The 133,995-nt window shown below is 43.0% G+C and overlaps 2 protein-coding genes and 1 pseudogene across 4 annotated transcripts; all 3 read left to right on the forward strand.

The window, feature by feature from the left end:
• Nucleotides 1-9,129: 9,129 nt before the first annotated feature.
• Nucleotides 9,130-36,917, forward strand: LOC8043916 (organic cation transporter protein). 3 transcript variants are annotated; one of them, XM_029975306.2, is made up of 12 exons: nt 9,130-9,239; nt 16,430-16,650; nt 19,423-19,565; nt 20,822-20,925; nt 23,579-23,733; nt 24,842-25,010; nt 26,539-26,686; nt 27,172-27,257; nt 30,832-31,046; nt 32,720-32,901; nt 35,458-35,594; nt 36,695-36,917. In XM_029975306.2, exons 2-12 carry the CDS (start codon nt 16,437-16,439, stop codon nt 36,798-36,800), a joined length of 1,659 nt encoding a protein of 552 aa, XP_029831166.2. In that variant the 5' UTR covers nt 9,130-9,239; nt 16,430-16,436; the 3' UTR covers nt 36,801-36,917. The 3 variants fall into 3 exon arrangements, with proteins under 3 accessions (XP_029831166.2, XP_029831168.2, XP_029831167.2); XM_029975308.2 differs by having other exon boundaries at nt 32,783-32,901; XM_029975307.2 differs by having other exon boundaries at nt 9,130-9,235.
• On the forward strand, nt 9,356-10,367 carry LOC115315991 (annotated as a pseudogene).
• Nucleotides 36,918-44,964: 8,047 nt separating the features above from the next.
• On the forward strand, nt 44,965-99,943 carry LOC8043915. The gene is made up of 13 exons (XM_029975309.2): nt 44,965-45,076; nt 51,991-52,050; nt 53,515-53,649; nt 54,973-55,308; nt 55,881-56,207; nt 57,693-57,778; nt 63,040-63,084; nt 64,537-64,732; nt 70,645-70,932; nt 71,500-71,657; nt 88,855-89,065; nt 98,205-98,387; nt 99,650-99,943. Exons 1-13 carry the CDS (start codon nt 44,980-44,982, stop codon nt 99,775-99,777), a joined length of 2,250 nt encoding a protein of 749 aa, XP_029831169.2. The 5' UTR covers nt 44,965-44,979; the 3' UTR covers nt 99,778-99,943.
• Nucleotides 99,944-133,995: the final 34,052 nt, after the last annotated feature.

The following is a 133,995-nucleotide window of genomic DNA, read 5'->3' on the forward strand; positions in this document are numbered from 1 at the left end:
AATTCTGTAGCCTGACGAAACAAAAGGCGCAAGGAACAGGGCACTGAGGGAACTTTTATGTGCACACTGAGCTGCTCTAAAGATGAATCCTACGTGTTTGATAGGACGAGCGACTGTTCGTGGTTGCGAACCGAGAGAAAATGGCCAAGCGGCTTCCCTCACGCATATATTCTGAAGGGACACGTAAATCTCTCCCAGGCGCCTGTTAATGCTTTTCGGATGGTCACGATCTTTCCCGAGAAAGATCGTGACAGACCCCACAGTCCTCTCAGAACATTATGACGACCCTATCCGAGACATCAGAAATTACTGAGTAATGCGTCATACAGGCCTCTCAAACTTTTTAGAAGTTCTCGAAGGGTAAGACAAGATGTCTACAAAATACTGGTGGACCTACAAACTTTTTTTTAAAGGACTGCACGAGCTTTCGATATTTTGAAGAATGTTTATTAATTTTAAAATGACTATACTGCTTTCCAATATTTTATTTAAAAAACCAAGGAAGTAATTCTTATTCAACATCCGAAAAATTCCTGTCATTCTTCATCTACTGGATTAAATTGTCGTAATGATAATCCACTGTAAATAGGAAGATGCGAGTCCAAAATATACCTTTTTATAATATAAAAAGAAGCTTATCGAAACCCGACTTCGGGAGCTTGTGGGAGCCGGTGCATATACTGAATAATCCTAAAAAGAAAATAGCAGAGTGGAATATAACCAGTGCAGGTCATAACTATGCAGTTTAGTTAGATGTTTTTTAATCAACATAATATTTTAATTAGTAATTTCAGATTTTACAGCTGCACCATAATCTGGTATTGGTGTCTTTTTCATCACCCTAAAAGAGGCCTTTAAACCTACCCTCAGTACTAAAATGTTTGTCATACCAGAAATAACATTATCACAACACGAGTGGGTTCTCTATACTGAGCTAATAGAGGAATATTCGCCGCACGTTCTAGTTACAGCACACCTTCGTAGAGGGCGCGTACTAACAGAGCAGCTAGCCGTTTAGGTTGTACATTGACTTCGTAAGTAAACATCTTCGACAGGAATCTGTCTGGTTTCGGGAAAATCCGAAAAAAGAAATATCAATCCAAAGGCTGAGAAACAAACAGTTCTCGACGTTTCGGGGTCGACTTGACTCCTTCAGGAGTGACTAAATCGAATGGGACGGTGAGAGCTGCGACCTCTTCTTTCTCCACTATCGGAGTTGATATTTTGTTAACGCTACGCAGGCCCTGTACAGTGTGCTCAACTGTTAAATGTGACGCGGGAGCGGTGGCCTAAACTGATATCAGCGCTGTCTAGCGATTAAACCAATGACGCGGCAGAGAATAATGCGACTCTTCTTGCGATTGTCGCTACTCCCCGATACAATTATCGCATGCCCCCCTCGTTTCTTTCTTTATCACCCACGATCTAAATTTTTACTTGTTCGTTCTGTCTTTTTTGCCACTCTATTTAGGGTTTGATTACAACTGCATTCCTGTTAGCATCCTTGATAAGTCGGAGTGACCCCGGCGAAACGATATCTTTATATTCATCATTCTGAACATATTATCGGCGGAAAGAATGCAAGTGTTAGAGGAATTGACTTTCTTTTACGAAACAGTGACAGTATCATGTTTAGTCTTCCATTTGGCATCTTTTATGCAATGAAGTATACGTTTTTAGCAGGGTTGTAAAGTACCTAGGTACAAGTAACCGAAAATCGGTATCTAGGTACTTTTGTTGTACCTGAGGTACAAACCTAGGTACTTTAATTGCTCGGTATCTGTATTTGTATCTTAGGTACATTTTCCAGTAACTTGTAACTAAGTGAAGCTACTTTTGACGAGTACGTTTTTATTCACTTCGTCAAAATGGTGTGCCGTGAATACCGTTGAGTTAGGTACGACATCGGAGGCACTGACTTGATCGAACGACGTTTTAGCGAACGAAGCCCCGCCTATGATGTTTCATCGAACGACACACTTTAGCGAATGTAGGTGTTCATTTGAGCAAACGGTGAATTAGCGATGCCGTTCTAGCGACACCAATTTATTTAATCGCTCCGGAACTCCGTTTAGGGAAAATAGCGACCTGCTTCCTTCATCTCAAACCGAAATCGACTTCATTGCGTGTTTGAATTTCCTTGACAGCTATACAAGGAAGGGGATAACATGAACGATGTGCGCGGTTTCTGTTGCCCGTGTCTTGTCCCAGTGGTGGCACTGCTCTGCCATAAATACAGTTTAAATTATAATTGCAAATAAATTATAATTACAATCGTAAAGCAATGTAACATTGCGTATATAATACAGTTTCCAGTCAATAAATTGGACTCAAATTTTGCAGTTATCAAAACTAAGAAAGCTCCGAAAGAGAAAAAAAAAAAAAGCTAATTTTTCTTCTGACTAACGAAAGAAAAAATAAAACTAGGAAGCTTAATGCCTTTCGCTCGTCGTCGCGAAGGTTAGGTACATATCCGCTCGACTCATGCGTTTCTTCATGCGGCCGACGTCTTCTGGGCCCGTCGGCGTCAGCACCGGCTCTGAGGGCAAGAACGTCAATAAGCGAGTTTCGGCGGTTTCGGTGTGACATGGTAAACAGTGGAGGCTGTGGCCTCGGTGAACCAATTGGAGCGTTGTAACAAGGCACGTGAGGACTCAACACCGATGTGGACATCGCATTGACACCAATAAAGCACATTTATCGAACTCCTTTTTGAGTGTATTCGTAGTTTAAAAAGCTTTACTTCCAACATATTTTGAAAAATTTGAGGAAAATAAATAAAGACAGTATCTTTACAGTAACTGTACCTGTACCTAGGTACATATTTAAGCAAGTACATACACTGTTAGCAAGTCCCGTGTATTTGGCGAATATTTGGGGTGAAAAACACGCTATTTACACAAATTACCACAAATTTACACGATGAGTAACAGATAATTCGTTCAGAAATCATGCGAGGTTGTAAAAAACGTGTTTTGGTTCGGTCATACACGCATAACCGTGTAGCCGACCTCGATAACACGCATCGCCCCCGGCGACGAACCGCGGCATTGCCGGCTATCGAAGCACCGGAATGCTTGGGGACACACTTAGAAAGGACCGTCGAGACAAATGCCGCGGAAAGAAGCATGTCTCGGAGACAGATATGCACCAAAAGCAATTGCGCCATGTCGCAGGACGCTGGCGAAACCCGCACTTACCGTGCTCGCCGCCATCTTCTGGTAGATGGCAATGCGGCTTCCCTCCTGTCGCCCATGTTTGTATTTAGTTTAGGGGTCCTGATAACAGTTTCTTAGACACCACAAATAAAGTCATGGGTCTAATTATTCGTTCCAAACAGTTAAAATGAATATAAAAAGCGTGTCCTCGATGTGAACACGTGACATTGTAGTTGGTTTCGTTTTTGCTTCAACCTTCAACTGCAAGCGATCTGGCCACGGCGCAAGCGCAACGCCGATGTACGCCGGAAGCAAGCGCCGGTTGGCTTTCGTTGTTTTTGTTTGACCGGAGATAATCTGGCAAGTACGCATGGCGCCGCTACTGTTTTGGTTTGACGGGACGCGAGAAGCTTCGCATAGAGCTTCGGAGTTTGCGAGCACATAGTGAAGACGTGACCGGAGAAGTGCCCCTGTGATGTTCCTGGAAGACGGAAAGTAGCATTCGTAATCGTCGTGTGTGCTTTGAAAGCGAATGGAGTCACAGGGTCCACGTGTTCGCAACCACAAGCCAAGGTTCACGACAGCGCGGCGTTGACTTCGGCGATCTCGTTCTGTTTGGTGCAACCCGGCGATGCGAAAAAGAGCTGAAACATTCGTCGTGTGTGGTGCGGTGCTTTGTATTCCGGGTCTGTTTGAACCACGCTTTTAACACGGAGCGCAAATTGTTTGTTGCGTGGTGGAGGTTCAACGGGTACAGTCCCGTCGTCGTCAGCTGATCCGGTCCAGCTGGTCCGGGCGGACGCAGCGAGCGTTTTTAAAAGTAAATCTTCCTTCGTTCCGTTCCAAACTGTGGAAGTATCCCGACACATAGCGTGAGTAAGAAGCAGCGGGCGTTTTCAACAAAATTACGTTGTTTTAATTGAATAATGGGCTCCGGATTGTTGTCTTAAATCTGCCGTTTTTTATGCTTCGTGTTGGACTGCGTTTGCATAGCGACGCACACCGCTCGAGTAGATGATTCCGTCCTGCAACGAGTTTGTTGCGCCAATCATGCGGCGTGAATAAATTAGGGCAAGGTTTCCTACCTGCCCACCGATGCATGTACTGAGACCATTTTTTATGTTGTGAACGTAGTGCTCTTTCTTTATTTTGGAAGACGCGTTGCTGCATTTATTATGGTACAATCACTTGAGAGTTGAGAAATTGGAGAGCGAGCAAGCTTTCCCAACTTTGTCTCTTTCTCTCTGGCACTGCCCTGTTTCAGTTTCAGTAGGCATATCTACTAGCAGGTACAAACTGCTCTAAAGCAGGTAAAAAACGGGAAGCTTAGGACGGTGCGGACTCCGTGTTTCGCGCTTTTCGCAAGGTGACAGGGTAAATGCTTTTGTGAGATATGCGGAATATGCAAGCGATTTTGTTATGCCCGTCGTTTGCGTCTCTCCAGCAAAACGAATAAGATGATCTACTACAAAGGCGCGATCACAAGCTAAGATTTAAGATAGCAGTCGTTTGCTTCGGTAATCCATGTAGCTGTATTTTACCCTGCTCTCTGCAACACCGTGTCATGACGAAGAGCTGGAACGGTCACGGTTTGTGCTGGCCTCCCGGTTGACAGAAACCCGCGTCGCCCGCATCAGAACCGAGTGCGCTTGGGCTGTTGATGCTCAAGCCTTTCATCCGCGGCTTGTCGCCAGCTCATCCTGCTGCTCAACGGTGAGGAAGCGGCGAGAGTAACCTCGGAAGTGAATGTAAATCCTCGTTCATTCAGTTATCCGGTGTCAAAGTGTGGAAGATGTCCAACGTGTACTGAGGGAGGGAACTACGAGCGTTTTGCCTTGCTTTTATAACCGAAACCAGACCAACGAGATAACTGCCTTGCGTACTCTAAAATGACGGAAGCAATAAGTTTCAACAGGTCGAGTACGTCACCGGGGATGTAGGCGAGACGGTGCACACTGTTTAAACGCTTGCAGTACTCACGAGTGGTACCAGGAAAGCGACGTCAACAGAGAAGGAGCTCGCGATTCAGCATTATGCACTGCTACGGGCCCGTGTATCTTCAAAGTTCGGGGTGGTGGCAGTATAAAAAAAAGACGCATCAGCGCCCCACACCAGTGTTCACGAATAAAACCGGTCACAAACTCCCAAGCCCCACCGCTCTTCTCGACACCGACACGACATACGACAACAAACTGCATCAAAACGCCCCAAAAGTGAAGGCGTCTGCTCCCGTACTGCAATTGCTGCAACTAGCGGAAGTGAAGTGTTGGGCGGATGTCCGGATGTCCTTCACAAAAATATATAAAAAATTCTTTGCGCAAGGATCATTTTCATTTATTATTGTATACGTAATGACAAAATCCCAATAATTTGTTTTCCTATCTGATTCAAGCTAGTCGGCCTGCTCATAACACTGGTCAAGCAAGAAAATAACAAAAATTTGAACTTTTTCATGACCGGTTTAAGATTTATTGTTAACATATCGTTATTTATTGCAACGGATTAACATTATAGATTTTGCCTCCATACTTTTTAAATGCAAACAGTTCTAACACACGGCTGTCCATTCCGCCGTGTTTTGTGTATTCTTCTATAAATCTGTAATGGTCAGCGACCACAGAGCTCAACCGCACATGTCAAGCTTATATATGCGCCGCGGGGAGAAATGGGTATCGAGTAGGAAGTGTCGGGCGTAGTGTTGGTTGTTTTGTTTGTGTACATGTCGGTGCTGCGTAGCTGTGTGCTGTGTTGCCTGCGTTGTATGTAGGGTTGCTGTGTAGTCGTGGTCGTTGTAGTGTTAACAGACTCGTTTTTTAAAAAAAAAACAGGCTGTTAGAAATCTCGATAGGTGGCGCAAGTTACCGCCCGATTCTAAATAGTTTGCTCAAGTTATTTATCCATGTAAATTCGGCATTCGTCTTTTTTTTTTTTTTTTTTTTTTTGTCTAGCGGCTTTTTGAAGCCGTTGAAGCTACCGACGCCGCCGACCGCCGACAACGCACGTACGTACCTTTGCAAGTAGCTACGTCCGCCGCTTGGAGACTTTACTGTGTATAAAACACATCGAACGAGAACTAACGCGCCCTGTGTGCTTTCAATTCGGCTGAAAGGCGCGCGGCTTGCTGGGCTCGTCTCTCGCCTGTTCTCGGCCGCTGGCCGCCATGTTTCATAAGGAACACGCTCGAAACGGTTTTGCGGAAGGCAGACACAGTGTAGCGTGTTAAGTTTACACAGCACCTCATATGTAGACGAAAAACACAGATGGCCTCGTGTAAAACGAACACGTTTCGACGTGTCCGCTATGGGACAACGGTTTACACGTCTGGGCGTGTTATTTTTGCTAACAGTGTAGGTGCGTACCTAAGTTCATTTTCATATGAGTAACTGTAACTGTATCTTAGGTACATTTTTTAAGTAACTTTTACAACCCTGGTTTTTAGTGCTTCTTGAAACTAGCGTGCAGGAAAACCATATTTCCCGAACCTCTTATATTTCTTTATTACGCAAAAATTGACTACTTTAACAATTATTCAACTAACATTTATATTTATACAATGTCCATGGTACCGATTCTTATTGAATTTATTGTTGGTCGTGTTGGGACAGACCTTGAAATTTGACAAAACATATTGAAAATAATTCTTACTTCGTTTTAGCAGGCCGGTTCTTCACATCATTGAAGCAATAAACGAATGAAGAAAAATACGGGCTTGCCAATAGGAAATGCTATGTCGTGAAGACACAAATTCTCAAAAGCTTTCTGATAGATGCCCATGTTAGTAACGTGTCATATTCCCAGCAACAGCAATCACTGCCTCCATCCCTCGCGGCACAGAGTCGTTCAGCGATGTGACAAAGTATGGGTCCCCTCGCAGCCTGTCCCACTCGTTGCAAACTGCCTGCCACAGATCTTCCGAGGTCCAGGCGATGCTTTAATCAGTTTTCACACATTCTCACATGGGTTCATATCCGCCCCGCTTGGAGGCCAATTCAGCGTTCGAGAGCAGCGCTCTTCGAGGAGGAGACGGATTTCTCTTGAAGTATGTGCCGGAGACTGGTCGTGCTGGTAGATGTAATCCCCATCGGGGAAAGGCCCGTCCAAAGCGCAGGGGACCAAGACGTCGTCGATCAGGCGAGCATATACTTCTCCCGTGAATCGTCCTTCCAGCCTGACGAGAGGGCCAAGTCCATCCCGAGAAATAGCTCCCCATATATTAACAGAGCACCGGCCACTGGAAAGCACTTGCTGGAAGTAGGCAGGACCATACCTAGGAAGAACAAAAAGTGTTAGTTAAACGGGTTCACAAAAAAAATCTTATTTCTTGAAAAGTAGCAGGTGTAGTGACACGCCGCCTGGCATGTCCGCCTTCGTCCCCCCTTTATTGTTTTCTACGATACAAATTTCGCGTTCATTCAACACATTACCTGTGACAGTTCGGTCTCCACACATGTCGTCTTTGGTGGAACCTTGTGCAAAATATTGACTCGTCACTAAAGATGACGTCTCTCCAATCGTCGAACGTCCACGCCGATGCTCCTGTGCAAATGTTAGCCGCAGCGCCCGATGACGAGCTGTCAAAAATGATTTCTGACAAGCCATTCGGCTTGCCAGTCCACTTTCCCGGAGGCGTTGCCTTATCGTGTTTAAGGACACATTAAGGCTCAAGGCTTGTCTGATTTGTTGCGCAGACATGAAAGGATCATCGACAATCGCTGCAACAATGAAATGATCCTCTGCGACCGAGGTTGCTCGTCTGTGGCTTCGGCGAGGTGCATCTTCGACTCTTCTCTCGTCCCGGTAGGCTCGAATTATTCTGTTTACGGCCACAAGTGATATGCCCGTCCGTGATGAAATGGTTCTTTGGGGCAATCCACACATCGACATTGCAATAAGGCCAAGCCTGTTTTCGTTTGATATTCTCGGGGGCATTTTAAAGCTGAGCAGAGAAACGAAGTTTCCATTTTACAATGAAAGAGAGGATTAGAAATGTATCCTGTTCAGTGTCATGCGCAGTGCGTTATCAACCAAGCATGACCTGTATTTAGTCACACCTACGCATTTACCACGCGGGGCTACCATATCTCGGTGACCTTGCAGTTCTCTGATAAAGGCCACCTTCTTTAAAAAACAAAAACAAAATCGAGGAGCGACTTTTTTTTTTTTTATCTTCGAGTCACGCATCGGTGATTGTTTCGGAGCTGGGAGTGTAACTCCAGAAAACAACAGCGGCATAAGCTGCCAGAGTGAGCCGGTAGATGACGCATGCAGTCTCTCCGGCCAGCGCTCCCGCGTTATGTTGTAACAGTTGAGCACACTGTACGTAAATAGATGGTAAGGCCCCGAGGGATCTGTTAATGTTCCCCGGTGTGTTCTGAATATGCCACGACTAAAAGAGAAGATGTTTTTGAATATGCGGCTCCGTGTCTATCACGTGCGCGTTCCCGAAGTCGATAGGATGATCAAGTACCTCACCTTGTTCCGCGACAGCGCTACGCTTGCGCTCGAAAGTGCGCACATCGTTCTGGCGCTGGCGCATGCGTTCGGGAAAATATTTAGCTTCGCCGATGTAAGCGGCGGGGCACTCTGCATACGGTACCTTACTAACCACACCTTGTGCTTTCTATTTTTGGGGCAGACCAGCGGAATGCATTGCCACGAAAACTAAATTTTCAGTGAACAAGGGGTTAAGGCGCAAACGAGCTGGTAGTGGTTAAACATTTTACTAAAACCCCAAGACTGGGACGAGAAGGGACGGATAAACAGAAAGTCTCAAAGTCCCTTCTCGTCTCAGTCTCGGGGTTTTCAGTAAAACGACTAAGTTTTCAATTTGCGTAGGCGCTCATCTGCCTGCAAAACGAACGAGACGGCCGATACTGGGCTGAAGCGACGATATCAAGAGATAGCTGCACATTGACGTTCTCAGCATCAATACCCGGTTATCAACGAATGATTGCTCTCGCCTGCTGGCAGACTGCTCATCGGGACAGCCTATTGTCGCAATCTCTGGGCTATTAAAGCGGCAGTCGGTGAACAACCCTTCGCAGACCATCGCCACGAAAACTAAGTGTTCAATTTTTGTAGGTAAGATTTTATATTCTTTCACTTGCTATTTGTAAGTGCGCGGGTTTACATTTCGCTGGTCTGCTGTTTTTTTGTTTTACGTTTTTTGCTGTTTGTTTTTTGGTGTTTTCACGAAGATGGCTAAAAAGGTGACTGTCTCTCCCGCCTGAAAAAAATAGCTCGTGATGATGCATGTATTAAGTGTTCGGAGTGCGCAAATTATTACCATATGGGCATGTGTTCTGGACTGACAAAAAAAGTAATGGCGTCAATGAACGACGCAGAAATGTCTGAGTGGCGATGTAACACCTGCAAGTTGTATTCCCAAGGACAGTCTGCGGCTCCCGAGGTATCTCAAGGGACGTCACAGCTGACCCCAAATGAGAAAAGACTGGAAATGGTGTACTCGAACAAACTGAATCTATCAATGCAACGTTTACCTCCGTCCTTAATAGGATGTCTTGCATTGAGAGGTCTCTCGAGGCGCAAACTTCGAGGATCGACACGATGATGCCCAATATAGGAAATCAAATTAAAGGAATTGCAGAAATCAAGGCACTTATGTATGATTAGGCAACAGGCATGAGAATTGATTGTTCATATGGATAACCAAGACAAAACAATAAATGAACTACAACAGAAAATCGGTAAACTAGAGGTAAGAATTTCACAAAAGAATGTAGAGGTTGGCGAGCTAAGAGAGCGTATCTACAATGCAGAGCTGCACTGTAGACGCCAGAATATTGAAATCCGCGGTATAGTCCAACAATCAAATGAAAATACTATGAGCGTAGTAGAGAGGGTCGCAACCAAACTGGACCTAGCGCCAGTGACTCCGAATGACATCGAAGCTGCCCACAGGCTAAAAGCTAAAGAAGAAAGGATCACACCATCTTGGTAAGATTCTCCGAGAGGCGGACAAGGGACCGGTGGGTGAGAAAAAGTACTACTCTTAGACATGAGAACAGTTATATAAATGAAACCCTGACTGGAGCGCTGAAAAGTCTCTTGAAGTCCACCAGGGCGATGACAAAGGAAAAAGAGTACATGTATACATGGATGAAGAACGGAAAAAAATTCGTAAGGCAGAAGTAGGGAGCAGCTATGATTGAGATTGAGAGCGAACAAGACTTAATAAAAATCAGGTAATCATGGAATCGTTCTCTTAATCGTTTCGTGAGTGGGACGCATAGATAGAAAGTTCAAAAGTAAGTAACGCTGACACTAAACGAAGCTTAATTCGTGTAAATGTGAGGAGTTTTTACAGATTTTGGAATCAGTTAATGTTATTTTTAACCACGGGATTACCAAGTTTGGATGTACTTATCTTGAGTGAGGTCAATTCTGATGAGGCAGGTTATATGAATAAGAAGGCAGGTTGTGCTACATTGTCTTTGCCAGGCTTTCATATTTTGTGCTTATGCCAAGAACTAAGAAAAAGGAAGGGGGCAGTGGCGTAGCAACGTGTTTTTGAATGGGGGGCAAACCCCCCCCCCCTCCCCCGGGTCGCATATTTTTACTATTTTATTAGTGATATGGGGGGGGGGGGGGCCAAACTTGCCGAATCGAAAATTTGGCGCCGAATCTTCGGATTCGGTGGGGCCGAACTTTTTCCCAACGTTTCTAAAGCTTTGGCAAAAATTTCGCGAAGATTCGTTAAAATTACTGTTACAAACTTAATGTTGATATTTAGTTTTTTCTCACGAGAAAAGGTTTATGTTTTTTTTTCTTAATATTTAGTGCCTATTGACACAGTTATTACCAAATAAGGTGATATTCTGCATGATAATTGTATCGGTGTCGCTTTTATCTGTTTACTTGCAATTTTGGTGTCTGCTTCTAGAAAGTGGCGTGACAACGAGGTTGGGTAGTAGCCGGCGCAATCACGAATCACGCTACCAGAGTTTTGATTCTGAGACCATCAGCGCACGCCTGCAAGTGTGTTTACATTGTTAAAATAAAGGCAGTCACTACGTTCTTACTTTCCCTGAAGTCGCCGTTTCGTGCGCGAAAACGACTGCAGCGGTTTCTGAGCCTTCACCAGAAGAGATAGCAATATTGTAAATATGCATGTTTTTCGATTTGTGTCATTTGACGTCAGCTTTGCAAGAAAGTGTGCATTCCATATTTGGAACGTGCCGTTTTTAGCCTTTAAAATTCCGGTTTCTGGTGTTAGGTCACACACGGACATTTAGGAAGATGGGGAGAGTTAAGAATGTCGGATGTGCAACGTCGAGCATGATAGTTGTTTGTTTAGTTTTATGCAGATACATGAAAATCGCGAAATGACGGGAACTAAAAATCAATATTATTCTGTTTTGGCACAAAACACTTGTGAGCCGAAAATAGGATTGTTATATTAATAACAATAATTTTATTTGCACATACTGGAAGAAGCCCATGCAGTGGCTTAACGAGATATGACGGCGCCCATGGCAAATGAACTTTCGCGCCCCCCAAGATGGCAGCGCGTAGCCCCGCGCCACTTTTTCCATCGGGCACATGTTGGGTGGACTCGGCTCGGTGCCCCCTCCCAAGTGGCGCCCGGGGCACTTGTAGCCCCCTCCCTCCCCTAGTTATGCCACCGGGCCCATGTGGTGGTATGCGGGGCTAGGCAGATAGGTAAAAACCCTTACGCAGAGCGTCTACCAGCCCGCCACCACATGTGAAAAAAAGAAAACCGATATATAAATGTACAGAATATACACACTACAGAAAGTACGAAAAAAGGAAAGAGAAGAAGGGAGAAAACATGTATCACATTATGACGAGGATTCCATACATTCTGGCAAGCTCTCGTGACTCTGCCCCGTTTGACGGCAGTGGGCTGCGAGCACTGAGCGTAATTGTCAGTTGTCAGTCAATGTTTCAACTACGTTGTTTCATCAATGGAAAGGTCAAATGAAAATCACGTTATCCAGAATGCACCGCATCATTTGTCTCTTGCGCAGTGGATTGCGTAAATTACTGGTCGATCTTCTGTTCTTGAGGCAGAAAATACTCGCAAAAGCTCACAAACGCACAGTTACCGTGTCGCCTACTCCACACCTCGCCATAGCCGCTGGTTGTTCTAAACTGTACGATGGTAACCGCGCGACCGCGCGGCGTCCACTTGCGATCCATGGCCCCGTCGCGTTCGTACGCGTGCGCAGACATTTGCTGAATTTTCGCCGAATATTTGCCGAACTTTCCTTCTAAATTTCGGCATGTGCAGAGCTTTACCGAATCTGAAGTTCGGCTGATTCGGTCCATCACTAACTTTTACGGCGCTGGTGATAGACCCACTAGAAACGACGCTCACGCCGGACTGGCTGCTCGGCAACGCGCGGAAACTTAAATTTCGGATTCGGACGGCGCGTGTATCACCCAAACCGCATTCATCTTCTTCCCCTCTCGCCTGCGTTCACGCCGCTTCGCGGCGACAGTGTGCGGCTACTAATTACAAAACTATTAACCCACTTGGCACCCCCCCCCCCCCCTTCTACCCCCGTACAAGCCCGGTCTGCTACGTATGAGGCCGACATCTTACAACTAAGTTACGCTACCGCTTCGGAAACTCGCATTGTAACCACTGCCTATGTTGACGGCGACAGCGCCTATCTCCACGAACCAGCCAATCCGGCGTGAGCGCCGTTGCTAGAGTTTGTATCGTTTGCGCGTTAAAAATATGCCGCCCCGGGTCGGGGGGCGGTGCCCTCGGCATTCCTTGGGCGCCGCCGGCCAGTGTTTGCCCTGCCCAGTGGCGGCTGTTTCAGGGGGGGGGGGGGGGGGGGGGGGGGGGACAAAACACATGCCTTGCCCCCCACTCTGAGAGCTGAAGGGGCAAGCGCTCCCCTTGCCCCCCAGTTGGTACGCCCATGGAAGGGGGGGGGGGGGGGTGGCGGGAAATATGATGCACATAGATGACAAGTGCTTATCAGAAAAAATCCATGTTTCATTTGTACAAGCAGAAGCATGTGCTGCTATTGTTAACAAAATGAATTTTTCTTACCTTGTGTGTGCTGTATACAGGCCACCCAGTTCAAAATCAAGGTAGCACATACGGGACGCTGATGCGTGCGATGGGGCGGGGCTTTGTGTCACCCGGCGATATGTGGTTATTGCGCCCGCAACACTATCGACACACGACGAGTTGAACTCCTTCTGTAGACGTTTCTTCGGAGGTCAGAAAGGATAGTCTGTTTCTCCATTTTTCTATACTTTTCCGACGAGCAAACGGTCATTGCTCTAGACAAGAGAGGAGAGACCACTGACACCTTGTGATTCACTGCCCTTGATTTGCTCGAACCACCACCTTGATTTTGACTCGTACCACCCAGTGATTCACAAGGTGTCAGTGGTCTCTACTTTCTTGTCCAGAGCAATGACCATCTGCTCGTCCGAAAAGGATAGAAGAAAGGAGAAACAGACCATCCTTGCTGACCTCCAAAGAAATGGCTACACAAGGAGTTTTGTTCAACGCGTCACCCGTCTACAGTGTTGCACGTGCAATAACCATGGATCGCCGGGCGACACACAGCCCCGCCCCATTGCGCGCATCAGCGTCCTGTATGTAAAAAGGACGAGCGAGACACTGGCGCACGTGCTCCGAAAAGAAGGGATTCAAGTGGCGTACAAGCCCGTGTTAACATTAGGACGGCTGATGCCAAGGCCAAAGAATCATCTCTCAGAAGAGAAAGCACAAGGCGTGATCTCTAAGATACCGTGTGCAGAGTGCCCCGCCGTTAACATCGGCGAAACTAAATCTTTTCGCGAACGCATGCGCCAGCACCAGAACGATCTGCGCAATTTCGATCGCGAGCGTAGTGCTGCCGCGGAACATTGTGAGGTATTTGATTATCGGATCGACTTCGGGAGCGCGCACGTCACAGACACGGAGCCGCATATCCAAAAATGTCTGTTCTTGGAATCGTGGCATATTGTGAACACACCGGGGAACATTAACAGGTCCCTCGGGGTTTTACCATCTATATACGTTCAGGGCCTGCATAACGTTAACAAAACATCAACTCGGTAGAAGCGGAAGAAGATGTGGAAGCTCTCGCTGTCCCGCTCCATTTAAGCACCCGTGAAGGAGGAGTCAAGTCGAACCCGAAACGTTGGGAACTGTTTGTTCCTAAACTTTTGGTTTGAAATTTAGTTTTCTTCAGGTTGCGCATTTTATTTTAAGTGTGTGCTTGCCATATAACATGCGTTTAACGTTCAATATACCGCCCAGACGTATGACTCAATCAACGTTACTAAAACACTCAGTTGGGAAACTCACATAGAGACAGCTTTGAAAAAGTGGCCCCAATCTGTCTCCGAGCACCGAGCTAATGACGAACACTACGCCACCATTTCTCCCGCAGCGGCCACTCGAGAAACTGCACGTGACTTCTATTTCGGCCTTAAGAACAGATACAGCGGAGGTTACAGGGATGCCGACCCCGGCGGACGCGCCGCGCCGAACTAAAGAAGTTAAAATGCACCTAGGTCGGGACGCGCTACCTGAAAGGACCGCTGAGGCATGGTTGTATAAACACAATACTAATTGTTCCGCAAAACCTTGCAAACTAAAGATTATAAAAACATCACGCGCCCTTAATTTTGTACTAAACTCCAATAAATTTCATACAAAAAGAGTCTTTTCCGTTTGTTTTTACGCAAAAACAGGCTTTCAAAAAGCTCGAGGTGACCACAGTACAGACAAACGATAAAGAGTGGCGCTGTTGTCGCATTTAGCTCGGTCTAGGTGGACGACAGCGGCTCAGGTTTCGACGGCGAGTTTCCCAACTGAGTGTTTTAGTAACGTTGGACTCAATAAACAAAAACTGGCAATATGTGAATATCATCTTAAACCGACCATTTATTACTGAAAAAAGGCAATCTTGGCAAGAAAGTAATTAAAAAATGAAAAATTCGTGTCTGCATTCTTCCTATGAAATATAATTTTAGTCCATATGCACTTTAGTAGTGTTCAAACTACATCATGCATGTAAGATGTTTAGTCATATCAAATGAGCAGAGGTGCGTGGATTAAACCGCAGCCATTATACCTGAATTTATCGGAGAGAACGCTTGCTTCCCATGTTGCGGTGCGCAAAAGCACAACAACAACAAAAAAAGCCCGGCAGGCATTTTTTTAACGATGTTTATGTCTTTAGCATTCATTGATGAAATATTGTAAGTTAGATAAATAAAACTTAGACGTCTTGTTATATAAAAAAGTAATTTCAATACCCTATATCTCATATGATCGTAAATTTTAAAAAAGAGCCATTTTTAAGCATTTTATTTGTAGATACATTCACAATAAAGCACCTTACTTATTTTCAACAAATTAATTCACACTGTGGGTGAGAGGTGTTCGACAGTTCAATTACACGCCATAATATTATAGAAGAGTAGGGTTATGAAACTGAATACAGTCATATTTTGGTTATTTGACTTTGTTCATGCCTCATTGAATATTAATAGGGCTCTTCAATAATGAAACTTGAAAACCGATTATTCTAAAGTGTGTACTTTATTTGGCTAATAATCGATGTATTTATTTATTCTCCAGGATTGTATGTCTCTTAAAACATTGGTAATTATATAATTATTGACTATATATTAGAAATTACTCGACATTTGTGTGACTTTCCTCTGGGAATAGAAGTGCTGGTTTGATTGCAACATCTTAGGTGCGCAAATTAGAATCAAAAATAAATTTAATGGACTTTTTTTATTTTTAGATCTGCAGCATTTCATGAGTTGACGGCCGAAAAAAAGAAGAAAGAATAAAGAAATGTGGACACCTTTTTACTTATTCCAGATCCCTACTTATAAAAGAAAGATGTGTGGTGTTTAGCAATGAATACTTAATTGCCTGAAATCTAAGTAGACATTAAAGCAACTCTTTTTCCGCGATGTCTTACACTTTTGGGGGGCGAGGAAAGAAAAGGGGGTACAAAGTTAAGAACCCTAAACATTTCAAGCCAATAAAAAAAGTGCATTTTTTATTATTTTTGGTCAGGTAAGCCAGTGATTACTTTTTTATGTGTTTAGTTGCGGCGTCAATATTGAGTCTTACAAAGTACTTTGTGGGCTCCCTTTTCACAGATTAATATGTTAGCAAGATAACCGGCAATTAATAATTATTTGATTAATCGGTGGTTTAATTGGCTAATTTCCAACATCCATTGAGCACTAATGTCAAACATTTTTCGTACGCCCTAAACATTTAGGACCATCATGGACTCTCTAGACGACATCTTGGTGCATCTGGGCTCGTGGCACTACCCAATCATCGCCTTCTGCTTCCTTCGAGGATTTCCCGCAGCCTACCATGCGATGGCTCCCACGTTTATTGCGCCCACCTTGGATCACTGGTGCGCAAGACCACCGGAACTCGCCAACTGGACAGCCGAACAATGGATCAGTGATGGCATTCCTCAAACTCACACGGGTAAGCGAGGGACGCTTTGGGTTACCGTAATAGCTTTAACTTGCTTGGGAAAGGAGAGAGGGCGAGATTTTATAACGTTGAGTCTGCAACATCAATGGCTGGAGAAATAGCGATCAATAAAATGATAAAAGTAACGTTCATGCTGTTAAAGTCATAAGAAAGTGCGCAAGCGAAAACAGTATGTTCGGTATTGCTTGCTCGTGACTGAAAGCACTGTTAATTATATTTTTTATCAATTAATTTTGTTTACGTACTAGAAAAAGTTGCCTTTTCCGTTTTATGCCCAAGAATCGAGAACTATTTGAAATGTAAATTATAGGTGAAAATAATATTAATTAATTGTTATATCTACATAATTATTGTTCAATGTTCACACATTCTTGTTACCTTCTTTAACCTGATCGCTTAAGATTCACCAAACGGAAACGCTTCTTCCTTGAAGGAGCTGTGCAACGATTTTAACGTTGAAAGAATTGGCATCTTCTGCTTTTGATATTGTTCACCTTGTCACAAATGACAAAAACACACCTCCTTCCATCGAAATGTTGCGATGCCGCCGCGTAATAGCGAGGCGAATTTTAGAATATTCACCGACCTGCAGCCGCGAGCGGCGGCCATGAGAAACACGAGGCGTGACTTCAAAGGGGAATCTTGTAGAAAGATAGCAAGTTGTGCGAATACCTGCTCGATAAAAGGTAACTTTTCTACAAATCTTGTCGTTCCAACATATATACAAATGCGACTAAAACCTGGTATCATCGACCAAACTTTTATTATACGGAGTTTTAGTGGCGCCATCTATCCTAGGTCCACAAAACCGTCAGCTCTCTCTGCTACCGCGAAACGAACAGCCACCAGAAGCCATAGGGGGAAGGGGGACAGGGCCGGACGGGCTATGGCCGGACCCGAATGAGACTTTCCTCCTTTCATCATATTGTTCGCGCGGCACCCGCCAGCACGTGGTCACGCAGTCGCGAGCGGACGAGTTCTAGCTGCTCACTGATAGCTCTAAAGAGAGAACTTTCCCGGAACCCCGCGCCTACCCCCTCAACGTCACTGCGCACGTGACCCGGAATACGACGTACGAATCCAGAGGCAGCAAAAACCTGGATCTTTTTCATTTTTGTATATAAAAGCTAGGCTATCCAGGCAAAATCTGTTTTCTCTACTTCACTTCAGAAGTGTCAGGCATCGACCTTCCACAATAATTTAAACAAAGCCCTGAAATTGTTGCACAGGTCCTTTAAGCAGTGAGGTTTCTTTTTTCGTATAGTAACAAAAGCATGGCAAAGGCATGACCCTAACACCCCCCCTCCCCTCAATACTACCCCACTAGAATCTATGAAGTTCAAATTGTGATTTCTGTCTACTGCGTGAACAATGATTTCTATATATCACATAAACCGTTAGCAACGACGTAATAGTTGCTCCAAAAATAGAACTAATACATTTGCGACAGCTACCCATTCTAATACGTTCGTAACTCATGTTAAAATGTTTCATCGAACCACGCTCCAAATAAAAAAGTTTATGTTGGTGGCTTACAAAACCATATAAATAATTATATTAACCATGCCATAATATAAAACATAGTTTTATAAATGACTGGCTTCCTACTTCCCTCGATGTAGAAGTCAACTCTGATGTTTACAGTTTCAAACGAACATATATGTTTGTTATACATTCTTGACCAAAATGTAGCCAGCGCGTAGTATTCAGAGCCTGTAGTACGCAATGAATCATTGTTCAAACCAGCCTAGCATTTTCAATAAAGACCCAGGCAATTGCAGTCCCTTAGAACATTACGTTCTTTTATCAAGAAAAGTAGAAATTTATAATTATATTAATGATGCCCATAGGACAGAACGTAAAAAAGAACGTTTGGAGCGCGGTGGAATACAAACTATACGCGAATCAACGTTGAATTACTGCTTATTCATATTCTATGACTGTCATATAAAATATTTTCGGGGTACATTGCGATGTTTGTTGATGTTCAGTTAAAATTCTAATTTCAGTGTATCCTCCGAGGCGTTGATGTCCAAGAAAGTTAGGGATGATTTGTTAAAATGAGCATATACTCGCTTAGACATCCTCTTGAGCCTCCGCTGTGAGCCATTTTTTGTAATCTAATCTAGCAGCGTTTGTTTTGTACAGACATGAAAGGTGGCGTCGCTGTCCCGCTTTGTGTTAAAAAATGGCGTCGTTTGTACCAGAAACATTATGTCGGTGGAACAACACGTGGGCACTGCCCATTTATGAGGTAGTAGCGCTATCGTTCATGCCAGTTGAATTAAATTTTAAGTGTTCTTAGCAAGATCATGCACGAACGATGTAACCAGAGTTCTTTAAAGTAACTATGAAAATTTTGGTGCACATTTTGATACTGATCTTGGTAGCCTTCATTGAAATTTAACGCCAGCTGTAATTGGTGTTAGAAGGCAATTTCAGAATTTCAGTACGACTACTAATATCTGCTGCTTAATCTTTGGTAACAATTGTGGAAAGCTAGTTTTTCTGGGTTGCAGATGAGATAAAGTCTACTTACGTGTTTTCTGTGCTTCTAAATACGGAACTGCTTCAATTTCCATTTAACATACGCAAAAATAGCGCGAGTACGTGCTTCATGCTTTCTGTCCTAAAAGATCGTGGTTTTGAATGAAACGACCTATGCGTGCTATTATTGCCTTTGCTTATATCATATACCAAGCTCAATAAATTTCAACTAGATATGTACACAAAACAAGTTTAGCATCTCTAGTTTACTTCCAGGAAAAAACAAGTTTCAACCACGGCGCTGTGAAATGTTTGAATTTGAATACGAAAACAACTTAAGTATCAGCAATATGACACGGGTGAGTTGTTCACACTGGGAGTACGACCTCGGAGAAAACGCAAACACCCTTACGAATCAGGTAAGCTTATACTTTATTTTGTCATAATCCTGCAAATGTACATTAGGTAAATATTGAATGATTTGCGCAATAGCTATATTATTATAGCCTGGCTGAAGGCGCGTGCTGGAGGTGGAGATAGTTCTGCTTTCTTATCGAGTTATCTGTAGGATAAAAAAAACTCGGGAAGGTTCACAGTTGTCTCACCTGCAGGGCGAGCTTCGAACCTTCGACAACCTTTCGGCATTTAGGGAGTTTCAAGACTATATGCGCAGCCAAAGGACGCCAAAAAGGCAATTCGCTATTTCTGTAGACGAAGTTTGTAATCATTTTATTAGTTTATGTGCGAATAAGAACGGAAGGGAGGTCCTTCAGTTACTTCGCCTCTCGCGCGAACTTTCACCCTTGATAACTCTTCGACGTCTGGATTCAAGCATGCATACGTAGGGAAAGCGTGACAAATGGCAGCGAGGTCGTGCTGGAAGCTGGGTATCCGAAAGGACTGCTTTTTTTCCTGCTGTTCTACCTGCGATAAACTGTCATGAACAAATGAGATCGAATATAGCATCCTTCCTTATTACTTAGACCACCCAAAATAAATGTGGCGATATGGAAAAACTGAAGTAGTTTTGCAATAAATGTTGGAAAGGATGAATATATGTTAACTTAGCTCTTGCGAAGAGTCTGAGCAAAGGAAAAGAAAAGTACTTTGGAACATAACGACTAGTGGATATTTTGACTCGTTACAAAAGTAATCACTGGGAGTAATGTATTATCTGAAGACTGAGTGACTCGACTTCTAATAATAATCAATTGTAGGTCTTAAATAACGAGCACTCAGCTGTCTTTGTTGTACGTTTAATCTCAACTGTCATGTTATTAGTTTTAAATTCCCATTGCAGTTTAATTTGCACTATTTATTTTTATACAAGCAAGCAGTTTGAGGTTCATTAAAGTCCAAATCTGGCAAACGAAATGGCGCTCTGGTTTACTGCCCTTTTTTGTGTTGTGCTACTTCTTATCTTTTTTTCTGTTTTTGCTTTTTTAGTTTTTTTAGGTGCTTAGGGTGTAAAGTATTAAATGGAGAGACTCACAAATAGAGTATTTTAATACCTTCGCGTTGGGAGTTGTAAGAATAAGCATTGAACCACGATTATAAAATTATTATAATGTACCACGAAATGCTTGATCGACACAATAATCAGCGCCAAGTTTACAAATTACTTGAGTGCAGATTACACGTTTAAACAAATGTTTTATTATCGACTATTTCACAGTTTGACTTGGTATGTGATCGGGCTTGGCTAAGAGCTGCCTCCCAAAGCATCTACATGGTCGGGGTAATGGTTGGAAACATATTATTTTCCCACCTTTCTGACTGGTAAGTCTATTAATCTCTCCGGTGACGGCATCTAACGTGTTGCGGTTCATTTATACATATTTCGGTAAGTAGCACAGGAGGGCCAAATTGGCTTAATTGATGCAGCTGTCATAAGAATTTCCTTATCGTGCTATCACATCACTACTCGTAACAAAACGGGAGAAATCACCAACAAAGATAGGCTCGAATAAAATCCAGCAGCTTATGGTTCGTGGAAATTACTAAGTACCAGTAAGTGCGACCCCTAAAAAGGACGACAATTTATTGCATTCAAATACATGGAGGCCGCTATGAAGCTAAATAGTCTTGAAATATACATCTCCCCTCCTAAAAAGAATTATAGTATATATGTGCGTAAAAATCTGGATTTTCTGCTCATTGACAAAGGTCAATGAGCAGAAAGGGTGCTGAAGTGGAAAAAGATAATAGGATACGAAATTCGGGAGAACCAGTATTAATAACAGATTTAAAAGGATTAGAATGAGTGAATGCTTCACATTCTGAAAATAAATAAAGCTATATATTTTCTTACGAAAAAACATCAAAGGGAGTAAAGAAGCCACACGTTGAATTTGGCCGTCGTGGCAATGCCGTGATATAAGGAACAGGTGTGAAGACACGATTGACATGCAAACATCTGCCTGGTCCTGGTATCAAACAAGGGACATCTCCACTTCCTGTGGAGTGCTGTACTAACTGAGCTAACCAGGTTAGACCTCACTAAAGCAAACGGGTTTTAACAGCTGCCACCAGTCTAACGCCAACAAGGGTAAACGGCGTGCATTATAAAGGGGGGGGGGGGGTGCAACGTTTTTTAGATTAAAAGAATTTGCATCTCGTCATTTTTACGTTGTTTATCGTTTCCCCGAGGATTGAGAAAACATCTCCTTCATTAAAAAAATGTCGCGATTCCACTGCATATTCGCAAAGCAGAAGTCGAGCTTTTTTCCCCCACCTGCAGCCGCGATTGGCAGCCGAAGGAACAACGGCGAGAAGATTACGTGACCTCGCTCGGCTCTAAGCTGCAGCACAACGCCCGCTAATGTCAGCGGAGAGAGGCAGAGGAAGCACCCTACGAGAGAGCACACGGAAAACTACACGGCACCCCGAATTAAGTCACTAGGAAGGGGAACAAGTGTGACCCTGAAGACTGGGAGTGAGTTGAGGGGTGACAAAAATGCCAATACTTACCTTTATTTTACACAACTAGGACACGCGGGCGAAGTCGGTTTTTTGTGCTTTACTTTAAAAGTGTCAGAAGGCAACTTCCACAAACATTTGACCGAAGTCCGGAAACTGTTGCACCCCTTCCTCCCGTTTCAGGGTATCATCATCATAATAATGCAATTATTGCAAAGTTGGAAGGTTGGTAGTCAATAATAACGATAATAATTCGCGGAGAATGGCAACAAAGGAGACAAGAAACGAACAAAAATCCCCAAACACAGCTAGGTACTGAAATTGGAGAGGTACCTGCTTCGATACCAGAAGAAGGCGTCCTTTTTTCAGTCGCGCACCAGACACCTAGCTGTGTTTGGAGATTTGAATTTGCCCGTTGGCCCCCTTGTTCCCCTTTTCCAGGGACTATTTTGTTCATTCTTGTACAGCTCGCTTGCCCCTTTGCAATAATTGCATTCTCATCATAACCTTAAAATGCTGACTGTTCATCCTTGTTGGTGTTAGACTAATGACAGCTTTTAAAACCCGTTTTCTCAACTGACGTCTAACCTGGTTAGCTCTGTTGGTAGAGTGCTCCACTGGAAATTGAGAGGTCCCTGGTTCGATGCCGGGACTAAATAACTTTTTTCAGTCGCAGAGCAGTCACCTGGCTTTTTATAGAGATTTTTGTTTATCTTTTGCCCCCTTGTTTCCCTTCTCCAGGGATTATTATCTTTCTTTTTGTCCAGCTCGCTTGCACTTTTGCATTAATTGCAATATTATCAGTCTTACAGTGTTTGCCCAGTAAACGTGTAAGGCAAAATGAAGGGGCTTCGGTATCCTGTAGGGATATACTAAGTGCTAGAGTTTCTTTTCAGGGGACTGAGTCCCGCAGAGAGGGTCTTAGGTGGTTGATACAATTAAAAATATTTGCTTAATAACCACGTTTAAGTTAGTGCAGTCTTTTTTTACGAAATATGTGAAATAAACTTACCGCATCTTATAAGTTCCAAGACGCTATTACGACTGTGAAAACAAATCGATTTAGCTTTCAATCAAGATGTGAATAGCTGCGTAAAACATATTATGGCTGATTAAATTCATTTTTATTCTTGTCATTGAAATGAATCAACTTGTAATTAAATGAAACTAATTAAGCGAGTGAGACTGTAGTTTTCAGAGAATAAAACAGCATTTCAAAAATATTTTTTGCTGTTTTTTGGATGTTTCAGAAATAAGAAGGCAAGTAACATTTCATGCACGGGAATTCTCGCCTTAAGAATACGTGTTCAATCTCTAGATTATCTAAATACCCGCTTTAAAAATTTTGGCGTCAAAGAATTTCTTTAGGCCACAATGTTTTTTTAAGTTTTTGCCAGTCATGTTCAGGGCAGAAAACAGCTTCAGATTTAGTTACATCGGGGGAGCGTAGCCGACACCTGGACCCGTAATACACTTGACAACAAGTGTAATCATTATCCGGGGTTTGTTGCAGGTACGGCCGAAAGCGAGCCCTTGCCTTCATGGTGCCTTTCCCTCTGATATCCGGTATATTAACAGCATTCTCGCCGAGCTTTATGCTGTACAATATCGGACGATTTGTGGCTTCAATCGGAATTGGAGGAATACAAAATACTACGTTCACATTAGGTACGTTTTTAACAACCATGTCAATAAATAATTAACTGCGACATTTAGCTTCAAAGTCATATCAGGCACAAAATGCATTCTAGGGATTTGGTGAGAAAATTGGCGAGGAAAATGTGTGTTACGTAACCTCTATTTTCTCGTTAAATTTAGCGGGGAAACTGAATGTTTGTATTGGTAACGTGACGTTCGATTCCCCCCCCCTCCCCCCTCCCTGTATTTAGGGGGGAACTGCATTAGTGCGTAGGTCACAAGACGTCAATTCGCCCGCTAAATTTAGCGGGTAAGGGAAATGGTGTAGAGGTCACGGGACGTAATTTTTTTAGCTTAATTTAGCGGGGAAATTCTCTTAATAATTTGGTCACAAAACGTGAGTTGTCCCCTTAAATTTAGCGGGGAAACTGAGTGGACAAGTAGGTCACGTGCCATAATTTTTCCCAAATTGTATAGGTCACGTCACGTCAAGTGATGTCACGGGACGCCACTCTCCTCGCTAAATTTAGCGGCAAACGCACGTACAGATGGACGGGCGGACAGACTGACAAAATTTTGAGTTGGGGGTAGCGTTAAAAAGCATTTCATGCTTCAGAAGATGACAGCACGCGTAATTTTCCGCAGACATCATGGTGGGCTCTTTCAGGAAATAACAAAAATGAAAAGAGGATTTGTCCCGAAGTTTTCATTTGCGTAGGAACAACGGTTTTCAAGTTTTGCTTGCTCCTCGTCGCGGTGAAGATAATTTTCGGAATCACAGAATATACTTATCATTATTAAAAGTATGCGCGATGGCATTTTTCGAGTGCATGAGCCGCTATAAAAACGAATATGCTCAATCATTCCTGAAGCCTGAAGACCTCATAAACAAAAGAAGCACGTTGACCTTACGCGAGAAAGGCATTTGTTGAAACGTTGGCATACTTCTTTCAGTTAGAAACTGCTAGGTTGACGAACCCAAGGAAGGGCATATGTCCACGCTTTTTGCCTCGTAACCTGTTCGGTGCTTTTATCGGCTCATGGCGCAATACAATTTTACTGAGGAGCGATAATGTTTTTTTATGAGTATGTCGACAGGTTAAATATGTCACAGACTGCTTTATTTTGTGTTCCTTAGTCATGGAATCTTTATCCGCCCGGCATCGTGCATTGGGATCACTCGTCTCCAACAGCGGCTGGACGACAGGCCTTCTAACCTTGACGGGAATTGCATGGTTCATCCGGGACTGGTCGCAGCTGCAGCTCGCAATTTCTCTTTGTTTACTAATTCTGGTTGGCATGTGGTTGTGAGTAGAAATGCTTAATACTTTCCGTTCTCGTGTTTATTTGTCTTGATCATATTCCATGTCACGACGCCTCCCGCAGTAGCGGTGTCGACCATTCACGTGACCGCAGCGTTAATCCTCTACGCCACCAGAAAAACCTGCATGTATACTTTCTCGCAACGAACCTAATACACGAATTGGTTTGCTTATTGCTATCAACCTATCCAGTAAATAGGGTGGGCGATATGGCAAACTGAATGTCGGTCACGGTCTTTAGCCAACGGTGTTCATCGCTTTTGAGGTTGAACAGGTGTCTAAACCATGAGCGCAGCCCCTCATGAACAAACAAAAAATACATGATTATTTTTGGTTTTTTAGATAACTTTATTCTATGTGTTGACATTTCTCAAAGTGTTTACAAAAATTCGGTCATTTGGTAGGAAAAGTTGTTTTAAAGACACCTAAAATAAATTGTATTCAACGGCGCGTTAATTCATTTTTCAATATGTTTATTTCATTTCGAATGGTGAGATAAATATAAAGTCTACCAAACAGTTTAAAATGTTGTCTATCCTCTGATCCTGCGTGATTATCTCTTCCAGACATGGCGACTCGCACAATATATTTCCGAAACAAGAAAAATTGCTTGCGTAGTGTAACCCCTCCATCTTGATATAAAATAAGGGCTAGTAGTCATTTACGACATCAAAATAAATTTGCAAAGATTACCAACCTATCCGTTACTTAGTTTTATCAAACATTAGAACGCAATCATAAATTATGATACACACAATGTTTTTCTTAATGTACACAGAGAACGCGTTTGCAAGATAACGGTGCGTTATAGGCGCTTTACTCTAGATTAACCAACATTATCAGAAAAACTAAAAAATATTAAAGTATTGCTGTTGCGTTCTCTGCGCTGTTTGATAGAACCCACAATTTCGTAGAGTCATGGGCGCTCTCACTAATACAGTTTTACATAATTTCTCGTACCTACAATGAAATCAACTACATCTCTCGTTCAAAAATTTCCAGCTGCGTTCTCATGCGCGCCATATTATTGGATTGAGACAGGCTTGGACAATTACTTGGTCGTTCCCAACGGATTTGCTTCTTTCGCATTTAGGAAACCATGGACACTAACGTCATTTTATTTTTCTTATCGCAACCACTGGACTATCGTGCGAGTCGGGAAAAACACCTTGCGGCTGAATATTGACCGGCTGTAGATACCGGCTGAATAGGAGCAGCGGGGTGTTCCGCTTTATCGTAAATTATTTTTACGAAAAGGGAGTGAATTTTGTCAATGAGCTGAGGGAAATGCCGTCTGGAAAACCAGGGGTGTTTAAATTTGCCCAAAAGTTTTTAATGGTTATTTTTAGGTTAGTACAGTTGTTCCATTTCATAGATTGTTTTAAGGGAACAAAGCCCAGCATAGTTCACTTGCTCTTCCCACACTTCAACCTAACGTACAACAAGACGTTTGACCACGCTCTAGCCAAAGAGGGCTAGAGATTTCAGTGAGATTTACATGTTAAAATTTCAGTATGCTTCCCGAATCGCCACGTTGGTTGTTGGCCATTGGAAGTTACGACAGAGCGGCAGTCACTTTGAGGAAAGCCGCCAAAAAGAACAAGGTAGCAGGAGTGGATGTCGATTCTATCATCGCGATCTACAAAGAAAAAATGAAACTGGTAAGTTGTAGCTCAGTTACATGTTATCCAATACTCGACCGGAGATCAGATGAGCATTTTATGAAGGTTTAAGTATTTATACTGGCCACAAACGTCATCAATAAACAATGAAGCAACTTTAATGATTTTATTATTTTTATTTTACAATTATCAGCATATTAAGAGGATTTTAGCGGGCTGTGAACGTGAAATATTTTGCTTAAATTTGATGCAGTCGTAAAGATCGGAGACCCTTAGGGGTGTAACCACGTCATGAAGAACAGAAAGGATCCTCCTCACAATAAAGTGGCGGGCTTCAAAGCAAAACTAATAAAAAGAAACATAAAACCAGATTATATAGGTTTTTACATTTTTGCACAATGTGCATTTTGTAAATTTGTGTTTATTTATTTTCGTTTCAAAACAAAGTTCCCGTTTTAGTAGGAGTCATATCCATATTTATCCTTCAATAAGACTCATAATTTGTACGTCGAACTACTCCTTAGGAACGCATGTCAAGAAAGCCTACATTCGCTGCATTGTTCCAGTACAGCTGCCTACGGAGGGTGACCATCATCAAGTCAAGTATGGCGTATGTTGTATTTTATACTGCAACTTTAAAGGGCCCGTCATGGACTATTTTTTCCCCGCCGGATTATAAGCTATAACAATGTTTCTCAACGTCATTAAGAAAATTCTCTGAATTAATAATTCAGGCGATGAATCCTGGGGTTGATGGAGCTTCATCGCCATCAATATATTATTTCAACCAATTCCGTCAAGTTTGGTTCAGGAACGAAGTGCATTGGATAAATAATAAATAAGGATTCTTTTAGAAACTGGAGTGGTCGGGGAGACAGATGTGGTAAGATCGCAAGTTTTAAATATTATTTCTAAAAACAAGACGCACATTCCACACTCTGTCAAGCGTGTTCTTCTGTTGATCTATCAATGAATTCATCACTGCACAAATTCAACATATCTACCCAACTGGACGTATGCACGCTTAAACGTTTCCACTTAAGGCGGGGTCACACTCCTTATACATCATACAAAATGCAGTCTACAAACACAAGTCACCGCAATATCCCTTGTTCGAATGTCGCGTGGCAAGTTTCCTCCTGAAACTCATTTCCATGTGTCATTCGAAGCACGGATCTCAGCGTATAATGTATTAACAGAGTGACCCTGGCTTTAAAGTACTAATATATGCCTCAGTTTTATTAAAATAAGTCGTGCGTTTGATGCTTCACAGCAGCATAAATATGTTGATTGCACAAAGGGTGTGGTCTAAGAACCCCCATTGGCGTGCGGTAAGGCATACACCGGACAAACCGGGCCGGGCAATGCGTCATCCAAAGAACAAGAGAGCACGACTTGTCTTTGCGTTCTATGGTGGGAGGTCATTTGCCTTTGTACTGTGCTGTTTTTGATATAGAGTTATTACAATAAACGCTGGAGGCTCAGCTGACGCTAGTGTGCTGTTGCATTTTGAAGCAGGCTGCAGAGTCAGAAATCGACTTCCGTTAATGCATTTCTATAAGAAAAAGCGAATGCATTTTCTCTCTGCGCTCGATTATAAAAGCAAATATCACGAATAATTTGTACGCACTAGGCACATTGGAACATTTCTCAGTCACGCAGACGTAATAATTCGTCAGTTACAGCATTATTATTTAAAATTCGTGGCATGAAAAACGGAGTTAAATCCGCTTCGTAAGTGTATTTATGTGCGCTGTCGGACTCTGTTAGCGCGAACACAGCGTCGACGCTTTCCAGCATGGGGGATATACGTGCCAAACGAACGAAGGACATGTGTAAAACCAAGAGAGACGGCAAGAACTGCGCAGTAACACTGGATAAGTAACTCCTTGTGCACGCAGACGATCAAAATAAATTGAAATTCACGTAATATAGTCAGACTTGCAATAAGTAAGTACTGCTTTATTCTTTATGCTCACGAATATGTGCGAAGATGCTTGTTCTGGGTTCAAATCATCACCCGCATGCTTCAAATCTTTGCAAATAGGTGTAGCAAGAGAGCAGGTGCCCGATAAAAACTGTCCGACATAGGAAATAATAAAAATAGACATTTTTCGTAGCTCACGTACTTCCTTTTTTACGCTCGAACGTTTCTTTAACCGATCGTAAAGATGCACGACGGAGTCATTTTCATCAAATGACAGGACGGGCATATTAGCAATATATAAGCGCCACCGAAATGTCAGCAAACCTTGAACACACTCTACGTTCCTTTCGATCGTTAGTTTGCTTAGAATCGTCGCTCGTTTTCACGTACCTTCCTTGAAACAGAGGTTTGGGCCTGAAATAGAGCGAAGTTTAACATCGTTCAGTGGTAAAGAAAAGTGCTGTAACTAAAGCAATTTTACTTTCACAATACCAATTAAGGTGCATACTATCCGGTACAACCGAAATGATAAAAGTTATTCATGCTATTTTCCGCCGAAGAGACAACATTCACGCGCGTTTTCCCATAGGAATACACAGGGAGGCTGGAAATGTAGACTGCATGCTGTCTGCTTCAATTTGCAACCGGAAGTCCCATAGACACTAGCGCCAGCTGAGCCTCTAGCGTTGATTGTAATAACTCTATGGTTTTTGACGGTCACTCCATCTTCCGGAGTATTCGAGTAATAGGCAGAGTGAGAAATGAATATTAAAGCATTAAATGCTTTTTAACGCTACACCCCAATCCCAAAATTAGTTTGTCTGTCCGTCCGTCCCTGCATTTTCCGCTAAATTTAGGAGGGAAATTGAAATCACAACACCTATTCACGAATTCAGTTTCCCAGCTATATTTAGCGGGAAAATTCTTGTGAGATGGCTTGACGTCGTGACACGCAGGTCAACTCAGTTTCCCCACTAAATTTGGCGGAAAAAATGACTCCACGTGACTTATACACTCATTTAATTTCACTCCTAGATTTTGCGGGAAAGTGGCGTCACGTGTCGTTGTCTGACGTTACGCGACATATTCACCTTGGGGAGATTGATGACACGTGACCTATATGTCAACTCAGTTCCCCTTTTTAAACTCGGAGAGAAAATGTACGTCATGGGGCCAGAAACTTGGAGGACGCTTAAGCTTCCCCTTTAATGGTGGAACCTGATAGTGTTATCGGGCCCCGTTCGCAAAGCCTTCTCGTTGAGGAGTCGTCGTAAACCGCGTTTTCCCTTCCGCTAAGCCTTCCGCAACGAAGAAGCCACTACTGCGCCGGCGCCCCGATGGCCTTGACTGTAGAGTTCCGGGCATTGTAGCGAGTTGCGCACAGCGTTGCGGGACGGCGAAACGATCAGCGAAAACTCCCTATTCAACCCGCGCTCATTCCCGAGCTGTGCAAGCTTGTGCGCGAGGTGTAGTCGGTAGCGTCTCGTGTCACGTGGCGTTACATGCCGTCATGTTTTTTCATTGAAATGTTCCCGCCAAATTTGCCAAAACAGTTTCTGCTAAACTTGGTGCAAACATTTACCGCTAAATTTGACGGGAAAATTTTCCGCTAAATTTGGCAGTAAAATGTTTCGATAAATTTGGCGGCAAACGTTTTTGCTAAATATGACGGGAAAAAATTCCGCTAAATTTGCAAGGGATATTTTCTGCTAAATGTGGCGGTGAATTGTTTCGCTCACTTTTTCGCCAAATTTAGCGGGTTGATAGGGTCATGTCGTCACAGCCACGTGTGACGTCACAGCCTGCTCCGCGCGTTGCATTATGTAATTTTCGGGTCCCACCAACGCCAACACCGACGCCGGATTTTATTCAACACGAGCTTTTCTACGCCATCACGTTAAAATATCAAGTCAGTTTCGCCGTGAAATTTAGCGGTAAACTGAGTTCAGGTGACGCATCTACCAAATCAGTTACTCGCTAAATAGAGTAAAAAATCCTCGTTTTTTAACCTAAACACCCATCCAGTTTCCCTTCTAAATTTAGCGGGGGAAATGCACTTCACGTGACCTACCTATACAACCATTCAGTTTGCACATTCACTAATTCTAAGATATATTTTTTGTGTTCTGACTCTGCATTTTTTTGTTTCTACCATAGGGGAATTTTGATAATCCTTGTTTATTATTAAACTACTTCAAATTACAAGTGTGAATTTAAAAAAAAAAAAATTAACGTTGCCCATTTACTTTTTTTTCAGGATGTTGAATACCCTGCTCTACTATAACCTAACGTATTCCAGCATCTTGTTCGGGTCCAACCCCTACCTTAGTTTCGCTTTGATGGCCGCGATGGAATATCCATCACGCATTGTGTCAGTGCTGTTCATAAACTACGTCAGGCGCCGGGCATCGTACGCACTTTTCTACGGTTTTGCGGCCATCTGCTCTCTCTCCATAATATTTCTACCGAAAGGTAAGAACTAACTGCATCAAAAATTCACCAAGGTCATCTGTTATTTTCCGGGCGCGAAACGCTAAAATTAAGACAAATCGCTCATATCTTAAGAATAGCTGTAGCTAAACCTTGAACTTAATTGAAACATAATCATATTACAGAATGCAAATCGTAATGGTATCTACTTTGTCGATATAAAAAAAAAACTGTTTCATGTGGTTGGGTTGAACAAATATTGAAAATAACTAAGTAAAAAAAAACAAATATTAAAAAAAACAATCAGTATTTAAGGTGAATACACTGATACAATATCCACCTTCCGTCATACACGCATTGTCATTTTTTTTTAATTATGCGGCGCTAATGGATGCATTTTGTTAATAATGCATACAGTTTAGGTAACGGGTCATCTATTTTAGAGCGCACCACTTAGGCGCTCGTTCCCGTGTTTTGCGGCGTCGCCGTCGGCGACGGCCTGACTGAAGGGAGAGGGGACGGTACACAGGAGGAGGGAGGGGAGGGTACGGAGGAAAGGAGGTTACATAGGAGGAGGAATGGAGGGTACGGAGGAAGAAGGGTACGGAAGAGGAGGAAGGGAGGGTACGGTACGGAGGAGGAGGAGGGGACGGTGCGGAGAAGGAGGAGGGGGGAGGATACGGAGGAGGAGGATACGAAGGAGGGGAAGAGGGTATGAAGGAGGGTATGGAGAGGAGCAGGGTAGTAAATGAAGGAAGAGAATGAGAGGGTACGGAGGAGTAAGGTACAGAAGAGAGGGAAAGGGGGGTACGAGGAGAAAGAGTGGAAGGTAAGGGGGAGTAGGAGGACACGGAAAGCAGGAGGGGAACGTACGGAGGAGGAGGGAAGGGTACGTAGGAGGAACCTCCCCTCCTGAGCATGTTCCCCTCCTGGGTGCGACGGAGGAGGGGAGGATACGGAGGAGGAGGACACGGAATAGGAGCAGGGGAGGATCGGGAGGAAGAAAAGGAAAGGGTATGGCGTACCTCCCCTCCTCCTCAAGAGCTGCGTTATGCTTTCACATTACAGAATTTGTAAACGTCTTTCATTTTTTTTAAATTTATAATTAAGCCACCTCCTTGAATAGCTCACATCTTCTTTTATCAATTTATTTTAAGTTTCTTCTAAGTGCACACAATTCAATTTATTCTCATTCTATGCATTTGGAACGCACATACTCGCTTTCAGGATAATGTGTTAGAATTAAATGGCATTTAAAGTGCACCAAGCTGAAAACAGCATGGTCTAAAATTGAAAATTCTCCATGACTGTAACGTAATTATTTTCGAACAAGTAGTAAAATGTAGAGAAATCTCTAATTGCATGTATCATATAAAGAGGAGTCTTCAACTCGAGGTATACTTATAATAAACTTAATACCTCTAGATTGAATCAAGGACAACTAGGAAATTTTAAGGAAATATTAAAACAATTAAGATACTATATATTACAATTATTACCCACTTATCCTATGAATAACTACACCAACACTCTACATGTTGCTCTAAGCAAGCATTGTGAATGACTGGTGAAAACAGATAATTGGCTTTTATCATTCCGAGACATCACATCTCACACAATTAAAACCCAAAAGTATTTCACTGTAAAAGAAGCCAAAAACAGCCTTGTATTTTTTCGATCCTAAATTTCTTTTGAACAACTTACACTTCTCGCAGATCCCTGGTGGCTACCGCTATGCCTGATTCTCTTGACCAAATTAGGGGGAACATCTGCTGCAGGTGTTCAGCACGTTCAGCTCTCAGAACTCTACCCGACCAAGGTTAGGACGCTGGCCACAGGCTTCGCCATCACCGTCAGCAGGTTTGGTGCCATTTTGGCGCCTTTCACGAAAGAATTGGTGAGAAACTTCAGTCGACACTTGATTACGTTGTAGATTTAGCCAGTGCAGTACGACTGTTAGACTATGGTCTTTAACGTTGATCCCGCAGTAGCGATACATGATCGCACGCCGGTACGATTATCATCGAGATCCAAACGGAGAGGGGCGCGTATTTAACCCGAGATCTCTGAGAACTAAAAAGCAAACGACTACCGAGCTATACATTTTATGCTTAGCACGACTGCTTTTTATTAGGACCTGTAATTCTATTCAGGAATCCCCTTTACATTCCTATTGATCAGGAATTGCTTCGGTTTTATGTCAAAGTTACTCTCCGTCGTGGCCGTATATACAGTGTAAGATACATTTTGAAGTAATAACAGATAACCTAAATGCCATGATTCGTGCTCAAACTAGGGAAGCACACAGAAAACGCAGTTAATATTGCAAAAAGCATACGTTGTATTACATCATAAATTAGATAATATGCAGGCATTCATGGTATTGCTTAACTAAAACGATTTCGTTTAAATGATTCTAAAGGCTGTCAACAACCAACGCTCTCACCGTGTCGGAGTTTACTAGGTTCTCGCATGGTGACAAGACTTAGTAGAAGCTGTGTTTTGTATTATAAATCTCTGCTAGCAAATGTAAGTTTCCGAAATGTTAAAATAAGGACATTATCAGTTTCAAATATATGCATAGTATGCACCGAGAAGCTGAAGAAGGGGAGGAGACGAGAACACGCACATGGACGTCAGAATGCCGAGCTCTGGTTGGAAGGATTATTGTATAGACCTGAAGATAGCTGCCTTCGTTTCCACTGCACTCATCGAACGCACTCAAATGCGAATGCCAAACGTCGGATGCCGGCGTTCAGAGTTTTAACGCGTTCAACCAGTGCAGTGAAGACAAAGGCAGCTAGCCTTAAGTCTACCCACTAATCATTCCAATCAGGACTCGACGTTTCGAAGTGCCCGCGCGCTCTCGTCCCCTCCTCCCTCTCAATCTTCCCGGCGCGTGTTTTTTACTTTTTTATTTTATTTTTATAGCTGCAATTAAATGGCGTTCTAATATGCGACAAAATTAATTGACCTTGACTTTGTAGTCGATAAAACAAAAAACTGAGGTTTTATGGGCACGTGCTTTTATTGGAAATTCTGACACATAAAAATAATATGGGTGGATCCTTAGGTCATCGCGATATCAAACTGGTGATTGTCTTCAGGTTACCCTGTCTTGTCACGATGATTAAAGTTCCGTTTCTGTTGCTGGACTCGCTTTGAAAACAGTGTACCTTTGCCCATTGAAGTAAAGATTTGTTCACACTGTTTTGAGATATACGAAATAATGGCACGTATTAAAAGTTTTCGAGACTTCCTTAATTGTATCAGTTTTAAGAGCATCACAAGCTTTGTCCCGTGAAATGCATGGCCATTTTCGCTTAGAAAAAGCCTATTGCGTTTTAGGTAATGTGAATATGAGCTACCCCTCTGCAGATAAAAAGAAAACGGGATGCCTTTACGTAAGGGGGATGTTATTTGGAACACATTTGATAAACATGTTAAAATACAAGTTGTACCAGTTAAATATTAGGGTTTACAAGGCCGCTCGTAAATTTAGTCTACTCTTGAGTTTTCAAGTGGCATTATATATTAATGGCGTAAAAGAGCATTTTTTATACTTAAGCCACTTATGTTAGACTGAAGTGTTAGATCTAATAGCCCAGAATTGTTGCTATATTAATGTTCACTCTTGTAACAGATTACTTCACTTTTTTACGGCTTTGAGGATTTCTGCTGAGTGTTTAGGGAATTTTTTTTTTGATGACGCAGCCTCTTTTACAGCTACAAAAGATCCATATTATCAATAAAAAGTTTAAAATTATGTGACCAAAATGTAGCCATTGCAATGCAGTAGAACAGCAGAGAACATTTATTCAAAAAGTAACCAGCAAACTAAAAAAACTGCGAATTTAATTTGTATTGGTACTTTGCGCGTGTCTCTTCGCCTATCATATTTTATTTTATTTGTTTTCGCTATCATATACAATAACTCTCGTACGACACTTGAGGACCACGACGTTTAGAAAAGATCCTGAAACCAATCTGTATATTTTTCTAAGCAACAAAAATATCCAAACATTTTCATGCAACACTTGAAAACACTGAAGAAAAACAAAGGTTGATAAGTGAAATCAAGCACAGCCTTATTGTTTATTCACAAACTGATCTAATCTTTCTTGTGTTATTTTTGACTTCTCCATCTGTTCTTCGAACATCGGCTTGGAGGGCTTGTTAAGGTTCTGCCAAAATCCTACCAGTATATATCTTGCTGTTCTACTGAGTACGCAACCGCTATCTTTCCAGACCGGGTTAGTGGATGCAGTCCCAAAGCCAAGACGACTGAGTAGTAGGAGTGACGAACCACCTCCTTCCGGGCCTTTATTTTAATGCCTCAAATGATAGTAGCACTTTTTCTCAGTATATAAACGACGGAAAAATGAACGCCTACATGTATATTTTTGCACAGTTTTTTTTTGCTGTTTTTTATGTTTTGTTTTGTTTTTTGCAGGGTGTAGTGTTTGGTCCTTGGGCGCCGAGAGCGGTCGACGGAGGAGTCTGTTTGACTTTAGCGTGCCTTGGCCTCATGCTCCCGGAGACGTTCAAAATGCCCCTTCCCGATAACATTCAAGATATCAAGCAAAGAGGGTTCGAAAACGTTTTTACCAAGTAGTTTGATTTGCTTTATATCTTCTGCGGAATTCCTAATGAAAATTGGTGTCCTCTTCAACTATACGGGGGCTTAAAGTAGATGTGAGCGCAAATGCGGATGTTGCATCAAACCTTTACAAAACAAGCAATATATATAATATGAAGGACTTGATGTGCTTTCCTAAGCGTCAGTCGTTTGGAATATGAAATAATCAAAATTTCCCTTTATTTCGTGTTAACGCCTCGTTTAATTTGCAGTTTTCCCGTTGTCATTAATTTTCAGGCCTCGGTATGTGTAAAAAGAATCCAAACCTTCAGGCTTATCTTTCAATGTAAAGCACTATAAAACTGAGCAAATATATGGACATATGAACTTGACAGCAAACCTTTTGGAGGTATTCATTTATCTCGCTAAGATATTAGAAAAAACACATTACAAAAACAGAGATTGGGCATTGGTTGATTTATGATCACGCTCCAGGTTGCAAAATATGTTACTGTTCATAACCATTATATTCTTTTTTTAGTAAACCACTTCAGCCCGTTATCATTTTAAGAAATAATATTTCAATCAAACCGTATGGAGGGTGTTGGTAGAAACCTAAAGAAAAAACACAGGAAGAATAAACACAAAAAAACAAGAACACAGACGAGTACGCCTCTGCTCTTGTCCTCTCTGTTTATTTTATTGTGTTTTTAAATGTATGAAATTAAAAAAAATTACATCCTGCTCTCAATGAACAGTTAAACATAATCCTAGACGCAATATATGATGACGCTACAAGCAAAGCATCGAAAACAGCTGGTGCAACCCATTTCATGCAAAAGCCTCCTCGGTCCTAAAACAAGAAAATGTAGCCACTATATTATATTTTCATCAACATTAACATGCTGGAAACCATGTAGCAAGCTAATAATATACAGATTTATTTTGAGATAGTATTTTAAACAAACTAACTATTCTACGGGTTAGAACAGTTTTCTTTGATACTTCGGTAGAGCTTTAAACCAATAAAATAAATTAAACGTGATTAATAGCACCAATTGTCTCCAACACAGCTGCTCAATAACTTCAAAACTTTGGTTTTCTTCCACAGTTTAAAGAAAACAAGAACCGGATATCTCATAAAAAAAGGTGCGGTACAGAAGCCATTAAATAATGGTGTATACAACGAAGAACAACGGAGGAAGACGGAATTGTGAAGACATTTATGATGAAAAGAGGGGAAACCATTTTATGGACAAATACAGCTCGGCACTTAGAAACCACGCAATATGTAGAAACCATTATAGAGCCGAATAAATCATTTATATCTTTAATAGCATGTTAATGTTGTCCGTACATGCAGGAACCTCTCTCTGCCAACTTGGCCGGAAATATCGCGGAAGTCGTCGTAAGATGTCATCGGGTGAAAGTCGCCATGGGTGAAAGACGTCACGGATAAAGTGACGGGCATGCCAATCTTTACATACATTGCTGTAATTGTGCACTCGTTTTCAATACAATCGGTTTTGAGGTGTATACGACGGCGTTCAGAAGAAGCAAGGCTGTTACATATTTAAAAAAATGACTTTCTCAAACCTCACAACGAGCTTTCCGAGTTCTCTGGTCCCTGAGCCCTACACTCATAACTTGAGTTTGAAAATTGTAGATGTTGTTAAATATGTTTAATACAAAATAAAAACAAACGAACCTCTGCACTCTATTAAAAATGGGGTCGAGTCAGTTCAGAGTAGATAATAATAAAATCAAGCGAAATAATCACAAACACACAAGGTCACTCTGGGGTGTATGTTGTTATTTTACTTGCCCGTGGTATATTTATTTGTTTCGTCTTCTACAATCAATTACCAGTTAGCTCAAGTATATCCCCTCTACTGTGCTCGAAAACGCTACGTGAGAAAATAACAAAACCCGCTTCACACAGCGGCAAGTCACCCCTTTGCATATTTCACATTTTAAAATGTAAGATTTCAAGATTAAGCTAGGTTTTGTACATCAGCATTAATGATCCTCACGCCGGCGCAGCGCTAGGCAATGTTTTGAACACGCTGCGAATATCATGCAAAACGAATCTGGTGGCAGAAATATGTCATTGACTGGGCAAGATATAGCGATGTTAGGAAAAATGTCAGAGTAATTGTGGAGCAGTAAGCTAGAATGCGTACGCCAGTAAAGTGTCAGTTAGCCATGGCAGTGTTGCCTAGCTTATCATTTGTGAGACCTATAAATGGATCATTACCGCGATCAGAAAGTAAATAATAGGAATTCATTTTGGTATTCACCATGGTGAGGAACTCGTAACTCAGGCGATTAAGCTAATGAAATATTCAGGACTGTTATTCTTAGACGGAACATTTTTTCTTTAGACTAATTATTCTTTGAAATGAATTTTTAATTATTTAAATTGGTTTTGCACACCCTACAAGAAAAACTAATTCTGAAAACACCAATCTTATATAAACCATACGCCATATTCACACGTTCCTTGTTTCCGTGGGTGATTAACAAATGCCAATATCTGAGCATAAAAAAAATATATCTAATGTAATTGGCAGCCCCAAAGTAAAAAATAATAAACATTATATTCATCAACAAGCAGCTTGTCGCAGGTGTACGTCATATTGAAAGTCTATTGCCAAATCGTTCTCGCGACAAGCAAGTAGAAATGATTAATAGGGTAATCTATTTAGCATGCACAAATTCAGTAAACAGAAAGAAAAACGTTCTAGGCACCTGCGTCTCGCTTTATATCAAAAGCGGCCTTAACCAAATTTAACTCATGAGTTCACTTAAAATTCCCATGTGCAGTACCAGCTTAACAAAGGACGCGCCCAAAAAGGGTAAACTGTCTTGATGGCAGACCCATCTTCAAGTTGTGCAGTGAGATGCCACGTGGAACAAGGTACAATGGCGCCTCATTCGGCAGACCCCTGCAAAAAAATTTCGATCTGACGTTGGCCGTTTCTGATGCCCGTTTACAATTCCTGGGAGCTTAGATCCGCATACGCACTGGTTACAAACTGTACAAAATACAGTGTGGTCGTTGCAGACATGGTGAAAGACGTATCTGGGGACACACCTCAAGGATGTTCAAATCCTTTATGCGCGGCCAGTGCGAAAGGACCGCCATACATAGATGCATGACTCAGACGATGTGTCCACTCTCATTTGAATGATGCTCAAGCGGTGTGGCTACGGCTTGGCGAGAACCCGACCCTGTATTCCCCGAAGGAAAAATACCTTTCCGTCCCCTACTACCAAACTGCGATTATTGCCGAAAAGGACGCGAAGGGACTAACATAGCAGGACACTATTCCGGACATACGTCTGCTCACAGTGAGGGGTACAACTCTGGGATTCGAAAGAGTTAAAGAATGAGAGGATGTAAAAGAAAAAGACAGCCAGAAAACGTGGTATCTGTAAACTGTATGACGCTCTTGACGACAAAGCACAGCTTAATAATAGAAAAAATCGTAAGGGTTGTTGGGACCGAGGGAGTTCTCCGGGTAGCGTCACGCTGGGCCAGGCCAGGAAAGGAGCAGCGGGCAGACTCCCGTCCAGGAACATGACGAGACGGGAGGGTCTCTCGCAACGAAACTTTGTTTAATACATATGTACAAAGTATTTACAACGTCCGAGAGCACGGATGCGACATTCTGTTTGCCCCTTTTATAGGGTCGCTCTTCGGTACTCTCGCGGCTGGCAGCCAATGGTGGCCGAGCTGCCAACAAATCATGTTCAGGCCCCGCCTCCACTCATCCCCTGAGCACGCACACACCCACATGCACATACTGCAGCTGTTGCCGGACTTTGCACTCCGGCGCCGAGGCACCCTTGCCCTCGAAAGCTGCGCCGAGGAGGCGACAGCAAGGGGTCCATTGTTTGCCCGGGTGACGACGTTGGCCGTGGTAGTGCTGACCCCTCCATCAGACGGCGTTGAGGCACGGGAAGGGCTTGGCCGGATCATCCGCAGGTGGCGTCCGGGGATAATCCCACCCTCACGGAGGTCCCGCAGCTGGCGCGTCGTTACCCGGAATCCTGGCCCGGTAATCCTCCCGGTTCTTGAGTCGGCTGACCCAGTTTCGGACCAGCGTTAACGCAGCCAGAAAGAAGGGTCCGGCTTAGCTCCGCGCCTAGGTGGGGCGGCGCCAACACGGTGGTCCCACGGCACCCCCTTGTCGCCTCTCGCCTCGTTTCCGGGCAAGCCGACCGGAGCCATGTGGCGATGCTACTCAATGAGTTCACCGTTGCCGGACGGATTAGATAGGGAGGGTCTGGTCCGGGGCTTTTCCGTTTTCACAACAGCTCCTCCGCCGCTGGGAAGAGTGTCTTGAAGGGGAGCAGTCCACACTGGTCCCTTGAAAGACGCGGTCTCACGGCAAGGCTGGCGACTGAGGTCCAGGCTGGAGTCAACTCTGGGAAGTGACAGTAACGCAACCCACAACACCGAACCAGACTCCGCGCAGCCGAGCGCCCAGCCCTCCATACCTTCAATCCGCCAGACCACTCTTAAACAACAATAAAAAATGCCCCTTGAAAGTTCCGTGCTATTCTATCAACGAAAGACACACAGAAACTTATTTTCGACGACAGGTTGCTTTAGCGAAAGAAACTTTTGTAGACCAATAAAAGCCCTGTAACGCTCAACCCCAAATAAAACGGACTCCCGTGAAAAAAACACATTACAAACCGCAACGTAACTCACATAGGGCATATCCCTATCAAATTCGAGCACGTCCTTCAGAACCCAAACATTACTGAGGAGGAAACCGCTTTAAAGGAACAACGCTAACACAACAAGCTAAAGCCCAACGAAATGGAAAACTCGGACTCCCGAAAAAAGAAAAGCTAATAAACTTGCCGAATAACCTAGTCGACTCAAAAGCACTTAAAGAACCACCTTTTTCCTCGAAAGTCCTTCTTTGTGTCTAACCCACGCCCTGTTTGTTCTTGGCATCACTCGGACTGTTCAAGTTCTTCTCCTTGGACTTGCGTGCAGGCCCGAAGTTGCAGTCTCGGAGATCTCCCTTAGTCTCCGCGTCCGACGTGACGCCAGGCTGAACCACCGGCGATGAACTGCGTCGGGAACCTCGTTGAGTCGTTCCAGGCTGGTTGTTGCCCAGAGGCTCCGGAAGTCTTTCTTTAGAGGGGGGGCTCGACATCTCCGAAATCCTCAAGGTTAGGTTGGTTTCAGGTTGACATTAATTGCCACATTTGAATGAAAACATATTAATGCACCGCGTTCGCATATTCACGCACATATCCATGGAAAACAAATTAAAACAATGGTTCAGTAAAATAACAGTAAGAAGCTTGCACTGACAACTCATACAATGATTGGATAACCACTGAAATCAGCCGCACCATGTGTTCTTTATTTTTCTTTCCTATACCAACTGTTACATGTCAACCGCAGCTGTGCCTATGCCAAATTGGCTATGTCTAAAAATGAAAACCTTCCTTCATTTAGGGATTCTCGGGGAAGCATGATGTATTAACGCAGACGTAGACAAACAAGTGTTAAAACTTTTAGACAAAACCCCGAAACTCGGGGGAAAAAAGGACAACACAACACGGAGTCTCAAACACAGCAAGTTGGGCCATCGGATGTCTTAACTGGAAGCAGAGGTTGCATACATCGGTATGTACCTCAGGATCAAGTACATCGACCGTGATTGCTTCGGACTCCTGGCGTCAATACAAGTTGGGGGGCATCACAAAAGGAGAGTACTGAAGGATAATAGCTGTGTTTCAGACTTCGTGTTGTGTTGTCCTTAGTTTGTAAACATGTGTCGCCTCATGCCTCACCACCCTGCGGGCACGACGCCGCATGCGCGCAAAGCTTTCGCCATCAAAGGCGCCTTGTCAAATTTGGGAGCTCGTAGACTTTCGCCTTTTCTAAGCACTCCCGAATCCCCACTCAAGCTCACCAGACCCCCCCCCCCTCCCCCTTTTCCTAATGATGGCCTTTAAGCGCCTGCCTGTTTTGTCCGCGGGCCAGAAGCACCATGCATCTTCTGGGCTTCTTGCTTCCACACGGGGGAAGCAGACAAACGCTGGCCGACGTCGTCTTGTCGGAATCCATTCATTTCGCTGTCTCCTCTTTGCTCGCTCTAAACTGGTTGTCAATCAGGCTCATGAGTCCTGCCTGTCATTTTCTTCTGGTTTTGACTTTTCAAGCAAGCCTCTCCGTCGCCCCGGTGCTTTTTGTGCTTGGCGGAGGTGAGGAGGGCGGTAGGTCAGCATGTATAAAGAGTCATTACATTTATTTCGGCTCAGGAGAGACGGAGGTACAGCAAATAGGCCGAAGGCCCATACCAGATAACCTGCAAACACACAAACTAAAAAAAAAAAAAAAAAGAGGGAGGGGGAGGGGGGGCTCGGCAGCTCGGTCCTGAGGACAGGAGGGGCTCAAGCCCACCCTGCCCCCCCGCTTCCAGCTCCTCCAGGCTCCTTGCTCGTACTTGAGCTGTCGGTCCGTGGCTGGTTGTGGTGGGGGTCCTGGAGTTTTCCCCCTCCTAGCCTCGAAGACCGCTTCCTCTTCTTGTGGCGCTCGTCGTGGTTGCCCTGACGCTCTCTGCAGGAAGCGTTGCTGCCAGAACGTACAACGCTGAACCGGCGCTGCCTTTTCTTCTTTCGTCTCGGTCGCTGGTTCGTGTCGGCATCCAAGTTTTCGGTCTCGGATTCCCCATGCCGCCAGCACGACGACGTCTTCAGGTGCACTTGTGTCGGGTCTGTTTGGTCCCGCCCGGGCTCCATCGCGACTCCGGAGGGTCCCTTGCCCGCGCAGCCGCCGCCGGTTGCAGGTCCCCTGGGATGGCCGGCTTGGGGTCTCCCGTCCTCCAACCCCGATGACGACTCGCTGTGGAACGCGTACTCGTCGATGTTCTCCGGGCACCCGGACTCCGTGAATGGTCTAGAGTCCGGGCTCCGCAACCGCACCAGGCAGGATTGGTTGATCTCGTCGAAGGAAATCTCAATCACCTCCCTCCTGGTGGGCCGCTTGGACTCCTGTGACGGCGCCATGGACTTATCCTCAAAGCCGCACGGGTGCCGATCAGAGCGGTCAGGATCTTGGCTTGATTGCTGGGCCGCTCTCCCCGGCATCTCGGCGCTGCTCTCCATGAGCTGGCTCGACCTCCCCGGCGTCGTCTCCGTCTCGGCGTCGCCTTTGTCATCCGGGAAGTCGCCGCTGGACGCCCGAAGAGCCTTCTCTTCTTTCCCATGATCCCAATCACTTTCAGCCTCCCGCAGCTCGGGCGCTGGGGAGGTCTTGCGCGGAACGGCGTCGGTCTTGCGCGGAACAGCGTCGGTCGCGTCGGAGGAAACATGCTGGTTTCCGGTCACCTCGGTGTCCCCAGCTTCTATTTTCCTCTTTTCCTGACACACCACTTTTGTTGCTGCTTCCACGTCACTCTCACCGTCCCGCCGCTCGCAGTTCGGGTCGGGCTTGCGAAGAACGGTGACGGCCGTGTCGGGAGAAAGACGCTGGTCTCCGGTCATCTCTGTGTCCCCAGCTCCCACTTTCTCCTTTCCCTGACACGCCTTCCCTGTCACCCTTTCAACGCCTGTTGTCTCCCGACGAAAACACTCAACCTCCCGCGCTTTCTTCGCGAGCTCGAGCTGCTCGAACTCGTAGTCGAGCCGCTCCATTTCGCGCTTATACTCGCGCTTCTCGAGTTTCCATCTCTTACACTCGAGAGCCCACTCGAGTTCTTTTCTAGCCCTCTCGCGAGCCTCCTCGTCGGCCCGCTTTCTGCGTTCCTCCCGCTCCCTTTCGCGAACTTCCTCCAGAGCCTCCGTGAACTCTTCAATGCTGACGTCTTCGGCCTGAAGGAGTTTTATAATATGCGGTTTGCGTTTGGTCTGCCCTAAATCGATTCCCAATTCGGTACAAACCTGCACTAACTCGTGCCAACGGAATGCCTCGAGACTCATGATCTAGCTTGTGTTGGCTCTCTTTCTCACAAAATTCTCGCGTCAGAACGGTCACACAGTCCTTCTAACAACGACTATCTCCAACCCCCACAGGCAAAACTTAGAGCTAATGGGTCTGGCAGATTGAGAAAGAGAGGGCCGGGCACTCACCCACACAAGAAGTCATGGTCCGGCGAAGTCGATCCCACCGCTGCCACCAGTTGTTGGGACCGAGGGGGTTCTCCGGGTAGCGTCACGCTGGGCCAGGCCAGGAAAGGAGCAGCGGGCAGACTCCCGTCCAGGAACATGACGAGACGGGAGGGTCTCTCGCAACGAAACTTTGTTTAATACATATGTACAAAGTATTTACAACGTCCGAGAGCACGGATGCGACATTCTGTTTGCCCCTTTTATAGGGTCGCTCTTCGGTACTCTCGCGGCTGGCAGCCAATGGTGGCCGAGCTGCCAACAAATCATGTTCAGGCCCCGCCTCCACTCATCCCCTGAGCACGCACACACCCACATGCACATACTGCAGCTGTTGCCGGACTTTGCACTCCGGCGCCGAGGCACCCTTGCCCTCGAAAGCTGCGCCGAGGAGGCGACAGCAAGGGGTCCATTGTTTGCCCGGGTGACGACGTTGGCCGTGGTAGTGCTGACCCCTCCATCAGACGGCGTTGAGGCACGGGAAGGGCTTGGCCGGATCATCCGCAGGTGGCGTCCGGGGATAATCCCACCCTCACGGAGGTCCCGCAGCTGGCGCGTCGTTACCCGGAATCCTGGCCCGGTAATCCTCCCGGTTCTTGAGTCGGCTGACCCCGTTTCCGACCAGCGTTAACGCAGCCAGAAAGAAGGGTCCGGCTTAGCTCCGCGCCTAGGTGGGGCGGCGCCAACACGGTGGTCCCACGGCACCCCCTTGTCGCCTCTCGCCTCGTTTCCGGGCAAGCCGACCGGAGCCATGTGGCGATGCTACTCAATGAGTTCACCGTTGCCGGACGGATTAGATAGGGAGGGTCTGGTCCGGGGCTTTTCCGTTTTCAAAACAGGGTGCAGGCAAGCTGGTGAATATTAGCCATGTTGAATTAACCTGAGACTGGGGTAGAGAAGAAACATCAAAACGTAGAAAGGACAGAAATTAGAGCTCAGTTTGAGACGTCGTCCTGTCTATTTTCTGTTCCTTCTACGTTTCTATGTTTCTTCTCTACCCCAGGCTCCAGTTAATTCCACATGGTTAAAGCTCAATGATGTCCACGCTCTCTTTTGGGTCAAGATAAAGAAAGCATTTTCTTGCGTCGAAACGAAGTGTGCGAGCTCTCGGAATCCTCGAAGAGATAGTGGAAACTGATTCAGTGCTGGTCAAAAGGAGTACCCACTTTTGTGGGTGCGGCTTTTTAAACAGGCCGGCGCTCCTCTTTGGTATCGATAACAAGATAGGCTAGGGTACGATAACTGAAGTGGTGGATGGCGGTGCAGAGAAAGACCGTACAAGATGCCTCACTCTTGACTTACAACCCCAGCAAGATGGAGAGGTGTCGGGTGGTTCTTCTCATCTGCTTTTGTAAGTAGTAATACAAATTTATTTACCGCTAAGAACGATAGCTTACGTATAATTTCACGCTCCCTGTCGTAGGACAGGGTCACTGCCGACTGTGGCATCTGCCGATCATTAACGCGATTGAGGGCGAGAAGAAACAAATAAGGATATGTATATTGTTTCCATGGCACCCGTGCGCTCCGCTTTCTGCTCGAAGTCTGCTTCGAGCACAAGACGGATGCGGCAGGCAAAATTCTGCCTTATTGCAATGTTTGAAAATTGCGCCAGTGTTGAAAAGGAAAAAAAAAAACATAAAATGTAGCGAAAAAAATGTCAAAAAGTTATAAGTGAGGGTGTGCAAGAACTAAACTATCAACTATGATGTCATTGTTCCTAAAACAATTTTTTTTATCATTTTCTTAATTTATAAATGTTACAGAATTAGTTGTTATGAGCTCTCCCCATCACGGGAAATGAGTGTCATTGTTGATGTTGTAGTTGACATTACAGTTAGCGATGTAGGATGTCCGTCGTCGATTTCACAAAATCCTTGAAAACGATGGCTCGCCACACGCGGGAATCGAACGCTGGTCCGCTGCGTTAGAAGCGGAGGCGTAACCACTGAGCTCCGCCGGAGTCACTAACTCCCTCTATACTGTGGGTTTTTGTAGTAGCCGTTGCCCATTTCACACGCAGTTTGGAAGAAAAATAGCCTATAACAAAATGACGTCGTAGCACTATCAATGCCAAGAGCTCGTGACGGGAGACGCGCATTCAAGCCCTCCGGAAAAAAAAAGAAAAGAAACAAAAGCGTTTTTAACAAAAGAAAACAAAGCATACGCGTTCGGAACAAAACATGTACATATACCAAGTGATTCAAGGAGACGGCAGACTCTTTAAATCGACCGCAAAATTCGGTTTCTTAACCTATCGCGCTACGACTTTGTGCAGCGTTAAACACAGATGGTGCTTTTTTTTTTTTTTTTTGTAAAATTTGCAAAGAACGAACTTACCTGAGGAAAAAGTAAAGAAGAAAAAAGGCTTAGCTCCTATGGAAACGCAGCGAAGCAACCGGTCTTCGAACAACACGGCGCCGTTTCGCACGGGAGACAAAAGATGGCGTATGCGGTCGCGACGCCAACTGCCGCGAACGAAGGAGCTGACGACGCCGAGAGCCGGCGTTTTTAGCAGACAAGGAACTGCAGTTGCTTGTTGTTACCGCGCCTGTTTTTGTTTCTGCGACTGTCGCCGTTTGCGGAACGCGCGCCGCTTTTGAGTCGAAAAGATCGTCTGCTAAAAACGCCGGCTCTCGGCGCCGTATGCTCGTTCGTTGCGCCATCTCTTGTGTCCCGTGCGAAACGGCGCCGTGCTGTTTGAAGACCGGTGGCGTCGCTGAGTTTCCATAGGAGCTAAGCCTTTTTCTTTCTTTACTTTTGCCTCAGGTAAGTTTGCTCTTTGCAAATTTTATGAAAAAAATGCACCATCTGTGGGCAACGCTGCACAAAGTCGTAGCGCGATAGGTTAAGAAACCGAATTTTGCGGTCGATTTAAAGAGCCTTCCGTCTCCTTGAATCACTCGGTATATATATATTGTTCCGAACGCTTTTGTTCACATACCCCATGCTGCGTGAACGTAACTCCGATGCCCAACGACTTCGCCGCAACGTGTCGCAGCTCTCGGTGCTACTACACTCTGAATTAACGCAGGGCTGTTTTTTTTTTCTTTATGTGTACGTACTCGAAAGCATAATATATTCGCAACATATTTTATGAAACTCCTCCAGCAGCAGTCCATTCAGAAATTTAATTCAAATGTCTATTTATGTTTAAATGCCTCGCTTGGATATTACGAACAAGTTCTTCCCAGATAATTTTTACAAAAAACGATATGAATAAGAGATTGGATGCTATGTGTAAAATTCACACGTACGTTTCGAATTTATAAACTTAAAAAAGAAAACCGAAGGAAGCGCCGACACACATTCGCACAGCTCGCTTCAACAAGGGGCCAGAAACCTCAGTTCCAGCACCTTCAAAGTACCGTGGTCGCTTAATTCATGAAACAGTGACGAAGCTTTGTCTCAGCGACAACAGTACTAAGATTGGAAATTTCTATCGGACGCGGCGCTCACAGAATACGACTTTAAACCCCGACATATCTTCTATTGCTTACCATAGGAGACCAGGCAAGCCCGCAGGCTTCCACAGGTTTCTGGCGAACAATGCGCCTTGTGGCGCGGCTTGAAACCAGGACTATACGTGCGGATTTTATCTGGCAGCCACGAGGAGCGCGCTGTTCACACCTAAACTGTACCTAAACTGGACTTCCTGTGTAGGCTACCTATGGTAGTCAGAGTTGCGCGTCTGTTTTCCACATGCCGCCGCGCCGCTATTCGCCGAGATCCGATCACGTGAGGAGCAAAATTATATGTGCCGTTCAGGAAAGCCTGAACGGCACGCCGGGGCGCGTTTCGCGCGCCCCGACGTTTTTGCCTGTGCCCCGGCGTACAGGAAAAGAGGAGGAGCCTCTTGCCTCCTTCATCTACGCGCGGCGCCGCTATCGCATACAAAAATGTCCTAAGGTCGGCTATAGAAAATTCTTTGTATGGTCGGCTTTAGCTATTTGGCCCAATTAGCTAAAGAAATTTCTATGGCTTCCTTCAGCACTCTTATGGTCGCCTTTATGGGCCTCTTTAGCTCCGTCTATGGCCCTATCGTTGTCTAGTTATAGCACTCTTTAGCTTGTCTAACGGTTGGCTAAAGACTTTTCTATGGCTTACAATATGGCTCTCTTTAGCCAGCAAACTAAAAAAAAAAGAAACATTTACTGTGAATTTTGTGAACGCTACATGGTAGACATTTTGTTTTGTGAACGCTACTTGGTAGATGTACATAAATCTCTGAACTCACAGAATATACAGAATACAAGCAGAACACTACCCCACACAACAGCAACAACGCAGCGACAGTGGAGCGAACATGTACTATGTTCGCACTAGCTGTATATATGGCAGTCTAATTTTTGAATCCGACATTGCTGGTGACCCATCATTTGTCGCAAAAACACGGAGAGGCGCAGCAAATATTACACTTACTTAATACATTATTTGAATTGTCTCTTGGAATAGCCCCATCTCTTAATTCAACACCCTGAAAAAAGCAAATGTAGATCATTAGGCTAATTAACTAAAATTTATTATCTTTTTAATAAGTTTGATGAATCACGTTGACAATGCAGTGATGACATGCAGTACATTAGTGTTAAAGATTGCAATCAAGCTATTGCTTGATTGTAGTGTTCGGCGCCAGTGTAATTTATTTTCACGTTTGGGGAGTAATAATTAATTTTAATTGTTCCACAAGTATTTAATGAATTTTTTAGACAAACAATTTTATGGGTTTTCACGACTCGTTGCAACAGCGGAGAACATGGTTTGTCACCGGCATTACATCAATTTAGTATTGATTTGATTTTCTAACTTCGAGTGTTTTTACTAAAAAGGTAAGCGTCGTTAGCGATTTCCTATAGGCGTGGAAAGAAAATTTATTGGTTCTTAGTCTTTAGACTCAAGGCCATACATTTTTCTATAGACGGATAAAGATAATTTATTGGTTTCCAGTCATTAAACTTGGGGCCAAATAATTTTCTATAGGCGGGTCAAAACATTCATTGGTTCACTGTCTTTAGACATGGGGCCATATAATATTCTATAGGCGTCTAAAGGAATTTTATTGGTTCCCAGTCTTTAGACTTAGTGCCATAAAATTTTCTATAGAAGGTTAAAGACAATCTTTTGGTTCCCAGTCTTTAGGCATGTGGCCATACATTATTTTATTGGCGGGTAAAGAAAATGTATCGGTCCCCAGTCTTTAGACACAGGGCCATAGATTTTTCTATAGCTGGCTGTAGCTGTCTTTATGAATTTCTATGGCCGACCATAGAGGACCATAGGGGTTGATAGCCTGTCATATAATTTTCCATAGACGACCATAGACCATTTTTGTATGGGATTCGCCGAATTCAGTCACGCGACGAGTAAAATCCCGTGTCGTGCTGGAAAGCCGGCGCTGCGAGGATGAACGCGCAAATCTGGCTCCCGTAGGGAGACTGAACAGGAACTCTTACCTAAACTAGAGTAATTATATGCTCTGCTTATAGAGCCAAAGTATCGCGTTCCTTTTCCTAGCGCCGCCGACTTCATAGTAGCGAAGAGGCGGTCACATGTACGTGTTTTCTCCAGACAAATTATATTCTATAGTGTACCCTGTAACTGCAGGGAAACCAGACCCAGTCAAATTACCTTGAGGAAGCTTTTTCTATGGTGCCATCAGCACAATAGTGCTGCAATAAACAAAGTCAGTTCAGATCAGCTGGGTCCAAACAGCATGAGGTAAAGCAACCTTAAAGGCGACGAGTTCTGGGTTCTGGGTTCTGGAAGCATCTTTCTCGGTCTGGGTTTGCGAAATATACATTCTACTATAAACTCGAACGAACTGGAAGGTTCAGCGACCACTGAGCATTATGTGTAGCCAATGGGTACAGTAAAATTGTGGTGTTTTATCATTCGAGCGATGTTTTAAAACAGGCTTCCGAAGTCTGTGAAGCAGACGACACGGAGGATGATCGTCTTGCTCGCGTCTGCTTCCCTGGCGGAGTGATACGGGATCAGCACATCCGGGCACCTTGGACCAGACAACAACGCGCAGCTGCGGCTTGCGAAGAGATGGCGTTTTCGTCGAATACTACGTACTGCCGTGAGCACAGATAAAAACATGAGACAAACGACGGGTTGACGACGCTCGCGCAGTGTGTCGCCGTACTATATTTGTTCTGGTCCGCACGCCGCATCACGCCGCCTCACAGTCACGCCCTCCGCGCCTCCAGATCTCCTGCAGAAGAGACGTTCGCTTCCCGCAAAGCGGCTTGGATCCGACATGGCTGCCCTGGAAACACCATTACGATACTCTGCTCCGCAAGCAGAGCATATACAGTTACTTTAACCTAAACCAGTATACCGGGTGTTTCGGGGAAGAATTTCAAAAATGCCCACCAATAGGGTGGTAAAAAAAATGAAGAAAAAAACTTGTCTCGGAAACAAAATGCCAGCCGGGACGAAGGCCAATAATTGAAGAGAAATACTGATCAGTTAAATCATCAACTAAATTCTACGAATTCAATTTTAATTCCTGGAACAAAACATATGATTTGCTGAGCGTCACCAGAATTCCTAAATACGTCAGTTTTTGGAAGAGTTAATCGATCATGGGAGTGGGCTAAAGTTTCCTATCGTGCAGCGAGCATAAGGCTGGCGGTGCGGAAACAAGGATGCTATTCTTATTACCGCGTTTCCGGGTAACCAGCCTTATGCCTGATGCACGGGAGGTAACTTCAGCGCATTCCTGCGCTGGGTGGACAATAAAAATCAAGATGATTAAAATTATGGCTTAAATCAAGATGATCTATATCGTGACTTGAATCACGATATGAATCGTGATGTAAATTAGACCACATCTAGTAGGACGATTTAAATGAAACCTCTTCCGCCAAAGTGATTCGGAAAATAGTTTTATTTACTTTTCTATCATATGATGAACTCTGACATTTGTCTTGTATTTCAATAAAAAAATTATCAAGCAAGGAATAGTTATATCAAGCTGAAGGCGTGTAAAAAGCAGCGCTCTTCCTGTCGAATCGGAGCTTTGAACTTTCTCTGAAACTACACTTCGCTTGTCCGTTACGTAGCGTCCTATTTTATGCATATCAAAACAAGAAATAAGGCTTTTCATTTCGACAAAAAGTAAATCTGATTTTGTTTAGTATGGCTGGGTGTACATCGATAAGAAGGTGCTAAACAAATTCTTCTTTAGGCATTCTATCTAGCTAGGAAGTGAGACTGTTTATTTGTTTTAGTATGGGTGGGTTTACATCAATAAATATTGCTAATTTAACTTCACTTTAGTTTGAAGTAACGCTTTATCCCGCATTGTTTTCAGTGATCGCAATAATGGATCAGTCAATCATCCATGTTTTAATATACATCCAGTGATAAAGAATCACTATTTTGTGGCTACAGTGTTCTAAATAAAACTAATAGGATTTAAACAAAATAAATTTAATTTTAATAAAGTAAGCGATTAAAATCAATTGAATAGGCTTTATTTGTTTTTCATCCTGTTGAGTCATCCTTAAGACTGATTTAGGAGTTTTCAATGACGCTCCGCAAGTGTTTAGTTGGAATCATTTGTCTATTTTCATTACATGAAAAGTTAATTAGCGATTTCTACTTAATAATTTCGCTAATAAGTAAAATTTTTGCAATCTCTGATGGCAGCCTTCGCTGGCAGTTTAATCCCGGAAGGATTTTTTTTTGTCTAGCTATACCATTCATATTCCTAAAAATTATTTTAAAGTCGCTGAAGCACCCAGTATATCTTACATCGTGGTGGTGTTTACAGCTTTCTCACTATAATAAATGAAACTCATGACGCCGTCGACTTTCCTCCCAGGTCATTTTGTGAATATCGCGACACCCCTGGCAGCACAACGTTCCATCGCAATGCTTGCATTTACAAAGCTAGACACCGAACGCTAACGGGTATATACAAATCCATTAGCCAAATGAGGTATAAGCAGAAGATGGAACATTATTGCGCCATTACATTACCACTATTATAGGTCGTAATTGAAATGTCAGTGCTTTCATGCAGTGCATATGGCTCTTCTGCTGTTTTTTTAGTCTGGCGGTTTTAAAAACTGCAACTTATACACGATTGTTTTCTTGTTTTCTTTTTTTTTTTGGGGGGGGTATTAGCAATTTGTTTTTATGCGTTCTCTGACCAATGCTTCTTGTACTCAGAACTGTATAATTTTTTTGCCTTGAACTGAACATTTGCACTGACAATGAGTAATTATAATATACAGGACAATTTACTTTCAGTGTTGGAAACGAGCCCGGCGTCGGCGATCTGGCTCTTTGAGGATGACACTGGATTGCGTGGTAACAAATTTTTTTTTTGTAATGGGTACGCAGAGTCACCTTTAAGAAGAAGAACGTAATTAGTGCTGAACCACAAAAATAGAGGAAGTCAATTACTGTTATGGTACAATGTTGTCACAAAAGGTTTTGATTTAATTATTAGCGTACCCACTATGTCGCCCTTTAGAACATAAATCTATGCTTCTTTGATCAGATACATTACACTATTATTAATTTGTTAAAAAATGTGCCTCTCCACATGCATGATACTTTACTAGAAGCCGTAATTAATCTACTAGAATTTAAAATTTTTGACGTCCACAGTTTCCACAAAAAAGTCTGAACAACTGAGTATCTATTAGACGTGTCTAGCTGCCTCAGTGTGCGGCCACCTTTGGAAAATATTCCGTGCCTATCTGCAGTATATTCATGCTCTAATAGAATTTAAAAAAATGTTTCATATTTAAGAATATAATTCAGTCAAAAGCCGGACTTCTGCTAAAAATAAGAAAATGATTAGTAAACTAACAAAGAGTATACGTAAAAATGTTTTCATCAATACATGAAAGACGTAAAAAGAAATTTTAATAACAAGAGATACTTTGATGCAGAGATGTTTTGGAAGAGTATTTTCTTTTTCAATGTGTACAAGCGAAAGTTTGTAAATGTTGACAAACGTATGGCAACAAGTGGTTGTAGACTCTCAGAAAGGAAAGGCTTTTTCCGAAAGATCTCTGCATTAAAGTCCCTATCGTAACTTAAATGTGTCTGAACTTAGAAAAAATAAAAACTATTATAAAGAGCCTTCCCATCGCTGTCATGAGGTCAAACTTTTTGCAATACAACATCGTACTTACAAAATCATTATTCATGATTAATAAGCTGCCCATCAGTTGTAAATAATATTTTTAGTTATTCTTTTATTTGCTCTTAATGCTTTAGGCACCGAACTTTTAAAATTGCAACGGAGTTTTTATTATAGTGGGCTAAAAAAAAAGTTAGACATCGAATACGTTTCTGATTGAAGAAGAATACATTTCAAGGGTAGTTCAGTGAAAGTGTTTTAGGCAAATAAGTTACAATAAGTCGGTTTTTGAAGGTATGTAACTCTTTTGTTCAGCTTGTTTTTGTAGCCAATCATACGATTGCATGTGTTGTCCATGTAAATTGAACGAACATTAAAGTGAAAATTTAGGGCGATGTTTTGTATGAGATAATTGAAACCATGTTTTGCATTCAAGTAAATATTTTCTACATTCGTATCCTTATCAATGTTGCAACGCATGAATAGCTATTGCGACTTTTTTCCCTAACTATATCTTTGAAACTTTTAGAGTTGCTACGCATTTTTCAGTTCATTGTCATATGACTGCAGCAACATGCTAAAAGAAACTGCAAAACATTTAGAAACATGAATTTTTAAATGTTGTATATATTAGGTTATTGCCTAAATACGTGCACATTTGGCAATGCCTTTCTTTTCAGACCAGATTAATTTCATCGAAAAGCCTTTCGAGTGCCCCAGAGATCGCGGCTTGGTTCTCCCAAGTACAATGATTTGTGACGGCCAACCCCAATGCTCTGACCCTTTTCGTGAAGATGAACGCAACCATGCTTGTGGTAAGACAGCCATGTAGTCTCTAATAAAGTGTACTAATTGAGTGTTAATTTGACATAAATTAAGCACGCAAATTTTTTTATCTCTTATCATGCATTTGTGCTGCCTGGTGTAGTCAAAACAGTGAGTGTGATTGCATATAATAAAGAAAGTTTTATTTGTGAAGCCACCGTGCCTCAAAGTCTGTGCAATAATAATAATTTTTAATTTCAAACACTAGACAACTGCCATAAAGCATACTTGTTTCTCAAAACATATGTGATAAACAAAATATATATACATTTGGTCTCGCGTCCCTGATTTACGTTGGCAATGTGCGTCACATGTGTCACACAACAACAGAGTCAATATCACATAAAACATCTTGCACATTCTAGTTACAAGGAAGTGTAAGATAGGTAAGACATCGGCTGGTGTCAATAAGAGCTTGAACAGCGGAAGAATGTGTGCAAACACGCATGACCTTTTGATTGTTTTGCGTGAACGGTTCGCTAGAGGCAGATTGAAGAATCTCGAAATTCTGGTACGGAGTCCGTACGACAGTGTAACCATATAATAAACCCACGGCAATGTTTTATTATATTATATAATAAAACTTTTCTCTGTCAAGAGAAGTGGCTTCGTATAAGTTAGCCACGCGGTTGCTCTGGCAAATCTGGGGATTTTGAGCAGAACAAGGCACATTGTGCTCGGCGATTCCTGCAAAAATACGTTTGCAAGACAGAAGGTTACCACTAAGCATTCAGTTTGTGTGTGGAAAGTTATACAGCAACCTGCACAATAGAATACTTATGTTAGACATTTTATAAAACAAAGGCAACGCGTAATGTTAGCGTTCTGTTTTACTACACTATGTATAACAAATCGGCGCCGACCCCTAAGTACCTTTCTCGGAATATAGTGGTATGCCGAAGCGACCAAGGGACCCATTTGAACGAGAACATTTTGCTGTTCAAAAGGCTTATATCCTAATAATATCTCAGGAACGCCGTGGGTTGGATTTATAATTGCGTTATCAGCGAACACAGTCCTGAAAATTTTAGACTCTACATACCTGTCCATCAGGGGTACAAGGACTGAAATATGTTGAAACAGAGATATTCGGGGATCTTCAAAAAAGTGAACTTAATATGTAGCGTAACAATAATTGTGCCCGTTTAATGAGCATCACCTGGAAAATGCATGTAAAATATCTTTGAAGACATATTTTACCTGAAATAGTGTGCAAGTTTCAGGAAAAAATATTGTCGTGAAAATTGAAGATTATTTTTATGCACCGTTTAGACTGATTGAAAATCGTCATAATTATCCGTTTATCTTCACAGCTCCAAGAGATTACTTGCTGCAGAACCTTACCCTGAAGGCCAGAAATACCACGAAAAACTCCACTTTTCTGAAGTGGTCATCTGGTGAGGCTCCCGAAACTGCGCGCCACTCATCACTGAAGCTTGGAGGTTACCTTTTGACCGTAAAATCCTTCGATCATCTCATTGAAAGAAAACTAAGGCCAGAGCTCATAAACTTTACACAGACTGACCTGAAACCGTGGACCGAGTATAACATCACTTTGAGAAGATTCTACATCGCCGTAGATGAAGAGGAAATTCTACCAATGAAAGTTGGAAGGGCGGCAACCGTCACCATAAGAACAAACCCGTCCGGTGAGTGTGTGTTTCGAGGATCTCTAGTGGACCCGCTGCTTAGTATTTAAATCATTTAGTTATTTTAGGAAATGCAATATGGAGGGCATGAGGTATAGGTCACTTTAATCTATTGTTGATGCTTTTTTTGTCTTACTGTGCTTTAATGTTGCACTAGAACGGGACTGGGGAAGTTCGAAGATGCTAACAACCGCTTTCTGAAGAAAATGTAATTTGGAGCTAAAAAAATATATTTTATTAATAAAATTCAGTTATGTTCAGTGAAACATTTGTTTTGTAGGTCTCCACCGTTCAATCATGCACCAAATGCACAATAAATCAAAACTCCTTCACTCTGAGCGGACGAAGTAGGTCTCTTCATCTGAATATCAAAGACTGCACATGTCTTCACAGCCCAGTGACTCACCATTTTAATTTGAGTGATAACTGCTGGAAATGTCTAAATTGTGCATCCGGTGCCCATTAAGCTGATATGGACTTTATTTCTTCCCTTTATCCTCCCTCTCCATCTCAAATACTCTTGAAACGAAAAATATATTGTACTCTCATTTTTTTCTTAACCTTTTCTGCAGAACCTGCCGCACCAAAAGACGTTCGCCTCGTCCTGTCGGAGAAAAAAAATTTACTTCTAGAGATCAAGAGCCCTGAGTTCTGGAATGGACCCCCTTCCAAATATCGCATTCGTTGGGAACCGAAGGATCGGCGAAGGGGTTCGTCAGGTTATAGAGACATCGATATTGCTTCAACGTGGACGCCTAAACAGAAATGGACAACTACCAATGTAACTCTTGAACCAGGACTACAATACAAAGTGTTTGTGTCAGCCCAAAATTCAATAAGCACCGGCGTCAGTTTCTGGGGTCCCGAGTATGCAAACGAAGTGACGACGATTCCTTTAGGTGAGTGCGTCAGTGGGAATATATTATTTTTCCGACGCATTATTAAACATTCAAGGAGTTCGAGCTTCATGATTTCGTTGAGTTTTTTCTTTGTGTTTGAGTCTTGGAATTTATCTCCGTAACATTCTCTACATAAGGTTGCCTGGTCTGCAAGAAACTACGTTAAGAAATTAACCTCTCCATTTTTACGCAACACACCCAAAGGCTTTCAAGCAATCCTGACAATACAAAAACTATGAAAGGATTTATAACAAAAAGTAATATTGAAAAAACAATTGCCGCAAATAAATTTCAAATGCGATAAGACTGGGGCGCTGCGCTGCTAATCAATCTTTCAAAAGCAAAATTATACTAAACTTTAAACTAATTTCCTACTTCTTTAAGTTAGAAAATGTAGATTATCACGTTAAGGCACGTTCATACACCTGCGACCGAGTCCGAGCGACTCAGACAAGACCGGTGTGTGAGCCTCTTGTGGCTGCTTGCGACCGAACGCGCTGCTGCGGAGCCGACCGTAAGACGTCACAAAAGCCTGAAAGCAGGTTTTGTCTCACTCGGTCAGAGTCGAACGCAAGTGTGTGAACGGGTCTTTGTTTAATGTATTCACCAATTTTGAAGACGAAATAATCAATTACGAAGCATAATATTACGTTTAACAATCGCTAGATTGAGACATTGAAGGTCAGGTGCATTATTAACACCAAAGAGACTAAAACAAACTTTTTCTTGTCTCCAGGGTTGAGCAGAAGTCGAGACAAAGCAAGGAACGTAAAGACTCTTTTTTTTTTCTAGTTTTTGGGTCGCGTAAATCAGATTATTATAATTGAAAGGGGAATTTAAAACATGAAACGCTTCTTAAACGTAGCCCCTCCCAAAATATTCTCCGTTCGTCCGTCCGTACGTGCATTTTCGGATAAATATGGCGAGGAAAGTGGCGTCATGTGACGACACCTGACGTGACGTGTCCTATACAGCTTCAGAAAATCAACGCTACGTGACCTATACATCAATTCAGTTACCCGCTAAATTTAGCGGGAAACATACGTCACGTGAAACGCCAATACCCTCACCAATTCCTTGTAATGCACTTCATGCATTATATGGCCTTGAAGGTAAAGATCGCTGCCAATTTTTTTATAGTTCAAGGTATTGACGAGCGATTTTAAGGACCTTGCATTTATATCTCTCCATTTACGGAGCTCAGGAATTAATTTTCAAGTAATATTTCTGCAAAATGCAAGTCTTGCGATTTTATTTTACTTTACTGAGTGAGCTCTGTTTTGGATACAACGCACTGTTGTTCTTTTTTTTTTTGTGTTTCCAATGTGCCGAACAAACACGCACTGTCGTTTTCAGCAAGCAGCCTGATGCGAGCGATGCCTAATAAGACTCAACTTGTATGAGTGGAACAATCAAAATGCGTCGTCCTCACAAAAACGTAATCATAGAAAACGTTGTTCATGAGGTATGCAAATTCGCTTTCAGATCCAGTTGACCTTGTGGCAGAATCTTTAACTCCTACGGAAGTTCTAATCAGCTGGCGAAGCGCCGGCCATTCTGAATATTTCCAGGTAAGTGTTATTACCTCACACATTTCTCCGCAGTATAAATTACAAACTGAACGTGTTAAAAAATAGCACGAAACAAAAAAGACAATAAAAAGGCAGAGAAATGCGCGAGGCACACTCTCACTCTGCTTTTTTTTGCAAGTAATCAAAAAATGTTACACCAATTGTTTGATTATAGTCAAGTCATCTCACATCCCAAAGCCATGCGTCATAAACTAAAATTGAACATTGATGTAAGGGATAACTCAACAGGGTGCAACTGAGCTTGCAGCTAGGCAGTAACTCCAAATAATAAAAACCAGTGTCAAGATTTAAACACAAATACGGTATACTTGAATGTTACAGTTTTATCATCAATGAAATCCTCTTCCGCCTGGTCACTTCGTTGAATGTCTTATTAATTCCTCTATCTTTTCAAACAAATCGATTTTAGCAAATGGCCGCCGCGTTCGTAACGCTGCCAAAATTTTTCTCAACACGAAGCGGATGGCAAAGCACGCTCAGAGCAGTAGCGAAATTTCGGCACTGTGCGTAAAGACTAACGTTTCCGCGACGGAACGTGGCAGCGGCGGCAAAGTAAGACTGGCTGGTGAGGATGGTTTATTGCTGTTCCAGTAATTATGATCTAAGCAGGTGCTTTGAAATTCTGTAATATATTTGAGCTCTTTATTAAATAAAAGCTGAAGAGATTCTTGAAACAAAAACGAGCTAGAAGTGAATCCTAAAGTGTTTTATCAAGTAAATCTGATTATGATGTTCGTTGTTCTCGATGATGTAACTAAACGCGTGAAAATATGAAAACCCTCCGACCGGTCGTTACGTGATAAAATAATTTTCCGGCCGCCAAGCGCGTGTTGCTCGTTTGGGCAGCGCGTGCAATTGCAAACTTTCCAGGAATTTTTCCCCAGACTGACACCAGTCGTGACGTATTTTTTCTGGCCTTTCAAAAAATAGCAAGAGTGCGCGTGCATAGCTTGGGTAGGCGCTGAAAATGCGTTCAAGCGGATATTCTGAAAACTCTTTTTATGGCGTAACGCTGCTGTAAAAACGGGCTTTGGCTATACTTTGAAGACGATTATCTGCAGCGTCCGTGCACCAAATTTAAAGAAAACGTTCCTGGTATTTGTGATTGTGGAGGCCACATGAAAACGATTTACGTGTTTCTACTTCAATAGAGAACCGCTTCAGCTCCCCTCTAAAAAATAATATATATATATATATATATACTTCTAGAACGAACCTAGCACAAGAAAGGGCACGCGTCTGCATAAAGCGCTAAAGAACGTAGCATTTAAAATCTAGTTTCAGCAGGGCAGTCCGAGCGCTCCGAAGGCCTTCGGCGAGCAGGTTTGGCTTGCGGTTTGGCTATTTTGCGGTTTGGCAGCGCGAAGTGGCTCCCGTTCTGAACTGATATTTACCCCGTGCTTGGTGTCGTTTGTGGACAATGAAGTGGCATGCCGAATTAGTGTTTAATCGCGCTGAAAATGCAATGCGAGCAGCCCTGGCCACTCGCTTCATCCAGCCTATCCAGCACATGATTTAGTTGCGCCCTCTCGAGCCACCGACACGGAGTGCGGCAGCCGTGAGCGCTCGGTGAGCTCAGTACCCCTCCTCTAGTGTACGGCCACTCAAGCCAGGACGAAGGACGTCATTAAGGACGTTATTTTTTGTTTGTTTCTGTAATCTTAATTTAAAAACTTTTAAAATTAAGGTAAAGTCAAGAAAATAAAAGTTTCACTAAGTTACTACCAGTGCGCTCAGGTTCAGTGCAAATTAAAAACCAGTTAAAAAGTCGTCGCAGGGCCCCTTTCAGTTCATTTCAGTGGCAAACACTTCCATGTCGGCGTCAGCAAAGAGCTACGCTGCGATGTCGGTTGGAGCAACAACGGCAATGCGAGCTTTAATTTATGGCCTCCTTTTTTTTTTTTTCTTCTTTTTTAGAACGCAGCTTTTAGGCGTTCGTTTCCGGGTTTCGCGGCGTGGCCGTCGGCGTCGGCGTCGCCGTCGGCGAAACCGCGCTTTATTTAGCGGGGAAATCGACGTCTCGTGACCTCAACAGCAATTCAATTCCTCGCTAAATTTAGCTAGAAAACTGGCGTCCCGTTACCTCGGCACCAATTCAGTTTCCCAGCTAATTTTGGCAGGGAAAATGACGTTACATGACTTGGTGTCACATCACCTACGAACAAATTCAGTTGCTCTGCTAGATTTAGCGGGAAAAATTACGTCACGTGATTAGCGGGGAATTGAAATGCTGTTGAGGTCATGTGGCGTCAATTTTTCAGCTAAATTTAGTGGGGAAACTGTGGGGGAGGAGAATCGGAGGGTACGCAGGAGGAGGGGAGGGTACGGAGGAGGAGGGTAGAGGAGGGAGTTTAGGGGAGGAGGAGGAGGAAGAGGGAAGAGAGGAGAATGAGGAGGAAAGGAGGACGAGTAACAGAGGAGGAGGGGAAAAGGACGGGAAGAGGAGGGGAGTAGGAGAGCGTACGGAGGAGGAGGAGGGGCATACCCTTCCGTACACACCCTTCCCTCCTCCTCCTCAAAAGCTGCGCTCTAATTTCGCGTTAGAGAGATCTGTAAACGTCTTTCTTTTTTTCTTTTTGTCCAAGCCGAGGTTAAATTTTTGCTTGGAGCAAAGGTGCGCGGGGGGTAGCTTTGTTGAAGTCAGTGCTTCCATTCTGCGAGCGTTGAAAACGTCTTCATTAATCGGCGCGGCATCAATCAACTGTGCTTGAGGTCAATGCTATCTGAAACCAATTTGAGTTCTTTGCAACGCCTAAAATTATTTCCGAGGGTACAGTTTTCTTTACAACAACTCACAGCTTTCGACCAATTAAAGCCTTCGCCAGTAACAGCTAAAACAGCCTTGAGTCGCATGTAAACAGTAAGACTTTATACGTCTTACTGTTTTCTTACCCTAAACAGTAAGACTTTATACGTCTTACTGCTTTCTTACCCTAAACAGTAGGACTTTATACGTCTTACTGTCTTCTTACCCTAAACAGTAAAACTTTATACGTCTTTTCGTCAAAAAAAAGAAAAATATTGAACATGTCCTCAGAGACGAAAGGCATGACGGCCTAGTCCTTAGTCCTTCTTCAGTTATAGGAAGTCAGAAACTAATAAAGTTGCTGAATCACAATCAATGGCAGAGCGTATCTGGCCCGGAAATACTGAGACACCCAAATTCGAGAAACTAGACGCGACCAAGATGGCCGCGCACACAGCGCTTCCAGACAACGAAGCAGTTTCGCATATCGCGTATTAAGAGGTTAACTTTGGCCCGTGATTCCAAGAAGTTGAATGACAACTTGGACACAGTGTGACTATTTGAAAAAATGAAGCCCTCTTTAGATGCACGATTTAAAAAATATATACACAATATTTCTTTCCGAATAGTGAAATTCGCTGAGGCCCTCGATATAAAGCACCGTGCTTGAAGTAATACCCTCCTAGAAATCTCTGAATTCTCGTTCTCTAGATTTGTATTTCATTTAAGAGAAATCAAAGGCGAGGGCAATAAGTAACCGAGCAGTTACTGGATCATTATCATATATAAAACTTACCTTTAGCTATTTAACAAGAAGTAGTTTGAAAAGTATAGTTTTAAATTGAGAATCAATTTGGACATCAGCCATTCATAGTTATGTAAAATAGACCAATAACTACCATGTGCCCAAACAGTCGAAGAAAGCACACTTCTCCTAGATATAAAATATTTCTGTCCGAGTATTTTGGTTAATTATTTGAAAACTCAATCGCATATTAATCTCTGGTGGTTTGCATGAGAATTACAAGCACTGACTACGCCTCATTGCTGATTAAAAAGCCTGTTTCAAGGAACTACATGTTTTTTTTAAACTCTAAATGGCTCTAAAACAATATTTTCAGGGCCTATTCTTCTTGTTTTGTCAAATTATTAAATTACACTTCCATCAAAAGGTCCACGTACTAGCCCTGAGGCCACAATGCCTAAGAAATTAAATTAATGTTAATGCGCATCTGGTGTAACAGAATTTGTTTTTATTTCGACACTCAAAGAGGCGGAGGAGGGCAAAAACCCCGGTATAATTCTTGTGAACTGATAGTGACAAGCACACAAACTGAGAAGAAAATTAATTTAATTGAAGAGAGTAATTAGTGAGCTGTAAAATTGCAATCCTTCAGTGAGTTCTTTGCTCAGGCATATACGTATATTACTAGTTTTCTGGCATTCCAGTGTTTCCTGCAATATCTAGACAACGTGTGAAAAGTAGAGATGTTTTCACGAATATAGCATACAGTGTTTTTGGAAACGGCAGCCAAATTGCTCATGTGAAAGCTACGCATTGCAAAGAAAAAACGTTATTGCTTTAGTGACAAGTGCCAGAAAGTCCGTTAAGGAAAATTATTAGCGTTCAATTTAATTGGGTAGTTAAGTACTTTTTGTGATCGCATTTTTTATTATTAACTTTAAAGGTACGAATTAAAATCGAAACGTGATGCGAATTATCAAAATCTCCTAAATCCACCCGTGACATAACTATCTAACATATGCACAGCATTTTACGGCGTTTACAAAAACTTATCAGTCTCCTCAGATTTCATCTCTGGGCCAGCAATTCCGCCCCCCGCGACCAAAACGCGCAACATGCGTGCGTTGCAACGCATTCCACATAAAGATGCATCTTCGCACAAAAACGGACGTCAAAAACGCAAACGTCTTGTGGCAGTCCCTGAGGCTTTTTACCTAGTCTCCTCTGGGTTCGATGCGTGGCGCCGCACGTGCGTTGCGTGCTTTGGCCACGGGCAGTGGGGTACCTGGCGCGGGGAGGCACTCCAATAAGGAACAGAAACCTATAAACGCCTCCTAATTAAGGCATTTGATCGGAACGTAGCAAAATGCTGCACGTGCCCTCTATTATTGCAATGCAGGTTGATATAGTAGATTTCGCTTACGTGCTGCAAGTTTCTAACTGAAACCATGCCTTTGAACATGCATACCTTTAACCAGCCAACAATGCATTTATGCATAATAACTAAAAATAATTAATTGCCTAATTATACCAAACTCCAATCCTTTTTCTTCATAGGCCCGTTAGACCAGACCACTACGGCACTAACTTTTGCTTTTCTGTAGGATGTATCAATTTCTCAGGAGCGATTTGGCCCGCGTCTTCAAAAATAACCTGCATACACTTTTGTTGCTAGACCATTTTTTCTGTACTGAAACGGGTAATTATGACATTGTAACCTGTTTAGAAAATAAAACATTATTATTTCAGGTAACAGTGAAAGATGTAAATTCCGCAGAGGATTCCTTTGACCATGTAAGTACTCGTATTTATCGGGAGTTTATTTATCTTGTGAAGGCTATCAAACGCCGTCTCGATAAGAGATTTGTAAAACAATATTCGTATGCGTGAAGTATCTTGAACTATCCTTAAGTTGTCATTATTGAACATATACAGTCTGTCAATTAGCTTCCTTTATTTTTCTTGTTTTTATTCAAGCGCGGATTCAAGAACGGACGTCTATCGTCCATATATAGATGCCTAGATGTAATAGTGAGCTTTTCGCTTTAAAGTAAAGAATATCTTAATTGCCAAAGCACACAATTAAAGAAATCAAAATAGCATAGCCAAGCAACATTCTAAGCAACACAATTTTTGGGACAAAATATGTTTTTGTCTGGCAATTCGGGGTATTGAAAATCGAAAAGAATTCAAAATGTTTAAGAACTTGAAAATCTTTGGGAATTTTATTATCTTGGTGTTTCCGCAATAAATTGTCCAACAAAAGAAATATTTAGGCTTCACTGCTTGTTTGCTCGGTTGTCATGAGGCGTTTTTCGGCCTCAATTCCCGTGAAAATAGCAGAATTAGACCTCACTGCACGTTGCTCTGTTTTGATGTCGCTTCGTTGGCTTCTCTCTGGCGCTTGGGAAATTATGTGGCGAACAAAAGAACAACCAAACTTGACATTAAAAGTGTTATTAAGAGTCAACGAAAAGCATTTTGGCCCTAACTCTTGACTTTGAGAGACACCTTATTAGGCCCAAGTTTTATCCCTAACCTTGATAAACTTGGTTGAAGTGAGGCATTTCTCTACCGCGCGGCTTGGAATAAGGCACGCAAAAATTTACGGGTGTAGGAAGAAACTGAAAACTTAGGTTTGGAGAGGAGTGCCCCCTATTCGTTGTGAAACAAGACAAATAGACTAAACGTTCTACAAACTTCAACGCAAAAAAAAAACGTTCAACGTTTATTTAAAAAAAAAATTTTACTGGAAGGGGAGACGCGAGGTAAATTACAAGCAGCGCACTTCTCTCAACTCAGCCTTCACCACAAGCCACATGAACACAATAAGTCAGCTCGAAAGCTTGCATACTTGTTTATCTGGTTTTTCTAAGTAACCGCTTTGGGTGCAGTGGGCACTAAAAGAAAAGCCATCGGAGATTTTGTAAAACGATGGAACCTACCTGATCCTAAAAAGCGTAAGCGTTCCAATGAGAGTAGCGGACATTATTATGTATAAATAGTAAATACTTCATGTAGATACTAGCACTGGATGCAGACTGTGCGGTAGTATCTCTGCTCATAAGAAAAAATATAAAAAAGTAAGTGCAACCCCTGCAGGTGTTCGAGTAGTCAGTTTTGACATACACAGATTTTATCATCATCTTCTGTTCCTCCAAACTTCTGGTTACTCAATTAAATATCAATATTTATATTCGCTTGAGGATTTACCTTACTCATATCTAATATTATTCTCTCTTCCAGATTTTGTCAGATTCGAATGGGGAAGAGCACTTCCATGCTCGTGTAATAGTTGACTTAGAACCGTTGGCTTCGTCAGAACAAAGTCTCATGGTCGATGACCTTCTACCATCAAGAAACTACACAGTAGAGGTCTTGGCATGCACCTCAAACGAATGCAGCGGAAAGCGTACGGCCAAAGTCATCACCAAACCGACAGGTATGCTTTTTTTCTAATGTACTCGACTCACACGACGACGCCTTCACGGCTTGATTGATTTTTGCCAGGGCTACGTACACAATCAGATTTAACATAAATATTTCGTTTTGCTCTTCTGTGAAAAACTGTGACGTTGGTGTATTTTACTTTCCCATTGATGGTTTCTAATTAAAGACACAAATTACAAAAGCAATATTTCAAATTCAGACTAAGTTAGAGACATTGGCTGCTTAAGAAACGGAGGACATGAGGAATCGTGAGCGTCCTACCATCGCTCCTCAGTCAATAAGATAGCAAGATTAGCCCAATATGAACTCCAAAAACGAATCACGAGCCGAGAAGCATGAACATTCTTCGATTCTTAAGCTCTCTATGGGTATCGTTGCACGTGATTTTTTTCTTTTTTTTTGTGTGTGTGTGTGTGGGGGGGGGGGGTGATTAAAGGAGAGTTTGCTGGTTTTCTTGTTCCCAGATGGTTCTTTGTGATTACTTTCACTCACTTATGCCCACCACTCAAGAGACCTGAAAGAAAGCTCTATTGCGCTCATGTCGTTTAATCTATATCAGGCAACATTTCAAGCCCAGCTGTAACTGGATAGCTGCAGAAACGCAATGTGTTGTTCATTATGCTCACGCTGTTTGCTTCGGACTTAGTTCTACGATGATACTGTCAGCTAGCATCGCGATATCGTTAACTGCAGAGTATTCATAAAGTGCTCGGTACTCCTCAACCCACGCGTTGCTTCAGATTCCGGCCAAAATAACCTGACGAACTTATCTAACCCTACGGGCGTCCACTGCGCAGGTATATTGAAGCAACGGTCAGATCGCTTTAAATTCACTCCAGGTACACTACGTAAGGAAATTAAATCACACACCCCTTCCTCCGCATATGTTTAGTTCGTAAGTCTTAAGGGGACACAGCACAAACAAAAAAAAAAACCTTCTTAAAGCCTGTATAGAACAGGTACGTCGCAAAATAAACCCGCCCTGAAAAAAAGAAAAACCGCGATGAATACCTTTTGAGACACGTTTTCATTTCAGATAAAGTTTAAAAAGTAGCTTTCCATTCGGCATGTCCATCCAACATAGAAGTGTTTTTCAAACTCCCTCAAATTAGGCATTAGACGTATTTATTGTGTTATGGATGGACTACTAACACAAGTGTCGCTCTTTTTTATGATGTTAGCTGCCTCTATTATCTCACGTGTTAATTGGTGATGGTTCTTTCCAATTACGGTGCTATTTTTGAAGTCCACAGTGCACCCACAGTCACGGCAGTGAATGCCCAAAAGTCCTGAGTTTGCTAATCGTGTGTTGTTGTTGTGTTCCCTTAATATGTCATTTATGCATCTTCCAGTTTGTCCTACATACTGTTTGACGCATGAAAGGGGAAAGGTATAAATGACAACAACACCCGATTAGCAAACTCAGGGCTTTTGGGCATTCACTGCCATGACTGTGGGGGCAACGCGGACTTCAAAAATAGCACCGTGATTGGAAAGAACCATCACCAATTAACACGTGAGATAATAGAGGCAGCTAGCATCATAAAAAGGAGTGACACTTGTGTTAGTAGTTCATCCATAACGCTTACAGAAAAAGAATTGTTATATCTTGACTATCGAAGGTAATGTGCGATAGACATCGTTATTTGTTTCGTACAGAAGAAAACGAAGTGAGACATGACAAATTTAATACGGGTGAAAAAAAAAAAGAAAGAAGACAAAAATACAATTTGAGTTGTAAGTCAGCGCGACGTGAGTGACCGTTTTTCTGGTGTGCGTGCATTTACAGTGCGAGTGAGTTTACTTTTGCGCTTCTCCTACAATATGTATATCCAACTCTCCCAAGCACCCATTCTAAGAAGCGTACATGCTCGTGCGCGCTCGAAAGTGACCTTCCCAGCCCGAAGAGATAGAGCGCTCACATTCTTTGTATCTAACAAAACAAGTGTTGGAGAATTGAACACTATTTAATTAAGCTGTATGACCATGTTCTCTCCACCCCCCCCCCTTTTCTTTTCCTCAAATATTGCTGCATATTCTAATTTGACTATTTGTAGTTATAAATGAGGTCATTTAAGTATCGGAGATAAAAGAACTTGCGCTTACGAGACTAGGTCGTATTATATTCATACAAATTAATGAACACGAATTAGAAATTAGCATACGTCAAAATGTATAGATGAATTTATTAGAAAAGGTAAAATTATACATGTAGCTTGCAAATATTTATATGTAACATATTGACAAATTTGAACACAAGCACACATTGTCTGAGCAACAAGAAGACTGAAGGCATCTGATACCGATAAATATTTTATATCAGGATCCATAATGTATAATATTTTAAAGAGGAATACAGTAAGTAGATTAGAACGCCCCAGGTTTAGTTGGTATGTGCGGTGCAACAAAAATAAGATACGCGATGAGCAAATTAATGTAGTACACGCACGAAGTTCTTCAATCGTTGATTTTTCCAGAAAACAAATATCCTCAAGGATATTTTTAGCCGAAATAATTTCTGTGCACCATGCTAAATAAAGACCGATCGTTTCAAAATAAGACTGTTCGACAACGAATTGCCGACCTAATCGTCCTAACATGCAATATTCTATACAGAAACAAATACGCACCCAGGGCGGTGCATCTTTAAATGATAAAATTAACACCGGAATAAACAACGCTCCTGACGCTCACTCGATACTTGTACGAAGTTGTCGTGAATGCTTGAAACGAACGCCGCACATCGTAAGGAATACTTCTTTGCGAGGAGCGCGATAATGCGCCCTTGTATCCCGACAAAGCGGGTCTTCCTCAAGCGCACGGTCTGCGCGCGGAAGTAATTGCAGCAAAACAAACAAAAAGAAAAAAAAACATTTCTGCAATCGGCGACTTGACGGCTGGCGCTGCAGCGGCGGAAAACGCCAGCGTTCGTGGCAGGATTGTAGCAGCCTCGCATTCCGCGTGCACCACGAGCGCCAGCACCGCGACTACGGTGAGGGCGAGAACTAGATCTGAGTGAGTGAGGTCGGTGAGTGAGTCAGCTCATGAGTTCAATGAGGGTCGTGCATTTTTGAGTTTGGTGAGGGGCATGAGTTCAGTGAGTTCATGAGTGAGAACTTGAAAGTGTGAGCAGCCCCAGGGGTAAGGGTGAGGGAGTGTTTAACTTTTTTTTTTATTTTGAACTGGCTGTGTGTGAGCTAGTTCAACCAAAAATCTAGTCAGGGCTTATTGCGTGCAAAAAGAACAAAAAAAACTTGACTCAAAACGCCATCGAGCAGCATTTGAGGCCATCATTCTTTGAGACCAAGCATATAATTTAATTTGTGTGGTCGCCGAAAGCTAGCTCTTGTTATTGATATGAACTCAGCTAAGTTCACACCGAAGGGTACGCAGCTCTCCTTTTCAACTTTGCTTAGGGTGCGCGCCCTAACAATGGCGGACTGATATAGTTGGCGCAGGAGCTACTGGAAGGCGCGCAGTCTTAAAAAGGTATATCAGTTAAAAATCAAGGTGAGAATTTTAACTCCAAAGTCCCCGTGTCTAGTATCCCGGCCAAGCGTGCGAAGCTAAGTATTCTTATTTTATCGAAGGTGATTGCTAATCGGAACGCGGAATTAGAGTCCACTTTGCAATTGTTCACCACAGATAAAAGGAATGTCGAAATAAAAGGAGCAATAGTGCAGCTCGACGGAGTTCCCATCCCGAATTGTTAGCAGTAGAGGTAATATATATATATATATATATACATCTGAAACCCATATCAAGATCAAAACAATCCAGGTTTGAAATAGAACAAGAACTGCAAAACCGTCCATACAAGTAGGTCAAAATACAAAGAAAACAATTGCTAAAAATGAGCGACAAATGGCGTAAAATCTACAGCGAAATATAGGAACTTGATCTTGGTTACTTCAAAATCGCGGCGACGAGCTTCGAATTCCAGGGCAGATCACGCTTTTGAGCTAAAAAATAAAAGATGGCTCCTAATGTTCTACCCTTCTCATACCTCCTTCACTATGATGGGCGATGAGAATTACGACAAATTCAAACGGAGGTACCTGTTAAGATCATTTTTCTCCGTTTCAAAGTAAACAACGTCGAGTAATTAATGGGTATATGTCATCGTTCGGATATTGTTTGAATTCGAAGACAGTAGTTGCAAATATGGGTGCAACTATAAACTTTATATACGCTTTACTGCGGTTTAGGGGTAAAACGGTTGTAGATAAGGTCACAATGTTTTGATGTATGGATACTGCCTTTTAATCTTTGTTGTTCGGCTGCACCTTAGGAATTGTCAATTTTGGTATATGGTTCTGTAATAAAAAGGAAAGCCGTCATTTTTTTCTTATCCTCTGAGTTTAAAAGAATGCAAAGTAAAACTGAGTACTGTCCATCGTCGCATCACTGAGCATATATATATAAGCACTGATTTTCTAAGGCTCCTATTTAGTCATCAAAAATATATGTGGTATCTTATTTCAAATTTATGAAGATGTCTGTACGGAGCTCTTTTTTTCCGTAATAATAAAACTAAAATTATAAGTGGTACTTTTAAGAAGAGCTACTTAACTACAGCGTATTAAATCTGCGAAGTATATTTGAAGTACATCGCCGAGAATTCGTGTATTATTTTTGGTGCTCCGAAGATTGTTTTCTGTGCATAAAGCTGCAAATGAATTTGAACTACTGTAATCTTTCAAACAATAAAAAATATTAAAAAATATTTTTATATATGCTTCTCGCACGTACATATTACAAAAGCTCTCAAAGGTTGTTGGATGGAAACCTACTTCGCGACACCATTAGCGCAAACATATTACCGGCGCGTTTTAGAAACCTTCGTCATGCAGAATAATTTCGACTACTGTATTGACCACCTTACCCAGTGACGGAATTTCTGTTGATATGAAAATAACGTTCTAAACCTACAAAATAAGAAAAGACACAACGGCCGCGTTTGTTTAGAAAAGGTGCGGCTCGCTCTAAGAGCCATTTTCTTGTTTAGTTTGACGCAGTTGTAATTCCGACTATTCCCTCCATAAACAAGTTTCATGCATCTGCCTGAACAAACAAGGGTAAACTTATATATTGTTTCTTATGGAATTGATTTCATCTCATGTTAGCAAACTCGGTGAATTGAAGTTTCAACTTACTATTTTCTAAGGTACGAAACGGTCAACCAGTTACCTTAGTCATTAAATTCAAATATAACTTTACCTTTCCCTTGAACACCCCTTTCTGCCTATTTCAACGATCGTCGCCGCTTGGACAGTCCACGCTGCTTCCACGCGGGGAACCGGGTTCGAGTACCGCAGTGCGTTTCGCATTTTAGATTTTTGTTGTTTCGCAGGAAAGTTCCAGTGCATTCTAGTTAGTTACCGTGTCTTTCTGGATAAGGACCTTCACGAGAATAAACCTTGTATACAAAAGAAGTACAACACTGCAAGTAGTCAGTCTTTTGTTAGCGCTCAATGCTGTTGCCCGGCAACATCCACTTTACCCGTTTTCATCAAAAGAAAAAAAAGACGTTTTGCTCAATGTTCATGCGCCGCGCGAAATAGTTCTTACAAGAATTGTTTGTCTGAGGCAGAAGCGAGGATTTGGGGTTTTAAACGCCATGAGAAGATAACATATACCAAATGTAAAATGCAACTATAATTTATCTAAATTCTCAGCATAAAGAGGCAAATTAGTAATGCTCTGCGAGAAGCCGTACAGTTTTTACTACGATTCTTTAGGTGAAAATGGTTATATTTAACTTTTATTTTAGCACAAGTTCTCCAAAATAAATATTTAGTGCACTCAAATATTTATTATTTCTTCAAGCGTAATCCCATGACACTCATAACATTTTATTGGTTTAGAAATATACAAAGTCGACCTGTGAATTCTTTTTTTCAGTCACCCCAAAACCCAATATTACGAGAGTAACTTCCAACCTTGATTCCTTCGTGGTGAGCTGGACCTTCCCCCAGGATGAATCGGGTTACTACGACGGCTTTCAGGTGCATTACTGCAGACAACTTTTGCTATGTCAAGAAACCTATACGTATGTCAACCTTTTGAACGTGACCAACCTAACTCCCAACTCTACATACGACGTGGAAGTTCGAGTTCGAATTAAACATGTCGATGGGCGTGTTGAGCTGGGACCCGTGGCCACAGTTCAAGTGAAAACGTGGAGTATACGTGAGTATCCTTACCCTCTTCAGATACAAAATATTTTGGAACGTGTTTGGTACAATTTTGGAGAAACAATATTTATATTTCTGAAGAACATAAACATCTGTTTAAATTCGTGGTGAGGGCACGCACTGTAAACAATGTGTGAAGTGTATTCCCTTCATATATTTTATTCGTGTTTCAAGATTTTACACTACGTTGAAAATGCGAAATATTACTCTCATTAAAGAAAGGTTTCATTTTCTTACGAAGCTTTTTGGGACTTTATCCCTTCCAAGACACCTTCTTTACATGAATCGTAAGCGCCGGCTAAATTATATAAGAAAAAATAGAAACCTCTGCTACAGAGAAATAAGGCGGATGCACCACATCAATATTTTCCTTTGCGCAATACGAATGATCTAAAGTGGAAGTCAAAATATATACTCGAAGGCTTTTGGTTTATTTTTATAGAAACGAACGCATTATAACAATTTTTGGCATGACAATGCAGAACGTTTTCACATATTTAGACATAAGCAGGAAAGTGTAATAAGTTTCAATTGTCCAGTGATTCGTTTGGTTCTCTTGCAGTTCCCCAAGAACCAGGATTGGACATTCGTGCTCCTGGAGCGTCAGCAAACTCCGTCCTTCTTTCTTGGGTCTTCATCAACAGCAGCGTCACTCAACTACAGTTCCTTTGTAAACAATATCGGGGAGAAACGGCAGCCTCCGAACGTTTACAAAATCCAGTAAGTCATTATTATTTTACTGAAATCATAACTCGATGACATTTTTCTCGGTTCCGTTGAACTAGACCTGATTACAGCAGCAAAACATCTTCGTGGGTTATTCTTTCATTGGCCATTCCGAAGCGATAAACAAAATCCGAAAATTGTATTCCCAGGTTTCTTATTGTTAGTTGACCTTATTAATTTTATATTTAAGAAATAGACATCACTGCACTCGATAAAAGCGTCTTTCGAGTGTTCCTGAGGTTTAGAAACTTTCCTAAATTTTTCGTGTTAAAAAAAATAAACGATGCTCTTTGCGGGCGTCGTTTCTTGTAAGGGTGTACAGAAAGTCACGATTTTGAGTGCTGCACTTATAATCATAAGTTTGTGCACACCCTTATATAGCGTTCATATACAGGGTGTCACAAAAGAAAATGTACAGGTTTGTTGGGTTTTTTTACCGCAAAAATAAACTAGGCATCACCGAACGCTCATTTTCCGCCCGAAGGTAACGCTAGAGGTCACAACCAGAGGCCAAAGTTTCAGCCCGATCCGACACCTTAATCAAAAGTTATAAATGATTTTCTGAACAGTTTAATGGAAAAATGGCGGCTGACGAATTTTTCGAATACATGGGGCTCTATGGTACCAGAAACCAAAAACGGCAAAAATGGTCTCCCTTTTCCGATTGAACTTTCAAAAACCCACTTATAACTTTTGAATGCGATACCTGATCGGGCTGAAACTTTTGCATCTGGTTGTGACCTCTAGCGCTACCTTCGGGCGGAGAATGAGCGTTCGGCAATGCCTAGTTTAATTTTTCGGTAAAAAAACCCTGTAAATTTTCTTTTGTGACCCCCTGTATATGTATATATAAACAAACATGTGCAGATGAATGAAGCGTACTTAATCCAATTAATCAAAGAATCAAAGTTTTCAGGAACCCGCCGAAAGCCAAAAATTGTCGGAGCCAGGATCAAATCAAAGTTCCTGAAAACTTTGATTCTTTCAATCATTGGATTAAGTACGGTTCATTCATCTGCTCATATTTTTATATCCTCCTCGGAGACCACGTACGATGGCGTGAAGTGCCCGTGTTGTATATGTGTATATATATATATATATATATATATATATATATATATATATATATATATATAACGGGCACGGAAGGCTCGAACACGGGGAAAGGAGAAAAGATTCAAGTATGTTTGGGTTCGAAATGGCAAGATCTTTGCCAAGCGGCAAGATGAGGCAACCCCAGTGCGCATCAGCTGTGAACACGATCTTGAACTGATAAACTAAAAGGATATTGGATCTAGAGAGGACCGTCTGATTATGGACTGTGATGACTTTCGTACTTTTGTTTCATTTTCAGAAGTACAGAACTTTTTTACAAGTTTCAAAGGTAAAACTTTTAGTATTACCCATGTTAATATCCGAAGCATCCGGAAATACTGGGACCATTTTCTCGCATTAATCTCCCCTTTTTGCTTTTGTTTTGATGCTTTTGTACTGACCGAGATTAACATTTCTTCGGACAGTTTCTCTAAGTATAAAATACCAGGCTATGAGGTGTTCTCTTATACTCGTCCAATGGGAAGAGGAGGGGGTGTGGCTGTGTTTATAAAAAATAGTTGGTCGGTGGCCGAGTTAAAATTTTCATTCCAACAGGCAGAAGTAGTTACGCTGCACTTAAGCACTCCTTTGTTATCCCTGGTCCTTTTCTCAATCTATCGTCCCCCGTGCTGTAATGCACGGTTATTTCTGGCCGAATTAGATTTAGCTTTGTCCACTCTTTCATCTGAAGAGCTTGTATGTGTAAACGGCGATATTAATATCGACGTACTTCGTCCCACAGTGACCATAGTCGCAGACTACCTTGATGTTTTGTCTAAATGGGGCCTAAAAGCAACAATTCAGAAGGCAACACGGGAGGAATTCATCTCTGGCCAGTTGGTGGTATCTAACATTGATCATATAAACGTACGAGCACAGAACGTAGTAATTCAGTCTGCAATTATTGAAACGAAACTTGCTGATCATTATTTTGTCTGTTGTTCATTAACACAGATATCTAAGCCGTTGACTTATGTTGGCGCTGTGAGGGAGTTGTCAATAGTTGATCCCAGGCACTTCGATAAACTTGTGGAGCAACATGATTGGAATACTTTTCTTCTAACTACATCTCCAGCTGACGGTTATGAACAGTTTGTAGCTCAGTTTAACCTCTTTAAAAAGGCGGCTACACGCACTGTAAAAATTAAACATCGTAACATAGACCAGAAATGGATGTCTTCAGAAATATTGGCAGCCATCAAAGAAAAAGATCTTTTATGGGCATAGTCAAAACGCTCCCCCGGTAACACTATGCTACGATTGAAATTTAAGCAATACAGAAATAAGGTTAATGCCATGATTCGTCAGGCCAAACGCATGCACTTTAGAAATAAATTTAAGGACGCTCGTTCTGATATAAAAAAAACTTGGTCGCTCATCAACGATCTCCATGGTACGAAGAAGTGCACTAAAAGCAATGATAGCTACCCTCTTTCGCAATTCTCCACTGATGGACAGAGTATTGCTAATGAATTTAACAATTTTTTCTCTCAAGTATCAGGTATTGCAGGGCAACACCCAGCTTCATGTACCTTAAACAAAAGTGTCTTAGACTCGGCTTATCTTCCTCTTCTCTCTGAAGAAGAGCTTAGGTCAATCCTTTTTAGCCTTAAGCCCAATAAATCTCCAGGTATCGACGGTATTTCAGTTAATGACTTGCGCAGAAACTTTGAAGGGATTAGGGCTGTTCTACTTTCGATTTTTAATCACATAATATCTAATGGTATCATCCCATTAGCAATGAAAACAGCTTTGGTGATTCCATTATTCAAGGGAGGCGCGCGAAATAACGTAGAACATTATAGACCTATTTCCGTTCTGTCTTGCTTTGCTAAAATCCTGGAAAAACATATGTGGATAACTATGAATAGCTTTTTAGATAAACACAGTTTACTATCTCCTTATCAGTACGGATTCACACAAGGCCGAGGTACTCAAATGCTCCTTGAGGACTTTTCTGACATGCTCAATTTATCTTTTGAACGGAATCAAGTTGCCTGCGCACTGTTCCTTGATGTCCGCAAGGCATTTGACAGTGTTAACCATCACATTTTGATAACAAAGCTTTCAAAGTTAGGCTTTCGAGGTTCTTTTCTAAATTTACTGGAAATCTTTCTACAGGATAGGCGTCAATGTGTTTCATTTGGAGGGTATCAAAGCGGATTCTTTTCAATCAAAGGGGGTGTCCCCCAGGGCTCGGTTTTAAGTCCACTGTTATATAATCTTTATGTTAATGACCTCTCCATGGTGGTACCAGTTTCGCTATTTCAATATGCTGACGACACCGTTATTTTATCTAGAGTGTCCAATTATTCAGATGCCTTTTCGTCTTTGCAAACTGCGGCAATTAAAACTATGGACTGGTTTGAAGCTAATTTAATTAAAGTTAATGCATCCAAAACGCAGCTAATATGTTTCCACAACCCTTTGAAAAAAGTTAATATGACCTGCTCTTTACGATTACATACGTCCAGGTGCCTATCATGTGCATGTGAGCCTATACAGCATATATCTTCTATAAAATATCTTGGCCTATTCTTTGACAGTGACCTAACCTGGAACACTCATCTTGCTCATGTGTGTAAGAAAATTCGTGCAGTGTCTTGTTTGCTATACAACATGAGATATTTTATGCCACTATCCGTTCGAAAAATTGTTGTACATGCTCTTGTTTACAGTGTGCTCCGTTACGGTATTACCGTGTATGGTCATTGTTCTCTGCGTTGGCAAATTCGAATTAATTCAATTCTGCGTTCTTTGCTAAAAAACATTTCCTATGATTTATGCCTAGATAAGGACATTGATGTGTTTAAAGCACTGCATTTGCCTGATTTTAACTCGCTCTTGATGGAAACTGTTGTTTATAGGCATTTTTGGGATAGTCAATTTAAAGTTCCATATGTCCCTTCTCGTATTCTTAGACCCAAAGAGCGTTACCGGATACCTCGATGTTCGACAAGATTTGGAAAAAGAGCTCGGAGTTACTATGTACCAGCATTTATGAACAAACTACCTTCTAGTATTCTAAATTTAAGAACAAAATACAAGCTCAAGAAAGCCCTGAGAAATTTTAGATCGTAAAGTGCTCACTAGTTTGCTTTTGTTATTCTGATTTTGTGTGGATTTTATTTTACATGTTTCCTTTTGCAAACGGCATGGTTTCACTGATTTTAAGACGCTGCCAGTCAAGCCCAATGTGGCTTAGGCAGGTCAGACTTATCATACGTTATGTTCATTTGCAATAAAATTGTCATTATTATTATTATTATTATGGTGGCGGGAGGCCGAAGGTGTGGGTATAAAACTGAGAAGAAAAAAACCCTTAGTGAAAAACAGCAACAACGGACGATTTAATCTTCGACGTTTCGGCCGGAGTCCGGCCTTCGTCAGGAAGCTTCCTGACGAAGGCCGGACTCCGGCCGAAACGTCGAAGATTAAATCGTCCGTTGTTGCTGCTTTTCACTAAGGGTTTTTTTCTTCTCAGTTTTATATATATATATATATATATATATATATATGTGTGTGTGTGTGTGTGTGTGTGTGTGTGTGTGTGTGTGTGTGTGTGTGTGTGTGTGTATGTGTGTGTGTGTCATGGCGCATTCTGTGTAGTGTCAGACTAAGTGAGTGAAAGAGCCAAATGAATGGAAGTTTCATATTGTTTTCCAGCTTTACATACGTAAATCACACTTAGACATTCGGCATCTAAGGTTTTCTTCCTGTGGCCCGAAATTTTTGTTTTAATTGCATAAAGACTTTCGCATTACGAATAGTTTTAACGAAGAATAATAATCGTTTTTCCCATAAGATCTAAAAATTCACAATATTTCAAATGAATAGTGCACTACGCTTTCCACCAATTTTAATGCATTAAAATAAATAGCAATAGCAAGCGAAAATAAAAAAAAAGAAAAAATTTACATACCGAGTTTAAATTTAACAAAAAGGAAACGTTTGATGTGAACACGGTACGAATTCAGTTAATGCGTCTCCGATATTGTAATCTGTGAAATTCCGTATACAAGGTGTTTGGAGGCTAATTCACGCTAAAGTTCCTCTATCCTGGGAAAACTGGCGCCATTCATTGTTGTGGAAATGCTCGAGACACGTGCCGCGCGGTACTTCTGAGAAGAACATGGCGTTTAAAATTTTACTCTGTGCTGCGCTGTGCCGCCTTGATCTTCCCAAGGGCTGCACTTTGCACGTGTCTCTTGCATCGAAGCACCTTGCGCTACTTTAGTTCATACAGCACTGTTTTCTAAAGTTATGTATAAGTCACCGAAACATTCGTGACGGCAATGTCGCGTGCCAGGATTTCTACTTGAACTGGTAGCCACGCTTAATGGGAAGCACAGCTAGATGTCCCGGTGACTTGTACGTCAGTTTGGTAACGTATCGGAACGTAAGAAAACTGGTCTGTGTAAACCTAAATGTAAGGCAACATTAACCCGCCGTGGCGGACGTCAGGTAAAATATGTAGATCCATATATCGAATATTAATTGCCAAAACTCTCCTAAATAACGTTTTAAATACGCGTTTCAGCTGGCTCATTACGATTAACTTATTCCAAAACCCGATGCGCCTTATCGCAGCGTAATCCAAGTTATGCATTGTGGGAATCAGGGGGCAGCCGAACCCATACGCGGTCCTCTCCTGGCCCACAGGTTCCCGAATGCAAGGCGCGCGGTGACGGATTTACGGAAATATAGTCTATTAGAACGGTGTTGCCTGTCGTTCATACATACAATACCGGTTGATTAAATCCAGATAATAAATTTCAGCTCCGCCCTTTTGTCTGGCAAATTTAAGCCGTGGGCAGACGGGATTCCGAAGAAACCCGCACAAACTGCGGTGAAGATCCCGGAAGAGACGTCAGACTCCGCAGGGGACGCGGCTATACACCCTAAATTTCTACGCTGAAACTGCGGTGGAAGCTACGTCCTCGTTGGACCAGATATACGCTTCTCTTTCGCCACGTCATCACGCTCCCGCCCATAACACGCGCAAAGGGTAGGGTCAGGCGACAGGAAGGATGCAGCTGATTGATCCCGCGAGCACGTCGCTCCCAGCGTAATCTCAGCATAAGGACGAACCTACCTCTGCTGCGCCGTCATCGCGCGACGCAGCAGAAGCTGGTTGCACTATCTCTCCACGGGGCGCGGTGCCGCCGGGGCTGAGATGCGCTCTGATAGCAAACCGAAACTTTAAACCCGTCGATTTTGAGCAGTTTTTTCAGAAAGCCGTAAAATGCTTCGCGTGCCTTCTATCGTTCTGCAATTTGTTGATTTAGTGCTTTTCGAGGATGCTGAGCAATTTTCTAATTTAAACCATGCCCTTAAACACAATATTATAAATTTAATTATGCAAAAATAATTAACAACTTAATTATCCCGGACTTTAATAATTTTCCTAAATAGGCCCTGGCCCAGGACCAAAACCCCACAAGCCTTTTTTCGTTGCGATGAGTAGTTTTCGCAGGAGCGATTTGGCCTGCGTTTTCTGAAACACCCTGTATATATATATTAAATATCAGGACGTTAAGAAACTAGCGTTTGTGCAGCTTTATAGGACTTCTAAAGCACGGGAAGATGTCTCGATCGGCCAATGTAATAACGCTAGTGGAGTAGGCGCTCGGATATTAAGACGAGCTTTTTATAGTTATTTTAAAAGCCGACGATTTAAAAAAATGCCAATGAAGAAGCGAGTATTTTGGGACACCAACGTGCACTGCAAAAATTAATGGCGTTTATTTGCTTATTGGAGCAAATGCGGAGGTCAGGCACGTGATAAAATTCACCTCTTCTTGCGCGTTAACAGCATACCCTTTCAGTAAAAACAGAATTAACTCTCCGCAAAAGAGACACTTTTTGTGGATCGTAGGGAAGAACTGCGCTGCTAGCTGGAAACCGTGCGGTCACTTTGAGCATGGATTGAGCACGCGTACGGTTTATTAAAACTTCATATAGTCTATCTCAGGAGTTGTGTCCAGCCAAGGCATAGGCCCGTTCACATGGCTTTCAGGTGTGCCCTCCTTTCGCGAGTATGCTCAGGAAATGAAAGCGAATTTGAATGCCGCGCGGTAGCGTCTGGCAGAAGGCTTGCGAACCCAGGACTTTTCGGTAATGTTTGGCATTACCATTTGTTGTACCAAACCAGCGGCTTGGTTTACTTCGCACACATTTTACAAATATGGAATACTACCTGCCGCTGGCTCATACGCACCGAGAAATACGAGACGCCTGCTATTTACGCGCCTGGTACATTTACGTTTCCATCAAATACACTCATCTCCCTCGGTGGCACTCCAAACTTTTCCGACCGATCCGGTCCCAGGCAGCACACCGATGTTGGACCTACATTGGACCAACAATGGCAAACACCGGCTCCGGAGGTTGGTCCAACATTGGCATTCTGGCCAGGCGCAACTTCTTCCAATGTTGGCCCAGCCATTGGCCCCAACGTTGGGCCATCGTTCAACCAATGTTCCAGCCATCATTGGCACCAACGTTGGGCCATCGTTCAACCGATGTTCCAACCATCATTGGCCCCAACGTTGGGCCATCGTTCAACCAATGTTCCAGCCATCATTGTCACCAACGTTGAGCCACCGTTCAACCAATGGTCCAGCCATCATTGGCACCAACGTTGGGCCATCGTTCAACCAATGTTCAAGCCATCATTGGCACCAATGTAACGCCATCCTTTAACCAACTTCCCAGCCATGATTGACACCTTGTTGGGCCATCGTTAAACCAATATTTCAGCCATCATTGACATCCACACTATGTCATTGGCTATGCCAATTTTGGCTTTCACACTAATTCAATGGCTATGCCATCATTGGCATACAAGTTCATTCATTGAATAGGCCGTTATTGGCAGTCAATCTAATTCATTGGCATGTCCTAATGTTAATGCCACATCTTTAATTCTGGCTGTGCAATGATGGCAATGCGTTTAGATCCTTTTCATTCCAACATTTCGTTTTAAGAACCCCTGGCCTGTTTTGTATTAGTAGTCCAATGCAAAAAAAAACATTCTGGGCACAAATGGCAAGGACCTCCTCTGCTTTGTCTATGCACTATTTTATCTGGCGAGCAAATGACTAATTCAAGATCAATTAATACTTTTTTCGGAACTTTTATTGAAAGGGGCTAGGGAGGAGGCTCAGCGGGGAGCCTATGCTGGGTCCTGGGGAGGGTCCTGGGGAGACTCCTGGGGCGAGTCCTGGGGCTGGGGAGCCATTACGGCTCCCAAACGTCTCTTCCTGCAGCCTCCCTTGTCGCAAGACCCTGGCAGCCGCTTCAGCACCATTTTAAGATCCAAAGGTCGAAGATCAACGCTTTCAAGCCCACATTGGTCTTAGTAAAGCACACTCCCCAGCAGGGGAGGCACTCACGTGAAAGAATGACGTTTTAGCGAACGCCCACGTTTCACCGAATGACACTTTAGCGAATAGATGGACGCCGCGAGCGGCGTTTTCGGGTGGCCCAAATGAGTTCACATTTTTTTAATGAGCCGCCGCAGACTGTCGCCGGCGAAGCGGCGTAAAGCGCAGCGCGGCGGATGGGTTAACGCGTTCGCTTTTTGCTAAAACGGTTAACGCGTTCGCTGTTCGCTAAAACGTCATTCGCTCTTGTGATATGGACCCTTAGCTCCTTCTGAAATATGTAACCCAATATATCACGCACAAGCAAATGAACAGACGCAATCACGCCACGAAAGGCAGTGCTGGCTCACTTGTTCTAGTAGAAGCCTAGCCGCGGCATCCCTCCCTAACAAATGCTTTCTGAAGTGAATCGCTCTGGAGCTAGCATTTGGCACCCATGCGAATTATTCGTTATCTCTGAATGGGTATCGTCTGGAAGGTTGGATACCTCAAACTTATTTAAAACGTCCCGAACTGTATTAACCTATTTCATACATAAAGAAAACGCGTAAAGAAAAAGTACTCGCACATAAGTTTGTAAACAGGCAGCAAAACAGACACAAAGTATTCTCTTCAAATTTCCTAGAACTTTATTACACACAGCATGTTCCGTACAGAAGTACAAATCTGCAAGCGATCTGCGAAACGTAGAGGTACTCCCAAGCTTTTAGACTGCTGAAGGAGTGCAAAGCAAACAGATCCGGGGTAATTATAGGCCATTAAGTCCGTTCTCCCGGCAGCTGGAAAAATATTTTCCCCGAAATTCTCCTGACATACGCCTCTCATTGGCGGTGGCAATCAGCTTATCAAATGACGTTTCCCTGACATGTCGCTTTATTGACACGCTGTTTCATCAGCAAATTCTTTTCCTAAATAATTTGAATAGTTTTTTGTTTCTTTTTTCTGGTAACAAGTTACCCCTAATTGTCGCCGCAAATAGCATGTATGGGGGACGCGTGGGTTAACATTCTTGTAATGAGCCGTCACAGAACGTCGCCGCGAAGCTGCGTGAACGGGTCTGCCGGCCGGTGGCACACCCGCGAAAAAAGGAAGTGGATATTCTGCCGGCGGCACAATAGCCCGGGGAAACAAATGCCGGCAGTTGGCATCTATTGGGTCTCGTATAAAACGAATACTGAAAACAACTATTTGAAGCTGTTAAGGTGTCCGTCTTTTATTAGCCCCGTGCGCAACCGAAAGCGTCGCTGTGGTCGGCCTTCCACGATTGGCCGAACGCTGACTATGACGTCGGAAAGGGGATTTATCATCGACGGAAATAAGAGGAATGAAAGAACTTTAATTTTGACGGTGTTGGCAGTGTTGCTTTGAGAAGGCTATGATTTCAAGCTTCCACCATGCTGACAACAAACACCATCGAACTTGCTTGCAAGGTAATGACGTCACAAGGGGAACCGTAGGAGGGCGCCACCAAAACATCTCGCCGCTAATAGGGCAGGACCCTGGTTTAATCGTCAGAGTGGGATTACTTTTTTTTTCTAGACATAAGACGATACGCACGGCATTTTTTTATTTTTTTTTGTACGATTAACACCGGAAAAAAAGAAATTTAATGTTTTCAACGAAACTTCGCAGCATTAAATGGTATGAGACTCCCTTTCGGGTGGTGAATGGAGGAGAGCGATGCTTGGGCCGCAGACGGGCCGCTGAGAAGCGGCGTGTACAGGTGGGTCAATTGGGTCAATATTTTTCTAACGAGCAGCCGCAGTCTGTGATACACGCGCCGTCCGAAACTGGCGGAATTTGTTTTCCCCGGGCTATGCCCTCCATTCACCCTCGGGAAGGACGTTGTCATTTAATTCAGCGAAGTTTCGTCCACAACATTCGTGTTTTTCAGTGTTAATCATAAAAAAACATGTCGTAAATATTGTCAAATACTTAAAAATGATCGAGAAAAAAAAATAAGCCCATACTGGTGGCTTGAATCAGGGTCCCGCTGTGTATGAGACAGACACCTTACCAGTGAGCTACTCTAGAGCTTCAAATAGCCGTTTTCCAATTCGTTTTATACGAGACCCAATAGGGGACAACTGCCGGCATTCTTTATTCACTTCCGCGAAAAAATTTCCCTGCAGCGTGAAATTCGCGTAAGGAGTGTCGGTGATATGTTAGTGTCGACGAAACGCATCCATGAAACGTGTGTCCATGAAAACTTGTCTATGAAACACGTTTGCACGAACAGCTGGGAGAACAAGAAAGTCAGTATTCTACGGGGAGGTGCATGATTTCAGGCAGCTGATGGGAGGCGTCTCTCCGTAGAATTTGGGAAAACAAATATTCTCCCGGCTGCCGGAAGAATAGACACTGCCTAATTCTATAAATAATCTGGAAGGGTGCTTGTAGAACAGCGGCCACTCGTTGCCAACAAGCGGGTTGCCGTGCACTTACCAAAGAATTAGCGGACTTGAAAGATGTAATCCGAGATATTCGTTGACATGGGCACTGGAGAACAACCAGGTACACACACAAACGAGATGGTAGGGCTCCGAGAAGATTCAACACGATGCGGTACAAGCTGTCATTTGCCAAACCAAACCACATCACGAGAATTTCTGTGACCTCTTCGAAGAAATCGCTTGTCGCGTAGGACTTTTCAAACACTGAGCCACACAGGCCGCAGCTAAGAGTGCCAGGGAAAGGAATGCTGGTAGGGGGAAGCAGATGGGTTGCTGGAGAGGAGAGGAGGAAACATTCCCCTCCCTCCAGCATTTCGCCTGCATCCTGCTTCTTCAAAGTCCCCAGAACGGTGCGCCCACAAAGAGCTTATCTTCGAGGGTCGCCCGAACAATGAACACAGCGAGAGGACCTGTCAGTGGATACTTCTGTGAGTTCGTCCCAAAGTTGATAGTGCAGTAGATGCTATGTAAGTGGTTTACCTAGCAGCGTCCTTCAGGCAGGTCCCATTCTCTGCCTTGTGACCCGCTTGGAGACTATAGTCACGTGACCGTAACCGGAGACAGGCTTGGCCTAAAATACGCACAGCGTCTACTCTGTTGTCAATACCGAGTGAACAGGACAGCAGTACGAAGGCTACTCAGGGACAACTTTTCCTGGCACTGCTGTGGAAGGTACAGGTCCGCGCTCCCTCTCCTATTTTGAGCGCTGAATAAAGCTGTGCGCGGGCTCTTCTCCTTTCCACTGCATTGCCAAGAAAAGTTCTCGCCGAGATAGTTTTTGGAGTCCGAAAGGAACTGCCTTTATGCTATGTTTTAAGCCGTAAAACCCACACTCCAAACTAAAATGCAAAAATCACCGCGTCTTCTTTCTGCGCACGATGTCCCCAAATAAAGTGAAATAACAAAGAAAAAATATTACTCAGAAATAACCTGTACCGTATATTTCGCAGCACGCTAATAGATTTTTTTGTTTTGCGAGGGTTGTGTGCATGTAACAAAAACTGTACCATTCCTTAAACCATGTAATCATAAATGCAACACAGATGCAAAGATCCCTAAAGCTGAAGTGGAAAAAAAAACGCGAATCTAACAAAACGATGACAACACATGGAGGGGTTCTGGGCTCGAAAGTGCTAACGACTTATCATATCGCAGAAAAAAAAAAAAAAAGAGACATATATTAGCAATAGCGTCTGCATATTTGAGGAATTTGCAGAACAGTGAGGTAATAGGACGTCCGTAAGGGGGCGCAAAATGCACGATTAAGTGATTAAACTTTTGTTTCGTGTGTTAAAAATTGTTTTTAATGTATATTTCGTCGTTCTCGACGTGGGCGTCGACGGACAGAGCGCCACTGCTTCCGCCTCTGTCGAGGTGAGGACTACTGTTTACACGTTGTAACGACAGTATATCGCGCCAGAGACTCGTATATTTGGCCCGCATGCAGCCTCGAGAGAGTGGTTTCGAATGTCGGTGCAAGACAGAGCAACGGCGTAGCAATCGCGGCATGAGAACCGACTGCGCCTCGATCTGGCCGACCGCGCTCGCTCTGCTGTAAAGTGAGCGGGGGAATTCCGAGCACCGTTAGCTCACTGGTGTTACAAGAGACTGCTTTATCGTTGAGACCTTGCAGACGCCTGCGGAGCCATTCCAGTACTTCGCGCATCTCCCGCGCAGCATCGCAACTTTTTTGGCGCCTGATAGGCCAAGAGAGCCCGTAGCATGTGTTGCGGTACATTCTAAGTTGAAGCAGAGTAGCCGCGAAGTACGTGAATCGTTGCGACGTTGCGTGATGTTGAAAAATAAACAAATAAAAATTATCTCGCGGGTTTTTCCAGTTTCAGATGTGGCGATTTGAAACATGAATGCTGCAAATGTCAGGGCGGGATCAATTTGTCCACACTATTATTCCGTTCATTCGGCTCGCACTCTACACTGATGAACTGATCTTTTGATTTTCGAGACTTGCATTTTCTAAAGAGCTTCGTGACAACGCCAGTGGTTCCTTGGCGCACCGAATCCTGCAAAGCAAATAAACTCCACCCAAAACCACTCCGTTATAGTTCCGTGGAATCCTGAGGCCAGTGAATACAGTGAAGCGCCACAAAATTTTTAATTTTTGGTGGCCGACCGCCTCTCTACCATGGTCGGCTCGGACCAAAAAGAGACAAAAGCCTCCAGGAAAATCCCTTCCTTGGGAGTTCCGTGTAACTCCGGTGCCCGGGAAGTACAGTGAGGCGCCATGCTGGTAGATCACCGAATTTCCTGGGCAGTCCCGGTCCAGTCTAGTACGGCCAAGGCCGAATCTTGGCCCCATAGCTAGTGTATCCAAGTGTACTGCCTGGGGTGTACCATGTTGTAAACTCCTTCATCAAGGACCTATTTAAAATACAACTTTTCAATTGGCACCTTTGCCCTCAAGTAAGTATTTAATAAAGTTTCCCATTTAGATTTAATTCATGAACAACTTATTTAATTACAGCGTCTTCCTAGCAGCCTTTTTATCAAGACGCCTTCTGGCAAGGGTGATCTTCATTGCCTAGAGTACTTCATTTGTTTTTAAAGTTCGGTTCCAGAAAACGAGGCACCTAGTTGATACCTTGCGCCAGAACATTTTCAATGTTGTAACCCATTGGCTAAGACAGGCCAACGTTGGTCTGCCTAGGCCAATCGATTACCAATGTTGGTAAGCCATTGGCTAAGACAGGCCACTGCTGGCCAGACTAAGCCAATCAATTAACAACGTTGATAGGCCAGTGGCTAAGACAGGCAAATGGTGGCCAGCTTAAACCAATCGATCGCCAACGTTGGCAACCCATCGGCTCTATCACAGTTTATTTTTCTGCGGGCATTGTCACTACCGTAGTCATTACTGCAGTTGTCGTATTTTGTACGCACTTTGAAGTCATTTTTGGCAAGATAATGCCCCAGCTTCTTCTGTTATATGTTGCGTGATAACCTGTCTTTGAGATTGAAATGCGCATCAACATTATGTCACCTCCTACCTCAAACATAGAGTGTTCGAGATGATAAGTCAACATGAATTTTTATTCGTGAAGACATGGAATCGGGCTTAATCAATCGCTGGATATTTGTTCTAAGGTTTCATTTTTTGCGAAAAGTATTAGTGCTTTTTATTTATTTTTAATTTTGTCCGGTTCAGTCTCAATTATAGGCCGTGTTTTGTGGCTCGGCAAAGCGGGTTGCTTTGAGATTTTCAAGATCTTATACAACTGACAATACACCCATGTCGTAGGTACTGGGGAGGCGGGTGCAGCTTTCGGGGTTGAACCCTGCCTCTGCCTCACCCCCCCCCCCCCCCCCCCCCTCTTGGAAAGGTTTCCCGGTTGCGTCTCTAAATGGGCATAAGAGAAGAGGCACTATGCTTTTTGCCATAAGAACATATTCAAAAATCAAAGGAAGCGTGCATTTTGTATTTCGCAAAGAATTTACTGAGCAGAACAATCAGTTTCGGGAAGACGCGCGTTAGTTATAGTCGGTGACAGGTGGTAGAAGCTGCTCCCATCTCTTTCCACTTTTGCAGAACGAAGGATCGGGAGGAGGCGAGCTCCTCCCCAGCGTTTACTTTTAACCTGTCACCAACTACGGTGTTTTTCTTCGCGGACGTTCAAAATTGCTACAGCTCGCAATGCATACAGCGTTCTAAGTCAGGTGCTATTTTGCTCTGCGTGTGAAAACAAAAGAATCGTAACCCCCCCCCCCCTGGAGCCATAGCTACAGACTGTTCTCAGCGTGCACTATCAGCCCATTAAAAAAACTAAGCCAATTAATTATAATGTTGGTAAGCCACTGGCTAAGACAGGCCAATGTTGCCCAGCCTAAGTCAATCGATTACCAATGTTGGTAGCCCATTGGCTAAGACAGGCCAATGTTGGCCAGCATAAGCCAATCGGTTACCAATGCTGGTAATTGATTCGCTGAGACTGGCAAATATTGGCCAGTCTAAGCCAATCGACTGTCAACGTTGGTAAGCCATTGGCTGAGCTAGGCCAATGTTGGCCAACCTAAGCCAATTGATTACCAATATGTATAACCAATTCTCTAAGTTAGGCCAATGTTGGCCAGCTTAAGGCAACCGATTGCCAACGTTGGTAAGCCATTGGCTGAGATTGGCCAGTATTGGCCAGTCTAAGCCAATCGACTGCCAACGTTGGTAAGCCATTGGCTGAGATATGCCAATGTTGGCCAGCCTAAGCCAATCGATCACCAACGTTAGTAAGCCGTTGGTCAAGTCAGGCCAACGTTGGCCAGTATGTGCCAGTGCAACACCAATATTGGGTGTGCGATGGCCACATTGTCCCAACATTGGTCCATTGTTTGCCAATTAAATACCAACTTTGGCCCGACGTCGTGTGCTGTCTGGGGTGGTGCCATTGTCTTGGTTGCTTAAGATTTTATTTTCCCGTCTTGACGATAGAAAGGTTCTTGCCTTTTGCAACACTCTTCGTAGAATCCACAACGCAACATGAAGGCATCGCGTTGCCGCCAACGTCGTAATACAAAAGAAAAAAAAAGGAAACTACGGCCGGACCGTTAGCAACGTGGCACGGTGCCACTGCCATACTTCGCATGAAACTGGCATTGGTTCAGAGAATACCACCCAATCGCGAGGGATCATGGGAAGATAACGGTCACGTGTCGCTCCCGATCCTTTCAAAAAGAGTTGAAAGAGGGATTTTTAGACGGAAATGTCATGGAAGATGGGGAATTTTTCTTCCGCATTTCGGACTGTAATTATTGCTACCTTTCAGTTTGAGGGACCTTAAGTATAAATAGTTACCGCGAGCCGATAAAGGTCACGTGACCGAAAAAAAAGGCGCGCCTTACTCTGCTGTCCCCTCTCACGCCCAGCTTTCTGCGTGTTTTTGTGTTAGTTCTGGTAACGGAAACATAAGCATACAGCTTCGCCATGAACAGAGCGGGACAAGATCTAGTTATGTCAAGTTTCAAAACTGTTCTGGCATAATTAGACGGCGGGCAAAAATTTTTTTAGTTGCAATGTGCCTGCTGAAGCGAATATCTTAAAAGTTAACAAGCAGATATTAGATAATCAATTTGATAATTACCACTTTCCATCGTCTATCTGTCGTCCGCCATGATGAACATTGTTATCCCGAAAGAATCAGTCCTTTATTTCCAGTTTTGTTATAATTAATTGTTTATGCGCAGTCTTTAATACAATACCCCGTATATCAGCCCGCATAATCCAGCCCAGCTGCAGAAAACAACAATCTTATAAGCCACCACAGTCTGACATACTAAATGATTATATATGGTGGTCTTTATAAATTCTGTAATGCAAAGCAGAGCCAACTGAATAAGTTTAAATCAAGAGGCTCGAGGACAACCGGAAAATGACAGGGAAGAGAGAGGGCGCTTTGGCAGGTAGGGAATAAGACCACAGCGGTTAATGTGTAGGAACTTGGCGAATGAGGAATTAGACCCCCCTCCCATCGGTGGTCCAAAAAGAGTCCTTCATGAACCCTGACTCAAAACGTCACGTCTAGCCGTTGCGTTCGCTCCTTATATCATACTTTAATTTTGAAATAACGACGAGGAGGAAATGGCCTCCAGTCCACCTAGTCAAAATTGGAATGCATTTTCGAACAGATTGCGCGTGTGCTCCATTTGTGACCTGCACATGCTCGTTATCTGTGTCGTGCAACTGGCGCTTCATGCGCCTTGAAAAGAGGATTCAACCCCTTCTTGTCACAGCAGTACACCGTACCCTGAAGTGACAAATGAGTCTCCGACCACCGCTCTATGTGCGAATTGACAATTTCCAAACGCCAGAAGGCTAACATTTTCTCACAAACACGCATGCTGGGCTAATATTTAGTATAATATAGCCCCATGTTCACCATCAATAATTTCTCAACCACAAGCATGCAGGCACGGATTCATAAAATTCTGAAATCAACAGCCTGAATTTGGCTCCGCGACTTTTATTCATTTGTTTTTTCTGTTCAAGGATACGTTCTGAAGAAAGCGCGTCCGAAAAAATAACAGCGTCAGAGTTCTTTACGGTTCGGCGGCTGCCATAGCTGTCCAGATGATTTATATTCCTTCTACCAATCCTGAAATTATGCATTAATGGCGATATAGTTCTGGCGCTACTTTGTGTTAGAAATATTGAGCTATAAGTACCGCAATGAAACTTATTTTATAAATGATACTTGTATGCCATTTGGTAATTGTTCATAGGTGCATACACTTTCTGTGTGACTATTTCAGAGTCCCGAAGAGAAAGTTTCCTGGACTAATTGCTCGAGTCACGCTGGCTGCAGCGCAGTCGTCATTGGTGGAGGGACGCCTTCCTTCAAAACGGGATTCCTCAGTCTTAAAAAACTTCGGCCTTTCACAAAATATATAATTTCAGTGAGGGGCTGCAACAAGAGAGGATGTGGAGGGGAAACCACTCTACCGGCTCAAACGAGTGTGTCAGGTAAGAAAAATGAATTTGCAGGAACAAAAAAACAAGTATTACAATATGTTAACTGTGGAATAATTGCTGTTGTGTAGTTCCATTTGAAATCGAACACGTGCGCTCTGGTGGGTATTCAATTTTACCCAAAAACCTTAGGTATATCCTCGCTTCGCAATAAACAAAACAATTTCATACAGTAATTGTTTTCATTTACAAAACTTTTAAATTGAAGCATAATGAAACGCTACATATTGACTGCTTGATTTTTGTACACAGTTCTTTCACTTGTTATATATAGGGAAATACCAAAAATATTCACACTAATTGCTTCTTGTAAATGTATGACGCATGACTTATGTGTATGTTTAAATTTAGTTTCTTTGGCATACCTAAAGCCAGGAATAGCAAATGCTAAATATCACACCTTTTACGTTTCGGTTAGATATTTGAAGCCATGTATCTAAGAATTCGTCATACAGTTTGCTTACTATACTCTTTACAGATGTGGTCCAATATGTATATGTCCTATCGACTGGCACCACTTCAGTGTAATTTATTTTTACAAAATACTTTATATAAATGTCTACAAAAAATATAGTCCTGATTTGAACTCTTATTATAAAATACCATCTTATATTTCTTCATGTTTTTCTGCTGTTTCCCATCAGGTTAATTTTCCGTAGGGAAAATCAAAACTTTCCTCAGTCTTTTATTTTCTGTAGAAGTGCTCAAATACGGATGCATTCACCTGAATCGGCAAAAGGGCAGTTTCGAAAGTTGACGTTACCGCAACGTAGCAAAGGTTTTTTAGCCTTTCAGTGCTAAGGGCAGGGGGTTAGGAAGTGTTTGAGAGATAAAGGGGCGACAAAAATTGGCGGTGGAGAGGGGGGGAGGCGGTGAATGGGTGACGTGTCCCTAGTAACCAAAGTTGTCTGCCCGTATCCGACCGTCGTTCCGAAGCCAGAAGCTGCGCATGCTTCTTTATCCTTTTTTTTTTTACTTTTTAGGGTGGTGGAATTGGGGGGGGGGGGGGGGGGGGGGCTGGAGGAGATATTAGTGAGGGCAGTTGAGTCGGGCTTCATATTTTGTATATCAATTTGAATATGCATACTATTTCTCTATCTTTATTCTCGTTTCTACTTCTCTGCTGTTAAAAACCTTAAGAGAGCCAATATCTGCACCCCGTAGTCTTTGTGTTGAATCAATCATTCCATTCCTCAGCTCGGGCTTTTTAGATTCAAAGTTGCTTGTGTCCAGTTTTATCGATGATAGCCGTTCACAGATTTGAGCAGGTCTTCTTACAATTTTCATTATAAAAAGAAGATATATAAAAATAAGCGTTTTTACTTGGTGAAAAAGCACTTCGACGTGGATCTGTTGAGGTCAGCCTCGTACTATGACAGCGGTACTGCGTTTAGGTTACAAATACGCTTTGGCCAGAATTGCTTCGCAAGCCTTGATCAAAACTGCGTGCTATGCCGGTAAGCTGACCTCAAGTTTGTGTCCAAGTCTAGTTTCAATGATAATATACAGAGGGACTCTGAGGACGGAAGTTCCTGGAGGCGAACTAAACACTACTTCAAAGAGATTCCTGTCGGCGTATAACACAAAAGTTAAAGTCAGAGCTGAAAAACGTAAGCCAAGCTACAAATCAAATTTATTTCAAATACGTTTTTTTTAATAGCTACTTCTTATTAGAAAAAAAACACAGACTTCCAAGCGTATTGCTCCTGCTTTGCGCGTGGCGAGTTGTGTCTAAATGTGCATTAATACTTTATGACACGATAAGATACGATAAAATACAATTTATTTTTCACCACAATTACATGCGGTTAACAGGGCACCGAAAAAAAAAAAGCTGCAGAAATGCAGCTTCACGAGGCTCCGGACCCCCCATTCAGTAGCTACGGCGGAGCAAGACAAGTATTAAGATCAAATAATAAAATCCTTTATAATCAATGAAAGAAGTCAAATAAACATTTTGAATATGCAGTTATTTGAAAGTTCGGTTATGTTTCCACTACGATTGGAAAAGTGGTTTAATAAAAAAGGGCAAATTGTGAGCTTATCTCTGCTTTTTAAAAGTAGTTCTTGATTTAGGAACTAGCCAAAGCTGGTAATGCCTAGATGAGTAGTAGTGACTTTTTCTTTCAAATCTGAAAGTTGAAGAATAAAATGAGAGCGTGTATCTGCCGCATACTTATACGCAGTTGCTACACGGTAATTATATAATTGGTATACCCTAAGGATTTTGTATAGTTTAAATTAATAAGCTGGAGGGGTGTAAGCAACGTTTGCTATTACTCTTATTGTCGTTTCCTGAAGTACATGTATTGTCAAGTCGTTGCTCAGTCCGGAGAGATGGCCGCTTTTGATACTCACTTCTGTCAGTGCTACGGTAATTCCCATTAATTATGGAACCATCAAGATACCTGCCGTGAATATGAACACAGCTGCGGACTCATTTTTGTGCTTGAATATTGTGACAGTTTTAGCGTAAGAAGAACGTTAGCGTCTTAGTATTACGCATGGCCATCGAGTACTGCACGAGGATGACCTTCTTTGTTATATTCAAATTCGAAACATAAAAACTGCTGTCAATCAAAATATTGAGTGCAAGAACAATGTCGTCATCAAAATATACGCAATTAGGTTTATTTGTGAGACCTACTTTATGAGTCTGAAAGCCAAGACGAAGATTACAGAATTTTGTTTACTGCGTCTAAACTCCAAGAAGATCAATCCAAAGCGAATCGTATGTGCCTATTTGTGCTGTAAAAATATTTTATCCCCTCAAGGATCATAGTGCAAAGCAAGAACTGGTCCCCATGAGCTTTGTACATAGCTAACTTTAGCAAATCAATGTTGATGTGTTTCATAAAGAGGCAATGTTCAAGCTGATATATTTTCTTCTTGGAATCTCAATTCGATTTGGGAATGTCGGTAATTATTAAAACTGGACAGAAATACGTTGGTGTGTAAAAAGATGGAGCAGCTAGGGGACTGGAACCCTAGCGAAAACACCAGGTCTGCCGTTCGTATATATCATTTTGTTTTAACGTGAAAAACCGAAGAACACAGACAACATGAGGGATAAAAGATATTTTATATTTTAAACTGAAATAATCACCAATATGCGCCTTGATTCACGTATCCTAACTAAAATGAGAAGAAGAAAAAATATTATAAAAATCAGTCGTTACAAGCGGACTTGTACGGTACACATTACAAGTAACCAAATAACTTGTAATCAATAACTTTTTGAGTAAATTTTTAATCATTTCTATACAATAATTATACAGTAATCGCAATAGTAATCTGATTACATATGAAGGTGCCAAAATTTCTTGTCACCGTTACTCTTTTCCTTCCCTTTCTAATTGTGCCTTTTGATCGTTTGCGGAGCGCAAGTCCCTCTGCGTCTTGTACAGGGGTTGTGATGACGTCAGGACGCCGAGCTCTTATTGGCTGAAAAATAGTCAGAGTGCAGGCGAGCTGGTGTAAGTTGAACATGATTGTAAACCTGAGACTGGGGCAGAAAGAGAACACGACAGAAGGTAGTAAAAGAGGTGGCGGTGGTTATGCTAGAATGTAACCCTTTTTGTGAGTGTCCCTCAGCCAAGGTGAAGGGAGATAAGAGAAGGTTTACCGAAGTGTCATTGTCCTCTTGTCATGTGATTTTTTTTTTTTTTTTTTTTTTTTTTGTGGAGACGGCGTTGGAGATGGGGTATATAAAGCGTGTTTGAAATAAACTTTGCAGCTGAGTTTGAGACGTTGCCTCCTCTTTTACTACCTTCTGTCGTGTTCTCTTTCTGCCCCAGTCTCAGGTTTACAATCATGCTCTTATTGGCTGATTGAAGAAAATAGAGGGTAGACCTCAATACATCTAGCATTGAGGTCTACCCACTATCCTTTTCTCAAAGTCAATCAGAACTCGGCGACGCTCTGACATTATCAGTATGCATGCGTAAGAAGCAGACGACTTGCTCTCCGTATAAGTTTCCAGCCAAGGAATACTCGGCACAAATCTTCAATAGAAAGATTGCTCACCGAAATCGGCTGATTAAAAAGTTAAGCGGTTTATAATTCGGTGATTCTAATCTGAAAATGGACAGTGCGAACATCCACTTTTCAAACCGGCAGAGAAATGTATTATGTTGAATATCTGAAGTAATCGAAGGAGTAACGGCTACTTCTTCAAGCAACGGCCAACTACATTTCATCTCTAGTAATCGAGTACTGTTAGTGGACACTGTTTAAGCGAGAGTAATTGTAATTTATTCAAATACTTTTCTTAGAGTAAGGTGTACAAGATGGGTTACAAGTGACGTAATCATAGCAGAGGAGTAGGGGCAGAATTTGTTTTCCTAATGGGGCAGGTCCATCTAACCCACTGCCCTTCCCGCCTCCGCCGCCATTTCAAAAAAGGATGACAGACCAAGGACGATAGACGAGTAAGCCCAACCTAAAGCCACATCATAACACAAGGAAGTCCTCCTGAACAAGATCTGGTGCCCATCACCTTATCTTTTCTTGACTTCACCTCCCCTCCCCTACCCTTTTAGCCTCAGGATAAGTCGGTCAAAGAAGGCGACTATTTGATACAAATAAATATACGGTTTAGTGAACTCATTCCATCTCCCCTTCAAGTTCCAAACACGTTATGGCACCCCTGGCCTTAGAATTTCAAAGCTAAAACACATTGCAGTGAAGTCAACTTGGAAAACGTCCCATTTGCCGATCCGGAGTCACGGATGTGTGTGTCTATGCATGTCTACAGAAAATACAACAAAAAAGGGGAACTTTGATTATGACAACATAAATTAAACATCAATGGGAACAGAAAAAAATATTCGGAAATAAAAAGTTTCTTTAATAAAGCGGGATTTAGTTATTACTAAATTTATTTCCAGTCGATATTTCAAAATGCATATCAATTATTTCTTAAAATAAATTGCACTAAAATAATAACAGTCAATAGGACATGTACAGGCCTACATTCGTGTGGTATACTATAAGCCAAATAAAAGATTTATCCTAAAATTCAAGCCTCCAATAATGTCACCGAAATGTCAAAGATGCAAAGTTTGGCTATTTTCTTTTGGCCATTAAATATGCCAAAGCAGTTTAGTTCATACCAAAAAATAGACAATCCATCATATATTCACAAGATGACAGTGGGTGTTTTCGTTTTTATATATTTATAACATCGGAAACGGAACAACAACAGGGCATGAAAATCAAGCAGCCCAAACGTACCTTTTGCCTTGCTTCACTTAAGAATTCGCGTAAGACTTGTGGACAAAATCAATTTTTTACAAAATTTTGGAAAGTGGGTTTGTTCGTTCCAGAAATGGGGGCCCTAGCATAATTTCTTTAGGCAAATCCGAAAACCCAGCCCGAGACGCGTGATCGAATTTAAATGAAAGAACCCTGCTGTATTTGTTAAGACACATTTTAGTAATAATTGTTTTTGGTATTCGTGGCTACTGGAAGCTCCAGGCTCCCATTTCAAATTTAGCCTTCATTTCAAAACACTGTATCGTTCGAAGTGCTAGCGAGGACCTGAAAATCCAGTTTTTGTTTAACGAACCGGGAGAAGGTTTTCCGAATATCATGGAGACGTTTATTACAGTAAGTAGAAAGGAGCTGTCTCGTGGTCTTTCTAAGATTGCCAGTTGAATTTCCGAAATCTTGAGCTTTTAATAAGATATGAGTACTATTCAATAGTTTGAAATTAGCTTAAACTTGATATCTCGTCACAAATATGTTGGTTTTTATCATACTTTTGTTTCGTGCAGCCTTTTTATTAGTATTGAATCGACCACGAAACATATAATAAATTAGTTTAATAATGCATTCTAAATTTCCTTTGTATACAGAAATGGGAGTGTGCATTAAGAAATAATAATTTTAAACAAAACAAACTTTTTAAAATGTTATTTTTTACGACGTTGCTTTCAAAACCAGACCTTCGCTAATGTCTTCTTTAAATTGTTTCCTGAATCAAAAGGATCTCAGACAATATAAAATAAATCTTACAGATCACTTGTGCATGTTTTGACTCTGATTCAGCACGAAGGTTCTGCTAAATTATGCATTTCTAACTATTAAAGAGTTAATATTCCTCAAACCCAAGTTACAACAATATAAAAAAAAAAACATTTGTCTATGGCTCACCATGCGGCAGAATTCTTCGGCTCAAATTTGGATTTTCCTTGGGAATTTAAAGCCTTAGAAATCCCGAAGGATCCAAGGTAGAGAAAAACTAAGACCTTGGAGAAAGGCCTGATTAGTCCCAAGTTATTCCCCAAGGATTTCCAAGCTTGTGCCAAGTTAGGCCTTTCTTATACGTACTGCCTGGTTTAGCATGCATTTAAATTTCTTTGAGCCCGTGGAAAAACAAAAGTTCTTGCTGACATTTGAGACGATGGATTTAACAGAAAAATTTTGGGTGTAGAAAAAAATTCTAGCCTTGCCCTCGTTCCCTATATTTTTCAATAAAACGCCCAAAGCACATTGGAACACTTTTTTTCCAAATTTACTCAAAAAGATTTAAATGCATGACGAGACATATGAGGTTGTCTATCTTAGGTTTAGTTGTCGACACCTGCAGGTTTGATTTTGATATTGTAAAAAAATGCACCACATTGCTGCATCTTTGAGCAAAAATTTGTGTCCAAACATAAGAAGCTGTTTTTTTAAAAATCAAAGCGGCTTTTTTAAAGATCAACGAAGGTTCCGCGGGTGGGACGTTAGCACCAGAGGGACTTGGCTGGCAGGAAAGCGTTGGTGTAAATGTTTCCCGAGGTGGGCGACCTTGAAAGACAGGCGTACTTTACGACGCGGGGTTCTGAACGTGCGTTCGTAGCAGAGAGAATCAGAACGAGAATTTCGGGCCGTGAGAACGCGGTGGTTGTAGCTGGCACTCTTGACATCGGTGTAGATTTTGTCAGCCGAGTTTTGCGAGGACACGGTATAATGGTAGCGTCAGACCGCGTCTTGCGGAATCAATAGGGAGTTTTCCCTATTGATTCCCCAAGACAGCCGATTCAATAGTGTTTCCGTATAGTGTTCCCTATTGATTCCGCAAGACACATAGTCTTCCCCATTGATTCAATAGTGTTCCCTATTGATTCAATATTGATTCAACAGTGTTCCCTATTGATTCAATATTGATGCAATAGTGTTCCCTATTGATTCAATAGTGATCCCTATTGATTCCGCAAGACTGCCGAATCAATAGGAAGTTTTCCCTATTGATTCCGCATTCAGACAGGCGGCCACACCGGGTCGGCTGTCTGAATTTCTGAGCAAGAGGAATAGCTTGCTTGCATCTGAGCCCAGCTTAGCTTTCATCGTGAGATATACGCAGGTTGCGGTGTATCACGCGGGAATGAAAGCAATTGCTCCATGGTGAGAAGGTGAGTCGATTGGTTGTGGTCTTTCAACCAGTGCGAAATGCCAGTCTCAGGACGCGACAAGGATTCGCCGCTCCAATAAAGGGCGACGGGTAGCCAAGCATTTTTTGGTGGAAACGCAGCAAGTGAGTCGTTTGTGCTGGAGCTCGAGAGCTAACGCTCGTTAATTGAACCCGATCGAAGAACTCCAAAGGACTATGTCCCCGTAATCGGAACTTAATCCCGCGAGCCAGCCAACTTTTGAGCATGGATAAGCTAACATTTGAGCACCTCCTTCTCAACCTGATACCAAAAAGTTACCTTTTTCAGAATTATTTCGCGTACGTATTTTTTTTTCTCTGCGGAAATAGTACGTTGTGTATTCAAAATGAACTTCCAAGTCTAATTGAGTTAATCGTCGACGCCAAGTGACACAGCGAGCCCGTACACGGCCTTAATACGCTGGTCTTGCGTTGTGGTGCTGAATTCATATTTGTTACATTTTATATGCATGGACTTACAAACACTTTTCATCGAGTAATTGAAGACGTTAACAACGTTTTGATTAACAATAGAGATTTTAGTATGCAGATATCTCCAAAAAACGCTTTTCGAAACATCTGTTTATTGAAGTTTCAACTGTTACTCAAGTTTATCTCCACTCTTTATCCAAAACCTCTTGAATCCGCAAATCATGAGGTATCTTGAACACAAAAATACAACTTAGAGGTACCTCTAAATTGAATTATCCTTGTACCGGGAGCACCTATGCTCTGATCCTTGCATTCGTTGTTTAATCAATCTATTTCTCAAAATATGAAACCCCAATATTTTAATTGTTATTCAAACAAATGTAATACAACGCGATATTCAGTCATACAGTCGAAATCGCCATGCTAACAGATGAACGTATAATTTGCCTTTAGCTCTTAAAAATGTTACACATTTCAGTTTAGACGTAAATATAAACATAATTTCAAACATATGTCAATGAGATCGCAGGCGAGATGGTGTATATTTGCCATTTTGAGGACTTACAAGATAATGGAGAGAGAAACAAAGAAACATGAACCCTAAACTTCTATGGTTAATGTTTTTAAGTTTCACATTCCAGTCTCGGGTAACTCATCAAAATGGCAAATTTTTATATATTTTTATATATTTGCTTTGCCAGTCTAACCTGGATCCCCTTTATTAGGTTACAAATGTCACTTGTTTAGAAACTCACTTCTGGCGTTCAGTTTTATATATCACGTTGAAAAGCCATCCTGGCACAATCATAGACTTTGTTTCACCCTAACTTGAGAAAAAGCCTTTGCTACGTGCTGATGGGACCAATCAGACAGCAACCAGAGCGCACCATCATTGTTTTCGTCGTGTGTATGTACGTGTTCTATCGTCGCTGATGCAATCACAAATAGAAATGTCCTACCGACTTGCGCTTTTCACACTGTTTTATTCGTCCCATTACCTCGTAGCATCAGCTGAGTCTGAACTTAAGCAAAATAGAAATATAGTAACAGGTTTTAACGAATAAAAATTAAAATACCGAGTCTTATTATTTTAACGAACTAAAAATCGCAACTTCGCATTTATTCACGCTAATATTCCTGTCTTCATTTTGCTGTGATTAAATGATTAACACTAACGTTTATAGCCTGGGAGGTTAAAATGGCACAAATGTTTGAAAAGCAACCCCTTTCTTGAGTTGCGGAAACCCTCTTTTATTTACTGCACTGCATCAAAATGTTTTGCAGCTCCGAGTGCACCACGAGAACTGGCAGTCTCGAAACATGAGAGAAACGGTACCCTAGTCGTTTGGGAAAAACCTTTGGAACCAGCGGGCAACATTAATGGCTACACTGTTGCACGACGCTGTCCCAATGGAGAACGGCTGTCTACTGTTGTTTCTGGAGACGTGCTCCGCACCAGTCTTGGAGGTACGGGTTTGTTTCGTATATTAAAAGAACGAATATGTCTCTATTTAGATTAGTAACGCAAGAATTTTGATTTGCGTTCAAGTGATCCGCAGAAAAGTGTGTTCCTTACATTCAAAGTTTCGCAAAGCAATTTTTGTAATGAAGTTGAAATAGCGCGAATGATAAAGACAACTAGAAGACGGAGAGAGACAAGTGCTAAACGCAACTCCTTGACATTTTCAACTTTTCTACTTATTTGTGTTTTTTCCCATGCTGGATTCGATATGAGCAGTCTCGGAACCGATCCTTAAAATTCTTTTTGCAAGTCTACAAGTTTTGGAATTATTTACATCATCATCTATGTATACTAGCGTGTATCAAAGTTTCCTGAGCTGGCAATACTGCTCTGACAGTTTTAAAAATTGGCGTATTCTTCCGCACCCTTAATATTATTCGCTTTTATAGTAAACTCGGCTCAAGTAGAAGTTATTCAGCTTGTCTATATTGACAAACACTGTAATCATTATCCACCTCTTAAACAAGCAATATAATTTAGAAAAAAAAAGATTATAGTTTCTCGTTTCAAACACCCATATTAAATACTTCATTTTACTTGTATTATATTAAAATTAACATAAATAAATATACATTGTGGCGATAAAAATACGTCCCTGTGTTTTCACAAACCGGTGTATGATCCTTGCAGTAAACATGGACTAACCACAAATGAAGCACATTTACATAAAATATGTATTCAGAACAAAAAGAAGCATTTTCTCAAAACTGAAGTAGTTTTCGATCAGCGATACATAAAGTATAATTTGGAAATAAGCTGCCACATACGAAGGTGAGAAACCTTATTTTAGGCAGAACTTTGTTTATTATTACAGATTTACCCGCATTATAGGAAACAATATAGATGGTTGAGCGTGTTGGTTTCTAATTTACGATAAGTAAACAGGGACATTCAAGACAAACAGATGAACAGGCTTTCGAAAGCCTGTCTTGTCTGTTTGTCTTCAATGTCCCTCTTTCCTTATCGTAAAAATAGGAAACAATCATGTCTTTTTTTATTACTACATGCATCCCATAAAACTGTGCTTGTTGCAAAAAATAAATACACTAGGGGTTTTTCTCAAAAAGCACAAGTAAACTATTTGAGGAAGAATGTACCTACATCACTTTCTAGCGCCCCGTAACCTTTGCTTATGTTGGAATACAGCGGTTTGTTCTGCAGGGAGGGGGATTCACTCACATCCGGTAAACACAATTTTCTTGTGCAGGTTTACCACTTGGTGGAGCCAACTGCACATTCTGGGTGACGGCTTTTAACGAAAACTCAGAAGGCCATCTTCTACTAGGCAGGGCTGCAGAAATTACGTTCCCGAATCCAGTTCAATATAAGAAGTAAATACAGAGACCCTAACAAACCGGGCCACGCTAATAATTACCCATTTTAGGCATTATGATAATAAAGTATGACAGCCATAACTTTTAAACCGCGTTTGTGACGAATTCATGCATACAAATAAAACATTCGGAGTGGTTTGTCAATAAAACAATTTCAAAAATCCGGACCAGGCGGATTTTTTCGATCGCGCACCAATTACCTGGCTGTGTTTGGAGATTTGTGCTAGTCCTTTGTCCCTCTTCTTCCCCTTCTCAAGGGATTATTTTCATCATTCTTGTCCAGCTCGCCTGCACGTTTGAATTTAATTGCATTATATTCGAACCCTTGTCTTTGAGTGGGGAAGACAAGCGCGACCTATATAACGCTTGTTATCAGACTATAAATGCGTTAAAAGTTATATGCATAAACCATTATAAGGCATCATGCGCCTGGCATTCCCTGTCCAGGTGTATGACGCCTTCCCGCAGAAATAGTTGTAGCTACTTACATGAAAAGCAAATCGTGCGTTTTACCAAGGGGATTTAGACTAACCTCCTCCCCCTGTGACCACTTTTGCTACCGCAAGGGCCCCCACAATCCAAAAGCCCTAATAGCGCAAGGCACTGCAAGCACCGCCGAAAGAAACAAAACTCATTAAAACTTGAGAAGCTTTCATGAGTTGTCGTGTTGTTGTCAAAATGGAGACTATTACGGTTTCTCCGATAGTGTTGCTCGGCATAATTGGTCTGATGTTTTATTAGATCAAAATGCTGATTTAACCACTACTAAATTGACACAGCACACAATTAACATATCTAATTGATTCTTTGATTAGTTTAGTTACTTCTATTCTAGATTGATGTCTGCCGGTGCATCAGACTATATTAACAACACATACTTTTTATCTGCTTTTACTGTCAACGTCACAGAAGTTCTTCAAGTGATAAAAAATGAAAACCTATGTTCTGGACGGGAATAGACGGTGTACTCAATTTTATTTTGAAGGCTTGTTCTGATATATTTGCTCCCTTTTTGGAACATATATTTAACCTATTTCTCTTGAAGGGTACGTTCCCTAATTTGTGGAAGTCTTCTATAGTTGTGCCCATATTCAAAGCTGGTGATCCGCCTTTAGTTAGTAACTATCGTCCCCTTTCGTTATTTTGTGGTTTCGCGAAGGTTTTCGAAGTGGTTATGCGTAACTGGATCTCAAATTACCTCAGTCAGAAAATTAAATTACCTCAGTTCAAACCATTATTTCTTTTCAGCATGTTTTTTTACGAGAAACTCAGTTGAAACAAATTTGTGCTATTTTCTAGATTTCTCTGTGCCGATAATCACGAGCAGAGGCCAAATTGATGCCGTATATTTTGACATGTCGAAGGCCTTTTACCGTGTAGATCATACTCTACTCCTTTGCAAACTTCGTTTTTATGACTTGTGCCCAAAGCTTTGTGAACGGTTCAGGAGCTACTTCAGTTTACGCAGTAGTAGTCTTCGTGTTGGCAACTCTTTTTCGAAGTGTTTTACATGAACTTCTGACATATTCCAAGGTTCGAACCTGAGACCACTGTTGCTGATTTTGTTTGTAAACGATATATAGTATCATGCGTCGAGCACTGAAATGTTCTTATTTTTGCTGACGGCATAAAACTATTTTTTAATGATAAAGACTATACTGAACTTTACTGCAAACGGATATTGGTGCAATTTCAAAGTGGTGTAAAAAAACTCTTTGTCGTTAAATCCTGAAAAAAGTAATTTGATTTCTTCAATGAGAAACGGGACGTTTTCTTTTACCATTTTGTGCTTAAGGAAAATGTAATAGATCGTGTCTCTCTGATAGGAGACCTTGGCGTCTGTATTGATAGCACTCTATCATTCACTGCGGATGTTTCTAAGACTGTTGGAACAGCGAAAAGAAAGTTGGGATTGATCGCTCGGTTATTAAGCTTTTTTTTCATTTCACCATTATCTGTAGTCCGTCTGTTTCGTAGCTTTGTACGCTCAGGACTTGAATTTGGTTCAGTTAGATGGAATTCACTATCTTGAACGCAAGTTAAAATGCTTGAGCGAGTGCAAAAGAAATTTATGAGAATTATACATGACCGATACGTTGGTCGGAAACTGTGTATTAGTTACGATTTGTTACAGTCTTTATTAGCCTTGAAAGGCTATCAAGGAGGAGGGCTGTTTGAGACACTCATTTTCATTATGAGGTAGTGCATGGTACTGTTAGAACTGAAAATTGACTTATGAATAGAAACAGTCATGTGCCTTTCGGAGCTAGCTAGTCGCCCTTTTTTAACATTTTATCCTCTAGAATTTGAGAATCATCGCCATTATTTCGTATGCAGTCTGCCTTTAATACTCTATGCGATTAGGACGTAGCTAGTTTTTTTTTATTTTGGGAGTTTCAAGTCGGCCTTGCAAAAGTGTATTTTATCCAGCCAAGAGTTAGTGTAAGGACTTATTTGCTCTGCAAACATTGTATTTTTGTTCTTACAGATGTTGTGTAATTATGTGCATGTTTGTATTTTAAATAGTAATGCTGTCAACACGAAATGAGAGTGTACCATATAAAAGGCGTTACAGCTGTTTTTAAGCACTAAAAACATTTTTTTTATTATTAGTTTTATTGTAATAAAGCATATTCCTCACATACTCCACTCCTTAATAAGTTCAAACTTGTCTTAATTATTCAAATAAACCTTGCCGTCACTCGAGAGTATCGTGTGTGCAAGGTACTCGAAACCGCCGAGCGCACCCCGTAACCAAGTATTAACTATCATAACGAACGTGTGATGTAAGCAAGACACATTCTTCTATGCGACGTCCCGCCTAATTTCAGGTCTTATCCTGTGATCTCACTGCAAGTCTACCAGCCGCCTGCTGCTATATTTATTAACCCACTTGAACTTCCTCATTTATCGCAGAACTGCATTGACAAATGTGAAACTTGGCACCATAGCCTCTTTCTAAATATCCCTTCCAATTTACAGTGCTTGCGGTTTCACAATGACCTATCATTGCTTCTGCATATTTGTTGCCCTTGCCAGTTACGCGTATCTCATTTTATTCACTCTCAATAAGTTTTACCCCATGCACTTGTATTTATTAACTCTCTCAATCATAAATTCTTAAATTTTGAGCGTTTCACTTTCGACATTATTAAAGTTCACGATTGCTAATTTTGCAATACTATATATAATGTCTTGCTGGATCGCACACCTCCCCAACTCCTTAAATAGTTTTCTCGCTGCCAGTCCAGAGCACTATATCGTATGTGTACACCTGTATTTGTAATGACCGTTTAACCTTATTACCAGCATCTAGTGTGAGTGGTTTTAGCTGAGCCCAATTTTCCCTAGCATTTACACTAATCCTCCCAAGTTTTAAAACATCAAGAATGAACAAAGCAATTTATGTAAACATTTTCGACGGACATCCGTCTGGTTAGGAATGATTAATAAATCTTCAACTTAGAAACTCTAACCAAGCTTTATTAAAAAGCAAAAATCCCGACGTTTCGGAACCAACTCGGTCCCTTGATCACGGGTGACTGTTTTTGTCCCGCGGAACGGCCTGCCCACGAACCCGAACACCCCCGGGTGTTTTCCGGATTATCCCTCTTAACCCCGAAACGTAGCTGCTGGGAAGGGTTCCCGTCGACCGGTTTATGTTGCCACGTGTGCATTGAATGTGCCACGACTCCAACAGGAGGCGCCTCCGCCAGTTTTTCTCCGTTCCGAGGATGGAGCTGTTGTCAAGGTCGATGGAGTGGTTCGTCTTCTCGACGTGTTCGGCCAGCGCGCTTCCCTCCACATTTTTCTTCGCGATGTCGTAGCGGTGGCGCCGCAGGCGCTCTGGATAGTTTTTCGTTTCCCCAACGTACGACGCGGGGCAGTCACCGCAGGGAATTTTATAAACCAGTCCCTGTGCCCTCTCCCTTGGGGGGCGATCCTTTGGCAGGGGGAGAAGGCCGCCGATGGTCGAGACTGGCTTGTGTGATACCGCTATGCCGTACTGTCGCAGTACTCGGGCGAGAACCTCGCTTGTGCCCTTGATGTAGGGTACACACACGCGGGTGGAGGGAGGGGGGGCGTCTTGGGTTGAAGGGGTGCGTCGAATTTTTTTGATCGTGCTTTTTACAAATCCAGCTGGGTAGCCATTCTTCCGTAGGTCTTGTTTGATCGTTTCGATCTCTTTTCGAAGGGTCTCCTCTGATGTGCAGACCGTGATCGCCCGTCTGACGAGTGCCGAAGCCATGGAAGACTTATGTGTCCTAGGGTGGCTTGAGGAAAAGTCCAGGTATCGGCCTGTGTGTGTCGGCTTCCTATACACACGGAAGTCCAGGTGGCCGGACTTTCTCACTGCACAGACGTCTAGGAAAGGGAGACAGCCATCTGATTCGTGCTCAATCGTGAATTGAATCGCTGGCTCGATGGAGTTGAGATGTGTGTGGAGACGGTCGATCTCACTGGTCTTTACAACACAAAAGCAGTCATCTACATACCGCAGGAAACACACGGGTGCTGGGGAGAAAGTGTCCAGGGCTTTTCTCTCGATCGCCTCCATTACGAGGTTTGCCACAGTTACGGAGACCGCAGCACCCATAGCCGTACCACTGGTTTGTCTGTAGAAGCGGCCAGCAAAAGAAAAATAAGTGCTGGATAGGCAGAATTCCAGTAGACGGCAAATCTCGTCCACCTCAAGGCACGTTCTTTCGGAGAGTTTCGTGTCAGACGAGAGGGCCTCCCGCGTCACAGACACTGCGAGAGGCACAGGCACACTTGTGAAAAGCGACACGACGTCAAAGGAGACAAGGCTCTCGTCGTCCCGCAGTTCGAGGCCCGATGTGAGCTCGATGAAGTGTCCAGAATTTTGGACGTACGTGTCGGTCTTCCCGGTTAAAGGCGCCAGCAGTCGGTGCAGATGGTTGGACAACGCACGTAACGGAGACGTGGTGAAATCCACTATGGGTCGGAGGGGGACATCTGGCTTGTGCACCTTCGGCAGGCCATAAAAGGCCGGCGCTGAACCGTTCCGGCAAATGAGACCCAAGTAAAGGCCTCGGGACTCGGGATACCCATCAAAAATCGTAGAGAGCATTTTGTTTAGACTTGCCTGAATCTTGGCAGTCGGGTCCTTTGGCAGAATCATGTATGCGTCGGTGTTGAGAAGCTGAAGCGCCTTCTCATCGTAGTCCGCGCGGTCGAGTAGCACGGTTGCGTTCCCCTTGTCGGCAGGGAGGACGACGATGCTCTTGTCTGCTCTCAAGTTCTGAATGGCTGCTTTCTCTTCCGGCGTGTAATTTAACTGCTCCCGTTGGTGCGCCTTGGACAGCACGCCGATGGCCTTGAGGCGAGCTTCTTCACGGATGCAGGGGTCTAACTCACGCAGGCCATATTCGACAGCAGCTGCCATCGAAGCAATAGGCGGCGTTGTTGTGGTTAGGTTGAACTTCTTTCCCTTTGCCAGAACACGCGTCTCGGTCTCAGAGAGCACTCTCGAAGACAGATTCTTCACGAACCTCTTGTTGGTCTCTTGGGAGACGGCGGGACGCAATTGGAGAGATACGAGCTTCTTCTGGTGGTCCGAACTCCTTCTCTCAGCGGCCGACGTGGCAGCAGATCTGGCAAAGTCGTCGATGGCAGGAAAATGCTCCGGAGCACGGTATTCCAGTTGTCTCCACAAAAAGAAGAGATCCAAGCCCCTTTTCCTGAGAGTTTCCCGGCATTCTTGAATCCTGGAGTCGAGCAGACGACGTTCGGCCTGTTCGACGATCCTGTGACCCTCGGTGCTGTGGACCAGGCGCTTCAGGCGGAGACTCTTCGGGATTAGCCGCAGTTCCTTGCAAGTCTTGTTGAACGTGAGGTGGGTTTTGACGGTAGAGATGGAGTTGTAGAGGTGAACATATCGCTTGGCAAGCCGCACCACCACAGGACCGTAGTCATTGCAAAGAGACTTAAATGTAAACATTTTCGACGGACATCCGTCTGGTTAGGAATGATTAATAATCTTCAACTTAGAAACTCTAACCAAGCTTTATTAAAAAGCAAAAATCCCGACGTTTCGGAACCAACTCGGTCCCTTGATCACGGGTGACTGTTTTTGTCCCGCGGAACGGCCTGCCCACGAACCCGAACACCCCCGGGTGTTTTCCGGATTATCCCTCTTAACCCCGAAACGTAGCTGCTGGGAAGGGTCCCCGTCGACCGGTTTATGTTGCCACGTGTGCATTGGAGGCCGACACACACAGGCCGATACCTGCATTGGAAGCCGACACACACAGGCCGATACCTGGACTTTTCCTCAAGCCACCCTAGGACACATAAGTCTTCCGTGGCTTCGGCACTCGTCAGACGGGCGATCACGGTCTGCACATCAGAGGAGACTCTTCGAAAAGAGATCGAAACGATAAAACAAGACCTGCGGAAGAATGGCTACCCAGCTGGATTTGTAAAAAGCACGATCAAAAAAATTCGACGCACCCCTTCAACCCAAGACGCCCCCCCTCCCTCCACCCGCGTGTGTGTACCCTACATCAAGGGCACAAGCGAGGTTCTCGCCCGAGTACTGCGACAGTACGGCATAGCGGTATCACACAAGCCAGTCTCGACCATCGGCGGCCTTCTCCCCCTGCCAAAGGATCGCCCCCCGAGGGAGAGGGCACAGGGACTGGTTTATAAAATTCCCTGCGGTGACTGCCCCGCGTCGTACGTTGGGGAAACGAAAAACTATCCAGAGCGCCTGCGGCGCCACCGCTACGACATCGCGAAGAAAAATGTGGAGGGAAGCGCGCTGGCCGAACACGTCGAGAAGACGAACCTCTCCATCGACCTTGACAACAGCTCCATCCTCGGAACGGAGAAAAACTGGCGGAGGCGCCTCCTGTTGGAGTCGTGGCACATTCAATGCACACATGGCAACATAAACCGGTCGACGGGGACCCTTCCCAGCAGCTACGTTTCGGGGTTAAGAGGGATAATCCGGAAAACACCCGGGGGTGTTCGGGTTCGTGGGCAGGCCGTTCCGCGGGACAAAAACAGTCACCCGTGATCAAGGGACCGAGTTGGTTCCGAAACGTCGGGATTTTTGCTTTTTAATAAAGCTTGGTTAGAGTTTCTAAGTTGAAGATTTATTAATCATTCCTAACCAGACGGATGTCCGTCGAAAATGTTTACATTTAAGTCTCTTTGCAATGACTACGGTCCTGTGGTGGTGCGGCTTGCCAAGCGATATGTTCACCTCTACAACTCCATCTCTACCGTCAAAACCCACCTCACGTTCAACAGGACTTGCAAGGAACTGCGGCTAATCCCGAAGAGTCTCCGCCTGAAGCGCCTGGTCCACAGCACCGAGGGTCACAGGATCGTCGAACAGGCCGAACGTCGTCTGCTCGACTCCAGGATTCAAGAATGCCGGGAAACTCTCAGGAAAAGGGACTTGGATCTCTTCTTTTTGCGGAGACAACTGGAATACCGTGCTCCGGAGCATTTTCCTGCCATCGACGACTTTGCCAGATCTGCTGCCACGTCGGCCGCTGAGAGAAGGAGTTCGGACCACCAGAAGAAGCTCGTATCTCTCCAATTGCGTCCCGCCGTCTCCCAAGAGACCAACAAGAGGTTCGTGAAGAATCTGTCTTCGAGAGTGCTCTCTGAGACCGAGACGCGTGTTCTGGCAAAGGGAAAGAAGTTCAACCTAACCACAACAACGCCGCCTATTGCTTCGATGGCAGCTGCTGTCGAATATGGCCTGCGTGAGTTAGACCCCTGCATCCGTGAAGAAGCTCGCCTCAAGGCCATCGGCGTGCTGTCCAAGGCGCACCAACGGGAGCAGTTAAATTACACGCCGGAAGAGAAAGCAGCCATTCAGAACTTGAGAGCAGACAAGAGCATCGTCGTCCTCCCTGCCGACAAGGGGAACGCAACCGTGCTACTCGACCGCGCGGACTACGATGAGAAGGCGCTTCAGCTTCTCAACACCGACGCATACATGATTCTGCCAAAGGACCCGACTGCCAAGATTCAGGCAAGTCTAAACAAAATGCTCTCTACGATTTTTGATGGGTATCCCGAGTCCCGAGGCCTTTACTTGGGTCTCATTTGCCGGAACGGTTCAGCGCCGGCCTTTTATGGCCTGCCGAAGGTGCACAAGCCAGATGTCCCCCTCCGACCCATAGTGGATTTCACCACGTCTCCGTTACGTGCGTTGTCCAACCATCTGCACCGACTGCTGTCGCCTTTAACCGGGAAGACCGACACGTACGTCCAAAATTCTGGACACTTCATCGAGCTCACATCGGGCCTCGAACTGCGGGACGACGAGAGCCTTGTCTCCTTTGACGTCGTGTCGCTTTTCACAAGTGTGCCTGTGCCTCTCGCAGTGTCTGTGACGCGGGAGGCCCTCTCGTCTGACACGAAACTCTCCGAAAGAACGTGCCTTGAGGTGGACGAGATTTGCCGTCTACTGGAATTCTGCCTATCCAGCACTTATTTTTCTTTTGCTGGCCGCTTCTACAGACAAACCAGTGGTACGGCTATGGGTGCTGCGGTCTCCGTAACTGTGGCAAACCTTGTAATGGAGGCGATCGAGAGAAAAGCCCTGGACACTTTCTCCCCAGCACCCGTGTGTTTCCTGCGGTATGTAGATGACTGCTTTTGTGTTGTAAAGACCAGTGAGATCGACCGTCTCCACACACATCTCAACTCCATCGAGCCAGCGATTCAATTCACGATTGAGCACGAATCAGATGGCTGTCTCCCTTTCCTAGACGTCTGTGCAGTGAGAAAGTCCGGCCACCTGGACTTCCGTGTGTATAGGAAGCCGACACACACAGGCCGATACCTGGACTTTTCCTCAAGCCACCCTAGGACACATAAGTCTTCCGTGGCTTCGGCACTCGTCAGACGGGCGATCACGGTCTGCACATCAGAGGAGACCCTTCGAAAAGAGATCGAAACGATAAAACAAGACCTGCGGAAGAATGGCTACCCAGCTGGATTTGTAAAAAGCACGATCAAAAAAATTCGACGCACCCCTTCAACCCAAGACGCCCCCCCTCCCTCCACCCGCGTGTGTGTACCCTACATCAAGGGCACAAGCGAGGTTCTCGCCCGAGTACTGCGACAGTACGGCATAGCGGTATCACACAAGCCAGTCTCGACCATCGGCGGCCTTCTCCCCCTGCCAAAGGATCGCCCCCCGAGGGAGAGGGCACAGGGACTGGTTTATAAAATTCCCTGCGGTGACTGCCCCGCGTCGTACGTTGGGGAAACGAAAAACTATCCAGAGCGCCTGCGGCGCCACCGCTACGACATCGCGAAGAAAAATGTGGAGGGAAGCGCGCTGGCCGAACACGTCGAGAAGACGAACCACTCCATCGACCTTGACAACAGCTCCATCCTCGGAACGGAGAAAAACTGGCGGAGGCGCCTCCTGTTGGAGTCGTGGCACATTCAATGCACACGTGGCAACATAAACCGGTCGACGGGGACCCTTCCCAGCAGCTACGTTTCGGGGTTAAGAGGGATAATCCGGAAAACACCCGGGGGTGTTCGGGTTCGTGGGCAGGCCGTTCCGCGGGACAAAAACAGTCACCTGTGATCAAGGGACCGAGTTGGTTCCGAAACGTCGGGATTTTTGCTTTTTAATAAAGCTTGGTTAGAGTTTCTAAGTTGAAGATTTATTAAAGCAATTTATGTCTAATAACTTGTTTAGTTTCTATTGACATTGAAATGCACTTTGTAAGGTGACATCTGCTGAAGGTAAGAAATATCCATCGTATTCAAGTCTGATAGCTAAAACCCATTAACGCCTTCTGAAGTACTTGACAAGAGCGGGCAACAAAAACTGTCGTATAAGTTGGCATATAAATATTTCAGCCAGTATTAGGGCGATGACGATCCCATGGTAAGATTTACTTGCAATTTTATTTAACGGTTGACGGTTTTAAATGGTCGCGTTTTACGAAACTTTGAGTGGATGAAAATAGGATAACGATTCATTCAGAACGCCGAGGTCTCGAAGCAGCTACAGGTTCTTGAATTATTTTAAAAAACATTCTTTTTACTTTTGAAAGACAACGTACACCGTTTGTTGTTGTTGTTGTTGTTTTTTTTTTTTTTTTTTTGGGGGGGGGAGATTGCAATAATTTAAACATTTTCGTCAACCAAACTTCAAATTTCATCCGCGAAGAGGTCGATAAGAGTTTGGGCACTCCGCACACAGAGAGTAGCGGATCAATGTCTTAAGATTGAAGCAGCGAGAAAAAAAAAGGTGTTGAAAAGCGGTAACCTAACAAACGTGGACGCTGCGAACTGTATGACAAATCAGAGCAGTTCTGTCCAGACGTTTTATCTGTTAAAAAAATAATAAAGCTTTTGCTTATATGGAAACTCACTACTGGAGCTTCCAAGGTCAGAGAAAGATAAAACAAACTGATTCAGCACTTGCAGACAGCTCTCGAAACCGAGAAGCTCGCTCTTCTGGCACTGATGCAAGATGATAGCCTGGGAGTACGATAGCTCACAAGGTAAAAGGCAGTGCCCAGAAAACCACACGCGAACATCCGTTCATGACTTCAAACTCCTGCAAGATGAAGCGTTGCCTGGCGAAACTTTTCATCTTCCAGCGTATGTATTTTCAACGTTATAATTACCGCAAGTCAGAACCTGGTGGCACAGTTCTTGGTCCAACGATTTATTGTTGTCTGTGAATTTAGTGCTTTAAAAAGTCATCATAAGCAAAGGTATGAGCAAACTTAACCGTCTTTGGTCAGTCCGGGAATCTTGACCGTAATTAGCCAAACAACTGGCAAGAGTCGGCTTCACTGCTGGTAATTTGACTGTCATATGGCATTTACGGATCTAAACCGTCAAAAATTGACAGTGTTAGGCTTCACCTTCGGTTCATCTGTTCTCATGTGGGAACATTTGGCCTAAATTGCCGTGCAAGACGCAGGTTTAGACTTCACTGCTGGTTCATTGGTTTATCCGTGGCACCTTTGGCTCAGGTCTGGAACTTTTTTCAATTATGGAGTGAGTCAAAGAAAAGCCACGGAAAGGCTGAATAAAATACCCTGGCACTAACTAACGCCTTAGAGCAAACTGTTTGAGGCCAGTTATACTCTAGGATTGCCACGCTAGCGTCAAGTTCGGCGTTCCTTTAGCGTGCTACATGTGCCCCCTTTTACGAATAGTTTGGTACTCTCCCTTGTTTGTATGAGGACATTTTTTTACAAAACCATTTCTTGAAAAGTGTACAGCGCAGAGGCAGCCCTAACCGGCCTAGACCTCGTAAAATAATTTTGAGATATGACAAAAAGAAGTTCAGGTTTTATTATGATTTTCCACAAAACCGTGCTGTGTAGATATACTAATATTAGGTGGGGTCAGAGCTATCAGTTCCAAAACAACCTTATGATATATGATAAACAACTTATTAACCGATAAGACAGGCTGCTTATGAAAAAAGAGATGGAGTTGTTTATGTGTGCAAGAAAGAGCAGAAACGAGTATGTAATGATGATTCGAAGCGTTTTAGCAAAATGTTCAGTTTCCATGTGAAATTTGGTGGAGATTTTACTCTTGCATTTAGTGTGCAAAACAATTGAAAAATGTTCATCGCATCGAGGTTCGAATGCCCTCTAGATATTTTGAACGTATATATACATATGTATATATACATATATATATATATACTCAACAAAATATTAGCCCTTAAAGGCGTTAGCCGAGGAGGTTGCCAAAAAAGTGAGATTGATGAAACGTTTTGGGCCTGGTAGGCTCTTCGTCAGTCAAGTGAGAAGACTTAGTTCTCCTTTTCTTTCAATCAAAGAAAAAACGGCCGGAAAAAAGAAGAAGTTAATTGGAAAAATGCTTACCGTTTAGCGGGTGCCTACTCAACTAATTTCTCGCTTAAAAGTTTAATATATCCCGATACCAATGCAATAAATACTATGGAAATAATTAAATATAATATTATTACTGCCATTCTTATAATAAAACCAGTTTTTGGGACATGTGGTTGGGTATAACCCAACTATACCTGGTGTCATGTGAAGCCAATGAGAGGCCCAATGTTACGCGTTTGCTCGTGTCACATTAAACGATGAAGCGAGAAGAAAAAAAAAGCAACAGTGCGGTACCGATTAGAAGATCTCAATTAAATGTCCATAAAAAAAGACGGCATTGATCCTTTCGAACTGTTAAGGCCCTTCCGTTCTAAAGTATTAAATCTTTAGATAAATTCAGATTCTTTATTTTTTCGATCTCTGGTGGTTCGAAAGCCCCCCTGGAGTATAATAAAATTAAAATCAGAAAGTCCGTTATGTCCTGCGGAGTTTAAGTGACGGGAAACCGGTCCGGCAACGTGTTTACGTATATGACTTTTATGTAGATTCATGGGTTTTCTTATGCATGTTTTAGTTTCTCCTATGTATTGAATTTGGCATTTTCTACATTGAATTAAATAAATAACATTTTCCGAATTACAGTCAAAGGTACCATTTATTTTCCAATTAAAGTTATTCGCTGTGCTACGAATAGAGTTAGCTATAATTATGTCCCCACATAAACTGCATTGGTTATGATTGCACTTGGTGCAACCAATCGGGACCAGGCTACGTCCGATGGAGTTTCGGGACTGTTTAAATAAATCTAATAAATTACGTGGTCTCTTGAACGCTATACCAGAGGGCCGAGGGATAACTGCCTTTAAAGCTGTGTCCATGTGTAAAATATTCATGTGTCGTCTAAGAATATTGTTTATGTTTGGAAGTTTTGACTGGTAAGGTAAGATTAGTCGTAATTCATGATTATTTCTTTTCGGCCGCTCTACTAAACACGCGTTCCGAGAGATCGCTCGACTGTTTGATATAGAATTATTTATTAGCGGTAAGGGGTATCCACGGTTAATGAAATCCTCTCCTAGAGCTCTAGCTTTTATATCCAAATCCTTATCTTCTGAACATAAGCGTCTTAAGCGCAGCATTTGACTGTATGGTATACCTTTTTTGTTTTGTATTGGATGACAGCTTTTATAATGTAGAAATTGACGTCTATCTGTAGGTTTTCGATATAAGGTTGTTTTCAAACCATTTTCAGTAAGTCTTACCTTAATATCTAGAAACTCTATTTCTGTATCAGAGTATTTATACGTAAATTTAATATGTGGATGAAAATTGTTGTCAAAATTAATAAATTCAAAGAGCTTATCTTCCCCATTATTCCAAATTATAAATATGTCGTCTAGGAAACGTTTATAAAAAAGGGGTTTAAGCGGGAAGGAGTTAAGTAGCCGCTCTTCTAAAGACATCATATATATATATATTTGCATAGGAGGGAGAGAAGCGAGATCCCATTGCTGCGCCATGTATTTGTAAATAATGCTCATTCATAAATGTGAAGTTATTAAGCTCTAAAGCTAAGTGCATAAAAATATTTAAGACGCTTTTACTAACAGTGAGGTCGTTCTCATTAACAATATTAAGAACTGCTTGAATACCTTATTATGCGGTATATTAGTGTAAAGAGACACTACGTCCATTGTGACAAGCAACGTACTATTAGTCCTAAAATCTATTTGGATATCATTAATCAAATTGAGAAAATGAGAGGAGTCTTTTACGTAGGACGGGGCACCGGCTGCAGTACTTTTAATTTGTTCGTCAATAAAGGCGGAAATATTCTCTGTATTAGTACCTATTCCCGAAATAATTGGTCTACCTGGGTGATATTGCTTATGTACTTTCATTAGCATATAGAACTGTCCTGGTCTCGGATTTTCCTGAATGAGATACGTAGAAATGTTTTTCTCTATTTTCTTATTATCTACTAGGTATTTTAATTGTGTTTTTATTGTCTCTCGAAACTGAAGTGTTGGATCATAATCTAGTTTTTTATAGAACTTAGTGTCGTTCAGTTGTTTAATTGCTTCCGATACATAGTCGGCTGTGTTAACTATGCATATACCTCCCCCTTTGTCAGCCTGGGCTATTATGATATCTCTGTTATCCGTCAGGTTTTTTAAGCATTGCCTATCCTTATAAGTTAAATTATTATTAAGTGGTCTGTCTTTTTTATACGCTGATAAAACATCTTTCTGGACCGCCTCTATGTATTTTATGACATTAACATTTTGTTTATGCAACGGCGGAATCCAATAGGATTTGTGTTTATATAAAGACTCTTGATAAGGAGCTCCTTTGAAAAAAACTTTACAGTGCAATTGCCGTGCAAATTCATTTAAACCTTTGTGCAAGTCCAAATCCTCACTATTGTTGCGAGGAGTGGGGCAAAACTTTAATCCCTTCTTGAGAACTATATCTTCGTGTTTAGAAATTACATAGAAAGAATAATTTAATATTTCGGACTTTTCTCCACCCAAATCTGTAGAATGTTCTGAGTTACATGGATTAGTATGCCGTGTTCTATTAATTAGGCGTGAAAAGAAGTTTTTCCATTTTTCTATTAGGGGCGAGAAAAAATCCAAGAGTACATTATCTCTAGGTGCCTTACGTCGTTTAGTATTAATTACTTCTCGCTCCTTTTTATGTATGTAATGCTGCAATTCTTTTAATATTATTAAAGGTAAACCAGGGGAAGTTTTTAAAATAATATCGATATGAGACTCTAAAGCACGAATATTTTCCATTGACTGCTGTATTGTAATGTCCAGTAAAGACATTCTAAAATTAAAAATAGCGCTATCCCATGTCTGTACATTTACATGGGATAACTGTATGGTTGGAGCTCTATATATGTTATAAAAACCGAACGGAATCTTTTTTTGTGTGCGGCAGTTTTGCAAAAAAAGTTTATGGGATTCAAATCGAATTAATTTATTGAAACCAACGCGAAAATTAAGAAAGGGTTGGAGAAAAGCCTGTGGGAGTCAATGTGAATCCGACGAACGTCGGCGTTTACATTGTGGAGCGCGTCGAAAACGACCCGCTAAGGGATTTCTATTACGTGCGGAGCCATCCCTCACACTTTGCCGTGAAAGCTGCGGGAATGACTCCGGCAACGATAATAGAACAGAATCTGAAGGCGTGCCAAAAGAAGGAGGAACAACCCCTGAAACCTGCCCACTATGTACCCTCCTCCCCCGGGCAACATCTTCAAATTCAGGGGACCTAGGTGTAAAGGGACACTTGCACAGCAAGTGAGTAACTAAAAAATCTTTGAAATGGTTGGCCAATTCAGCTATACCCTCCCTACTTCGGTGTAACCCATCGAAAGACAAAAAACGATGAGGGGACTCAAAAAAAGAACGGTGATTTAAGAATACTACATTTTCGTAAATAAAAGAGAACTCCCTCAGAAAAAAGTTTAATTCAAAGATTTTTTCGTTAATCCATCTTATGTAGCCTGGTCCACGGGGCCTAAAATTATCCTCCAACCGGGGAGGAACGCCAGAGATAATTATAGTCACGTCCGGTCGTTTTTGCCGAATGTGTAAAATAAGATTATTAAATAAAATGGCGCACTGGAAAGGCGGTAAACGGCAAATATCGTTTGACCCGATTTGTAAAAAAACAGAATTGACGTGACGGGGGAGACTGTCTACGATAGAAAAAAAATCCGAAATTACAGCACCAGATTTCGAAACAACCGTCGGGCCACTACCGTTAAAAATAACAAGAGTGTGCAGCAAATACTTAATGATGGAGGTTCCCACGATGGCAACGGTCTCCAGGCCTAGGAGGGCAGGGGCACGTCCCGAGGCCATGATCAACGGAACAGCACCTGGGAACAAAAGACGGCACTCGAGAGAAATATGCTCAACAAAATATTAGCCCTTAAAGGAGTTAGCCGAGGAGGTTGCCAAAAAAGTGAGATTGATGAAACGTTTCGGGCCTGGTAGGCTCTTCGTCAGTCAAGTGAGAAGACTTCGTTCTCCTTTTCTTTCAATCAAAGAAAAAACGGCCGGAAAAAAGAAGTTAATTGGAAAAATGCTTACCGTTTAGCGGGTGCCTACTCAACTAAATTCTCGCTTAAAAGTTTAATATATCCCGATACCAATGCAATAAATACTATGGAAATAATTAAATATAATATTATTACTGCCATTCTTATCATAAAACCAGTTTTTGGGACATGTGGTTGGGTATAACCCAACTATACCTGGTGTCATGTGAAGCCAATGAGAGGCCCAATGTTACGCGTTTGCTCGTGTCACATTAAACGATGAAGCGAGAAAAAAAAAAGCAACAGTGCGGTACCGATTAGAAGATCTCAATTAAATGTCCATAAAAAGAGACGGCAATGATCCTTTCGAACTGCTAAGGCCCTTCGCTTCTAAAGTATTAAATCTGTAGATAAATTCAGATTCTTTATTTTTTCGATCTCTGGTGGTTCGAAAGCCCCCCTGGAGTATAATAAAATTAAAATCAGAAAGTCCGTTATGTCCTGCGGAGTTTAAGTGACGGGAAACCGGTCCGGCAACGTGTTTACGTATATGACTTTTATGTAGATTCATGGGTTTTCTTATGCATGTTTTAGTTTCTCCTATGTATTGAATTTGGCATTTTCTACATTGAATTAAATAAATAACATTTTCCGAATTACAGTCAAAGGTACCATTTATTTTCCAATTAAAGTTATTCGCTGTGCTACGAATAGAGTTAGCTATAATTATGTCCCCACATAAACTGCATTGGTTATGATTGCACTTGGTGCAACCAATCGGGACCAGGCTACGTCCGATGGAGTTTCGGGACTGTTTAAATAAATCTAATAAATTACGTGGTCTCTTGAACGCTATACCAGGGGGTCGAGGGATAACTGCCTTTAAAGCTGTGTCCATGTGTAAAATATTCATGTGTCGTCTAAGAATATTGTTTATGTTTGGAAGTTTTGACTGGTAAGGTAAGATTAGTCGTAATTCATGATTATTTCTTTTCGGCCGCTCTACTAAACACGCGTTCCGAGAGATCGCTCGACTTTTTGATATAGAATTATTTATTAGCGGTAAGGGGTATCCACGGTTAATGAAATCCTCTCCTAGAGCTCTAGCTTTTATATCAAAATCCTTATCTTCTGAACATAAGCGTCTTAAGCGTAGCATTTGACTGTATGGTATACCTTTTTTGTTTTGTATTGGATGACAGCTTTTATAATGTAGAAATTGACGTCTATCTGTAGGTTTTCGATATAAGGTTGTTTTCAAACCATTTTCAGTAAGTCTTACCTTAATATCTAGAAACTCTATTTCTGTATCAGAGTATTTATACGTAAATTTAATATGTGGATTAAAATTGTTGGCAAAATTAATAAATTCAAAGAGCTTATCTTCCCCATTATTCCAAATTATAAATATGTCGTCTAGGAAACGTTTATAAAAAAGGGGTTTATGCGGGAAGGAGTTAAGTAGCCGCTCTTCTAAAGACATCATATATATATTTGCATAGGAGGGAGAGAAGCGAGATCCCATTGCTGCGCCATGTATTTGTAAATAATGCTCATTCATAAATGTGAACTTATTAAGCTCTAAAGCTAAGTGCATAAAAATATTTAAGACGCTTTTACTAACAGTGAGGTCGTTCTCATTAACAATATTAAGAACTGCTTGAATACCTTATTATGTGGTATATTAGTGTAAAGAGACACTACGTCCATTGTGACAAGCAACGTACTATTAGTCCTAAAATCTATTTGGATATCATTAATCAAATTGAGAAAATGAGAGGAGTCTTTTACGTAGGACGGGGCACCGGCTGCAGTACTTTTAATTTGTTCGTCAATAAAGGCGGAAATATTCTCTGTATTAGTAGCTATTCCCGAAATAATTGGTCTACCTGGGTGATATTGCTTATGTACTTTAATTAGCATATAGAACTGTCCTGGTCTCGGATTTTCCTGAATGAGATACGTAGAAATGTTTTTCTCTATTTTCTTATTATCTACTAGGTATTTTAATTGTGTTTTTATTGTCTCTCGAAACTTAAGTGTTGGATCATAATCTAGTTTTTTTTATAGAACTTAGTGTCGTTCAGTTGTTTAATTGCTTCCGATACATAGTCGGCTGTGTTAACTATGCATATACCTCCCCCTTTGTCAGCCTGGGCTATTATGATATCTCTGTTATCCGTCAGGTTTTTTAAGCATTGCCTATCCTTATAAGTTAAATTATTATTAAGTGGTCTGTCTTTTTTATACGCTGATAAAACATCTTTCTGGACCGCCTCTATGTATTTTATTACATTAACATTTTGTTTATGCAACGGCGGAATCCAATAGGATTTGTGTTTATATAAAGGCTCTTGATAAGGAGCTCCTTTGAAAAAAACTTTACAGTGCAATTGCCGTGCAAATTCATTTAAACCTTTGTGCAAGTCCAAATCCTCACTATTGTTGCGAGGAGTGGGGCAAAACTTTAATCCCTTCTTGAGAACTATATCTTCGTGTTTAGAAATTACATAGGAAGAATAATTTAATATTTCGGACTTTTCTCCACCCAAATCTGTTGAATGTTCTGAGTTACATGGATTAGTATGCCGTGTTCTATTAATTAGGCGTGAAAAGAAGTTTTTCCATTTTTCTATTAGGGGCGAGAAAAAATCCAAGAGTACATTATCTCTAAGTGCCTTACGTCGTTTAGTATTAATTACTTCTCGCTCCTTTTTATGTATGTAATGCTGCAATTCTTTTAATATTATTAAAGGTAAACCAGGGGAAGTTTTTAAAATAATATCGATATGAGACTCTAAAGCACGAATATTTTCCATTGACTGCTGTATTGTAATGTCCAGTAAAGACATTCTAAAATTAAAAATAGCGCTATCCCATGTCTGTACATTTGCATGGGATAACTGTATGGTTGGAGCTGTATATGTGTCATAAAAACCGAACGGAATCTTTTTTTGTGTGCGGCAGTTTTGCAAAAAACGTTTATGGGATTCAAATCGAATTAATTTATCGAAACCAACGCGAAGATTAAAAAAGGGTTGGAGAAAAGCCTGTGGGAGTCAAAGTGAATCCGGCGAACGTCGGCGTTTACATTGTGGAGCGCGTCGAAAACGACCCACTAAGGGATATATATATATATATATATATATATATATATTATATCAGGCACGTAGCCAGGGGGAGACGCAAGACCCCTCCCCCCCCCAAAAAAAAATCTATTTTGCTGGGACCTCCTGTCCCCCCTCCCCCTCATACAGCATTTTCTCATGGGCAGGTCCCCGAGAGAAAATCCTGGCTACGTGCCTGATATGTGAATTGTAGCAGAAGTCGGATTCAGTGATAGGGGTTTATTATCTACACGCGTATTGAAGATAGAATTCAAGATGACCGTGGCGATATATATTGCCGCTCGCTCAGTCTGCTCTTCTTTCCACTCTTTCCCCACTACGGCGCGTCCCCGAAGACTCGTACCGCTTCTCTTCGTCCCAATATCTCCTTCGCAGAGGTAGCCATTTTGGCGAGGATGATGTTAGGGCCGGGAGATAGGCGGACTGAGCTGTTAAGGCGGTTCACGCGAGCTATTTCACGACCACGTCGCCGGCGATCAGTAGGGGGCGAAAGGGGCTCGATTTCATAGTTGACTTCTGAAGTCTGTCGAAGCACACGGTAGGGGCCCTGGTGGTTTGAAAGCAATTTCTCACACAGACCGGGATGGTGTTGCGATGCCCACAATGGGACGAGGTCACCCGGTTTGAATGAAAAAGGGTTAGACGCGGCATCGTGGCGGCGTTTTTGTTGTCCTTGAAGGTATGCAGTGCGTGTCATTGCTTCTTGTCGGCATTCCTCATCATGATCTCGGACTTTGGTGAGTGAGATGCATTCAGACCTCTCCCTCCCATAACGAAGGAAAAAGGGTGAAAATTGGATAGTATTTTGGATGGTTATTATTAAGCAATGGTTATGAAGGGAAGAACCTTGTCCTAATTTCGGTGATCAGAGGAAATATACCTAGCAAGCATATCAGCGGGTGTTCGGTTGAAACGTTCGGTCATGCCATTTGTCTGCGGATGATATAATGAGGTTGTTCGATGAATAACGCTGCAAGCTCGTAAAACCTCTTCCACAATTTTTTAAAGGAACACAGTTCCGCGGTCGCTACGGAGCTCTTCCGGAGCTCCATGTTGGAGAACGGTCTGGTTTAGGAAAAAATTGGCTACATTTTTTGCTGTCGCCGAAGGTAAAGCAGCGGTTTCAACACAAAGGGTGAGGTGATGAATGGCGAGGATGGCCCATCGGTTCCTAGTGAAGGAATTCTGAAGGGAACCAAAAAGATATATCCTGACGCGCTGGAATGGTCGTCTGGGCACGGAATACACTCTAAGAAAAAATGGAGGAAAAAAGTAGCAACGGCGCGCCTTCCTCCCTTCTACCGACGCGCCCCCAAGCGGACACGAGAAAAGGGGAGGAACGAAACGTTTTTCTCCTTCTCCTGGCAGAGGGGAGAAAGCTTTCGCCCTCCCGACTCATCTTCTTTCGGTTTCGTTTTTCGAGTTGGTCGCGCACGTTGTTTAATAAATAGCAGTTGAGTTGGTTGAGCTTCAGCGGCAGCGAAGGCCGCCTGTAACTCCGTCTTCTAGTCTAAACGTGCAGAACATTTCGGTTGCATTGACATTTTTATCACTAATTTTATCAAACGAACTAACGAAGCCGCTAGAAACAGCGAAGTTCCGGAGCAGTGCCAGCAGCGCCACGTACACCGGGGGATCGCCGTCTCTGGATTGCGGGACTCGCGCGGCACGGAACTACAGTTGCTACAGTCACTACAGTAACGAAACCACGCGGAACTGTGTCGACGTTTTCGACGTTATGGCAACCGCAGGAACTGCGTCCAAGACAGGCAGGTTTTGCTGCCGGCTGCCTGGGTGCCTTCCGTCCTGAGTTCGGTTCTGTTTTCCGATGCCGAGTGCAACCGGCGTTCAACGTGGTTCTGTATTTGTGCGTGTCAGCAACGTAGCTGCAAAATCGTTATGGCAGTGTTGTGGGTTGTGAACAGAAGACTGGAATTATCGCCGATGTGACCGTGTGTTCGCGTATCAGTGGTGTAACAATAAGATGAGATTGTAAACTGTCGGGCATTGATGCCGTTGGTCGGGCAGTGACCGGAGGGGGCGGGGTGTCTCAGGTTGACATTCCGCTTTACATTAAAATGTTTAATACCACTTGAGGGATTACGTGCAATCGATCAACGTGCGGATAGTCATGTTGGAACGCTGGTCTGAACAATAGAAGCTCCTATCGCTATCGTACCTGGCCAATGTGACTGTCGGAATTGTCTCGTCCCCGAGAGCAACATCGCTCTGGGGAAAGAACTGAACAGTACGAAATCGTGACGGAAAGTACGTATATTTACAGTATGGAATTTCGGCATTAAAAAACAGTAGTAGGTAAAATCGGAAAAAAAAGCTACCCTTTATTTTGCTGTTTAAGTATACTACGGTTCCTGGAGAAACTGCCCTCCAACACTTTAAGAAAAAATGGAGGAAAAAAGTAGCAACGGCGCGCCTTCCTCCCTTCTACCGACGCGCCCCCAAGCGGACACGAGAAAAGGAGAGGAACGAAATGTTTTTCTCCTTCTCCAGGCAGACGGGAGAAAGCTTTCGCCCTCCCGACTCATCGTCTTTCGGTTTCGTTTTTCGAGCAGGTCGCGCGCGTTGTTTAATAAATAGCTGTTGAGTTGATTGAGCTCCAGCAGCAGCGAAGACGTTGAGACGCGGTATGGACGTTGACGTAAGGGTTTTACGTTGTCTGTATCAATATGGTGAACTACAGACGTGGAACGGCCCAAAGTAGTCTGTGGGCAATCAAAAATGGCATTAAATTTACTCATAACGGACAAAATTGAGTCTTTCTTAGACATACCGACGTGGCCATTTGCAGTATATAACAAGAAATCGTCTTCATCAAGTCGCCGCTGGACTAATAACAACAATATGCAGAAGGAGGACGCTGCCCTCGCGAGCAGCGTCCTTTGAAGGTGGGTTGCCTCTGATACGATGATTTCCCCTGTCTTCGGAGGATTACTAACAAAGCCGCTGAAAATGTCATCCCTGACACCTCGCATGAGTTCCTTCAGCTTATTTTTATCGGTGGCCTGTGGGTCGGCGCGGGCGAACCGGCGGAGGACGTGTTCAGCGAAACTGGTGACGCTTTCCTTGGGTCCCTTGTTCCTCCCTCGAAGCAGGTCTTCGGCCCGCTCTCGTCGGTGCTGACGGACAAATGTTTTCTTCAGCTCGTTCTTACAAACTCCCCACGTGCTCAAGGCGACTTCGTGATTTTAGTACATTTGCCTTGCTGTTCCTTCCAGTGAGAAGAAGATGTTCTGGACGCCTTGCTCATCAGTTGATTCGTTGTGGCGACCCACCCGGCTTACTGCTGGAGCCAGTCTTCTACGTTTTCGTAGATTTCACGGCGGAATGGCGTCGGCACACGGGGAACAACAGGAAAGAACACGTGAGATGTCGCTGCTGTAGGGTAGTTTGTCTGCTGGGCCGTGGAGCTCATCTTCGGCTTTGATCGCGTCTTTGTCCTCTCTTGTAGTGGTCCAAGCTCAGAGCATTGTTCTCGGAGACGCTGGCTTGCCCGGAATCCTGTCGCTTCTACAAATGGTCGATTTGGAGCAGGGCTTGCCGAACGGGTCCTCATGGGTGCTGGCCAAAAAAGAAACAATAAATAAACAGAAACAAATAAACGTATAATGCGACTATCTTGTGCCCAAAACAAAATAAGGACAATAACAGGCGCTGTCGGCGAGCGCCGACGTAGTAGCGGAATCGAGCGCTGACGAAGAACAGACCTACTAGAGCCACGCGGAGCGCCGTTTGTAGACCCAAGGGGTTCGCGAACATTCGAACTAGAATGTTCGGCCTTCGAACATTCGAAACGAGAAGCTGCTCGGAAGTTTTAGAAACTGTTATTTCAACCAAATTGGGAATTGAATCTTAGCCTCTGCGTGCGAGTCTAGTGCCTAGCCTCTATAGCCAAGCACGCAGCAATATAAAGTTGTCGGTATGTTATCGGTTTGTGGCTGGTTGTCGGCATGGTGAACGGCAGTCTGGCTGTGTGAGTGTTTTTATTGCTATAGCATTGTTTAGCTACTTCAGCCGGTTTTCGCTATTCAGAATCTGGCATCGAATGCGCCGCCATTGCGCAGCGCGCGCACGCGCCACGCATACGCAGGCTCCGCGCGTATGCGGAGCCACCGAACGCACTCCTTCACATTCATACCCTCTTCAAAGGGCCTGACGTTTTTGACGTCGTCTTTCGAAAACCGTTCTAGAGGTCGTCCTTTAGATGGCCCTAGAAGTCGTTCTAGACGTCGTCCTTAAGGTCGCCCTGGTCGTTGTCTTTGACGTCGTCCTCTAGGACGTCATATCAGCGAACACATACACCCGCGCCGAGCACACATCGAGCGGCAGTGCGCACACTTCTACATTTCCGCCCAAACTACCGAGCAATTCCTCATAACTGCGGCGCAAGCGGATAAACTCACGCCTTGCATACACGGAGCGGCAGTGCGCACACATTCACATTTGCGCCAAAGCTGCGAAGCAATTGTGGGCTTCAGTTCACCTAACTGGTACGTGGTCAGTGATGGTGGTGAAACAACTTGAGCATTAAATGATTTCACAGGGAAAGAAGATTAAACGATTACACAAAAACGAAACGATCACTCAATTTCAAAGTGGCGCGCTGCAGCCGCGCTGACGCCAATGATTCTGTCGTAAATTATTTATAAAATGAAGTGTTTACTCAAAACCTGTGTCGTCGTATCCCAGTGAGATGCGTCGTGAGTATCGTGGCGAATGCTATTGCAATTCATAGACAAGCAACAATAGTACTTTCTGCAGCCAATTCTTTCAATAAATTCATATGTAAGTGGCGCCTGTCCTTGTCGTACCTGTATCTTGTTTCGACAGTGTGTGCCCAAAACAAACCTGTTCGCGCTTTTAGCTTTTAATATTTTAAATAAACAAAACAAAAACGAGTAGCACGAAACAACCCCAAAATTACTCTCGTTTTCTCTCGTCGCTCATCGCAGCCGCTGTTGCCTCGACTTACCTCACAACAGCGGCTTAGAGTCACTTAAAACGTGATTACAGCCCCTTTAAAGGGTCTTTAAGGGCTGTGCATTGACCATCATATTCTAATAAACAATCCAATTTACTGCCTGCGCTTTTAATATACACTAGAAATATACTTCGATGAAGTTCCTTTATTCGATGCCAGCATTGGGTGTACCGATGTTTTCAGAATTCTAGGCAAACTGATAATTATGTAATCAAATGTGTTTATTTTCAGTATTGCTTATGGGCTCGGTGTCACAATACTGGTCTTCTAACTTGGACGGATATTATGGTAAGTGATTATTCCGTGACAATAAACCATACAGCACCGCACAATGCAATGAATCAGTTTTTTTTGTGTTTTTAACAAACAATTATGTGTGACATTTGTTTTTATCTGAAACAATACAGTTAAAAAAATCAATAAGCATGCCCAAATAATCATTCTCTAGGATACAAGGTGTTGTTTGTTTCTCAGCGAGTGATTTACTTCATACAGAGTTTTACCTTAATTTGGTAAGTGAACCCGCTTACAGCCAATATATTATATACACATACCGGATGCTCGTTTCAAAATCACAGTAAACCTTTTTAACTCCATTTTTATATTTTAAAACTCCCATATTCGGGTCTGAACACACACAGTTATTACCCCAATTCGATCCTCTCGTTAGAACTTTTCCTTCGAAAGTTTGACAAATCTTAAGCTAGAAACATACGGATGTTTGTATCAACCACATTCACAGGATAGAGGTAAAGAAAAAAAAAAACTAGCTATTCTCTCGGGGTCTTATCTTTCTCAGCATGCTGACACTTAAAACATTCACAGGGTCTCCTATGTTATCCCTAAGACGACCTGAAGGCCAAAGCTTAAGCGCCGATGCATTAAAGTGTACCGTATTTATTCGAGTAATAGCCGCTCTATTTAAAAATAAGTCCCTTGCGTCTACTTTCCCACAGAACAAATATGCAGCCAATCATTGGGTTGCGCATAAATAACATAGCGAATAACCAGATCGAGAACACGATGGTCCATTCAAGTGCAATCTTCACAGATGGTATCGTCGCACGATGACGTTATCTCTGTCCTGTAAACAGCTGTAATCATGCGGTCGATCGCGGTGATTGTACTCCCTCTAGTGGCGTTATATACACGTCCACCGTCGACATACCTTCCGACGTCAATGTTCCCTATTGGACGTGATTATTTTGCTTTCCAAACACTATTTAAACGTCCACTTTTAAGTTACACACGTGGTCGACCTTCTTAAATCACTTTGTCATCCGTACTAAATTAGCCACACTAAATACACGCTTTAATTAGCCAGCTTGATTTGCTGAATCATCCCTCTTTATGTGCTGAGTCATCCTTCTTAATGCGCTGAGTTATCATTCTCAATGTGCTCAGTCATCCTTCTCATTGTACTGAGTCGTCATCTTAATTCGCTTAGTCATCACCTTACTTCGCTTTAATTCCACTTAATGCACTTTGATTGACTTTAAGATTGAATCAGTATGAATAGACGTTTATCTAGTATCACTTTCTCGTCACGAACTTATGGAGTATTTTTATCAATATAAAGCGAATTTAAAGATTTGGCTCCTTCAGCGAACCTGATATAAGTCCTGTCACCAAAACTTTGCTGAAGACTGAAGAAAAAAGAAAAACCGGTGAACTTTTAACTAGTAAAGAATAAAATATCTACCACGATGGTCAAAACACTGAACGAGGTGCTGGCGTTGTGATTGCTGCACAATAAGCATATTTTGTACAACACAGTGCTCACCTGGTACAATTCGCTTTTGACATATAATTATAGGACCATGTTATCGCCCTTCCCACTTTGATCAAACTGAATTCATAGACTGCCTGCATAAGTTTCTCGGAGACTTCACGGCCCAATACCAATATTTAAATTTTTACTTCTTTAAAAAAAAGTTTGGTGCAAGGCATTATTTTTTATTACTGTGACCAAGACGAACAATATATCATCACATAGCCTATATGTATACCTACGCACTGATAGTTGTTTCATGTCAGAGATCTTAAATGTTGTGTTTCTAAAATAATTTGTCTTTATCGGGCAAACATTTACTGTGCAGAAAGCTTGTGGATTTCTACAAAAAAAAAAAAAAAGCCGTCAGAGCTAAAAACGACGCTTTTTTTCCAAAAAATATTCTGCAAATGTCCCTGACATAGGCGTAGACTACGGCAGGGCGTCGGGGCTCGTGCCCCCCCCCCCCTCCCCCCTGGTGACATCCGGGGTGGGGGGGGGGGGGGGGGGCACCCTTTCGAGCTATGATCCTTACCGAGACACTGTTTACGTGCCACGTAACGAGCTTCTAGTAGCGGTATGTAAACAAAATAACGCACACAGCGACGGACACGTGGCGATATACATGCGCTGTAATATGTACCCCCTAAAATAAACTACTGATAATTGCCGGTGTAAAAAAAAATGCGCGGAAAGACACCCCCCCCCCCCCCCCGCACAACTTTTCAGCCTGCCCCCCCCCCCCCCCCCCCCTCCCCCCCGGGAAAATGGAAAGTCTACACCGCTGGTCCATGATGCGTTAAACAATATTAGCAGACTGAGTGACATAAACGAATATTGTAAACAACGGTCAGACCTGTGGGAAATCAATTCCAGTTTGGAACGTAATCCACAACGTGACACTTCATAATATTTTTGTAAACCTGTTAGGTTCTACTTAATGAAAAGCATACAAAAGGGCATGACGCGAGTGATTCGAGGCAAGAAAAAATTCTGGCTGCCGCAAATCGGCAAGCCAGAGTGGAAAGGCTGGCAGGGTTGCCGCCGTAGCTCATAGATGGTGGTAGCTGTCCGGAGTTTTGTGTCTACATTTGTTTGCCCGTGTACACGATACTGGGGAAACTTGCCCTTAACAGCTCCGCTGTAAAAAAAAAAAGATTAAACGAGAACAAGAACAAATGTACTGTCTCGTTTCTTTTGACAATTATTTTCGGCTAGATGTCGACGTCTGCTTTGCACTCTCTGCTTGTTACCGGGTCTCTTTTTTGTCTGCAACATTTAACCACGCTGTTTTGAGGTGCCAATGTTCGGTGCAAGTCATGTTCATGGTGCGCTTACCTCAAAACTACAGAGTGAAAGTTCCTCTCTGGTACGGGTAGTGCCAGAGGACGAAACAGGTCCGCCGACGTCTTCAGGCGGAGTTTAGACGGCGACCTTCGAGCTCCCGTACAATAATACGCTGGGTGAGACACCTGAACAGGGAGTAAAATCACTAAAACAAGCTAGAGTTAAGTTTGTTGTCATCACCCAAGTTGACACCAAAAAAATGTGGTGCTCGGTGCTTTCACAGCCTACCCTCACCTGCCGACGCGAAAAGCACTCCTGACATATATTGGTTGTTGCGCCAAACAGACGGTTTTGGTTAGCACATGGCTGCCATTAATAGGAATCTCAAGTTTTTTTGTTATTTTTTTATATCTAACTTTTTAGTCAATTAAGTTCACTGAGTTAGATTTTTATATCATTAATGCACGTCCTCAGGAACGGATTTAGAGGAGGAGCCCGGATGTCCTGACCCCTTCTTGATTTCTGCATGTGTAAAATTTAGGGCGTAAAACGAAGGAGAGGGGGTCCATAACCATATGGTACGCTGACCGACACCTGACCCCCCTTCCCCCCCCTTTCAGGAAATTCCTGCATCCGCCCCTGCACGTCCTTCGGCCACTTCTGTTAGAGGTCTAGCTCGATACACTAAGAAACCGATTCATGACCTCCCTTCAAACATTCATCGATTTCTTTGACTCACCCAGAAGAATGTGAAAACGCTAGTTTCTTTTCAGATAGTGCTACATATGGTTGGCTGGCACATTGGTCTCGTAATCTGGGAATGGTGAACCTCTCTTACACTTTTCTTAGAAGTTTATCTTGATAGTACCCAATAATTGTGGTGCCAAGAAGTGTTGCCGTACATTCACAGGTACTGCAATAAATCTGCAAACGGCCTCCCTCCGTGGATTTTTGAGAGATAGATTATGCTTCCGTAGCCTATCATAAACACCTTCCACTTCGTTCCACACCTGATCTACCACAGGAAAAGGGAATGATTAATGCCCCCTTCATCGTGCAGGTGAAAATTGGCAAGCGTGTTGCTTTTGACATGTTTTGGAAGCTTTTAAACTTTTGAACGAACTTGAGAACAACTTTACGCTATATTTTGAGGTGCAGAAATAAACACGGGAACACCATATTTATTGGCAACTTGATAGAAATTACTGAAAGTTTTTTTTTTTTTTTTTTTATAGAGGATCCTTCCCCATCATTTATATCCTGCGGCGGAAACCTTTATTCTTTATTCATGAAAAACCCGCAGCGCGGCATTATTGCAGGGGGGCACAATGAATTGAAAAAAAGATCCACATTCTCGCGGCACACCACTTCCGCCGGTAATGAATTCCATTCTGCGATGGTTCGTGCAAACAAAGAGTGTTTCAAAATGTTTGTCCTGGAGAAATATGGCTCAACCTTCTAACAATGGTCTGTACGAGCAGAACGGTAAGATTGTGACAGCAGAAACTTTGCAGCACAAATTCCTGTTTGGTTGCGATAAATCGAGTAAAACAATTTGAGGTGCTGCCTTTTACAATGTTCATTTAAATGCACCCATCCCAGTTCCTTTTTCATTTCAGTTGTGCTGCTGAAACAATCGTATCTTCCCAGGACAAACCGAGCAGCAACAGATTGAATACGTTCTATAGCACTGATACGAATAAGACGGATCCCACACAATGACAGGCATACTCTAATATCGGCCTAACATACGCTTTATACGCTGCTTCCTTAAGCTCTTTGCTTGCATGTTTAAGGTTGCGCTGTAAAAAACTTAGAACCGTGCCTTTCCTGGAAACTACACTGTTCACTTGCGCTGTCCATCTTCCTTCTTCGGAAAATATAACACCTAAATATTTATAAGATGGTTTCATTATAATATTTTTATTGTTAATGGAGTACTGATGAGTCAATTTATTATGTTTTCTTGTGAAGCACACATGAATACGCTTGCTAGCGTTCAATGGCATCTTATTGTTACTACACTATGATTGAATTCGTTTAACAGCTCTCATAAGCTGTGTGAAATCCGTTTCACCAGACACTGCGTTGTACAGGGTGTCACAAAAGAAAATTTACACGGTATTTTTTACCGGAAAAATAAACTAGGCATCGCCGAACGCTCATTCTTCCCCCCAAAGGTAGAGCTATAGGTCACAACCAGATGCCAAAGTTTCAGCCCGATCCGATAACTTAATCAAAAGTTATAAGCGTTTTTCTGAAAATTTCAATGGGAAAATGGCGGCCGACAGAGTTTTCAAACACATGGGGCTCTATGGCACCAGAAACCGAAAACGGGAAATTGGCTCCATTTTCCCATTGAAATTTTCAGAAAATCACTTATAACTTTTGATTAAGTTGTCGGATCGGGCTGAAACTTTGGCATCTGGTTGTGACCTCTAGCTCTACCTTTGGGCGGAGAATGAGTGTTCGGCGATGCTTAGTTTATTTTTGCGGTAAGAAAGACCGTGTAAATTTTCTTTTGTGACACCCTGTACAATGCACAATCATCGGCAGATAGGCGTATTTTTGATTCATTTCCTAGGGGAATGTCATGAATACAAATGAGAAAGAGAAGCGGTCCCAACACAGATCCCTGTGGCACGCCAGATGTTACAAAGACATGACCCGGACATGTCCAATTTACCACAACCTGTTGCTGCCTTGAAGCTAGGTAATCTCGTCACCAGTACATAACATTATTATCAATATTTAGGGCTTCAAGTTTCTGCAGTAATACCATTCAACATCTAAGTCTGTGGGCATGGACCTGATGCAATCCGATTTTGTGAAAAACACTATTCTTTAAGCGAATTGAAGGCAGAAAATGCTATTCTTTTTTCTTACAACGATTGATTGGAGGACGTATAGTAAAGCGAGAGAAGGATTATATCAAATGATGTGGGCGTAACGAAAGCTAAATGTTCATAAATTGTAAAAATCCATCGTTTGCTCCTTAAAAGTGAACTTAAGGCCGATTCCGCACTTGTCGAAAAATCCGATATCCTTTTTAACAACAGTGAGTCCAGTGTCTTTGTCGTACTCAAAAAAAAAAAAAATCCACAGCATATCGGATCAGACTTTTTTACAAGCTGGAACTTAGGGATGTCTTCATTGCCAAGTCCATTCCCCCAAACATATATCGCTAAGTGATGATTCTACACAATACCCAATACACGCTCCTGACGTCTGTAGAAACATCTGCTTTTCCACCCCAAAAAACGCTGAAATGAGTTACAAAAACAAATTCAAGGGAGTTTTCGGTAGACACTTACTTAAGCTCCGGAACGAGATTGAGATTTCATCATTATACTCAAAAGATGTTTTAAGTGAAGTTAGACAGGAACCCTGATTAAGTTATTTAAAATGTCTTTAAAATTCCCACTGAAATCCTCTTGATTTTAAAATGTTGTGCACATCAAGGTATAGACCACGACATACTTCAAATCTTTAGAATCCACAGTAGGATCATAGCGTCCGCTTTATTGCAGCTCCTGTAGATTACGGCAACAATTCCTGGCACAACAAATTGATATAAGCTTGCCAGAGCAGTTTTGAAACCGTTTACCATCTCCAGGGTAGGAGACGAATTTGTTTGCTAACCGTCTGTTTCTCTTTTTGAAAATAATTTGTGCTTTTACATATTACAATAAAAAGCTGAAGGCAAATATTGGGATACTTTTAACTACCAATTAAAATTCACGTGCCTTGTCCTACTTTTCATTGCTTCTTCTCTTTTTTAGCTTTTCATTTATATCTGTTTTTTTTCTGCCTAGTGCCTCTTTTTTATATATATTTTAGGGGTGAGTCAGCGTATGTGTGTTCTGCCATCGTTACTTACGGCCCTTCCTTCTGAATGCTTTTTTATTGTCTTCAATGAGTACCAACTAGCCCAACTTAAAATCTTGCGGTTAAATTATTTTTTAACACAGTTTTTTTCGTTGGAGGAGATGAGATACCACATTTATATATTTGTAAAGCATCAAAGGACAGCCCTCACTACAAGTTGGCTCAAATTCAAATGAAACCAGCCATATACATTTTGGCAGAAACAATAAAATAATTATGACTTTAAATATAATTAATCATTTTAGCACACACGTATATATGTGAAACCTCGGCGCTGCCTTTTTCTTTTCAGACCAATAATTAAGGTTTAAAGAAGATTTCTTCGAATGCCCGAAGGAAGCTTTGATCCTTCCAAGTACAAAGATTTGTGACGGCACCTCAGATTGTCCTTTAGGAGACGAAGAAAACAGCTTTCCTTGTGGTGAGAGAGACATTTGTTGTTTATTAAAACTGCTTCGGCGTTTATTTATCCTTAATTTAATAAATGGGTTTTTGGAGAGATGTAAAATAAGTCGCATATTTTCTACGCAATTTTTCATTTTCGCCCCTCTAAACCCAGAAAATAATTGGCCGTCCCAATTTTTTCTTTATTCTCCGTTAAATTTAAAAGAGTTTACTTTGGCATTGGATGGACGTCAATTTGGTCAGTTTATCGATCCAACGTATTCCAGTTAAACGTAAGGGCTTTCCAAAGTTTTATAACAAATCAGACACTGGCGAAGAAGAAACATATGAATATGTACACATCAAACACACTAACATTTATGAGAGACGAGAGGGGAAGACAACGAGGCGGAGGGCACGTGAGAAGCGGTGGGCCGAAGAGACACCAGTTTTAGCTTGACAGAGCGTGCTGCGCGAGGATGGGGCCGGGCAGGAACGAGGGAGCCGATCTGGCCCATGGCAATCTCAGGAGCGGTCCACCAGGGAGGTTGGACCAAGACTGGCGGGAACGGCAAGCCTTGGCCATACTGACCTAGGCCATGCCGTTCCCTCAGTGGTTCCGCAGCGAGACTGGGGCCATGATAGCCCCGAACAGCTAGCCTATGCGGCGCTGGCGCGGATGGACAATCCGCAGGCCTTGACACGGACTCCGACTGTGAGCTCTGAACGACGGGCGATTGCCAGGGTCGATGCGGCCGGACTGCCGGCTCTCGAAGACGAACAACCGGTAAGTAGAGTAAACCCAGTCGCTGTCTTCTCGTTAAGGTGTGTCACTCCACGGGAGATGAGCGAAGCACGGACCAATCGGAAGGCGATTATTATAAAGCGATCCCACATAAAAATTGCAGATACTGTGGGTGTCCGTTCTAGCCACCGCCCGATCAGACCCCGCCTCCAGCGTACCAAAAGAGTTCACACAACATAACGTACAAAGGACGTACCGTCTCACAGTTGTACGATCTTGCGGCAGCGCCTTGTCATTTCCCGTTCCGTCGCCAACCATCCGCGATCTCGCTGCCCGAGCTCTGCCCCGTACCGTCCTTATCTTCTTCTCACTTGCCCTCCACGGGCCCACGTCCGGCCCCTATAGTGGCCGCAATTCCCACACTTGCCCCCTTCCCTTTAAACGTGGGGCTGCGGCGGGGGAGAGCTTGAAGACGGGGATTTTTCTGGGCCGTCGAAGAGCAAGTCGCCGGGCTCAGACACGGGCGATTTCCCAACGGCCACTGGAGCAATGACGAGTGTAGGGCAGCCCGCAGGCGGATGTCGACCGGGGCTGTGCGGCGACCGCTGCGGGCCTTGGATGGCGTTGGTGGCGGCGACGTGGTTCCAGAAGAATGAATAAGGCACCGGGCCTCGTGTGCGAGCAGGTCGGGCCTGGCTCGTCGTAGCAGCTCAACTGCCACATCCACGTTGGCAAAACGAAACAGCGTCCTCAGCTGCTCCGGGTGCACACCTCCGGTCTCGTGTGTCTCCGGGTGTACGAGAAGGACCCCGCAAAGCCAGCCGCTGTTCTCGTCATCGAGAGACGAAGTGGACTGCCCCCTGGTACTCGGACACCGTCCTCGTTGCCATCGCGTGGCAGGGGGGCGTGCACCAATCTGGTCCCTCCGCCGCGGACGGGGTTGACCAGTTCCGCGGAAGGTTCGCAACGGTTTGGGCAGATGGACCTGCTCCCGCCGGGCTCAGTAGGGGGCTCTGTCAATACCGACCGGCTTCACTGCCGTGGCACATCTGGGGTGGCCGCCTACAGAATTAGGTGCCCTGCGAGTCGGACCACGGGATTCCAAGATTGCCGCCTTGGTTGACCGGAGAGGCCGAGGGCTCTACGCTCTGCCCAGGTGGGCTCCCCTTGTGGGGCCGTCCATGAGCAGCTCCGCGTCGAGCTCTTCCCCAGCGTTCGTTCCAAGCGGGCATTTTCTGTGATAGAACACTGTTAATGGGGTGCAGAATCAATGCACTCTGCGCCATCCCCTCCTATGAAGGCTCGAGCTGTTGTGAACATCCTCACGAAACGGCTGACCTCCGCAGCTAGTCCGCGCACGGGGCTGCGCGCAAGAGGTAGGAGTGGGACGCTCCCCATCTATTGGTCGTGAAGGAAATAGCCCTTCAAATCGGCGACGTAAATGCATTCAGTCTACTCATTTATTCTGATCCGAGTTGGTTCATAGGTAAGACGCGACACTTGCATCGTTACCTCATAGGGCCCTTCCCACTTCGGAGCCAGCGAGGCCGCGAAAGCCCCAGCCGCGTTGCTAAGGGAACACGTTGTCCGTAAGACAATGTCGCCGACATTGAATTCCAGGTGATGATGACTCTTACCGCCACGCGCCGCCTGCTTGATCCTTCGGAATCGAGATCTTCCTGCGGGGACAATAATATTGCAGACGATTACCTCACACGGGTAGTGACTCAAGAACTGATGCATCAAACATGGAGGCTTCCCGCCTCTCCGCTTTCCTTTCTGGCAAGCTGGACATCTACGAGTGTACCGGAATACGTCCCTCGCTCATCTCCGGCCAGGTCGCGGCGCGATATAACTTATAAAAAGTATTGCGGCCACTGCCATGACCAGCCAGAGCTGAGTCGTGGAAGCATCCGATAAACATCTCTTGTAGCCTCCTGGGAATCACAACCTTGAACGGAGAGTCGTTCCTCTGGCCCTTCGTCGATCACAGTCTGGACGCAAAGCAACAAACTGTCTTTGCCCAGCGGATATAAATCCCAGTTCCCATCAACTAGTCCGCCAGCGCCACCGGTGCAAACTGCAACTTCCGCAACCTTTCCCACACTCGCCCACAAACTCGT

The sequence above is a fragment of the Ixodes scapularis genome, unplaced genomic scaffold, assembly GCF_016920785.2.
Source record: "Ixodes scapularis isolate PalLabHiFi unplaced genomic scaffold, ASM1692078v2 PGA_scaffold3__209_contigs__length_174095766, whole genome shotgun sequence".
Lineage (NCBI taxonomy): Eukaryota > Metazoa > Arthropoda > Arachnida > Ixodida > Ixodidae > Ixodes > Ixodes scapularis.

Bases quoted from the DNA above. Each gene is read 5' to 3' on its own strand.
- LOC8043916 (XM_029975306.2), top strand. From the start codon at position 16,437: ATGGACTCTCTAGACGACATCTTGGTGCATCTGGGCTCGTGGCACTAC. The intron at 20,926-23,578 runs GTAAGTCTATTA...GGTTTGTTGCAG, and splicing joins TTTTCCCACCTTTCTGACTG to GTACGGCCGAAAGCGAGCCC. The intron at 32,902-35,457 runs GTGAGAAACTTC...TGTTTTTTGCAG, and splicing joins CGCCTTTCACGAAAGAATTG to GGTGTAGTGTTTGGTCCTTG.
- LOC8043915 (XM_029975309.2), top strand. From the start codon at position 44,980: ATGGCGGTGCAGAGAAAGACCGTACAAGATGCCTCACTCTTGACTTAC. The intron at 56,208-57,692 runs GTGAGTGCGTCA...ATTCGCTTTCAG, and splicing joins AGTGACGACGATTCCTTTAG to ATCCAGTTGACCTTGTGGCA. The intron at 57,779-63,039 runs GTAAGTGTTATT...TTATTATTTCAG, and splicing joins GCCATTCTGAATATTTCCAG to GTAACAGTGAAAGATGTAAA.